Raw genomic sequence first — 138,987 nt, forward strand, 5'->3', positions numbered from 1 at the left:
ATTTGTCTAATTGCTCTGGCCAGTGTTTCAAGAACTATGCTGAATAGAAGTGGTGTAAGAGGGCATCCCTGTCTTGTTCCAGTTTTTAGAGGGAATGCCTCCAATTTTTTCTCCATTTAGAATGATGTTGGCCTGAGGCTTAGCTTAGATAGCCTTTATGATGTTGAGATATGTTCCTGTTATCCCTAGTTTTCTAGTGTTTTGATCATGAAGGGGTGCTGTATTTTGTCAAATGCTTTTTGTGCATTTATAGAGATGATTATATAATTTTTATCTTTAAGTCTGTTTATGTGATGAATTACATTTATTGATTTCCATAAGTTGAACCAACCTTGCATCCCTGGGATGAATCCCACTTGATCATGGTACACAATCTTTTTAATATGTTTTTGTATTTGATTTTCCAGAATTTTATTGAGAATTTTTGCATCTATGTTCCTTAGAGATATTGGTCTGAAGTTTTTTTTCTTTGATGTGTCTTTGCCTGGTTTTGAGATCAGGGTAATATTGGCCTCGTAGAATGAGTTTGAAATTTCTGCCTCTTTTTCTGTTTCCTGAAATAAATGGAAGAGTATTGGTATTAGTTCTCCTTTAAAGGTCTTGTAGAACTCAGCTGTGTTTCCATCCAGTCCTGGGCTTTTCTTGGTTGGTAAGCTTCTGATGGTGTCTTCTATTTCTTCACTTGATATTGGTTTGTTTAAACTGTGTATATCTTTCTGACTCAATCTGAGCAAATTGGATGACTTAATAAATTTGTCAATGCCTTCAATGTATTCTATTTAATTGAAGTATAGTATTTCAAAATAGTTTCTAATTATCCTCTGTATTTCTGTAGTGTCTGTTGTGATATTACCTTTTTCATCATATATGCTGGTAATTTGAGTTCTCTCTCTCCTTATATTCATTAGCATGGCTAAGGGTCTGTAAATTTCATTTACTTTTTCAAAGTCCCAACTTTTTGTTTTGTCAATTTTTTCATTTGTTTCTTTTCTTTTGAGTTTATTAATTTCAGCTCTAATTTTAATTATTTATTGCCTTCTACTGCTTTTGCTGCTGATTTGTTATTCTTTATCTAGGGCTTTTAGGTGTAGTGTGAGGTCATTTATTTGTTGACTTTTTCTTCTTTTAAGGAATTAACTCCATGCAATAAATTTTTTCTCTTAATACTGCTTTTATAGTGTCCCTGAGGTTTTGATATGTTGTGTCTATGGTACCATTTACTCTAAAAATTTTTTAGTCTCCTCCTTGATGTCTTCTCTCTCATTTTTTATTCAGTAGCATATTTTTTAGTCTCTAGGTGATGGAAAAATTTTTAATTTTTATTTTGTCATTGATTTCCAATTTTATTCCATTATGATCTGATAAAATGCATGGTAGTATCTCTACTTTTTTGCATTTGTTAAGAGTTGCTTTGTGGCATAGCATATGGTCTATTTTAGAGAAGGATTCATGTGCTGCTAGGAGGAAAGTGTTTCCACTTGATGCAGGTTGAAATATTCTATATATGTAAGTTATTGATTGTATTATTGAGTTTTGTAGTTTCTTTATTGAACTTTTGTTTGAAAGATGTATCTGGTGGTGAAAGAGTTGTATTAAAGTTACCCAAGATTATTGTGTTGTGGTCAATTTGACTCTTGAACTTGAGAAGAGTTTGTTTGATGAAGATAGCTGCACCATTGTTTGGGGCATATATATTTATGGTTGTTATGTCTTGTTGGTGTATTGTTCCCTTGAGCAGTATGTAATTTCCATCTTTATCCATTTTGATTAACTTTCACTTGAAGTCTACTTTATTTGATGTGAGGATGGAACTCCTGCTTGCTTTTGCAGTCCATGTGAGTGGTATGATTTTTCCCAAGCTTTTACCTTCAGTCTGTGTATGTCTTTTCCTATCATATGAGTCTCCTGGATGCAGCATATTGGTGGGTCTCTTTTTTAAATCCAATCTGCTAACCTATGTCTTTTGATTGGTGAGTTTAAGCATTAATATTTAGGGTTACTATTGAGACATGATTTGTATTTCCAGCCATATTTGTTTATTTTTGTTAGTTACCTTGACTTGGTTTTCCACTTTGATTAGTTTTTCCTTTAGTGTACTACCTGTCTCTGCTGATTTTAATTATTGCTTTTCATTTCCTCTTCATGGAATATTTTGCCAAGGATGTTTTGTAGTGCCAGTTTTCTAGCTATAAATTCTCTTAACTTTTGTTTATCATGAAAGGTTTTTATTTCATCTTCAAATACATAATATTTTTTTTAAATTCTGGGACACACTGATGTATCCTAACAATCAATATATGATGATCTAAGAAGTGTACCATTGATAAGTGAATGTACAAGTCAGCATCCACTGAAGTATGCACAGTAGGCAGGTTTGCAATGTAGATTTAAGCAGAAGAATGAGTTGAGGATTAGCATTGAATTTTCTTTGGCAACAGGGGTTGTGTTAGATAGTGAATGTGAATGTCAGCACACATGAATGGGAAAATATGTATAAAACAGATAAAAATATGTATGTCCTGAGATACAGAAATGTATCATGTGAGTTAAATGATTATTACTATTTTTAAATTGGAAATGGCAGAATATACAATATTCAGAAGACACAAAATCTACAGGCACCAAAACCATTAAATATTGAATGGATTGCTACCATACACATGTACATTAATAGGAATGTAGGATTTCATTTTAAATTTGGATTTGGTATAAACAGAAGTTTGAGATTAGTATTGAATTATGTGTAAGATTATATGATTAAATGCAGATGTATGTCAGATAACATGAGTCTTTTTTCCACCATACCTGCATAAATGTTTGAAAACCTATACGTTAGTCTTTTTTGATAGGTGAAGATATATGGAGTGTTTTATATATCACAATTTTTGTCTAGTTGATGCATGAATATATGCTAGGTTGAATACATAATATTTTTCATGCAAATGTAAAAGAGAAAATTGAAATTGTGTTTTAAATGTGCATGAAATCTGATATTCATGTACATGCATAAATTCAAAGTAGCTCTAAGTATTATGGTCATATTAAGAGTCGTTATACATAATGAGTTCATTTGGGTTTTGCTTAGAAAACAAATATGTTTACCAAAAATTATGTATGATCAGAAGAATGTTCATATGAAAATGAGTAAGAACACATGTATAAATATATGTATTCGAAACAGGAAATGATTTAAAGTCAATCATAGTATACACAATTTTAAACATGAGGTTGAATGGATATAGCACAGATTGAATGTGAACTAATTGAAGGGCTATGTACCAATGATAAGAAAAGCATAATTCAACATGCACATCACATCTCATAGGAATATACATGCATTGATGATAAATTTGGTATACTTACCATGGCAAAGTTAGGGTTATTATTCAATATTTAAAGGGCTTAGTGTGAGTATGAGAAAATGACTATGCATAGTACAAAATATTAATATTCCTGGGAATGAACTTGTGAAACTATGCATAAGAGTCCACACACATACACACTATCAACTCAGGTCAGAGTACAGAGTTATTCACCTTTTCAATATTGCATAATTTGTGCACTGTACATAAATCTATACTAATAGATATGAATATATGCCATTGATAATAGAATATACAACCTTCAATGTACACATGAATATTCATTTCACTTCACTTGCTTTCATGGCAATTCTTGAACGGTGCTGGAAATCATGTTAGGTTGAATTTATATTTCAGCCAACTTTGATGCTGACTGTTGTGCTTAGAAAATTGGTACCTTACAACATCAGAGAACTCATAAGAATGTATGTGTGAAACCATGTAAAAAAAATACGTATGTATATAAAATTATGTGTTGTGGCTCAGGCTTTATTTTTAAATTGAAGGATTTATGAATAAGTATTTTAATGAATATGTGACTAGTTTTGTAACACCTAACAACCAGAATGGAAAAGGCAAGTCCAAATATATATAAGGCCTAATCTTGTCTAACTGTGTTTCTTTTCTATTAGGTTTTAGTTTTACCAGTAATAGTAGAAAATGTAGGTTTGGAGTAAGAAACTGAATATATGGATGATAAATAAAATGAGAAAATACCCAGAATGGGCCTGTGAGCATGTGTTACACAAATATTCTTCCAAAAGCATCTACTTTTTAACAATTTTGTAATATACAATATTAATTATAGTCCCAAGATTGATCAGCTTTTTGTCCCTGTGAATAAAATACCTGACAAGAATAACTTAAAGAAAGAAAAGTTTATTTGGAGTTCTGCCATCTCCATCACTGGGTGCAGGGTGAGGTAGAACATCATGATGGAAGAGAAGGTCAGAGGAAAATGCTCAGCTCATGGCAGACAAGAAGCATAGAGAGCCAGGTGTGGTGGTACATTCTTATAATCCCAGTGGCTCCAGAGGTTGAGGCAGGAGAGCAGGAGGATTGCAAGTTCAAAGCCAGCCTCAGTAACTTAGAAGGGCCCTAACCAACTTAGGGAGACCTTGTGTCAAAATAAAACATAAAAGGGCTTAGGATGTAACTCAGTGGTTAAGCACCCTGGCTTTAATCCCTGGTACAATAAATAAATAAATAAAAATGGAGAGAGAGTAAGAGTGGGAAGGAGGGAGAGAAGGAGGGAGGAAGGGAGGGGGAGAGAGAGAGAGAGAGAATATGAACACTGGAGCCTGACACAATGTTTCTTAAAGTTATGGTATGCCCTCAAAAGGCACACCTCCAGTGACCTACTTTCTCCAGCCACACCCACCTGTCTGCAGTCAGCACTCAGTGGTCCATTCAAATTATTAATTCATCTAAAGGAGTAGTCTACATATAAGATTACAAATGTCATAATCTAGTCTTTTCACCTCTAAATATTTCTTCATTACCTAACACATGTGCTTTAGGGGGGAACTTTTAAAAATGACTTCTCCACCCTTTGATTTTTCTGAAATTTTTAATGTAATATATGTGTTTTTGTTTGTTTGTTTGTTTGTTTAGTTTGCTTGTATTTCTCCTGCTTGGTGAGGAAAGATGTTACTAGCCCTATGATTATATCTCAATGTTTTAGTGAGTCTGGGCTCTTGAAAGGAGCTGCATCAGTTTCCTCCTTTTCCCCATTCTGATGGGAGAAGATGTCTGGAGGTAGCTGTATTTGAATATTTCCTCTCTCATCTTGAAGGGCAATGGGAGCTGGTGTTGAGTGTGTCTCTTCTTCTCAGTGGAGGGCTGGAGCAGGTTTAAGTGTGGTAGCTCCCTTGATCTTTTAGGGTCTGATAAAATTTCAGGAGGTTATTCTTTTCAAAATAGTTTCTCCTAAGGTTGAAATATCTCAAGAAGAACAGAATGCTTTGGTTGCCCTATAAGAACCTGGTTGAGATCCTGGAAGTAAAACTCACCAAAGTATGAGGAGCCCTGACTGACTCAATCAGCCTGTCCACACTAAGCTTCCAGTTACTGTTCAATATTTGTTTGGGTTTTCCTAGTGCAATACTGCTTCCCAAAGAAGTTTCTGCTAGTGGATTTCCACTGCAAGAAGTTATAAATCTCTGTTTGGGGTATAGAGGTTGGTCCTCTGATCCAATTTCTTTGAATCTAAGACTTATAGATTTTTTTAGTTTGTTTAGCTTTTTATATGTTATGGGGACAGAGTGATGATTTCTAAGATCCTTACATGATGGACTAAAAAGACACCCCTCTAACCTGATTTGTGCATTGTTTATTCCATCTTCTAATATGACCCTGATTCTTTTAAGCATATCTGGCTCATTTGAGGGGATTGCAGTAGACTGTTACACTGATGATCCCCAGTGAATCACATCCCTCAGTAAATATCTGCCCCCTGTTGTGATTCTTTGTAGCTATGACTTCAAGCTTGGTCATATGATTTGCTTTGGCAAATGGGCCTTTATTGAGATAATGTAAAAGAGGCTAAAAAAAGCTTACATTTTGGGCTTGCTCTCTTAGAAACTGCTGTTGTCTGTGGAAGCTCATTCTGAATCAATGGAGAATGAATGATCCTCGGGTCTCTATCTTCTGCTCACCCTTCCAAGACCCCAGATATGTGGGTGAAGCGATTTTAGAGACTGTAGGATTAGCCAACTCATAATTGATTTTTGATTCATGTATGGCTCAGGCAAAACTAGCTCAAGAAACCACAACCAAACCAGAAAACCACAGCCCTAAAATTATGGTGCTTGAAGTAATTGTGTTTTGTTATGCAGAAGTAGTTGACTGATGCCTTCAACATTGACAATTTGAATAGGATTTAAAATAAAGTCATGTTTAATATTAAAATCATCATGATCATATATTATCATGTTAGATTTTACTTTATATAAATTCTTGTGATAGGATAAAATATGATGCATTATTTACATTATATTATTTCTAAATATTAGATTTAATGTGAATTAGGGAGAATGTTTTTATCATAAATTAACATTTCTGATTCAGTGAGTAGAACATTTTTCTGCTCTTTTTACTCTGCTCTGGAATTACTAGGGACCTCCACATTGAGAGTAAGGGATGCATGCAGAACTCTGCTGCCTCTCCTGGGGCACTATGAGGAGCTCACTACAGAAGGAAGAGAAGCCCCATCCCCACCATGTTGATAGGTATGCCCTAGATCTGGCTACTGTTAGACCAAAAGCCATATAATTCAGTACTGAGGAAATGGTAATAAGAAAGAATAAGAAGATACTGTATATGATATCCTAAGTGATAAATAATTATTTGCTATAAATAGGTACAGGTTATTTATATGCCAGTTTGCATTACTATGTAATCTTTTAGTACTGATAATTTTCAATTTAGAAAGTCAAAACAGGTACTTCTCAATGGCCCACAGTGTTCACTCTCAGATGTCAGTGTCCTGTGATATTTCTTCCACAGTGCACTAGAGTTAGTTGTTCTAGGTTTTGAGCTGGAGACAGGTATATTCTGGGTACTTTGTTTCATCCCCTCTCTCTTTCTCTATTTTGCACTATGGCTTTGTCTCTCTGTTTCTGTTTGTCTTCCTGTTCCTCAAGTCTACTGCTAATACTATCACAATTCTGACTTCTCATTGGGAGTTCTCACTAGTGAGTTCTTTGGATATGACATATATATATATATATATATATATATATATATATAGTCTGTGGCTCCTGCTTTGGTAAGAGTGCCACTCATTTTATCCCAGCTTGGCTCCAGTCATTCCTTCTCCTCTCCAAACCTGTTTACCAGCTCTTTAATGCCTTAACCATAGGGAAAATTCATAGGAAATAGTATTTTAAAATGTGTTTTGAAATTGTAGTATATATACTCAATGGAGTATTACTCAATTATAAAGAAGAATGAAATTGTGACATTTTCCAGTAAAAGAATGGAACTGAAGACTGTCGTCCTAAACGAAATAAGACAATCCCAAAAGACAAAGGCCAAGTGTTCTCTCTGATAGACAGATGCTAATACATAAGGAGAGGGGAGGGAAGAGTAGAAATACTTTGGGTTAGACAAAGGGGAATGGAGGGAAGTGAGCAGGGATGAGAATGGGAAAGACAATAGAATGATTCAGACATTACATTCCTATGTTCATATATGAATAGACAACCAGTGTAACTCCACATCGTATACAATCACATGAATGGGAAGTTATGCTCCATGTTTGTGTAATATATCAGAATACATTCTACTGTAATGTATAGCTAAAAGAATATTTTTTTTTGAAAAAGGGCTTCTGTGATCCCTGAAAAGCAATCTCTCCTTGTTCTTCTTACATGACCTCCTGCAAATTTTTTATCATTCAGGATCATTTGCCTGGTTGAGTTGTCTTGTGTATGTCTGAGTTTTCTCCTAGATATTAAATTTTGAGGGATTTCTTAAAACTATGGTATAAATTTACAGATAAGCATAAACAAACATATATATATATCAATCATCAGGAATTGATCCATTTATGGTTGACCATTGAGCTGCATCCTCAATGGTGGCCGTGGTAGATGCACTAGCTCAGCACAGAGGGAAGGAAAACAGAGAGAGGAATACCATGGACAGTTTTAGTTTGGAAAAAACCTAAGATCAGAAAATCAGCCTGAACTTAACTGATCCAGAGGCTGCACCATGAACTGGTGTTAAAAAAGTGCTCTGTGTTTCTCAACTGACCATTGTGAACCAATACAGGAGCCATCTTGAAGCAGCCACACTACAGGTGCTGCTGTGGGAGCAAGGAGATCACAGCAAGCATTGACATATTGCCCTGGCAAGCACCTACCATGTGACCCAGGGTGTACCTAGAAGAACATGAGTAAAACAGGCCCTGGTACTGGCCTAAAAACAGACACACAGAACAATGGTATAAAATAGAAGACAGACAAAACCACAGATACAGTCATCCGATCCTTAACAAAGGTGCCAAAAACATACATTGAAGAAATACAACTATTTTTACACGTGTTGCTGGGACAACTGTTTGTGTGTAAAAGAATGAAATGAGACCTTTATCTCTGACCCTGAAATCAACTCAGTCTGGATCAATGACCTCGAATTCGACCAGAATCTATGAAACTCCTAGAAGAAAACAGGGTCAAGACTCCAGCTTTTAGGAGTAGGCATTGAATTTCTCAACAGAACCTCTCTAAAGCTCAGGAAATACTCTAAGAGTTAATAAGTGAGATGACATCAAATTAAGGAAGCAATTAGGAATGTGAAGAGAGAACCCACAGAATGGGAGAAAATCTTTGCTAACTACTTTTCTGACCCAGGATTAATGTCTACAATATATAAGAAGTTCAACAAACTTAACAACAGAAAGCCAAATAACCCAGTTAATAAATAAGGAAATGAATTAAACAGATACTTCTCAAAAGAAGAAATAGAAATGGCCAACAAATGACTGTTGATGCTCAACATAATTAGCAATTAGGGAAATGCAAACCAAAACTACACTGAGATTTCATCTCACACCAGAGGCCCACTAAGCTTCCACTGCATGGGTGAAATGTGAAGCCTATGACACTGGGGCGCTGGGGTTGTGGTGGCTGGAGGTTAAGAATATATTCCAGGAAAGCTCTATAGGATGTTATCATCATCTCCAACCTCATAGTTGGGATAGCCATCTAAAATCTCATTGGAACCTCACTAGATCTGACTATAACTAGCTTTCTCAAAAATTCTTCCTATCAAAAAGTATCAGGAATGAAAATCAAAGATATGTTCCTACCATTTCAAGAAGTTCCTGTACAAGCCAACAAATATCTAGCAGATCAAGTAGTTTCTTTCATCATCAAGCAAATACTCAAGCCACCAACACAGAAGAGATCATAAAAATGTCTTTTTATCAATGTTTTCCACAGTGACCTGTTAGAGTCATGAAATCAATTCTGTGAGTAACTGAATGTTTTTAAAATAAAATAAAATATAAAATCCCAGAATGCTTTGTGTAGACCTTTTTCCTAAATTATGCACATCTCTAGAAATATTGAGGTCCAATTTAATATATGAAAAAACTATTTGATGGAAGGGATATAATAAATAGAGTGTATATTGACTAAGGAATGGCTTTCAGTCATTTGCTTATGGGTGTCACTTGGTGTCCATGATGGCAAGGTTAATATGCAGTCTGGCTTTATATTACCATGACTTGCAACTGGATGTGAAATCTGAGATTCATTTGCAGACTTTCAGTACATTTTGGGGGAAAGATGTTATAATTATCTAGGCTATATATTTTTTTTCCTTTTATTTATTTATTTTTGTTTTTGAATTACTAGAAATTATAACATAATTATAACAATTATAACAATCAAACTAGAATAAATTGCTGTTAAAATGGATAATTTCTTTATTAGAAGAAAGAAGGATAATGCAATGAAATATCAGGAAGTATATTCTGCATCTGGAAGTGTGAAAATTGATGCCATTGTGCAAAATATTGACTGTAATCTTCCAAATTCAACTTTTTCATTTGAGCTACATTTCAAAAAGAAAAAAGTTAAGTATAAAACGTTATAATAAAGATTACTTAAGATATGGTTTTATCCATTGGAGAAGATAATGCTAAGTGAAGTTAGCCAACCCTTAAAAAACAAATGCCAGATGTTTTTTTCTGATATAAGGAGGGTAATTTATTGTGGAGTAGGAAGGGGGAACATGGGAGGAATAGAGGAACTCTAGATAAGGCAGAGGAGTGGGAGGGAAAGAGAGACAGCAGGGGGTAAGCAAGGATGGTGGAATGTGATAGACATCATTATCCAAAGTACATGTATGAAGATACGAATTGGGGTGAATATACTTTATATACAACCAGAGATAGGAAAAATTATGCTGTATATGTGTAATAAAAATTGCAATGCATTCCTCTGTCATTTATTCTTAAAAAAATCAATTTAAAAATTTTAGAAAAAATGTGAAAACTTCTTGAAAATGATAGGCCTCAGTGTATTATTTGTAATTATTTTCCTGCAAATGAAAGCTTAAAACCTTTAAATATAAGAGACACTTGGAAACTAAACTTGCTGAACTTTAATTGATAAAAGTTGAATATTTTTCAAAGAAAGAAAAAAAGACATAAAGTTATCAACACAATTTCTTCATTGCCCTACTGCTGCTGAGAAAGACTTACTCTCATTATATTTAGTTACATATCATGTGTCAAATGAGAAAATGGCTCACACAGTTGCTGAAAAAAATATTCTTCCAGCATTTTGTATAATATTTGATATGATATGTATAATATTTGATGATAAGTCAACTAATAAATTAAAAACTATATCTAGTGACAACAACATATCTCTTCAGATTTGTACTATTGCAAACATTTAGAATTAATACCTCTTACTCAATTACAATCTAGTGTAGATTTTGCAGGCCAGCTGAATGAAAGCACTGATATTAGAAGCTACACAGTGCTTTTAGTTGTTAATGTCACATATGCATGGAAGGATGATTTCATGGAGGATTTTTTGTGCTTTTTTAAATTTAACCTCTCATTTAAGTGAATTAGATATTTTTACAGAATTGGAAAAGTTCATTTTTGGTCAATATAAATTAAACTGAAAGAAATGTACAAGAATTACAAGTGATAGAACAGTAAGCTAACTGGAAAACACAGCATAGTAATTAAAAAATTGCTGGAAGTTACTAATAATGGTGCTATGTGGAATCATTCATTTTTCATGATGTATATACATCATGAAGCTTTAGCATCCAGAGAAATTCCACAGAATCTCATGGACGTATTGGAAAATGCAGTAAATGTTGTTAATATTATTAAAGAAAGCTCACTGCATAGCTGACTTATTGGAATATTATATTCAGAAATTGAAACTAATCACACCCACTTACTGTATCATATAAAAGTTCATTGGTTGTCTCAGGGAAAAATCTAACCAGGGTGTAAGAGCTAAAGAATGAGATTCACAGTTTTCTCATTGAAAAAAAAATCTCATTTAGCCAATATTTTTGAAGATGATATTTGGGTAACAAAATTGGCATATTTAACTGATATATTTGGCATTTTAATGAACTGAATTTAAAACTACATGGGAAAAAACATGGTATTTTCCAACATGTTGAATGTATCCAAGCATTCTCAAAGAGATTGTTGTCAAGGCAAGCAAGGCTTAAAAGTAATCGTCCTAGCTATTACATGTTCCCGAAGTTTTTATGACATATTGAAGAGAACATTATTAATAAAACAATTTGAAGGAAATGAAATTAGAAGTATTGTTGTATATCACTTCTCTATCTCAAACATTTAACCATTTCTTTCTAGAAGAGAAACTTGAGACATTTCCATTTGCTTTTCAAAACCCTGAATCAATGATCAAGTTAAACTTAGTACCTGAAGAAGAAAATGAATTATTGTAGCATAGTTCTTCATATATGTTGAAGAATGATTATGAGACCCTAAATTTATCAGCATTTTGGATTAAGATAGAGGAAGCCTTTTTTGCTAATTAGAAAGAGGATACTGCTATTACTACCATTCACAACAGCTAGTTTGTGTGAGGTGGGCTTTTCCATCTTAACCCAGTTAAAATCAAAGGGAGGAGACAGACTGCATGGCACAGCAGGTATGTGGGTAGTATCATCTTCCTGTGCTCCAGACTGGAAAGAGCTGTTGAACAGAAAGCACACTTCTCACATTAAACCAAATCTTCCCTAGATTTTGCTTTTGTATTATTTTTAATGTTATTTTGTAATATTTTCCACTGTATTTAAATGTTAGTGGAACACAGTATGTGATAACTTCATTATGCTTCCTATTATGCTTTAATAATAATAAAATCAATGATTTTATGTTTATGGAACTAGAAAAATACAAACAATAAGAAATTCTAGAGAGAATGTGGAAAAAAATGGAATACTTTTTCACAATTGTAGGAATTGTAAATTAGTACAACCAGTATGAAAATCAGTATGGAGGATCCTCAAAAGACTAGGCATGGAACCACCATATGACCCAGCTATACCACTCCTCAGTATTTATCCTAAAGAATTGTAAGTCATCATACTACAGTGATACATGCATAGCATGTTTATAGTATAGCCAAATTATGCAACCAGCCTACCTGTACTTCAACAGATGAATGGATAAAAAATGTGGTATATATACTCAATGTAGTTTTATTCACCCATAAAGAAAAATGAAATTATGTCATTTGAAGGAAAATGGATGGAACCGTTATGTTAAATGAAATAAACCAATCTTAGAAGGTCAAGGGTCATTCATGTTTTCTCTCATATGTGGAAGCTAGAGAGAAAAATGGAAAAAGAAGTTTGGAGGCTGGGATTTTATGAAAATTGAAAGGGTGTCAGTAGCATAAAGGGATCCAGCAGGTGGGAGAAAGGGAGGAAGGGGGGAAAGGTTGGGGAGTAGGGATATTGACCAAATTATATTGTTATATTTTGTACATGTATGGATATAAGAGAACAAATCCCATAATTTTGTATAGTTATAATGTACCAATAAAAATGTAGAAAATGAAAAAATAAATTAATTTAAAAATTAAAAAAAAAAAAACTTTGTGACCTACTGTAGACCTACAATTTCTTCAGATAAAAGAGACTGAGGGGTAATCATTAACTAATCAAGCAGCATGTCAATCCAATCCATTTCTATACACATCTCTCTTTGCTCATAAAGCTGCTCTGTCTTGTGTTAATCTTTCCCCTCTCCTGATCTTGGAGCTGAAGATGCCGAGGCTTCGGTTTCTACAGAGAACTGTTGTAGTACAATTAATTACACACACATATTGACATTGCTTGTGACTCTCGGTAAGCTTTCTACCTATGGGAAAGGTTTTGCTATAAAATTTCCTCATTCTGATTTTACTTTATGAAATACCATTTGATCTATGGGCAGCTAGTGCTTGTGTAATAAGAAAGATCCTTATTAAAAAGTCTGGGGGTAGGGCAGAAAAGGGAAGTCAAATAAAATGACAATTACTATTTTTAAAAAATAAAGGAATTAACTTTGGATACTTGCTGAATATAATTATCTTAAATACTATCAAATTAATATTAAATATTTTTCTCTTGAGCTGTTTCAAAGCATATTATAATTGAGGTTTTATGGCAAAATGTATACAAAATAAAAGCCAACAGTGAGTTCTGTCTCATAGAGAGCATAAAAGGGGAACAAAAAAGAAAATGAATTTTATCACTGCGTTGTGCCCTAGAGGCTGTAGGAAGGCTTTGGCAGAGGTGGGAGTGACTATAGGACACGTCTTCATTCCTAGCAGTTCAGGATACAAATGTGATATTCAGTTTTGAAACACTGTGCTGATATCTCCCTGGTGTACTGACTAAAGCAACTTGTGTTCTAGCAAAAGCACTGTAATCTTTCAAACTGGAGCTCTGGCTCTTCTTCAGTACATGGTACTTGCTTCTTCTTGATGTTCATTAGTAAAAACAAAAGCACTGGACTGAGGCAGAGGAAATCCACAACAACCCCCACCCCAGCCACCAGCTAGCAGACCTCCTAACTGGTTTTTTTTTTTTTTTTTTAATTTTTTATTGTTGGCTGTTCAAAACATTACATAGTTCTTGATATATCATATTTCACAATTTGATTCAAGTGGGTTATGAGCTCCCATTTTTACCCCATATACAGATTGCAGAATCACATCAGTTACACATCCATTGATTTACATATTGCCATAGAGAAGAGGGGAGGGGAGGGGAGGGGAGGGGTGATAGTAGAGGATAGGAAAGGCAGCAGAATACAACAGACACTAGTATGGCAATATCTAACTGGTTTTTAAGCTGCTCACACCTGTCACCCAAGAACAGCACATCCAATCCGCAGCAGCAGCAACAGCAAAGAATCTTCCCAATAGGACAAGAGTTCCTGGCTGCAGCCCAGACAGGCTGACAAGGGAAGTCAGAAAGCTCAGGTTGTTGAGGGGGGGATGTGTGCTTCTTGATCTTAAATGGGCCAACAGTTCCCAGCTGGTACATAGGGAGAGGCTGGCACAGGTTGCACAAGAAGCCAGAGCTGGGAGGGACTGTCCTGTCAGTGACAGAAGAGTTCTATTCTGGACCGGAAATCATCAGGAGTGAGGGTGGTCAGGGCACTGCCTCTGCCAAGGCCCCTGACATCCAGGCCTCTCACTCTCAAGGATCTGCACCAGGCCATGAGACCTGGAGGGCCTGATGCTAAGTAGCTGAACTAGAGCTGATTGAGAGCAAGCCTTGAATTGAGAGTCTGGGAGACTGCAGTGGTTGTGAAGGCTTTGGCGAAATGAATGTTGGCAGGGCAGCTTGGGGTTAGCATGGGCTGATCTTGGTTCTTGGTCCTAGTGAGGCTGTGGGCCTGGGCTGCCCCAAGTGGTCAGCTAGTGCCACATGGGGGAGACAGCTTGTTCCTCACTTTGGAGGATCATTGCAGCAGAGCAAAGGAGGGGTTGAGAGGATCTTAGTGGAGCCCTGTGGATGGTGGCAGCTGTATCCTACAGGCACTGCCTCCCTTAGTCACACTTCTGCTGGAGGTGATTGAGCCCTGTGGCAAGCTGGAGCCAGAATTATATTGTAAAGCTATAACTGGGTTAGGGACTGGCTCAGGAGTAGGGTGCTCACCTAGCATGGGCGAGGCCCTGGGTTCTATCCCTAGTTCCTCTCCCTGCAAAAAGCTGGAATCATCCTGGGCAGGAAGACTGTGGCTTGCATTTTCTTTCCCAAGGCAAGAGGTCAGATGCAGGCCCAGGTCACTCCTTGCATCTCCCTGGCCTTGCTCTTGTCTTCCATCTCCCCCTCCTGCAAGCCTCCTTTTCTCCCCACCAGATCTGCAGGGCTCCCTCGTCTCCTCCCACTTGGAGGAGTCATCTGCAGCTTTGGGTGGTGAGTGACCATTCTTTCCTTCTCTGCTCCTTCTGGAAGGGCCCAGCCCAAGGACCTCTTTTCCGCAGCTGGGCACTTTGCCCACATTGGACCCTTTCTCATTCTCCCTGTCACAGTCCACCTGGCCTCCTGACTACCTCCAAGTCAGTTGTAACTGCATCTGCAGCATAGTGGGGGTGGGGGCTCATGCCTGCCCCTTAGAGTGGCATCTGAGCTCCCTGCACTGTGCTTAGTACTAGAACATTCCCTGCACATGCAAGTGCTCTGAGCATGGTGGTGCCTAAATTAATTCCCCAAAGTAGAGGCAGGAGGACTGAGGCTTTGCCCTGACAAGTTGGCCTTGGGGTCAAGCCCAGACCCCACAGGCTGTCCTTAGTAGTGGCCAAGCAGAGAGAAGCAGTGCCCAGACAGTGCCAGGTGGGGGTGGAAGACAAAGCAGGGGACCCCCAAGAGCACTCAGGCTTTCTGACATATCCTTGATAAAGGAAGCAGGTGGTTTGAGCGCATCTCTCCATGAACCTCAGTGGTCTCACCTCCTCCCCCAGCCCAGGTACCCCAGGAAAATCAGCTGCAGCCTGCAGTCAGAGGTCTCCCCTTTCTCTCCAGAGCTTCTAGGGATTAACAGATCTCTCTGTTAACTTGCTAGACAGCCATTAATGCCCAGTTGGGAGTGTGCACCCCAGCAGGGAGGCTGGTGACTATTGAGCCCCTCATATTTCCCTGTGTCCCTGAAGTGTGCGTGGGCAGGCATCCCACAGTTGAAGTGCATTGCTGTGTCTCCCTGGGGCCTTGCAGATGCAGGGTGTCAGAGCTTGTTCCCCACCCTCCTGGGGGAGTCTGTGTGGCCTTCTAGGCGGAACCCTGGCCCCTCCACACAGGTGTGCTGGTGCTGCTCTCACTCTACCTGACCTCGCTCTTCTACTGTATCCCCAAGGCTGTGCTGGCCACCATTATCATCATGGCTGTGAACCCACTGTATGACACCAAGATCTTTGGGACACTCTGGTATGTTAAGAGTATGTATATGGATCAGGCAACAGAGCCCACACCTGTCACCTGGAGGCTCAGACAGGAGGATGGCTAGTAGGAGAGCAGCTGGGCAACTTTAGCAGGATCCTCTGTTAAAATACAAAGGGCTGGGGTGTGGCTTAGTGTGAGAGCCCTTGCCTAGCCTGTATGAGGCCATGCAGTGCAGTCTCCAGTGCTAAAAAAATATGTATATTTTTTACAAAAGGAGAGAACATTGTAGCACTGTGTCTGCAACACTGAGGGCATGCTTAACCACATTCATCCTCACTTCAGACTTCAACTCTGTTTAAAAGTGATTCTGTTTTTTTTTTAATTGAAGCAATAGCTTTGGCGTTTTTGTAAAAATCATAAATGCCTATTGTAAAAAATGCAGAAAACCACTTCCCTAGCCTCTTTGCACTCTGATGATCACCCAGAACTTCCTATCCCTGGGATTCATGCATCTGTCAGCATGTGGGCACACTGCTGGCTCCATGTGCTCCATTCATGGTGCTCTGTGACCTACATTCTCATACATCATTTGCTATGAATTACTGTGAAAATGAACAGTGTCAGGATAAATGGTTTCTAATGTCTGCATCTATATCATAATATTCATAGTGAGCTCTCTGTTCAACTGGAATATGGATTGTTTTACTCTAAAAATTCATTTGTTTTGTTTTATTTTAGGGGGATTTTTTTTTTTGGTGGTACCAGGGTTTGAACCCAGAGGCACTGAGCCACACCCCAGCCCTTTGTATTGATTTTTTTGAAATTTTGAGGCAGGGTCAGCCTAAGTTGCTGAGACTTGGATCCTATTGTGAATTGAGCTGCTGTGAACATTGATGTGGCTGTGTCACCATAGTATGCTGATTTTTGTTAGAGTCTGTAAACAAGTCAGGATGGCGCCTGGCATTTTGCCAGAGAAATGTTAGAGTCTGTAAACAAGTCTGGATGGCGCCTGGCAAAATGCCAGAGGGAGTGGTTTGTGAAGTAACACCAGCGAGCCATTAAGTGTGGAGATTCCTTATTGGTTGACTGATGTATCTAGTTTATGTTAATTAGATAAGCTGTGTGGAATGTATAAATACCTCTGTTGTCCTGCAATAAAGGGCTCCCACTCCTGCTGTATCAACGTACACAAGTTGTTTGTCACCCCCCACCCCGGTTATTTTGCTGCAGCCAGCCGGACTGCGGCAGATTTTAAGTCTTTTGTGTGTAGCCAAGGAGTGGGATAACTGAGGTCAAATGTTCGATTCCAAGTTTCTGATGAATCTCCATACTGCTTTCTCCCAAGCTGCTGGGATGACAGACTCAGTGTGAATTTTATAGGACCAGAGCATCTCAGTTTGGACCAGTTGTTCCTGAGGGACATTGGTGGCTGCATGTATATTATAATATCCATAGTGAGCTCTCTGTTCAACTGGAACATGGATTATGAACAGATTGTTTTACCCTAAAATTCACTTGTTTTGTTTTATTTTAGGAGGGACAGCACAGTGGTGGAGTATTCAAATCCAGGTGCTGTTCCAAGCAGGTGCATGTGCATGCCTGCACTCTTGCCTTGGGCTGCAAGAGAGTGAGGCTCTGGACAAAGGGGTATGGGGCCTACCAGGGCTATGCCCGAGACCAGGGTCCCCAGCTTTTCCCCCAGACTGGGTGAACTTATCTCTCCAATCCTTACCTTCCACACCTAGGTGATCTTTCCAAGGGCTACTGCCCAGGTTGGAGCAGGTGTGCATTGTGGCAGAGCTGGTAACCTGACCTCCTTCCCCCCATCTTGCCTGGTTTACCTCTCTCTCTGCACCTCAATAATCACATGTTCATACCTGTACCCTCCATATCCTGGGGCTACACATCCATGGATTCAACCTGACTCCATTCTTCTTTAAAAGAAAGTCCGAGCTGGCTCGGTGGTCCACACCTATAATCCCAGTGACTCTCAGGGCTGAGGCAGGAGGATCACAAAAGTCTCCCAATTCCAGGACAGCCTGGGCAGCTTAGCAAGACCTTTTCTCAATATAAAAATAAATAAGTAAAAAGAACAGGAGATGTAGTTCAGTGGTAAAGCACCCTGGGATATGATCCCCAGTGCCAAATGGAAAAGAAAATTAAATAACAAAATAAATAAATAAAGGCCACCAGGAGTGGAACCACAGAGCTGATTGGAATGAGGAATGTACCTTTTTGAATCATAATTTTTGTAGAAAAATCATCGTTATAAAATGTGTCTTATGTGGCTCTGCCCTTTGTAAACTCAGCCAATTCTGCTTCCCTATTTTTTTTTTAATTGAAGCAATAGCTTTGGCGTTTTTGTAAAAATCATAAATGCCTATTGTAAAAAATGCAGAAAACCACTTCCCTAGCCTCTTTCCACTCTGATGATCACCCAGAACTTCCTACTCCCTGGGATTCATGCATCTGTCAGCATGTGGGCACACTGCTGGCTCCATGTGCTCCATTCATGGTGCTCTGTGACCTACATTCTCATACATCATTTGTTATGAATTAGCAAATGCATAGATGAAGTTTATCCCATCATGTGAATTTGTGCAGTGCCAGGCAGATGGGTTTTCCAGAAGACTCCTGGAAAAGGCTCATGAAGCTACTGCTTGCCGTAAGATGAATCTGGCCCCATCTGCAGGTGAGTGGGGTTCCTAACTCCATGTGGCTATGAATATGGCCTTACTTGGAAATGGAGTCTTTGCAGATGCAATTAGTTTTTGTTGTTTTTTTTTTTAATTTTGTTTTAATTGTAGTTGGACACAATACCTTTATTTTATTTTTATGTGAAGCTGAGGATAGAACCCAATGCCCTTCCCATAAGTGCTCTACTGCTGATCCACAACCCCAGTCCCAGATGTAATTAATTTAATTCTGATTATATTGTAGTGGTCCAGGATAGGCCCTAAGTTTAATATGAGCAGTGTCCTTGTAAGAAGAGACAGAAGCCCAGACATACAGGAAGACACCACTGTTGATGCAAACAGATCAGGATGTAAAATATAAGCCCAGCACACTCAGGATACAGCTCAGACATCCAGGGCTCTGCCCTGCTTTAAGGTCATTGACCATTGCGGGGAGGGCAGGAGGTGTGGAGTAGAGTCTGGCTGCTGGAGCCGAGAAGGAGACAGGAGCCAGGAGGGTCATGGGTCATATCAGGGGCACACACCTTATATGCATGCAGGCATGTATAACTATTTTTTAAATAATAATAATTATTATTCTTTTTTGGTACCAGGAATTGAACCCTGGGATGCTCTACTACTGAGCCACATCCTCAACCCCCAGTCCTTTTTATTTTTTATTTTCAGAAGGGATCTTACTAAGTTGCTTAGGATCTTGCTAAATTGCTGAGGCTGGCTTTGAACTTGTGATCCTCCTGCCTCAGCCTCCCCAGCTGCTGGGATTACAGGAGTGCACCACTGTGCCTGGCTTTTTTTTCAATAGATGGTCTCTATATTGCCCCAGCTGGCCTTGAACTCCTAGCCTCAAACTGTCCCCCGGCCTCAGCCTCCTGTGCCTGACTCAATAGCTGTAGAATTTTGATGGAGGTGAAATCACATTTTATAAAATTGCCTCCCCCCTTTTCTGTGATGCAGGGAATGGAACGAGGGCCTCTTGTGTGCCAGGCAAGTGCTCTACCATTAGCTCATCTAGCCTCCTTACTAGCTGGGATTATCAGTATGCACCATTGTGCATGGCTTAAAATTAATCCTTTTAAGTGATAGTCCGGGGACCTTCAGCTCACAATGTTGCCCAGCCACCCACTCTGTCTAGTTCTGAGCCATTTTCATTACACCAAAATAGAGCTCTATCACCATTATACAGCTACCTCAGATTCTGGCCTCTCCCAGGCACCCACAGATCTAGCAAATGCACAGCCCAGATATATCAGCTCAGCTGCACCCCAGCCTTCACCCCGTTTTCTACATTCAGGCAGCAGTGAGGGTAAATTAGTGCGTTTCAAAGTTTTCAACAAATGACCCTGAAGGGGAAATGCTTTTTTAATACTAGATGAATCAAATCAGGTTATGCTGTCGACAGCCCAGCTGGGTCAGGGCAGTGGGACAGGTGGCCAAGACCCCAGGGCAGACACCCAAAGTTGGGCATTGAGACAGGTTTCCTAAGAAGTGATACAGAAGGTCCCATGGAGAACAGGGGAGGGGTGGGACTTTGTGCTTCTCCAGGGAATAGTGTTCCATCCCCACAGTGCCTTTCCCTCTCCAGTGTGCTCTAATCTGCACTAGTTTCCCCAGGGAGGGGTTGTGGGGGTTACCAGCAGATCAGCTTAGCTAGCTTTGTCCCACCCAAAGTACCCAGAGAACTTGGTGAGCACACACAAAAGAACTTGGTGAGCACACACAAAAGTAGCTTTCTACAGGTAACACTAACTTGCCCTGATTCCCAGCAAGTGTGAGAGAACGCCAGTGTCCATGGGACAATGTGTACTGTGGACATTCTGGCCCAGCTATGCTCTCTAATTAGTGCCTTGACATGGCTAGGTTCTTGTGAACAGAGAGGGAGACTTAAGGGACATGGTGTTTCATTGTCCTCTTTTTCCAGGGATGACAGGTCAAAGAAATCCAGCCTTGCTAAGGAGGGATGCCTTCCAGGAACTCCACAGAGGAAGTACACCTCCCTGTTTTCAAGGATGCCACAGAATTGGAGGGGGTAGCAGGGATGAGCCAAGTCAAAATGCTACAGAAGTCACTATCCTTACAAAGCTCCACCATTTTTCTTAAATAAATGCTCCCAGATTGCTGTCTCCACTGGTTAATTTCCAGACTTCTTATGAAACTTTCAGTATTATTCTATGTGGCCCTGAAGGACTGTAGAGATAAGAGCAAGCTAAGATTTTAAGAGGGAGACTTGAAGGGAAACATTTAGCATAGAGAGGGAATCAGGAGGAAGGAGCATGGGAAGGAGTGGGAAGATACTAGAGATGAAGTGGGCCAAATTATATTTCCCTGTAGGTACAAATACACCCCTATGATATTCATCATCCTGTATAATTAACACACACCAATAAAATGTAGTGTTGTTGTTTTTTTTTTCCTAATTTCCAGAATTCTTAAAAAGCTGATTGGGCCTTTTTTTTTTTTTTTTTTTGCAAGTTTTCTCACTGAGAAAGGTTGAGGTGAGAATTCTCAGCAGCCCCCACTTGAATTTCTCTGATGTCTCTGAAGTTCACATTTAAGAAATAAATGAATTAGCATCATAAGTTTCCTGTGAAGGAGGACAGTGACCCACTAGCTGGCCATGCAATTCTGTTAGGGGATGGCAACCAAAACTAAAAGAATATGACTCATCCTGGGCACAGGGGCCACACCTGTAATCCCAGCCACTCTGGAGGCTGAGATGGGAAGATCCCAAGGCTCTCCTTGCCCTCGGTGGTGGGTGTGAGGAGGATTCGGTGACCCCGAGCCCGCGGAAATCAGGATCAGAGCCTCCTCCATTACCTGTCAGGCGCAAAGGGCAGGGGACGCCTGGGGGGGGGGGGGAGGAGCGGTGATCTGGGAGGGTGCCAGGTCCTTTGGGGGAATCACGTGGTGGGGAATTCCGGCCACATCTCTACATACCCAGCGGTGGCTAGGAGGCTGGCTGAGAGGAGGCGCCGCGGGGCACGTGACCTGTGGATGAAAAGAGCGCGGGACCGCGGCTAGGCTCTTTGCGCTGTAGGTGCCAGCGGGTAGGTGGCAGGATCTCCCTGGGCAGGATTCAGACATGCGGGGTGCTGCAGGTCTTGTGGGTGCCAAGGGTCCCTGTGGCAAGGATTCACTCCTTGGATACCGGATTCCATTGCATAGGGTGCGGGGAGGCGGAATATAGGTCTCCTGGGCGCCAGAGACCTCTACTAGAGAAGGTGATGCGGGATGCAGGTGCGGGTTATGAGTCTCGCTGGGCTGGGTGCTGTCCAGTGGGTACTTAAGGTCCCACGGGTCGGGGTGCAAGGCCGGGTGGTGAGGAGGCCCTGGGGCAGTATTGCGTCCTTAAGCGCAGGCCGCCTCCTCCTGCTAGTTCAAAGTTTCGGTTTCGCAGGGCTGCGGTTCAGCGCTGTCCCGACCCCAGCTCTCCGGCTGCAGGCGGTGGGGCTGCAGGCCTTTCCTGGGTACGGTGCGACATCCCTGGAGGACAGTCCACCTACCTGTGTCCCGCTCCAGCCCGGGGGTCGGCAGGAGCCCCCAGACAGCACAGCTGGGGTGAAAAGCTGCAGCTAGAGCGCTTAGCGCAGCAGGACGTGGGATCTGGGACCCGCGGCTCCGCCTCTGTAACCGCTGTAGTGACTTTTAGGAGAAAGGCTCGCTTTCCAAGCAGCTTTGCAGGCTGCCTAGGGGTCATCTGTGTTAGGCCAAGGTTCTTCCATAGCTGAAGGTCCACCTGAGTTCCCTGCCCACCTTCCCCAAGTTCTCAGTGGTTGTCTGGAAAGCTGGTCTGGCCTGCAGTCTGAGCTGCAGTCTTAGCCTCCCTGGGTGATGGCCGAGACAGAAGGGGGCTTCTGGATGGAAGGGGATCCAGGGCAGAGTGGGACTTGGGATTGGGCAATGACCATGAGCAACCACAGGAGTCAAACTGCTGCTAGATTTCCATTGGCCCAGGGAACTTTCTGGCTACAGCAATCTCACTTTCTCACAAAATGAAACTTAAATGGGACTGTGGTCACATGACAGGAGGCACAGTTTATAGCTGCTGCCTTGGGAACTCTTGCTTCTCTTTCAGACCTGCAGGGGAAGGGACACTGGGCTAGAGGATCCCCCAGCCAGAGACAGCACATCTCCTGCCAGGAGGCCTCCAAGTTCTGTAGCCAGTGTGAAGAGAGGCTGCCTCCTACAGCCCCAGGACCAGGCAAATCCCAAGAGGCACTGGGGTAAGTGGAGAGTGTGGGCATCTGTGCCTTCCAGGCAGATGGGAGCAGGGCCAGCTTGCAGCCTCAGAGAGGCCTGACCCTCCCCCCACAGAACTCTTCCCAGGGGGCACTTTCCTCAAGCAGTTCAGAAACCACACCAGGGTCTTGGGGGACGATAGGGCTGATCTTGCAGGGGTTGTCCCAGTGTGGCCTTCTGGTGCTCCCTGCCTTTTCCATGATTTGACCTGTCCTTCATCTGCCTGTGTAGATTCTGAGAACAATAACTCCTTGGTGGCCTAATCCCTGAAGGAAGAGATGGAATGCAGGGAAGTGCTGAAGGAAGATGGGGACCTGTGCTTGTCCCCAGGCTCCAGTGATTGGCAGGAAAATGCAGCTGAGCCCAGTTCCGATGAAGGGTCCTGGACCATCCAAAGAGTGAGTGAGCCATGCTGCCTCCACCCATCCCTGCCCCTGCTCTGTTTCCCTGGTGGCTAAGCTGGGCTGTCTGAGTCACCCTCACTGCCTCCATGTGTCCCCTGCTGCCCGACTTTTTCCCTGCAAACTTACTGCACTGCAGTCCAGCTGGCCCTAGAAGTGCTACCACATGGGCAGTGGCCTGGCTGCCCCAGTGTCTGGTCCATCCCCACAGGAGTCTACGGGCTTCAGGCCCTGGGTCTCCACCTTCCTTTCCCAGCCCTAGACCAAATATGTGGGTGTCTGAGGAGCTGTGGCTGGGCCATGAGTGGGTCCCACTATCCTCTGGGTCTATGTGTCGAGGTATGGGGCTGGGTGCACCTCTACTGTGCTGCAGGGCCTGTGTGTGGGTGCTCCCTGGTTGGCAGGTGCTCTTCCTCAGAGTGAGGTCCCATTGGCCTCTGGGAGTTGTCAGGCACTGGGGAATTATTGTTTGGTAAAGGAACCCACTGGAGCCCCAGGAAGTTTCTGAGAGGGATCTCTCTGCAGGTGTTCAGGAGCACTAGGTGTGCTCCCTGACTCAGCTCCAGCTCACAGACACCCAGAGTGCGGCACCTGCTCCCAGGCTTCCTCCTGGGCATGGAGGGGATTGGGGCTTTCTGTTCCTGGGCTGGGTCTGGTTTGTGAGGTTCCTTGCAGAGGGTGCTCTGTGGTTCGGAGTGTGGCAGTGACATACTGAGGTGCAATATATGTGATGCCTGCAGGGGAAGGTATATGTGTGTAGTGTCTGGTGTATGTAGTGTGTGTGAGGTGAGTGTTGATTTGTGCATGTGTGCCAGGGTGCAAGGCCTGTCTGTGAGGAAAGAGGTGTGTGTGTGTGGTGTATGGTTGTGTCCTTTCCCTGGAGTCACCTCTTCCTCAGCAGGGAAGGCCACCCAAACCTGGATTTTGAGGGATACTGAAGGCTTGGCTGAAACTTCCAGTGAGAGTCACCACAGAGACACTTAGGGCATGACAATTAAAAATGTTGCATTGCACAGCAGGACAAGGTTCTTTTTAAACATTCGGAGAGTAAATTGAAGAATCTTTGTGGAAGAAAAAAATGAGTAATAGCCAGATACCATAGCTGTGCTCAATGGTACATGCCTGTAATCTCAGTGACCAGGAGGCCCAGGCAGGACGATCCAAAGTTCAAGGCCAGCCTCAGCAGCTTAGTAAGACCCTGTCACAAAAAAAAAAAAAAAAAAAAAAAAAAAAGAAGATGAAAAAAGAAAACGATTGAGGACAAGAGCCCTGTATCCAATCTCAACTTCATACCTTAAGAAACTAGGAAAAGGTGAGGAAACTAAACCCAAAGACAAAGAAGGAAGGAAATACTAAATATTAGAGCAGAGATTTTTTGAAAAGGAGAGAATAGAAGAGCAACAGAGAAAAACCAATGAATCAAAAGGTTGAGTCTTCCAAAAGACCAATAAGATCCATAAACTTTTAGACTAATTAAAAAAAAGGAGATAATATGTAAAGAACTCAGAAGGTCAAGGGTCCTATATTTTATCTCTTATATGGAAGCTATAGAACAAAAAGGGAAAGGAAAGGGGGGGCAGACCTCATGACAATCAAAGGGAGACCAGTGGAAGAAAAGAAGGTGCAGGTGGGAGGTGGGGAGGAGGGGAACTGCTGGGGAGGAATCCTGGCAAAATGGTATTGTTACATTGTGTATTGCATGCACCAATATGCAACAACAAACACCATCAATGTGTGCAATTGCAAAACACGAATGAGCAAAGATTCCAGACTGGGGTAGAGCCCTTGCCTAGCACATGGGTTCCATCCTCAACACCACATGAAAATAAATAAACAAACAAACAAATAAAGCATATATTTTTAAAAGGTGTGAAAGAAACTAAAGTAGAAATGAAGGTGAAGACATTACTGATGACTTTATAGAAATAAAACTCAATTTGAGGGAATATCATAGAGTTGGCATTTGGTCACCAAATGTTTAACAAAACTTACTTAATTGTGGCATCGAAAGCACTAGAAACAAAAGGAAAAAGTAGAAAAATTGGACTTTATCAAAATTTAAACTTTTTTCATTTAGAGGAGGAGAAGAAAAACTGAAAAGGCAGCCAATGGAATGGAGAGGTATTTGTAAATCATGTATCAGATAAGGGTTTAGTATCCATGATATATAAAGAACTCATGACTCAACAACAAAAAGACAGTCCAACTTAATTCTGGACAAAAGATTTGCCTGAAGCAGACTGCCTTCCCCTCCCTTCTTTCTTCATACTGGGAATTGAATCCAGGGCCTCCTGCATGCTAGACCAACACTACCACTGAACAGCATCCCAGTCCTTATTTTATTTGGAGATGGTCTCACTAAATCACCCAGGCTGGCCTTGAACTTGAGATCCTCTTGCCTCAGCCTCTGGAGCAGCTGCAATAACAATTATGCACTGCCACACCTGGGTTGCAAAAGCTTTTCTCCAAAGAAAACATACAAGAGGCCAAGAAGCCTGTGAAAGGCATCAGCACCCATTGGTGGTTAAGTGCAATGCAAAACCTCTTGACACACCACCTAAAACACAGTAGGATAGCTGTGATAAGAAGTGTCAAATCACAGGGGTCGGTGAGGAGGTGGAGAAGTTGGAGCTGTGGTGTCATGCTGGGGGGAATGTGAAGTCCTACAGCTACTCTGTAAAGGAGTATGGCAGCTTATCAGAAAGTTAAATTCAGAATGCCATATGACCCAGTAGTTCCACTAAGTATTCATCCAAGAGAAAAGAGAACAGGTGTTTGAACAAATGCCTGTCTGCACATTCAGAGCAGCAGAGCCATGGCACTCCAGTGGCACAGCAACCCAGGTTGTCCTCAGCGGGTGAACAGCAGGTAAACTACTTAGGCTGTATACACTCAGTGGAATATCAGTCAGCCATAATAAAGAAGGAAGTGTACATATCCAAACTGTAAGGAGGGTGGACCTCAGAAACACAGTGCTACAAGAAGGAACCCGAGGTGCAAGGCACAAACTGTGTGAGGCCTGTTATAGGAAACATGCAGAACAAGCTCATCCAGAGAGATGAGTAGCTCAGAATTGGCAGGGGTTGGGGGCACTGTGAGATTGGTTGCTTTTGGGGTGATGAAGTGGGAGCGTAGTACAGGTGGTGATTGACGACATTGTTGAGTGTTTACTTTCAAATGTTTGGGGCAGGGGTGTGGCTCCGTGTGGAGCACTTGCCAGCATGTGTGAGTCCCTGGGTTCCAGCCCCAGCACTACAAAACAGCAGCAAAACCACTCCAAACTGTCTATTTTTGTATGATTTTCGCACTGTGTGTGGTGTTGTCATAGGAGATTTATTTAAAACACATGCCTGAAGGTGCAGAAGCTGCAACTGAAAGAAACTGGGAGCTAAGTGCACAGGTGAGCACGGTAAGTGTCTCTGGGCAGTGGCTTCCCAGTCCCACAGTGAGCCTGCATCATGCTTCACCTGAGCTGGTATTGCTGTTGAGAGAAGGTCTCCGAGCTAAGACCTGATGTTCCCAGGAGGTGGGCAGAGCCTGGGGGTGGCCTGGACCTCAGAAGCCAGGATGAAGTCACCAGCCACTTCCCAGCCCTCCCCAGCAGAACTGAGCATGTCCTACCACCTGCCCAAGAGAGTGCTATGGTCCACAGGGCCATGGGGAGGTGGCCAGCCTCCTTCTGGCCCTTTCTTCAGTAGCCACTGGATGCTGGCTTGTGGGCTTCTGCTTGCTGGCTCTGCATCCTTCCAGAGGCTCAGAGATTTGTTCTTCCGGCAGCAAGGAAGCGACCTAGCAGGGGCCTGAGTGGGTCAGGTGGGAGGCTCCAAGTGGCCCTAGGCCCTCAGTGGCTTCCCTTCCTCAGCCTTTTGCTGGTATGATTTGACAGAGGCTTCCTGGTGGAGGCACACCTGGCCTCCGGAGGCTCTGAAGGCTGTGCTTGGCTGAGTGTTGGGTGCCTGGAATGACCTGCCCCCTCTGGTGCCTCTGCAGCTGTATTTGTTGGAAGCAGGGGCCCAGGTGTTCAGGTGGATGCTCCAGGGGACCAGGACCTGATTTGCCCACCTGCATCCCCCTTCCTATTGGCCTCAGCTGCCTTGGGCTCTGTGTTGTGTTTTCCCTGCTCCATGAGGTTTCCCTAATTGGGCCTGGCTGAGGCAGGGCTCCAGGGTATGTGGGTGACCCTGCGCTGTCTGAAGGGGTCATGTCTCAACAGGTAGTGGCCTCTGGACCTTCTGTAGATGCAATAGAGGATGTACCTGGTGAGCAGGCAGCTGCCCAGCGCCTTCCCAGCAAGAGGAGAATGAATGAGGCTGCTCTGTGCGAGGTCTTGAACACCTTCACTGCGGACGATGAGCAGGTAGTCTGTGTTTCTGGCTGCAGAGCCTCCCGCCAGCCCTGGAATAGCTGGTCACCCTCACGCCTCCACTGAGAGGGCTGAGCTGGGAACTGGGCTATTTGTGAGGCAGCAGCACCATTCAGGTTTTGGGCCTTGTGGCAGGTCATTTTGGGGGTGCCATCTTTCTGTTCTGTGCTGCACATCCTGCCTGCTCACCCTGACTCCCAGCTTCTATTTCTTGTGGAAGTCTCTCCCTTGACATCCACAGGCCACCCAGGGGTCTACTTACCAGCCAGGTGGCATCCAAGTTGGGCACAGGCCCATCAGCAGGCTGTGCTTGAGACACCAGTGGTATGGTGTGTACCCTACTGAGCTTGATGTCTGCTCCTTGGGGTTCAGATCCTGCCCTGTCATTTTCCAGAGCATTGGCTGGGTGTGTTCCAGGTTCACTACAACACAAGAAGCTCACTTGTGTAATGAAGGTGCTATGCATATGAGGAAAGCAGAGCCTCTTCACCCCTGCAGGGGGATGCGGTCACTCATGGAGGGCTATGGTTTGTCCTGAGTACCATGGTCACACATTGTTTCACACATGAGTCGGGCTGGGCCCTGGTGAGTTTGGAAGACCAGTATGGACCTTCCTCCAGGGGCACCTGAGCTTCTGCAGTTTTGTCCATCAGGGATTTGGGCTGTGTTTGTATTGGAAATGAGTGGCCTGCTGCTGTCCAGGTATGGCCAAAAGGGTGTGGGTACACAGGGGGCTGTCATTGACCAACTTCCCTGGCATTGTCCTCCAGGAGCTGGTTGGGGTCCTTCCAAGGGTCTTCCCTGGGCCACCTCTGCATTTCCTGCAGTCTCCACACCACTTTGTCATGGAGGGTACAGCCAGGCCCTCTTCAGGGCACCTGCAAGCCCCAACCCAGGGTGCCTGCCCTCTTAAGGTCCTGCTGCTGAGTGTCTCCCTGCTGACCACTCCCCTCCTAGAGGGCAGCTAGCAGCTGTTCTAAGGTTGAAGCAGGGTGTGTGCTCTGATGGGCCTGGAGGGTCCTCTGTGCCACGTGGTGACCTGCAGGTATCTACAAGACCCCAGCATCCATTTCATCCTGGCAGTTAGGACGTTAGTTACCTGGACTTAGTTTTCACTTCTGTAAGAAGAAAATAACCTAATCTGAGATTTGATTATTCAAACCATTAGAAATGTTTTGTTTCCAAATTACCAAAAATGCAACTCACATTGGTTATGTTCAATTTATTGCTCATATCACCGATGAATCCTGAGGCTGTAGGCAAGATCAATCTAGGCACCCAGCTGGTAGCCCTGAAGTGCAGGTGTGGCTCTGCCTGTCTGCACTGCCTCCTTACCCTCCTGGCCACTGTCTCTAGTGCTCTGGACCATCCCATTCCTTGGTCACATGGCATCCACAGTTCCCTGCCTCAGTGCTTCATCCAGGGAACAAAGGATGCTCCTTCAGAACAGAGGGAAATGACCCAGTTATCTCACTCCTTGCTCTATACCCAAAGGACTTAAAATCAGCATACTACAGTGACACAGCTACATCAATGTTCATAGCAGCTCAATTCACAATAGCTAAACTGTGGAATCAAACTTGATGCCCTTCAACATATGAATGGATAAAGAAACTGTGGTACTTATACACACTGGAATACTACTCAGCATTAAAAGAGAATAAAATTATGGCATTTTCAGGAAAATGGATGGAATTGGAGAATATCATGGAAAGGTGTGTCAGGTGGATGTCCCTGTGGCTCTGCCAGGAGGCCCTCCCACAGCAAAGCTCTGGTAGCCAGGTTGCTGGAAGGATGTGTGTCAAGCAGCTTCCAGGGGCGAGACCTCACTGTCCTCATTGCAGCCTGCCCCTGGCTCCTCACAGCCCTTATCTGCTACAGGGATGAGCCAGCTGGCCCTGGGGGCTTGGAAGCATGTAGCACCCACCTGTCAGCCTCTTTCCCTTGGGCCTCCATAGGGAGCTTCACTGCCCACGTCCTCTTGGCATTTATATCCCACTGCCCACTTGCATGAGGACTAGCCATCCCTGTCTGTGTTGCTGGCCTGTCCCCATCCCTGATGCTGTACCCCTTTGGTGACATTGAAGTCTCTCCATTTCTTATGTGGACCACATCCTGGGCCTTAGCCCCTCTGCACTTCTGCCCATTCCCTGCTCTATCACCTCAGCCTTGATGCTCCACCTGTCCTAAGGCAGAGGCCTACTGCAGGTGCTGGCTGAGCTGGCGGAGTGCCTTTCCCAAGCCCACCTGTCCTCACTCACCCTGGCTCCCAGCTCTCATGTACCTGTGTCCCACCTGGAGGTGTCCTGGTTCAGTTGTTCTGCACTCAGTGCCGCCCCCAGGTGCTGCCAGAGTCACTGCCTGTGTCCAGGCCTCACTCACCTCCAGAGCTGCTGCTTGCACTGAGTGAGGGCAGTGAGCAGCCTGAGCCTCATGGGGTCTTTGTGTGCTGGATTTTGGCTTTCATTCTGGGTGAGCAGGAGCCTTAGGAGGCAGGGCTCATGTTTGTGCACAAAGACCTATGAGTCCTTGCCAAGCAGAGCAGGTTGGATTAGAGCTTCTGCATCTTTCAGACTCAGCCTCTTGCCACCTTCTCCAGAAAGCCTATGAGTCAGAGTGGCCTCTGACCTCCCACCGTGCCCTCCTGGCTGGATTTGTCCTTGGCATGTCTCTTGATGTGTCTTAGCCTGCCTCATGATGCTGTCAGCATCGTGGGACAGGACCCTGTTTTGCCCTCATGCCCTCATGGTCCTTGTGCCTCACAGAGGCCCATATCACTCAGTGGCTCAGTATGGAGGCAGCACCACTTGGATTAAGCACTGACATTTCAGGGTCTCTGGGAAGGGCTTAGGGAGTGTGTCCCTCCCGGAGCCTACACTGCTTTGATGTGGTAGTTTTCAGCAATTTCTTGGAACCATTAGGATGCTGACAGACACCATTAAGGTCAGGAGACCCCAGACCTGTCCAGCAGTCTCAGAGGCTTCCTAGTGACCCTGAGGGGTCATGGAGAAGACCACCAGTGACTGCACTATCTCATGCTCATGACTGGGCCTGAGCGGGCAGCCTAGGCCTCCAAGGAGCCTGTGGAAATGAGTACCCTGGAGCCCACCCAGACTGCTGAGTCACTGCACATGTTAACAATGTCTTGGGTGATTTGGTTGCCCTTGGAAGATGGAGAAGTTTCTGTCTTAAATCTTTTTTTCTTGTGCAAAGTCCTGGGTCCCATCCTCAGCACCATAAAAAGAAAAAAGTCTCTTAAGCCCTGTCTTTCTACTGCACACACACTGGGCGCTGACTCTCATGAGCCCAGTCAAGAGCATGAGTCAGGCTAGGAGTGCTCTGGGTACCTGGAGGGATTTCGTGGGCATCTGAGCAGTTCTGCAGGAAGGTCAGCTAGGATTCTTGGGGAAGCTGCATAGTGACTCAGAAGAAGGCCACACATCCTAGGCACAGATGTACCCAAGTTCTTCCCTTTTCTTGATGGCTTAATGCAAGGAGTGAGGGTCTAGGGCAGGTGCAGGTTCACCCCCAGCTGTCTGGGGTGGCAGGGTGTCCCCACATACAGCCAGGACTCAGGATGTACGAACCACTTGCTTTCAGTGGCCCATTGACACCTCCTCTAGAGCATCACAGCCCTTGGGGCCAGGGTCCCAGTGGCCTGCTCCTCACAAGCTGTGTTACTGGTTTCCAAGGCAGGAGCCTTGCCTGGGAGCTGCCTGAGCCTTCCAGAGCTCAGGAGCAGTCTTACTGCTCCTCCACACTCTGCAGTCTTCTCACCTTTATTCTGGTTTTCTTGCTTGTGACACATACTACGAAGAGTGTCACGTGAACAGTCCATGAATGTTGTAGTGTCCAAGAGCGATCTTGTAGTGACACCCCCAGCCCCTTTATGCAAGGCTCTGCCTGGCCTCTTGCCCCTTCGTTCCCCTACCCCCCACCCTTGGTTTCTTAATTCAGTTCCACCCATGATAAAGAAGTTGCAGGAATGACCAATGTAAGTGGTTCAGCAGAGCTAAGCTTGCTGTACCAGAGAAATTGGGACACAAAAATGGGAGGGAAACGTGGGGCAAGTTGTAGTAAACCTAAGAAGTAAAATTGGTATGTCTCTCCTGTTTAGAACAAAAGAAAGAAAAGGAGGAAGAATCAGGACACCACTGCTTCCTCAGAGCAGGGTTCCTTGGCCCCATCGCCTTCCATTCCCCAGAGTCCAAATTCACCTTCACACCCCTGGTCCCAGAACCCAGCCCTGGCCCAAAGCCAAGCCCCGCATGCTGGTCCAGCTGGCCAGTGCAGGGGTGCAGCCACAGGAGATGTGGCTCAGAGCAGGCCAGCACCACAGGACCACATTGAAGAAGTGGATCTCCACACTTCCACGCCCTCTGGGGCCAGGGGCCTCTCTCAGGAGGTGTCTGGGCCACCCACATCTACCTGTAAAGCCCACCCTAAGCCTGAAGATGCTGCCCAGGGGCTCCCACTGCCTGAGTCCAAAGGGGATTCTGAGCCTCAGAAAGAAGCACAGAGGGCCAGGCAGCACGTGGATGTCCCAGCCTCTGGGGTGAGTATAGTGAGTGGTGGCCAGGGGCATGGGACTGGCCCTAGCACCTTTGGTATGCCATGTGGGTGAGACATTACTTCCCTATCTGGGAGGGCAGCTGTGGAGGCAAGACGGGACTATTGACCCTACACTCGGCATTAAGGCCAAAGCTGATCTTAAGCCGTTGGGGCAGAGCAGCCTTTCCATTTGTCTCTGTGGCTCAGACCCCAGGAGTCTGGGGTCTTTATTTCCTCCAGGGAGTTCACACTACAGCTGAGCCAGATATTCCAGTTAACAGGACTGGGAAACAAATGAAAGATAAGGTTCAGTCGCAGCAAATGAGCTGCCAGCAAGTCCCCCTGCTTCCAAGGAACAGTGCCAGGTACAAGTGTCTCTCCAGGCTGGGCTGGGGGACACTGCTTGGCCTTCCCGGCCCCTTCTGCTATAGCCAGTCACTAGCCCATCTTCAGTCTGATTGTGTGGCACGTTATGGAGAGCTAGGGACAGTGCAAAGGAGACCAAGCCTTCCTTTAAGGAGCTCTCATTCTTGATGGGGGAAGACTGAGGTCAAGCCAGGCAACAGGAAATCAGCTGGGAAAAAGAGCATGGTTGGTACCAGGAGGGTCCCCAGGAATGTGATGGTTGGTGCCATGAGGGAAGGTGGCCCTCAGCCAGGGAAGCTGGCTGAGGCTTCCAGGGAAGTGCTGGGGGAGCAGAGGCTAGAGGGAATGAGGGGTGAGCTTTGGGGTCCCTGGGGACACATTCAGATGAAAGGATTGGCGTGCTAAGGCCTGGGGTTATCTTGTGGCAGCCTGTTCTCAAGGGAAGGAACTAGTGTGCCCAGTAGTGAGAGAGGGAGGAGGGCCCAGGCAAGGTTGGGGAAGGGTCCTCAGAGGCCATGGGAGTAGACTGGAAGGACTGGACAGTCCACCTGGGCTGCTGTGAGATGCATGGCTGAGGGGCAGCCTTTCAGGCTGGGGCTTGGTTGCTCGTTTCAGGAGGGTGAGACCAAGGACGGGTTGGCTGCTCCTGGAGAAAAACCAGGTGAAAACAGCTCAGAACCCAAAGACTTGAGGAAGCCAGAAGGGAGTGACAAAAATGACACAGCTGCTATAACAAAGGAGAAGGAGCAGAAGAACCAGAAGGCCAGCACTCAGGCCATCCCCTCAAGGTACCAGGCTGCCCCGCCCAGGCACAGGGATGCTGTCCGCACCTGTTGAGGGCCCCTGTGACAAGTCCAGCTGTGGGGTTTGCAGGGGAGGTGGGCTGGCCAGGTTGGGGTTTCACACTCTCTTTTCCTCTTCTTGGCCGCTCATGGTGGGCAGCGGCCAGGTGTGAAAATGACCAGTAGAGAAAGAGGAGGTGGGCTGGGCCAGGAGCAGTTGGTGACCAACTGCTTCCTTCCCTCTTCCAGCTGGCTGAACCCCGAGGAGGGGATCACCGTGTACTTCCATGCCATCATCCCCAAGCATGTCACCTTCGACCCCATGCTCCACACTGTGTTCATCAGGGGAGGAGAAGAGCTTGGACAGCCCGAGTGGAGTGACGCTTGCGAGATGTACTACACTGAGTGAGTCCTGGGGCCCCCAGTCCCCTTGGTGTTTGTTAGAGGTGATCAGTGAGTCCCCAGGGTCCCCCTGCTCCCTGGGTGAGTGTGTTTGACACTCCCAGCATGCATTCTTTGTCTCACTTCGCCATGGCTCTTTTTTCTGTTCTAACTAGAAAGAAAGCCCTGCCCTGTTCTAGACATGCCATCTTGGTCAGTGTCCATTCTATAATTTTGGGTCTATGTTCCTGGTGTGTTTGAGAACAAAATCTTCTGATGTAAGACTTCCGGATAACTGGCCAGTGTCTGTTGATTTGCAGGGACTTACATGAGTACGGGTCCCTCATCGAGGGCAGCATTGTCATTCCCAGGCAGAGCCTGGATAGAGCCATCCCTTACAAGTATGTCCTTCACTGCGGCCAAGGCTCCAACTGCACCGTGGAGTATGAGTACATCTATGAGCAGCCGCAGAAGGCGGGCGAGCACGTGAACCGCTGCCTGTGTGTCAAGTCCTCCCTCCTGCGCTCCGGAGGTAAAGGGCCTCTCCCATGGCACCTGTGTCCTGGCCTGGGTGGGGCTGTGTGGAGCAGACTGCCTGGTCTGCATGGGTCCTCTGTTGTGCGCTGCCCCTGCTATGGTTTAACTTAGGTGAGAGAGGAAATGGGAAGGAGAGAGGACGAAGCCAAAGGAAGGGTTGGGGCTGTGTGCAGGGTGGGCCCAGGTACCGGGCAGACTCTGGAACAAAGCAGGGAACAGGGAGTTGCTGGCTGGCCCTTCCTGGAGGCGTCCAGGTGTGACCAGAAGCAGGACAATGTGTCAAGAGCCTCCCTATGGGCCTCTGTATTTGTCCTCATCACATTTTGCTGGTGGCACTTGGGTGGCTTCCGCATTCCATCTGCTGAATCTTTGGAAAGAACCCTCTGCACCTCTTCAGTCCCTCAGCAGCTCTTCCTTGGTGACCCTCTCTGCAGATACTGGCTATCCTGTCCTGCCTGGGCACCTAGCTCTATCCTGAGCGACCTCCGAGACCCAGAATTTTAAAAATATGTTTTCTGGGCTGGCCTCAAGTGTCTGGGCTCCAACTAGAAAGGAAGCCCTCCTGCCTCATTCTCTTGAGTGGCTGTATGTGCACCATGATACATGGCTGTACACGTAATTTTAAAAAAATATATTTATTTTTTTTAGTTGGACACAATATCATCTTTATTTTATTTATTTATTTTTATGCGGTACTGAGGATCGAACCCAGGGCCTTGCATGTGCTAGGCTGAGCCACAACCCCAGCCCCTGTACATGTAATTTTTAATAACAATAGTGTACTCCAAGGACTTCAGCTTTGAGGCGAAACTGGACTTCATCAGATAATTCCACAAGGAAAGATGGAGCTTCTTCTCTGACAATTCCCACAAAGAGAGGGGCTAGAGTGGGCTTAAGGAGAAGCTCGGGAGGAGGCCATGCCCAAATCCGCATATGAACCCTGGCCAACTGTCACCTGGCAGAGGAAAGGACAGGGTAGAGCTGGGGTGGCAGGGCCTACCAATGCGACAGTAGTGTGCAGTAGCTTAGGGCCTCCTAATCTGATCTCCATCTTGTAGTCTTCCTGCTTCAACCCTGGAGTTACTAGGATTACAGGCATGTACCATCATGCCCAGCTCTCTGCCCTCTTATAGGTTTTCTCTCTTTTTTTCATTTTCTTTCTTTTTTTGACAGTGTTGGAGGTGGAACCTAGGGCCTTGTTCATGCTAGACAAGTGTTCTACCTCTGGTCTACCTCTAAGCCAGATCCCTAGCTCTTTTATTCATTTTTAAATTTTGAGTCACATTTTCCTAAGTTACCCAGGCTGCCCACAAATTTTGGATCCCCCTGGTTCAGCCTCCTAAATTGCCTGGAGTTCAGCCGTGCAACCACGGTGCTTGGCTAACCACTTTTGTTTTCTAATTATTTTACAGTTAATGTCACTGGGTTTTCTTGGTCTATAATTGTGTCGCTTGCAGTTGGTCCTCAGAATAGCCATAAATTCAGCCCTTGCCCTGTACTGGGCACCTGCTAGTGGCTCGTGGCTGTTGGGTGATCTGTGCCGTTCTCTTTGGGGTGGGTGTTGCTGTTCCACTATGCACCCTGTTCATTTACCAGAACAGTACTCAGTTGCTAGTGAGGGATGAAGTTTTGGTATAAAAAATGTTTAACCTGCATATGGTCATGTTTAAAGCTTTTACCAGGCTTGCTGAACTGCATGGCTAAGCAGAGACTTGGTTTTAAGCTCATCACTGTGGATTGTCTAGAATTTCTCTCTGCAGGGGCATGACCTGCCCATGGTAGCTGATGGAGTGAGTTCTGATCACTTCAGTTTACCAGACTTGTTTTCCTTCCTTCCTTTAATCCTCTGACTGTACTCCCCTGTTTCTGTTTATTTTTCAGAAGGGTTCTCTAAGTTACTAAGGCTGACCTTCAACCTGTGATTCTCCTGCCTCAGCCTCACTGGCATTGTAGACATGTGCCACTGTGCCTGGCTGCTCCCCTGTGTTTCTGTCTTCTGGGGTGGTACCTGGGGTTGGTGGGTTTTGAGATCTTAAGTGTGACATTTTTCTTGCTATCACCCATAGACTGGCATCAATATGATGACATAATTTGCATGAGGCCTCCTGGGACACTGGAGAAATTCCAGAACCTCTTCACTAATAAGATAAAGAAGGAGCTGTTGAAGGGGAAGAGGATGGCAGCCAAGATCATGCTGGGCCGCATCTTCAGCATCCTCCAGACCTGGAACCCCATCAACCTGAGGAACTTCTTTACCCAGTTCCGGCAGTTTTACTCTGTTGTCCGAGTGCCTATGATTTATGAAGGGAAAGCACAGCCCTGGCATAGCCTGGGCCTCAGAGAGGAAGAGGTATCAGTCTTCCCCCAATCACCAGTAGCTCTGGTGTGGGTGGTCAGGGTCCCCTGACCTACTAGAGGCATATAGAGACCCTGTGACTAAGTAGGGCAGGTGTAGAGGGGTCAGAAGGATGTTTCCATCCCTCTGTTTCTGCACCACCTCCTGGGAATTCTCTCCTTATCTCTCCTCCTGATTGCACCCATGAGCCTCATTCCCAGCACCAATCTTGCATTCTTTCCGGGCTTAGGCAGAGTTGAAAGAAAAGGTGGAGCCCATCCTTTCCCCTTCAGCCACACTGAGGCTTGGAGACAGAGCTGGCACTCTTTCTCAGTTTGACATTGAGCTATCATGAGCATCCAGGGGCCTCCCAGACCCCCTCACTACATGGTTTGGGACTGAGCATCGATGTGCTCCTGCTGCTCCAGAAGCCCAAGTGCTGGGGAGGTGGGGAGGTGGGGCAGATGGGACCCTCCCCAGAGCTCTCTGTCCTCAGGACCTTGATCCCCTGCCCAAGGGGCCCTCCAGCCTCCAGGGCACGCACCCCATAGTCATGCCTCTTCTTTTCCCCCTGCATCAGGTGAAGAAACACCTGTGGAAGTATTTGAAAAAGCAGATGAGACCATTTCTGGAAGGAAAGAGTGGGGATGCCCTGCCTGAAGGGTGCCCTGTGAAGAGCAGACTGAGGATGGGTCTGATCATTCTCTTCCTGGTGGAAGATACCAAACTCTGCTTATCGGAGCGTGACCTGACCTCACTGTGCTCCATTCTCTGCCCCAGTCCCTGCTCACCAGATGCCCTGCATAGCGACCTCCACCACATCCTGTTCACATCTGAGAGGTATCCCATATTTTTTTGTTTTGTTTTGTTTTGTTTTGTCAGAGGTTTCGTAGGCATTTATCATGATTTTTATCTGACTATAGAGATAAGTGCTAGTCAGAGAAAGGCTGAGCGCACACTGGGGAAAAATAAAACCACAGTCATGTTACCACTTGCTCCTGTCACTTTCCTGGCATGTGTGTCATTGCTAGTGTTGTTAAATTCAGTGTTCTCCTGAATACCCTGACTTCAAAAAGCTTCACAGGGCCAGGTACCACGGCTACACTGTCATCCCAGCTACTTGGGAGGTTGAGCCCAAGAGCTTAAGACTAGCCTGGGTAACTTAGTGGAACCCCATCTGGAAAAATAAATGAATAATATAAAGTACATGACAGAAGTGCTCCTTGGAGGACCTTCCTCTTCATGCTCAGCATTCCTTAGCACTGGGGCCCAGGCCTGCCTGTAGGTATCACCTACCTCAGCTGCAAAATCCACAGGGATGCTGTTCCTGCTGTCCCACCTGTGCTGGTGGAAGGACACTGCCCCTGCTGGGTCAGCCATGGCCTTTTATGTGGTAGGGGAGACCTCTTCTGAGCTGCTGTGATTGGAGGATCAGGGTCTCTTCTGTTTCTGTTTGGTTTGAGCTTGGGTAACATCAGGTGGCCTTTCCTGAGCTCTTAGCACCTGTGGGTTTCCTAAGTTTTAAAGACCCAGGCAGTTGCTGTGTCCTGTATGAAAGAGAGACAGTGGTAAGGAAATCTACAAACAGCTGTGCATGGGTGTGAGAGAAGGAAGAAGCATCAATTTCTGTGCCCGTGGAACACACTCATGTGCCATTCCTTTTAAAACGTAGCTGGGCATGGTGGCATGTGCCTATAATTCCAGTGACTCAGGAGACTGAGGCAGGAGGATTACAAGTTTGAGCTTCAACAACTTAGGGAGGCCCTGTCTCAAAATAAAAAAGGTTGGAGATATAGCTTAGTGGTAGAATGTCTCTGGGTTCAATCCCAGTTTAAAAACAAAAACATTTGCTTTGTGTTTAGGTCCACCATCGCCAGACTGCCTGGTTCAAACCCTAGGTCCTATGTGAATTCGTTGGTTTGAAACCGAGCACCTCAATACCTCAGCTGTATGGTGTGGGTGGAAATGACCTTAGTGGGTGTCTTTTGGCATTTGTGATATCCTGGTGCACTGGGTTGGGGGCCAGGAACTTGTCCCCCTTGCCACCCTTTGCCTCTTGGTCTGGGACTAGGTCCACGTGTATAATGCTCCTTCTGCTGGGTGCAAGTGGCTGTCCCTTCCCTCCTGGGACATCAGACCACAGGGCAGGTTGGACACAGCCATCAATGGCTCACGGTAGGTCTTGGTTCCCTTCCAGATGGCAAGTGTACTTGGTCAACCTGTGCCAAAGATGCATGGTTGCAAGGGTCGTCGACTGGCTGGGCATCCTCCCTGTCCTGCACTACTGTATGCAGCTGGACCCTCCAAGAAAGGACTCTGTGAACCAGTCTGAGGACATCTGGGCTGCCCTCAAGGGAATCTCCTTCTCTCAGTTTCAGAAAGAATTGCTAAATGAGTAAGTTGTAAAGCTGCATTTATGTAAGCACATCTTGGAATGATTCATCAGCACTTTGCCATGGAGCTACATCCCCAGTTCTCCTTTAAATTTTTAATTTTTGAAGCTGGGCATGGTGGCACATGCCTGTAATCCCTGTAACTCAGAGGTTGAAGCCGGAGGATCGTGAGTTCAAAGCCAGCCTCAGCAAAAGCAAGGTGCTAAGCAACTCAGTGAGACCCTGTCTCTAAATAAAATACAAAATAGGGCTGAGGATGTGGCTCAGTGGATGAGTGCCCCTGAGTTCAATCCTCAGTACCACCTCCGACCAAAAAAAAAAAAAAAGATTTAATTTTTGAGATGGGTCTTGCTAAGTTGCCTGGCCTGGCCTGAACTCATGATCTTCCTGTCTCTGAAACAACTGGGATCACTGGCGTGGCCAGTGTACTATGCAGTCTTTCTCTTATGACTGTACTAATATGTGTTTACTCATTTGTGTGACAGACACTTAGCAACTCTGTGTATCCCAGGACTTAGCCCTGAGTACCACAAATCTTAGTTTCTGACCTCTAACCTTGCCTTTTAGCTGAAGTGGTGGGTGATGAGTGCATTTGGTAGGGCTGGAGCAAGCTTCTCCTTTTGCTAGCCATAAAGCTCAGGCCAGAGAACTGGCCAGGAAAAGCAGAGTACTTCCACATTCTCTGCTGTCTGATTGTGAGAGCATTGCGGTGTCCCATGGGTGGGAAGCTCAGGCCTCCTGGAGTGGAAGTCTTGGGTGGGCAAGGGTACACAGACAATGGCTTGCCCGGATCCCAGGTCTTAAAGGCACAAGTGTATCCAGGTATTGCCAGGCCCCCCTGGGTGGGATGGGGGGTGGGCTTGAACACTTCTGTCCCCACTGAGAACTGTGCTTCATCAGGAGAAATGGTACTCACAGATGCAAAACTCCAAACTAAATAAATGATAAACTGGAATACTAAGCAACATGCATTCAACCAATTTAAAAAGCCAGAATAAGGCCAGGGCTGGGGCTGGGGCTTAGTGATAGAGCACTTATCTAGCTTGGCCAAGGCAATGGGTTCCATCCTCAGCACCACCAAAAAGAAAAAAGTCAGAGCAGGAGTCACAGAGGAATCGAGAGCAAAGGTACCAAGTAGAACTGTATAGGTGGAGAATCAAATCCAATCCCAAACCAAGAGCCTGAGAGGAGAAGCCAGCAGATCCAGATCCATAGCTCTGTGGAGCTCTGTGCCTCCTCTCCAGCAACTGGTAAAACAAATGGCAGGAGAATGAATATGGTACAGATGTTGGGGAGAAAGCTGCAGACCCAGATGGCACCCAGGGGCTCCAGCGCCCTGCATGGCAGGTGTGCCCGTGGGCACATGCAACAAAACAGGCTGCATTCTGAGCTGAACCACTCTCAGTACCCTGAAGGTGCTGCAGTCCAAGGGTGCAGGTTCCTAACCACAGCTGAGCAGGTGGCTCTCTGGAAAATCCTTACATGCCTGGATATGTTAACAGCATGCTTCTAAATAAGATCATCTTAGAGTGAGGAAAGGTTCTTCAAAGAAGACATGGAAAGCACAACTACATAAGAAAAATCGAAGGGGGCTGGGCTGTGCTCAGTGGAAGAGGACTGCCTGGCATTGGGCGAGGCCCTGGGTTGCCTCCCCAACACCACAAAAAAAAAGTTTTTTAAATCAAATTTAAGTACAAAACTTAAAGTAAATCTGAATTAAACATGAAAACATCACTGTACTCATTTCCACATACAGATAACCGCCATGTGTGGAATAACCTGTCCCCTTGCCCACCCCGTCCACTTGGAGCCAGCTGCCATCATTAGGGATAAAGGCAGTGAGCTCAATTGTTCCCATCTCTTATCTAGTTTTGAAACCTTTTGAAATGAAAGCCAAATGAAAATGATTTTTTAAAATTTATTTTTTTGGTGCCAGGGATTGAAACCAGGGGTGCTCAACTATGGAGCCATATTTCTAGTCCCTTTTTAATTTTTTTTATTTTTTGAGACAGGACCTCACTAAATTGCTGAGGGTGGCCTTGAACTTTTGATCCCCCTGTCTCAGCCTCCTAAGTTGCTGGGATCACAGGTGTACATACACTTGGCTATTTTGTTTAGTTTTCATTTGATTCGCTCTGTATATCGGTTCCAGGATGCATTGATATCTACTTTAAAATCTGAGCATTCTGGGCCTTCCCAGCCTTGCTTTTCCTTGTCTTGAGTCTGTTCAGTGCTCTCACTGCTGCCCTGGTCTCTGTCCCGGTTTCTTCATTCAGGAGCCAGTTTCTTGACTTCATGAAGAGCAGGAAGCATTTGCTGTATATGGATGATTATCTCTTTCGATCCTGGTTCAGTTTGCTGCCTCTGAGAAGCCTCATTCCCTATATGGAAAACTCCACTGAATATTTGAGTCTCATGCCTGCTCGGATCCTGGACTGTTTCCTAGGGACTCTCTACAGGCTGCAACGGCTTCAGAAGATCTCTAAGATCTCAGAAGAACTCTTGGAGGTTTGTGGTTGGAAGTAGATTGTCAGGTCCTTGCTTAGTAAAAGCAGGTCACACACTGAACATTGAATGCTTGTGGGTCTTCTGTCCTGAAGGGCAGGTTGGGGGAAGTGCTCAGAATTGCTGAAATAAGAAGTCATTATTTCTTAGGGTTAAAGTTTAACTTCCCAGAGTTGATTCTGGTTTAGTATATAGAGGACAAGGGAACAGTAGCCGTTAATTATGACTGTTAGAAGGCTCTGTGAACATCACATGTATCATAGTTGCTGTCTTTCCTTTTTTTTTTTTAAATTTTTTATTGTTGGTTGTTCAAAACATTACATAGTTCTTGATATATCATATTTCACACTTTGATTCAAGTGGGTTATGAACTCCCATTTTTACCCCGTATACAGATTGCAGAATCACATCAGTTACACATCCATTGATTTACATGTTGCCATACTAGTGTCTGTTGTATTCTGCTGCCTTTCCTATCCTCTACTATCCCCCCTCGCTGTCTTTCCTTTTATGCTTTTTGGGGTAAAGAAAATGGTATAAGGGCTGGGATGCAGCTCAGTGGCAAAGCCCTGGGATTGATCCCCACTTCCAAAAAAAGAAAAAACAAGAAAAAGAACCCCAACCAAAAAAAAGAAGAAAATGGTACAAATTTATAGCCTGCATTTTACCAGTGGAAAATGAAGATTGGCCCTTGAGCCCTTGAAGTCTCATGTGCAGGGAGAACAAGACAAGTCCCCGTGCCCTTCTCTCTTCTCAGCATAACAGCTGTTTTCTGGTTGAAACTTTCATATTTCCTTTTCTCTTCCTTGCCTTAGCATGTTGGGAATGTTTTCAAAATGCTCATGTACCTCGTGAACATCTATCAGGACATGTAAGTAGAACAGCCAATTACTATGGGGCTCCTATGTTGTGTGGGCTGCCTCCTGTCAAAGTGGGAGGGTGGTACACCGGCAAGTGCCCCAGTGTCCTCTGCAGTTTCCAATCCAGCCATCCAGGCTTTTCTTTTTTCTTTTTCTTAAAGGAAATGAATAGGGCTGTGGATGTACCTCAGGGATTGAGCACTTGCCTAGCATGTGCAAGGCCTGGGTTCAGTCTACAGAACTAAAAACAAACAAACAAAAAAGCAAATCACGCTCTTGGGTGCTGAGATTTTGCTTCATCCCCACCCAATCTTTTGGCCTTTGTGTTTTCATTTATTTTTAAATGATCACTTTCATAGTGCAAACGTATGCGTCCTGCATTTTTTAAATGTTTGCTTCTATGATTTTTGTAAGTTGGGCCAGTTTAAAACAAAAATCAAAGGTTGCCTTGCAGAATCATTTACTCCAACCCCTGTGCGTGACCTTTGCCACCTGGAGGAATAGCACATGAAACACAGAACAGGAATGTGCACCAGGGGCCCAGGTGTTCCTGGAGCCTCTCAGCATTGTTGGTCTCCCTCCTCTGAGCCCCTGGGATGTCTGGACGTGGGGCACAGCACAGGGTCTCCCTGCACGACAAGTCCCTGTGACTTTGCAGGGTTCTTTCTCGTATCACCAGGCTATCAATTAGTAAATGTGAAACCCATTCACACCAAGTGGAAGAAATTCCATACACAGTGCACACTCATCTTCTAGTACCCTCTCTCTCTCCCTCCTGTATCTCTCTGATTTTTTTTCTTAAGTTATATTTAAATTATTAGAAAGATTCATCCTTTGCTATTTTTTTGAATAAGGGAATGTATTTGAAAAATATTTTAACTTGGTTTTGATAGAGTTCCAACTGCTGAGCTAAGTCAAAATGACTGTGTTCCTTTCTTATCTCAGTCACAGCTTTAAGGCTTATTGTAATGATAGCCTAGAGGAGATCAAGTAAATGCCTTACTTGTGGTCATTTATGTTATTTTAAGTAATTAATTTATTTGCAGTACTGGGGATTGAACCTAGAGGCTTTCTACCACTGAGCCACACTCCAGACCTTTTTGTTTCTTATTTTGAGATAAGGTCTTGCTAATTTGCTGAGGCTAACTTTGAATTGGGCCATTCTCCTGCCTCAGCCTCCTGAGGAGCCGTGAGTACAGGCATACTTGTACATCTTAAAAAGGAAAAGGGACTGGTAATTTGATTGATAATTGGTATTGTTTTCTCATTTCCCAATGACTTCAATGATCTCTCTGGATCCTGGTGGGGGTAGGATTCTTGAGAAGACCTCATTAGAGTCCTACTTGACTGTGTGCCTGAAGCTCCATGAAGCTGCCTGCAAGATCACCAAACACCTGAGGTTTCACGAGATCCCTACCTTGTCTGCTGAGGTCATTTGCAGAATCATTGGACTTAGATCTCCAGTGGTGAGTGGGATTTATGTACCAAATGTCATTCCCAGGAGAGGTCTGAGATTCCATGCAGCCTGATTTGGAAGGGAACTTGGGGTATTTTGGGAATCCTGGATGAGACAGAGTGGTCAAGTCAGCTGTCAGGTATTTATTTGGCACCTCCTAGATGCTGGGTTCTGTTTTGTGCAGACTACACACTTAGCTCTTAGCCTCATGAAAAAGATGACCCATTCTTTGTCCTTGATTCTATTGTTCACAGAAAACTAGGACCTGTTTCCCTCTAAAAAAGCATATATCTGTGCCTCATCTTCCCTGCCAGAACCCTTCTCTTCATGTTGCAACACAACATGGCAGCAGAGCCCATGTCCTGCTGCCCTGCTCAGGCCCCTTTGCCCCTCAGCCTGAAGTCATCCTCCCCCTCATGCCCCAGAGGGAACCTGACTTTGATTTCTGCCACTGGAGATGCTCTGCCCTTGGCCTTCACACTCAGTTCTCTTACCTGTGTCTCAGGGCAGCTTTCCTGCTGCTGTATTGGGAGCTCTGCGTTGCTATGCAGCTTCTCCACTGTGGGTCCTGAGCTTCTGCTGTGGGTGATGCAGAGTGGCATCTCAGGGCGACTCTCTTTTTAAACTTTTTCCACTTCAGAACTGTGACATCAGGAATGGAGATGGTTAAGTCTATGTTTTCACTTTATTCCTTTCAGCTTTTATTCTTTAAAATACCACAGACACACTCTATTTTTTTCTTTTTTTATGCCAGGGTTGAACCCTGGGGTGCTTAACCACTGGCCACATTCCCAGCCTTTTTTTTTTTTTTGTATTTTATTTAGAGACAAGGTCTTACTGAGTTGCTTAGAGCCTTACTAAGTTTCTGAGGCTGGCTTTGAACTTGGGATCATCCTGCCTTGGCCTTCTGAGCCACTAGGATTACAGGCACTAAGAATGATTACTGATAAGGTGTCTGCTTTCTCCCAGGTGGTACTATTTTATCCATTCCAGGTTAGTGCCAGTTCCCAATAGATGATGCTTTGGAAGTTTGTCAGTTATTTAGGATTTACTTTTCTGCAGAAGGAAATGTCCTCATTTGTTGTTTGGGGTCCCAGATCTGTGGTCACAAATGCTCTACCTGTGCTGCAAAAAAAAAAAAAAAAATTTGCAGTACTAAAATTGACCAAAACAGAAACATACTGGGGCAAGTGGGAGCCTCTTGTTGGATGGTCATCTGGGCGGCTGCCATGAGGATCAGAGCACAGTTCAGGGCCCTGCTGCTTGTTCAGCCTCAGGGTTGTTCCTGCAGTTCATTTATTGACCACCTTTGTACAGCCCTAGATGACACTAGGATGGGTCAGTATGGGACTGGGGCCACTTTTGGAGTTGGTGGAATGCTCGAGGCCTAGTACCAGGGAAATGCATGCCCCGCTGAGGCATCCAGATTGTCCTGGAAGGTGCTGTGCTGTTCAAGGACATTTTGCAAGGGCCCCTGTTTCAGTTTCCCTTGAGACCCCTCAGTGCTCTCCTGCCCTGCTCTCACCTGTGCCCTGTGCTCTGGTTACCCTGCCTGGAGCCCTGTTGTTGGTATGCCTCCCCAGCTCCTTGTGTTTCTCCACCTTGGCGCTTACTGTGGCTGAGGACCATGCTCTTCCCGCTGTCTGAAGGGTCATCTCTTCTACTCTGGTTGGTTCCTTCCTGCAGGAATGGCATCTGCTTGGTCACCTCATCACTTTGCCCAGATGGAAGCCCCAGGGTGGTTCTGTGAGCCTCAAAGGGGGCAGGAGGTGGCAGACCCAGGTTTTGTGGGCTCTGTAAGAGCACAAGCTATGCAGCCCTCAGGGGCTCAGGAGAGGCCTCTCTAAAGAGGGGCCTGATGCTGGAGTTGCATGTGCTCCCTGGCAGATACCTCTGGAGTGCAAAGAGGGGCTGAGGGAGTGACAGGTCACCAGAGGCCTTGAGCCCCCAAAGGGGGTGGTTCTGTTGGTGTGGTGGTAGAGAAGAGGAGGAGAGAAAGTGGCTGTCCCCACAGAGTTGCCAAGGGAAGAGGATTGGCTGGCCTCAGACCAGAGAGAGTCTACTTCACATCCCTGAGGAGTGGGTGCCAGGAGTTTGCATGGTCCACTGGCCCAGGGTTCTCTGGAAGCTCTCTGCTCATGGGTCCATTCTTCTCACTTGATCTGGAGAAAGCACAGGGCTCTTGTGTGTGCTCCCGCTGCTGGAGGCTCTTGTTGAGGTGGGGTCTGCTCAGGGACCTATAACACCCATGTCTTCTCCTCTCCTCTCCCATGTGGCCCCTTTTAGGGGAGCCCAGGGTTTTGGAGAAATGACAGTGCTTGTGTCAGTTGGGCTTCCAACAAGGACAGAGCTAGGAGGTGGGGAGGAGCAGAGCAGAGCTGGTAAACCTTCTTTTATGTGCCCACAGGACATGGTAGAGGACCTGGGAGCCACAGCCAGGAAAGGCTTGCTGACAGATGTCCTCCAGGGTGTCCTGGCCATCACAAGATCCTGGCTGCGCACAGTGTTAGCAAAGAACATGTTCTGGAAGGGTTCAACTGTCCTGTTCACATACCCTGAGGAAATCCAGGTAAGCTTTGCCTGAGGCTGCAGAGTCTCCCTCCACAGGCACCAGGGTGGGGAATCACAGAGCTGTGGCCCATCACCAATTATTGGACCAAAAGTACCATGGCCTGAAGGCCTGGGCTCATCATGCACCTTGCCTCTGGCCCTGGCCCCTACTCTGAGGACAGGACATTGCCCTTTGCCTGGCAGGAAGTCGGTAGGATGGGGTGCAGTCACACTGAGGCAGGGATTGCTAGGAGGACCATCAGGCTCTGCTTCAGGTCTGAGGCTGCAAGCCAGCAGTTGGCACTGGAAAAAGAAGGCCAATATGATAGGAAGTGCCTTTATCTGGCAACTGAGTGAAGCCATTTGACAGGATGATCTCTACCCCCAAAGCCTGGGACATGGAAAGGACTCCACAATAGGCACCCCAGTGATGGTAAGGATGGCTAAGACCCAGTGGGATCTGGGAGCCTGAGTTCTTAGAGGGCTGCAGTGGAAGGAGGTGGAGGCAGGAGGTCCTGCCCGCCCCAGGCCTGCTCTTCAGCCTGGCTGCCTTATTCCCTGTCCTGGAAGTGGAAGGTTGTTCCCCTTCAGACACAGTCTTCCAGGGAGACTGTGGAACCTGCTTATGGTCTTCACACAGAGTTGGGAGCAGGACTCATTGTGATGTGAGGCAGGGGTACCCCAACTGTATAGATTAGGATGGGCACAGGGCCAGAGAGTTGTTCATTTCAATCAAGGACAAAAAAAATCCTCCCACAACTACTTTGTGAAGTTTGATACCAACAGACTGAAATTCCAGGAAAACACAATTGGATTATTAAATATTATTCCAGGATTCTAAGTGGTATAATCCCCAGGCATTAAACATGAGTGAAGGGTAACTGTGGAGCCACTGACAAGAAAGAATGTTTCTAAGTGCAGTAGTAATGATAAAAATAAATGAAATTAATTAAACATCTATTCTGAGGTGGTTGCTGCTGTTATTGCTGTTTTACAAGTAAATTTACCAAGGTCTGGGGAGATGAACATGCTATTGGTATTGTTGGAAGTCAAGGCTCTTTCCCACCAGGAGAAGGGAAATACAGAGTAAGGGGGAGAAGAGCCCTGTGGTATGGAAGGAGCTAGAGATAGCAGTAGGAACTCATGATTTAGATAGTTGCTAGTTCAGTCCATCAAGAGTCCTGTGGCAAAGGCATCCTGGGACCATGAGCACCTACAGAAATAATGACGCCCTGGGACCTGAGCACACCCACATCACATCATGGGTTTTCTTTTTTTTTTTTTTTAATTTGTACTGGGGATTGACCCACGAGAACTTTACCACAGAGCTATATCCCCTGCCCTTTTTATTTTTTATTTTGAGGCAGGGTCTCACTAAGTTGCCCAGGATGGCCTGGAACTTGTGACCCTTCTACATCAGCTTCCTGAGTAGCTGAGATTTCAGGCGTGTTCCACCTCACGTGGCCCAATCATATCTTCTAACTGCCGTTTCCCACCACACAATGCTGTTCCTGGAAGAAGAGCCACCTCCGTGGGTCAGCAGGAGATGCACAGGTGGGCCAAGAGCTCCTTGTGCTGGAATGTCAGGAAGTGCTGAGGCTGCAGGCCCATCACAGGGATAGAGTTAAACACATGTGGTGATCCAGACTCCTCCTGGGAAGGCAAGAGGACTCCGTGTGAAGTCTGGGGTTGCCATGGTGGTCTGCTGTTGCTAGGTTTTTACTTTTGATGACTGAATGGTGGTCATGTTCATGATTGCAGAAATGGGGCCAAAAAAGCATAGAAATTATCTGGGCTATCTTTGCAGTGTTTTGGAAGTCTGAAGTTATTCTGTACTTTTTAAGAAAACTGTTGAAGATGCTTACGTTAGCCAAATCTGGTACAATTTGATTATTAAAAGGAATAGATTAAAATTCATTGATAAACATACAGAAAAAAGAACTAAGAAATTTAGAATAAATAATTACAATAGAAGACTATCACTTTGTAACCAAGGTACAGTAGCTGATGCAGGCAGGTATCACCTAGGAATCCTGAGATCAGTGGGGGCTCCAAGAGGAAACAGGATTTCCAGTGCCCCACTGCAGATGCCTTTATGGAGGAGGAAAGACTACTTTCACAGTGAAGAATTCTGGAAGACAAACCTTAATCAAGGGCCAACCTCTCTGTCAGCCCAGATAGTACCAACAGGTCTCATGGGCTGCTTGTTAAGGCTAGAGGTGTTTGATTGGACAGCTGTGGCAAGTGCAGACATTTGACCACATCTGACCTATACCAAGTGCATTTTTATGTGGCTTGACTTAGTAGTGTTCCAACCAAGCCTATTGTGATCATGGGAAAACTGTTAGTCAATTGAGTCAAGAGACAGTCTACAGAATGGCCTGAACTTTTCAAAATTGTCAACATCAGAAAAAGATAATGCCAGAGAACTTCTCTAGAAAAGAGACATGATCAGTAAATGCATTATGTGTTCCAAGGTGGACCCTGGATCCAGATGTCAGGTAGACATATAGAGGCACATGGGTAGGGCAGTTGCTCCAAGGCGCCTGTCTTCCTAATGCTGCCTGTCCTGAGGGCCTCTCTAAGTTGCTGAGGCTGGCTTTGAACTCAAAATCCTCCTGAGCAGCTGGGACCACAGGTGCCCCCACGCCTGGCTATTGCTGTCTTTCTGTAAGATATCCCTGTGATGTTTACTTGTCCCTGTGGCTGTCACTTAATGCATGGGTTTTGCAGGTCTGGCGGCGGCTGGTGGGAATAAACTTTCCTGCAGAGCATGGCTGGAAGGAGTCGCTGCTGGGGGACATGGAAGGGAGGCTCAAGCAGGTACCAGACATGGGGGACACCCTCAGAGTGGTGATGAGCCCAGACCATTGGCAGGACCTCGGGCTACGAGCAGTGCAGTGTGTGCAAGCCCTGGGATCCACCCAGCTTTGCATTTTTCTTTCAGATCAGGCCTCTGCAGTTTGACTACAGAAACATTTCAGAGTTCTAGTATGACGTTCTTGAGAAGAGCCAGGGAATGGGATTGTGCTGTCACCGGGCCCCTAGACATGTGTCATAAAGCACTTCATGTGCAGATGCTCCAAGGGACCTGCAGGTAGCAGCAGCTTTATTAAACACAATGACACGGAGAAAACACACACATACAAAAATGTCCTTCATTTTGAATGAAACCCAGGAAAATTGGTTTCTCCATGACTGTTTTATAAGGACCTGATCAAATGGATCTTTTTAGCAAGACAAAAGCAAGGAAAAATGGCTCATTTTTCAAAATTTGCATGTTTTTGCAAGCTGCTGTTCTGGCTGCTTTTTTGCAGCATGGGAAGAGACTAACTTGGTTTCATCTTTGCTCCTCTGGTGACTGGCAGGGAGGACATGCTTAGTGTAGGGCAGGGAGGAGGGGAGTCAGAATAACCACTCACACCCCACCCACCTCTGTGTTTGCAGGAGAGGCCTCTCTCCCAGATCTCTGCCTTCTGTAGCCCTCACTGGGATGCCGCTGGCCTCAAGGACAGTGTGGCCAAGAGCTTTGAGAAGTGTGTCATCGAAGCTGTAAGCTCTGCCTGCCAGGTGACCAATCTCTTCTTGAGAAACATGCTTGGGTTCATAGCTGCTTGTTGACATGGCCAGCTCCAGGCCCTAAGTGCTTGCCAGTTCCAAGGCCTGTGCTGATCAGGATTGGGTCCTAGGTGTCCCCTCCCTGGCTTGGGCCTCATGTGATCCAGTGCTCTCTACCCACTCTTTGAGATGAAACTTGGCTTCCTGCTGCAGAAACAGCCATGCTTGCTGTGCAAAACCACAGCCATGCTCACATGCCTTGGTGCAGGTTATCTGGTGGGCTGTGCCTCCAACTGCCCATTGTGATTCTTGCTGCTGGTTTATTATGGTTTGTTAACTCCTGCCCAACAGGTATACAGGAAAGGACCCCAAAGGTTGATAAAACATCTATGGAAGGAAGCTTATGAAGATAAATAGACTCCATCCTTGTTGGTGTAGAGCGCTTGCCCAGCATGTGCAAGGCCCTGGATTCTATTCCCAAAACTGCAGAAAAAGATTCTATCAGTTCACTTAGCTTTTTTCTGCAAAGTGGGTGTAGGTTCTGCCCTACCTCATGACAGGAGTAGTCCCCACACAATACAACTGTGGCTCCCCGATGGCCCCAGCACCCTGCTCTGTTTCCTACAGGACACCTCATGCTCTGCACAGGCCTCACCTTCATTGTTGGCCAGTGGAGTCCCAAGAATTAGAAGTCCCTTCTTCCAAGGAAACAGATTCTCATCTTTTTACATGAATAATACTTTCTAAGGCTTTCATTTGCTCTTTGCTCAGTGATTTAGTAACATGATAGTCACATGTCCTGTCACTCACCCTTGGAAGCCACACTTAGGTGGTGGGATGTGTTTGCAGATGTGGGTGCCAGCAGCACAGTCTACCTGGCAACATTCTCATCAGCTCAGAAAGAAAGCACAGCTCTTCAGCTGCCATGTCCACCCTCCACCATGCTGACCCAGACCCCTCCCCAGCAGCACCTAATCCCCCTTCGTCCTCCACAGACTGCTCAGGAATGAAATCACATAGGCTGTGGCCTTAAGCACCTGGCTTCTTTGAGTGTGTGTTTAAGGTCCTCTATGCTGGAGCACCTGTCAGTACTTTGTCCTTTTTCATGGCTATATGTTGCTCATCATATGGACGCAGTGTGCTTTTATGTTCCGTTTGTCCCCGATGGATATCCAAGCTCTCCCTGATGGCTGTTATAAATCTGCTGCTGTGAACCACCATGCACTGGTTCTTGTGGACATGCTATTCATGCTGTCTATGCTTATGGTGAAGTGGCTGGATCACTTAGTACCTGTGTGATTTGAAGGACTGTCTGGCCCATTCCCACACTGGCAGGACCATTTCCATGTCAGTTGCCGACTTCGGAGGGTCCTGACTTCTCCACACCCCACAGCCTTTGCTCTCAGACCTGGGAAGTACAGTATGGTGGTCTGGAGTGGTTTCTCTAATGACTCTGATATCTATGACTTCGGGTACCTTCTCATATGTTTATTGGCTATTTCTTTTTACGATGTCTTTGGAAAAATGTCTGTTCAGATCTTTAGCCCATTTTGTTCATTGGGCTGTAGTCTTTCCTTTATTGTGGCTTAAAGAGTTCTTTGGATAATCAGGTGCAAATCTCTTGTCAGATATGTGATCTGCCAGTATTTTCTCCCATTCTCTGGATTGTTTTCACTCTTGGTGGTCTTTTTAGAAGCACACGGATTTTAAAATTTTTTTTCTCTCTTTCTCTTTGTGATAGTAGAGATTGAAACCAGGGGTGATCTGTCACTCAGCTACATCTCTAGCCCTTTTTGTTTCTTATTTTGAGACACTGTCTTACAAAGTTGCCCAGGTTGACCTCAAACTTGCAACCTTCCTGCCTCAGCTTCCTGAGTAGCTGGGATTACAGGTGTGCTCCACCACTCCTGGGAAGGTTTTAACTTTTGGTGAAATTCAATGTGTCTATATTATTTTTTCTTTTGTTGCTAGTACTTCTGACATCAAAGAATCTAGTGCTAAATTCTAGGTCATCAAGATTTACCTGTGTCTTCCTCTAAAAGGTTTTTGTTTTGTTTTGCTTTTGGCACCAGTGTTAAACCTAGGACCATATACTAAGCATGTACTCTGTCATGGAGCAACCCCCTCTGAAAGCTCTAGAGTGTTAGTTCTTAACATTAGTTCCTTTTTTTATTTGGTTTGAGGTAAGGGTCCAGGTACATTCTCTTACATGTAGAGATCCAGCTGTTTCAGACCATTTGAGGAAGGCACTGTACTTCACTCCTTGAGTGATCTTGGAACTCTTATCAAAAAGTCTGTTGACCACAGCTGTGAGGGTTCACCTCACATCTGTCCATGTCTCCACTGCCATTTCGTTCAAGTAGGTTGTAAAATTAAGAAGCATGTATTTTCCTTATTCATTATCCTCTGACATTGTTTGCTCTTCTGGATCCCTTGGGATTCCATATGAATTTTGGAATCAGTTTGTCAATTTCTGCAAGGAAAGCAGCTGGGATTCTGACAGGGATGGCTTTGAATTTGTAGGTCAGTTTGGGGAGTGTTGACCTCTTAAAAATGTCACATCTTATGGTCTCTGAACCTAGAATGTCTCCCCATTTATATTGGTCTTTAATTTCTTTCAATAATGGTTTGCGGTTTGCAAATAGTGAGGTCTGCATTTCTTTTGTGAAATTTATTCCTAAGTACTTTATTCCTTTGCTATTGTGATCAATTATATTCTCAGGGCTGTGGTTGTGGTGCAGTGGTAGAGCGCCTGCCTAGCACATATGAGACACTGGGTTTGATCCTCAGTACCACATAAAAAAATAAAAAAGTAAAGATATTGTGTTCATCTACAACTAAAAAAATTTTTTTAAAATTATTTTATCAATTTTGTTTTCAGATTGTTCATCACTAGCACTTGGAAACAGGGCTGCACCTCATCTCTGTGACCTGCAGCTTTGCAGGCTCGTTTCTTGGCTCTAGCGGGGCATACATGGGAGAATAGTTTCTTTGAGGTTTCAATGTAGATGAACATGTTATCTGCCTGTGAGGATAGTACTTCCTTTCCAATCCAAATACATTTTTTTTTTCCTTTTTCATGCCTAATTGCCCCGGATAGCAACTCTGGGACTGACAAAGGAGTGAAATTGGCCATCCTGGTCTTGTTCTTGGAGTTTTGTCTGATACGTGTTCTGCATCTATTAAAATGATTGTGTCACTTTTTTTCTATTGGTGTGATGTATTCATGTTTTTGAGTCTGTATATGTGATACTAGAGATTGGACCCAGGGGTGCTTTATCTCTGAGCCACATTGCCAGCACTTTTTGTTTTTCATTTTGAGACAGAGCCTCACTAAATTGCTGAATCTAGCCTCCAACTTTTGATTCTCCTGCCTCAGCCTAGCCAGCTGCTGGGATTACAGGCATGTGTCACCACACCAGGCTTATTAACTGATTTTTGATGCTAAAACATGGTTTTATTCCTGGGATAAATCTCACTTCCCCATGGTCTATAACTTTTTATTTATTGCTAGTTAATGTTTTCTTTTATCCTTTTAAATGTCAAAAAGTATCTGTTGTTAGTTCACCCAGTGTTTTGTACTGATTACTGAAACTTTTTTTTTTTGTAAAAATGTGAACCCAAAGAAGAAAAGTGTTTTGTTTCTTGGTGAAGCATCAGAAGGAGAATTGGAGTGTCTTTGGTGTTTGAGGGCAGCTCAGGATATAAAATGTACAACGTAGTAAAGTTTTCCTCATCTTGCTTTTGGTATTTTTCTTTGCAGGCAAGTCTAAGAGAAATACAGAAGCTGGCAGTGAGCTGGGAGGGCATGTGACTTGGGGTTGTTGGGGTATTTTCATTCGTATGCGTGCATCTTCAAATCTCTGGCACCTCACATATGGAACCAGGCCACAGGGTAATGGATATGCTCTAGGAAACATTAAGTATTTTACATTTTCTGTTCTTTTTCTTTTTGCAGTATGAGGATGAAACCTAGGGCCTCCGATAAGCTAAACTCCCCCTTTATCAGGGGGATATCCCAAGCCTCTCTTCTGTGTTTTTTTTTTTTTTTTTTTGGAGGCATTATAAAACTAGCTTCAGTAGATTTCTGAAATGCTATTGGGTGCTAACTTATGTCATTAAAAAATAAATCAGTAAAATCTTCTAAATTCTCTCTTTTTAATTCATTTTCTTTTAGTCTCGGATCAGTGTCCTAGAGGGAGTCTCTTGTCATGATTTGCAGAAATTTGGCAGCCTCGTGTCTGCTGTGATCACCAAGTCCTGGCCCAGGAACAACAGAGAAGGCCTGGATGAGATTCTTGAATACCTGCTTACAGGGCCAGATGTGAAGCAGCTCTTCAAGTTGTATGGTGCGTGTAGGGCTGGTTGGAGTTGCTGTCCTTCCTTGGGCAATAGAACAGGGCAAGGTACTTGACCTGATCTTCAGCCTGCATGTGCTGAGGTTTGGTAAAGGCAGGATGGGCAGAGGTGCCCAGGCAGGTGATAGGCATAAAGAGCATCTAGCACCAGAGCCATTTTCTGCTGAGTGCCTGCTGAATACCTGCTCCTGGGGGGGACACACTGTCCTTGAAGCAGCCCCTTGAAAGTCCCCAAGGCCCTTGATTTCCAGTTGAGGGAATGGAAGTGCCCAGGGCAGGTTGCTTACCCAGGGTGTTGGAGACTTACTATTTAAAAGATAACAAGTGTTTGGAACTCAAATCCAAGCCCAGTTTGCCTCCCTGTGAAGCCCATCTGTCACAGGTTGAGACCAATATTGATAACTAACAAAACATGAAGTGACTCTTCAGCCATTGCCTTCCCAGGTGTTGTGCATTGATTGCCCTGGAAATGATGGTGCAGGTTTATGCATAAAATTGCTATAGATTCAGATCTTGTAGTGGAAAAACTCTGGGTGTGGCAATAAAAACCCAGGGCAGATGATTGTCTGAGCCAAACCAGTTGTGTCCTTCCATGCCGGGAGACAAATAGGAGTAGCATGTGGTCCTGAAGGTGGCTGCTGTGTGCACGGGCCATAGCAGTCTGCTGGGGAAGACTATATCGTGTTACACTCCACATACTCAGCAGTATGCATCTAAGGCCCCTCCTTGTCTTTTCCTGGCTTCATGGTTCTGTTACTTTTATAACTGAGCAAAGCTCCCTTGTCTGGATGTGCCTGGGTTGGTCCATTCTCCCACTGAAGTTCATCTCAGCTGTGTCCATGTTTTTGTAATTATGAATGAAAGTCTATATGTGTGAAGCTGGGGACTGAACCAGGGCCTCATGCCTGCGAGCCTAGCACCCCACCATCAAGCTGCATCCCAACCCTCTGCTATCTTTGTTTTTAATGGTAAAGATAAACTTGCTCTTCTCATACTACTCTATGGGCCTCATATTACTGTGAGATAAATAGTCTGGCAGTTAAACTAAGCACATTTTAAATTGTTGCCCTCTAAGTTGCTCCAAAAGCTCATGTTCCAGGTTTTGATCCTCAGACAGGCATAGGCAGAGCATGAAGCTTCAGCGTGGATCTGTCTCCTTCCTGGGTGTTATGCAGATGCTTCACTGCACCCATGGAGTGGCCTCTTATGTGTGAGCTTGTCCTGTTGCAGTTTATTTTTGTACTACTGCAGGGATTCCCAAGACAGGTGAATTTCAAAGGACATCATGTGTAGTCCAAGAAATATGTTCACTGTAGCATGGGCTCAGGCCTTCAACCTTGAGCACTGTGGTTCTCCTGGCTGACTTTGGCCATTGGGAGGGTCTCGTCCTCCCAGTCAGGAGATGCACTAGGGTAAGACCTGAACCTCACAGGTACATGCACAGATGAATGAGGCATCAGCACATCTGGAAACAAAACTCACTGCTGCCAGAGCCACGTGGGCATGGGGCTGGTGTGAGGTTCTAAAAACAAGGAGAGGGGGCAGCCCCCTCTCCTTGTTTTTAGAACCTCACACCAGCCATGGACCATGACTATTCCATGGTTTTGGCACAAGGTTTCTGTAGCTGGTGGAATTGCATTTCTTGTCTTCTCATTAACTTTTCCCCCTTTTTCATTGTGTTTAGTTTGAATTCAACCAGCTCACTGTACTCCTTATCTTCTCAGGGACAGATGAGAAGCTCTTAGCCTACATCACAGAGGATGCCAAGAGTTTGATGGCTGCCGCCAGCTCTGTCTTCGCAGAGGTTGCTGGTGATGTCCTGAATGGGTCCATATTGGTCAGACGGTTGGAGCTGATCCTGAAGCACAAAAGTCAGTTTCTGGACCTGTGGCAGTTAGGTGAGCTGAGGCCAGGCTTGTAAGAAGCCCATATTCACGTGTGTGCTGGTTGTCCTTATCCATGCCACTGAGTGGAGGCCTCTCTGTCCTTCTGGTGGTGACTGTGGGGGCACTCCTAGGAAGAGAAAGGGGTACCATGAAGTTTGTTTCCTTTGGCTGACTTTGTCATTATTTTCCAGAGAGAAAAAATTTTTTATTGCAAGAGAAAAAATGTGACATGGAAGAAACACTGGACTGGAGGATGGGCGAAGTCATGTTTCTGAAGAGAGAGAAGAGACAGGTGGACAGCCTCCTGAGGCTGTGTGGGAAGGTGAAGCACCTCGTCCAAGGTACTGCTCCCGCAGTCATGCTGGGCCACCCTTGAGAGCTATAATGGGGACAGAAGCAGGCCACAAATAGTGGGGCCTTATTTGGCAGGGAGAAGCTTTTAAAACATGTTCTTAGCCCAGTTTTCAATGCATTTGCCCAGGGAAGCAGCTTCAGCTTGTACATTCTTGTTGTGTACCTCCACGCCCATAGACATCTGCAATTTCCTAGTGTCACTGTCCTGTTCTGGCTTCCCATGGAGGAGAGGCGTAGATCTTTCTCCAGTCTGCCCTGCACATGAGGCTTCTTGCTGCTCTGTCACTCCCAGTGGTGTCCTGAGTTACTGGCGCATTCTTCAGGGTTAGGCCTTCGCCATGGTGTGAACACAGGATTCACAAGCGGACCGTGCCGTGGACCATGACTATTCCACGGTTTTGGCACAAGATTTCTGTAGCTGGTGGAATTGCATTTCTTGTCTTGTCATTAACTTTTCCCCCGTTTTCATTGTGTTTAGTTTGAATTCAACCCCGAACTATATCAGCTGTATGAGTGGATGTCTCTGAAAAGTCTCCCAGACTAAGGGCTTATTTTCCCTGGTGGGGAAGTGGCCCTCAATCTCCCCTTGCCTCGCAGAGTTGCCTTGTGCCTCCGGGCTGGTAGGACAAGTCCTGCATCTATGGCCTGCACTTGACTCCTGTTTGACAGAGGGTGGCATCTGCTACTTGCTGGGATGGGGGCACAGGAGGCCAGATACAGAACTGTGCCCCTGCTGTAGGTTGATCATTTGGCTGGGGACAGAGTTTCCTTCAGAGTGCTGCTTGAGTGCTGCATTGGGCCATCAGATGCAGCCTCACTACTGATCCTCTGTGTGAGGCTTATTGTCCTTCCCGGGATGCTCTGGAGAGCTCTCTGGCCCTGGTGTCCTGAAGATGTCATAAAACTGTGCTTGACTGTTGATCTCTTTTCCATCTCCAGGACTGGGCACTGGCAGATCTTTGTCAGCTGGAGATCTAGTCTTAGAACTCTAGGGAGTTCTCATGAATTGGTTTATTGTGGTTTCCTTCTTGCTGGGTTCACATCAGCAGCTGCTGGGCCTCCTGGAACAGTTGCCTGATTCTCATAACATCTCTCCTGTTTGGGCTTCGCTTCCTGAGCCTTCTCCTCAACCTTCTTGTGCAGCCTTGGCATTGAACTCTTCATTTCAGCTCTCACATATATTTAATTTGAAGACACTCCCTTTTTTCTTTTTTTTTTTTTGGTATTGAGGTTTTTGAATTCTTTCTATATCTTGGAAATTAGTGTTCTATCTGATGTGTGTGTGGTAAAATTCTGCTCCCATACCTCACTTATTGTTTCTTTTGCTGAGAACAAGTTTTTGAGTTTGAATCCATTCCATTTATTGATTCTTGATTTTATTTCTCATGCCTTAAGAGTCTTGTTAAGGAAGTCGGGGCCTAATCTGACATGATGATTTGGGCCTACTTTTTCGTCTGTTAGGTACAGTGTCTCTGGTATAATTCCTAGGTCCTTGATACACTTTGAGTTGAGTTTTATGCATGGTAAGAAATAGAAGTTTAATTTCATTTTGCTACAGAGGATTTCCAGCTTTCCCAGCACCATTTGTTGAAGAGGCTATCCTTTCTGCAGTGTATGTTTTTGGTACCTTTGTCTAGTATGAGAAACCTGTATTTATATGGGTTGGTCTGTGTATCTTCTATTCTGTACCATTGGTCCACATGTCTATTTTGGTGCCAATACTAACCTGTTTTTGTTATTATTTTTCTGCAGTATATTTTAAGGTCTGGTATTGTGATGCCCCCTGCTTCACTTTTCTTGCTAAGGATTGCTTTGGCTATTCTGGGTCTCTTATTTTTTCAAGTGAATTTCATGATTGCTTTTTCTACTTCTATGAAGAATGTCATTGGGATTTTAATAGGAATTGCATTAAAACTGTGTAACAATTTGAGTAGTATGCCCTTTTGACAATATTAACTCTGCCTATCCAAGAGCATGGGAGAGCTATCCATCTTCTAAGGTCTTCTCCAATTTCCTTCTTTAGTGTTCTGTAGTTTTCAGATTTTTCACCTCTTTTGTTAGGTTGATTCCCAAGTATTTTGTATTTTTTGAGGCTATTTTGAATGGGGTAGTTTTTGTAATTTCTCTTTAAGTGGATTAATCACTTATGTATAGAAATGCATTTAATTTATGGGTATTGATTTTATATCCTGCTACTTTGCTGAATTAATTTATTAGTTCTAGAAGTTTTCTGGTGGAATTTTTTGGATCTTCTATATATAGAATCATGTTGTCGGCAAATAATGATGGTTTGCGTTTTTCTTTTCTTGTGCATATCCCTTTAATTTCTTCTGTTTTTCTGATTGTTCTGGCTAGAATTTCAAGGACTATGTTGAATAGAAGTGGTAAAAGAGGGCATCCCTGTCTTGTTCCAGTTTTTAGAGGGAATGCTTTTATTTATTTATTTATTTATTTTCATTTAGAATGATGCTGGCCTTGGGCTTAACATAGATAGCTTTTACAATGTTGAGGTATGATCCTAATATTCCCAGTTTTTCTAGTGTTTTGAACATGACAGTGTGCTGTATTTTGTCAAATGCTTTTTCTGCATCTATTGAGATGATCATCTGATTCTTGTCTTTAAGTTTATTTATGTGATGTATTACATTTACTGATTCCATATGTTGAACCAACCTTGCGTCCCTGGGGTGAACCCCATTTGATCGTGGTGCACTATCTTTTTAATATGTTTTTTGTATGAAATTGGCCAGGATTTTATTGAGAATTTTTGTATCTGTTCATCAGGGATATTGGTCTGAAGTTTTCTTTCCTTGATGTGTCATTGTCTGGTTTTGATATTAGGGTGATGTTAGCCTCATAGAATGAGTTTGGAAGGGTTTCCTCCCTTTCTGTTTCATGGAATAATTTGAGGATTACTAGTATTAGTTCTTCTTAGAAGGTCTTGTAGAACTCAACTGAAAATTCATCTGGTCCTGGGCTTTTCTTGATTGGTAGGCTTTTGATGGTGTTTTCTATTTCCTTGCTTGAAATTGATCTATTTAAATTGTGTATGTCCTCCTGATTCAGATAGAATAGATCATATGTTTCTAGAAATTTTTTGGTGTCATCAAGATCTTCTATTTTATTGGAGTATAAATTTCAAAATAGTTTCTAATAATCTTCTGTATTTCAATAATTTCCATCATGATATTTCCTTTTTCATCATGAATTTTAGTAAATTGAATTTTCTTTCTCTTTCTCTTTGTTAGCCTGGCTAAAGGTTTATTAATTTCATTTATATTTTAGAATAACCAACATTTCATTTTGTCAACTTTTTGAATTCTCTCTTTTGTTTTAATTTCATTGTTTTCAGCTCTGATTTTAATTATTTCATGTCTTCTACTATTTTGGGTGTTGATTTGTTCTTCTTTTTCAAGGGCTTTGAGATGTAATGTTAGGTCATTTATTTGTTGACATTTTATTCTTTTAATGAATGAGCTTACTGCAATCAACTTTCCTCTTAGCACTGCCTTCATAGTGTCCCAGAGATTTTGATATGATGTGTTGATAGTCTCATTTACCTCTAAGAATTTTTTTAACTGATCTTTGATGTCTTCTGCTACCCATTTCTCTTCTAATATCATATTATTTAGTCTCCAAGTGTTGGAGTAGCTTTTATTTTTTATTTTATTATTGATTTCTGCTTTCATTTCCTTATGATATGATAGAATACAGAGTAGTATCTCTATTTTTTTTGTATTTGCTGAGAGTTGCTTTGTGGCCTAATATATGGTCTATTTTAGAGATGGATCCGTGTGCTTCTGAGAAGAAGATGTATTTACTCGATGATTGATGAAATACTCTATATATAACTGTTACATATAAATCATTTAATTGTATTATTGAGTTCTGTAGTTTCTTTGTTTAGTTTTTGTTTGGAATATCTATCCAGAGGTGAGACAGGTGTGCTAAAGTCACCCAGTATGATTGTGTTGTGATCAATTTCTTCTTGAAATTGAGAAGGGTTTGTCTGATATACATAGAACTCCATTGTTTGGGGCATAGACTTTTATGATTGTTATGTTTTGTTGATATATGGTTCCCTTAAGCTGTGTCAACTGTCCTTCTTCACCTCTTCATCAAACCTTTGGTTTGATGTCCACTTTATCCGTTATTAGAATGGAAACCCCTGCTTGTTTACATGGCCTATGTGAGTGGTATGTTTTTTCCCCATCCTTTCACCTTTCACCTGTGAATGTCTTTTCCTATGAGATGAGTCTCTTGAAAGCAGCATGTTTTTGGATTTTATTTAATCCAATCTGTAAATCTATGTCTTTTGATTGATGAGTTTAGACCATTCACATTCAGGATTATTATTGAGATATGGTATGTATTCCGGTCATTTTGGTTTATTTTTGGTTTTTAAGTTGACTTGGTTTCTCCTTTGATTGGATTTTCCTTTAGTGTAGTTCCTCCTTTTACTGATTTTTATTGTTATTTTTCATTTCTTCCTCATGGAACATTTTGTCAAGAATATTCTATAGTGCAGGCTTTCTCATTGTAAATTCTTTTAATTTTTATCATGGAAGATTTTTATTCCATCATCAAATCTGAAGCTTAATTTTTCTGGGTAGAAGATTCTTGGTTGGCATCCATTTTCTTTCAGAGCTTGATATATGTTGTTCCAGGATCTCCTAGCTTTGAAGGTCTCGGCTGAGATATCTACTGAGATCCGAATTGTTTTTCCCCTATATGTAATCTAAAACTTTAATCTTGTGGCTTTTAAAATTCTATCCTTTTTCTATATGCTAGGCATTTTCGTTATAATATGCCTTGGTGTGGATCTGTTGTAATTTTGTATATTTGCTGTCCTGTAAGCCTCTTGTTTTTGATTTTTCCAATTCATTCTTCATGCTTGGGAGATTTCCTGTTATTACTTCATTGAAGAGATTATGCATTCCTTTGGTTTGTATCTCAGTGCCTTCCCCTATCCCAGTAATTCTTATATTTGGTCTTTTCATGTTTTCCCATAATTCTTGAAGGTTCTCTTTACAGTTTCTCACCATCTTCACTATATGGTCAACTTTATTTTCAAGATTATATATTTTGTCTTCATTGCCTAAGCTTCTGTCTTCCAAGTGATTTAGTCTACTGGTGCTTTCTATTAAATTTTTTATTTGATTTATTGTTTCCTTCATTTCAAGGATTTCTGTTTTTTTTTTTTCCCACAGTCTCTATGATTTTCTTGAAGTAACCTTTTGTTACCTGTATTTCCTCTCAATCTCTTTGGTGGAGCAGTCAATTGTTGCTTGTATTTGCTCTTTTAATTCATTCTTTGCTCTGCAGATCATTTTAATTATGTACATTTGGAATGGAATGTCAATGGAATCTATTATTGTATCAGCTTGGTGTGTTTCAAGCACTTTCTTCCCTTGTTTCTTCATGTCGTCCATGTGTCTTCCTCTCTAGCATTGTGGATTCGAGGTATTATAGTTTCTAACTTATAATCTTGTAGTGATTACCAATTCCTTGCCTGCAGGAACCTGAAATATTGTCTTGTTGGTCCTGCCTGTTGTCACTAAATGGAAGCCAGGGGAGAAGCCACTGCATGCATGAGTAGATGGGGCCATAGCATGGTCGCTCTCCTCCTACCATAGAGTGGGCTGGGGTCGCTGTTGTCTGCTCCACTTCCTTCTGTGTGGCAGAAAGGCTGAGGTCACTGTCATCTGCTCCTTGTATTTTATTCAGAGACAGAGTCTCACTGAGTTGCTTCGCATCTCACTTTTGTTGAAGCTGGGTTTGAACTCACGATCCTCCTGCCTCAGCCTCTCAAGCTGCTGGAATTACAGGCATATGCCACCATACCAGCACTTTTTTTTTTTTTCTAATTTTTTTTTTTAGTTGTAAATGAACACAATACCTTTATTTATTTATCTTTATGTATTGCTGAGGTTCAAATCAAGTGCCTCACGCGCTAGGTGAGCTTTCTACCACTGAGCCACAACTGCAGCCCCTCCCTTTTTTCTTTAAAGATCCATTTATATACTATGCTGTTGTCGTGGATCATGGTTGAAGTATCTTATCTTTTGGAGATTATTGGTATTTTTAAAGATTTTTCTTTTCCTTGCATAGTTATCCACTTCATCCAATTTGCTTCTCTCTGTTGGCTTTTCCCCCTTTCTTTTCTTTATTGCATGCTGAGGAAGAAACAAACCTAGCCTTTTCTTTTTTTTTATGTGTCACTGAGCATCAAACCCCATGCCTCACACATGCTAGAACGCTAGGCAAGCATTCTACCACTGAGCTATATCAGCCCTATTGGGTTTTTGGTATGTTCCCCATGTTAAAGCTTTTTCTATTCTAGTTGGAGATTTTTGTTTGTCTGTGTCTATAAAGACAGTCACCACAAGTGGATTGACAGGCTAAGGGCTTCTGGGCCATGGCCCCTGAGGCTCTGTGGCTGCCCTTGAATTGACTTGGTCCTTGAGGGCTTCTCTTGTGGGCTGGTCACTTTTGCAGCCCCCTGCCTGCTGCCATGTTTCAGGATCCAAGAGGGAGTGTAGGAGGGTGAGCTCCTCTACTCCAGTTCTCCTGCCCTGGTGGCTGTGTGGTCCTCTTGGTTCTTAAATTGAATACTCCCTGTCCTTTGTAACTTCCCAAGACAGGTATATGTGTAGAAGTGGCCTCCAGGCCTGAGAGCCCTGCAGGTGGTCCTTCCTGTCCCTCGCCAGGCAGAGGGCAGCCTCCATGGTGGGGATGGACTCTTACCAACTGCTTCTTAAACAGACTTTGAACTCACTTCCTGTTCCCTCTCTGCCTCCTCCAGTCTAGGGTGACCTTAGAAACTAGTGTCCTTGCCTACCAGGAGCTTGTGCTTGGCCTGGCTGAGCTCATGTCTACTGTGGCCTCAGGGTCTATGTTTTCAGGCCCCAGGAGTATCATTTGGTGTGGTCATCTTTCTACTTCCCAGTGTGTGTTGCTATTGGGCTCCTTTTCTACTCTCCTCATTCCTGCTGGTTATGATCTTTGAAAAAACCAATTTCTAATCTGTCACTGGAGACAGATTTGGGAGGAAAGGAGATGGATATGTGTTTCCAATTGTCCTTTCCACACAAGAGCTTACAATCTGTTATTAAATTAAAAACTGATGAATGGGCCACAGCAGGGTGGAGGGGAGGAAGGATGAATTCTTCCTGTGACAAAAATCCCAGCAATGGTGTTCACTTAGTTTTCTTAAGGCAGTGATTAGAAATACTGAGAAAGTAAAATAAGATGCTACCATGACTAGCAGTTTAACTTCCATGTTTCCTTGTGGTTTCCAAAGTGGATTTTGGAGAGATTGAAGCAAGACACATGGAAGACCTGAATTGCAAAAGACTGAATGAAATCATGAGTTTGAGCCAGCCATTGTCCTCGGCCTGTAAGCAGATGACACACTACAACCTAGGCCCCAAGGTCCAGGAAATGGCTGAAAGGATAGACTCACTGACAGACAGCCACATCTTCCAGATCTTCTGGGAAGAAGCCGCAGAGTCATTGAACGATCCCAAAGGGGAATATGAAAGTCGACCCCTTGCACTTACAGAGGCCTATGAGTACTTATATTTGCCTTGTTACCAAAGGTTCATGAAACTATATCAGGATCTGAAGTCAGGAGATGTCACCTTTGCAGAAATTGATGTCATCTTCAAAGACTTTGTAGATAAATACAATGTCCTGACTTTGGACCTCCAGATCATGTGTGAAGTACATCCTCAGGCCCAGAGGGGCTGGATCTCAGAGCGTGTTGAGCAGATCAAGGAGTACCATAGCCTGCACCAGGCAATCAGCTCAGCCAAAGTCATCTGCAAGGTCAAAAAGGATTTTGGATTGACTGGTGACTTCAGTGTTCTTTACACTTTAATAAACTTTGTAAGTTATTTTCTGGGGACTCCTGTGAGGTGGGGGCCTACCTCAGACTCCTTGGAAGCCCCAGGGATTCTGGGACGGGCAGTGTGGCAGCCCCCCTGAAAGGCTCTGTCTGGGCTGCACTGAGGCTGGAACATTCCATGGCCTGCATTTTTACCTTTGCTTGAGATAGTGTGACTGTTCCTTAGCTAGTGAGTTTTCTTGGGTCGATCTGAGAACCAAAAATTCAGGATAGAGAAACCATACTCTTTCCAGAGGAATCTTATTTCATTAGGTTATAAAAGCACAAAAGGAAATATTTTGTCAATTGTCCGGGTACCTTTCCTAGTTCCAGCAGGAAGTACCAAATGATACAATTACTCCTGTCGTAGGTCAGGCCTGGGTTTCTCCTTCCTGTTTTTAGCCTCACATTTTTAAAGTGTGTGTGGCCTATGTTTCAATAGAGACAGGCATGATAGTGCTTAAAATTTAGCAGAGTGTGGAATTGTCTATACCTAATCTTGAAACTTTTAGCACATCTGTTACTCTCACAAACAGAGAAGCCCAGAACTGGCAGGGCTGCTGTGCAGAACAGGTTTCAAAGTCCTTGAAGGCTTCCTCATGGCACTGGGTAACTGTGGACAGTAGCTTCTGCAGTGTAGCAAAGAGGGCCATGGAGGTCATACTATTTTTGGTGCAAGAGTGTGTCACACTGTTGCTTTAGCGTCTTCTTGTCCAGGCATGTGGGAAGGCAGGCATGGGTGGTCTCTGGTATAGCCCTCAGCAGAGCTTCATCTTTCAGACTGATGACTTTGAGGCCACCCGTCATGAGAGACTGGACCAGATCAGCCCACAGCTCATCCAGGCCAAGAAGCTGCTACAGGACATCAGTGAGCCCCACTGCCAGTGTCTAGAAGAGCTGGCCCTGCAGAAGGAGCTGGTCAGCTGGCTGCACGAGGCTCTGGGAGGTATGCGGGTAGCTCAGTTTCAAGTGTTTGCCAAGTTTTGTTCCTGAACTTGAGGACATCCTGCCTCAATCACTTGCGTGTGTTAGGTGGGGGGCAGCGTCTGCTTCCAGGAGTTTGCATCAGGGCGGCTTTTCAGAGTTCTGGTTAAAACTGTTTTCTTTTCTGCTCTCTCCATCTTTGGATGCTGGTGTCATTTTCTTCAGTATCTTGACTCCTTTTGTGCCTTCCAACTCATTCTGCTAGAGGACTAGGCAAGCTCTTGCACATAAGTGGATGTTGCTGCAGCAAGCTTGCAGAAGCTGTGCATTTCTCTCCCAGTCTAGGGCTGGGCAGCCTATGTGGTTGTATAGATTAGATAGAGGGTGGGGGAGGGGAGGTAAGAAAGGCCAAGTAGATGGAGCAGGAGCAGCACTGGTGCACCACAGAGGCCTGGCAGGACACCTCCTGATAGCATCCAGAACTGTGCTGCTTGTACTCCTGAGTCTGCTTTGATGTACAATCTTTGATTGGTAATTAACTCAAGAGAATTATCTCAATTTTTTAAAATAATTAGTCATCTACATATTTTTTACCAACTGAACCTGTTTTTGTTTAAGTGGTGATGTTTGTGGATTAAAGGAAATAAGGTAAACACAAGCCTGGTACAGTGCCTGGGAATTGTTTGGTAAAGGTTAGATGTTGGTCAGTGGTGTCATCATATCCTGCAAAAGAAAAGGTATCCTGGAGTCCTAACTGAAGGCAGGAAGTGGAGCAGGCCCTAGATGTTTACTTAGTGTCTATTGATGGCCTCACTCAGGATCATGCCCCAGGTATGAGTTGTGCAGCATCGTGGAGTGGTTCTGTGCTAGCCCCCTTTCTGTCCCAGGCATCACCGAGCTCCAGGTGTTTGTGGACCTCGCCTCCATCTTGGCTGGAGAAAATGACATTGACGTGGACCGGGTGGCCTGCTTCCATGATGCTGTGCAGGGCTATGCGTCCCTGCTGTATAAGCTGGACAAGAAGGCAGGCTTCAGCGAGTTCATGGAACTGCTGAAAGAACTCTGGAAGGCTCTGCAAAACGACCCTCACCTGCCCAGTAAGCTGGTGAGTCTTGTTCCCGGTTCCAAGGCATGGAGGTCGTGCAGCCCTGGGAACTGCTCTGCTTTGAGGGCACGTGGGCAGCCATTTAAACTGATGTTGAAAACAAGGTTTTCTCCATAAATGGAAATGCTTTTTTTGTCTTGGGTTTGGAGAGAGCTATGGAACTGCATGTCAAGAGTACTCTCCACCCTACAAGACAGGAGTAGAAAGAGCACAATAGGAAGCGTAAAAGAGGGTGTACAGTGGTTTTCTCTGAATGGTAGTAATTGTCCTTTATTTTATTACTTTTGGGTATTTTTCACAATTGATATTGATTAATTTTTTATCAGAAAAAAATAAACATTTAAGTAAATTGCCTGTACCAGAGTCTTAGTTAACCAGCACTACATAATTCACCCAATGAGCAGAGATGTCCAGAGGCCTGCACCCTCCTCAGGACAGCTGGTCCTGCATGTGATTGGAGGGTGGGGAGATAGACCGTTTTCCTGCTAGAAGCTCACATTCTCAAAATTTTCTTAAGTTGTTCTAGTCATGCTCAGGGACCATGGCAGGACATTAAGAACTTAGGGCTCCTGTTCAGTCAGGCATCTCTCCTCAGAGGGCCTTTGTTCTGAGAACACAGCAGGATGGTGGCCTCCCACCTGGCTGCATGTCCTGTGGCCATCCACCCAATCATCCATAAGTGCAGGCCACGTGCACTCCATGTGTCAGCTAGGAACCAGGCACCAGTGCAGCTACACTGAGTGGCCAGGGTCCTTGGGGACCAAGCAGGGTCCTGAGGGATCAGGCAGAGGCACCTGAGACAGCCTTAGGCATTGGGTGAGCAGCTACACCCAGAGCCCTGGAGGAGAGTGGCTGGAGTTTGCCCAGCAAGGGCAGAGGCAGGAGGAGGACATCCAGGAAGATAGTCATTCGAACCCTGGCCCATGTTCTCTGCTTTTGTCCCAACAGCGAGATTCTGCCAGGAACTTGGAGTGGCTGAAGACAGTGAAGGAAAGCCACGGATCCATTGAGCTCTCGTCCCTGTCCCTAGCCACAGCAATCAACAGCAGAGGCATCTATGAGATCAGGGCACCCACAGGTAACCAGAAGGTGAGCTCTCCCAGATTCCAGGTGCAGTGTTGGTGGCATGCGTTGGCCTGCTGCAGAGTCAGGGTTTCAGCCACCAGAAAATGACCTCTAAACATGTTGTGCCTCCCAGATCTCCCCAGATGCCGTCTTGCACCTGATCCTCCCTGGGGGTCACAGTGGCCTAGAGCCAGATCGCTCCTACACTTTGGAAGAGCTGAAGGATCTTTTAAACAAGCTGATGCTGATGTCTGGCAAGAAAGACCACAAGAGTATGGAAGTGGAGAGGTTTTCTGAGGTGAGCAGGTTCCCTGTTGCAAACGGAAATAGGCAGGGGTTGGCCTCTGGTGGACTGAGTGGCTCCAGAGAGTGGAGCTTGTGGGTCTGCAGGGTGCACCTTAAGTGGAGTCACATCTGAGGTGGGACAGGCCCTGGGGCCATCAGCTCCTCCAAAAGAGCATCAGAGGGATCTGTCACCACTGGTGGTTAATCCACTGCATTTAACAGGAGGTGACCAGGTAGATAGTTCTTAGGAAGAAGTATGAATGGCTTCATTTACTTTGTAAATTGGCAAAATCAAAAATCTCAAGATTCTAATGGGCACTCTTCATCATAACTAAAGTAAGCAGGGCTGGGATTGTGGCTCAGCGGTAGAGCGTTGGCCTAGCACGGGCGGAACCCCGATGCGATTCTCAACACCACATAAAAATAAAGGCATTGTGTTGTGTCCATCTACACCTAAAAAATAAATATTAAAAAAAAAAAATAAGTAATCAAGCCAGGTGTGGTGGCACATGCTTGTAACACCAGTGACTCAGGAGGTTGACACAGGAGGATTGCAAGTTAAAGGCCAGCCTCAGCAGCTTAGTGAGATCTTGTCTCAAAATAAAAAGGGCTGGGGACATAGCTCAGTGGTAGACTACCCTGGATTCAATCCCCAGTACTGAAAAAAATCTGAAGTAATTGTTGACACAGGTTATTGATTTATATAATAGTCTCTCTCTCATGTAAAGTTTCTTTTCTTACAGTTTATTTGTACTTCACAATTGACATTTTTTTTCCCCAGTGCTGGATACAGGGCCAGGGCCTGGCACATACTAGGCAAGTGCTCTACCACTGAGCACAGCCCACCCCACAGTCGACATTCTTATCTGCCACTTGATCACTTCCCAAAGATGGGAACCCACTCCTTAGGCTGATCGTGTTTCCCAGTGACCCTGAGGGAGGAGTGAACCCAAGCCCCTTCAATTAGAACCTGTGCGTGTCTAGATTGGCACGTCCCCCTCCAGTAGTTCACCGTGACATCTGCCTTATGCCCCTGTTTCCCCCAGTTATTCTGCCATGTGCAGCGACTCGTGCAAGCCTTCCTGAACCTGTACTCTGCGGGAAACATGCTGTTCCGGACCTGGACTGCCGAGGTCTACTGCTGCCCAAGGAATGGCATCTCTATCTGCATGGACTTCCACTTGGAGTTGGTAAGCCAGCTGACAGAGAGTGGGGATGTCACCCAGCTCCTGGAAGCCCTCTGCAGGCAGATGGAGCACTTCTTGGATGACTGGAAGGAGTTCGTGAGCAGGAAGCGCAGAGAGCACTTCTACCTCAACTTCTACACGGCTGAGCAGCTGATCCATCTAAGCACAGAGCTCAGGAAGCAGAGTCCCAGCGAAGCTGCCCTCATGATGCTGTCCTTCATCAAAGACAATTGCACCCCAGCTGACATCTTAAGGGCCACCGAGGGGTTCAATGAGGGCACCAGACACTGTGTGAGGACAGTGATGGAAGAATTACCACCATTGCAATCCTCTAAGATCAGCCTGGTGACCAAGCTGAGGGTCATCATGAAACAGTCCCTGGAGTGCATGAGTGTCTTTCTGCCTGGCTGCCTGGACCTGGAGGCCCTGGGCCATTGTCTGGCTCGCCTGGCCAGGATGGGCGGGCCTCCTGTGGAGCGGTCTCTTCCTGTGGGCCTGCAGGCTGGCCAGCCCAACCTGGTCATGTGTGGCCACTCTGAGGTGCTGTTGGCTGCCCTGGCTATCTACATGCAGGCCCCAGGCCAGCCCCTGCCCACCTTCGATGAGGTGCTACTCTGTACCCCAGGGACCACGGTTGAGGAGGTAGCCCTGCTCTTGCACCGCTGCCTGGCCCCGGTTTCCCAGGGGCACAAGGTCTACAGCTTGCTGTTTGTGGACCAGCTGAGCTATGAGGTGGCCTGCCAGGCAGAGGCCCTCTTCCACAGCCTGTGCACACAGTGTCCCCGGGAGGACTACCAGCTAGTACTGGTCTGTGATGCAGCACGGGAGTGCTGTTACCTGCCCTCAGCCTTCAGCCAGCACAAAGTCCACGTCATCCCCCAGGCGCCCCTCCATGCCATCCAGGCCTACTTGGCACATCACTACCAGGTCCCGGCACAGACTTTGTCAGCGGCAGCTGTTTTCAGAGACCGGATGTGTGTGGGGATCGTGGCCTCAGAGAGAGCAGGAGTTGGTAATGAGAGTGCTGGGATGGGCAGGCAGTCTCTGAGGGCTTCCTAGTGTCCCCTTTCTCTGTAGCAGAGGGCACCTCAGCTGACAACCCTCTGCAGGTGGGAAAGTGAGTCCCAGGAGGGTCTGACTCCCTGCGGTCAATGCTTCACCTAGAAGGAGCCCCCTTTCCACCCAGGTTGCAGTTCCTGGAAGCCCTGATCCTCTCCTTGCATGGACTTCTCTGCAGGTCACTTTTTTCCTGCATAACCTCCTTTGACCTATTCTGGGTTGTGTTGGTGTGAGCAGAAGAGGCACAGCTGCTCTGGCTCCAGGAGAAGAGTGCCTTTGCACCTTCCCTTTAGTCACTGTCATGTTTCCTTGGAAAGAGGTGGTGACTTCCATTCTGTTGACTTCAACCTGTGAGCATCACTGTGCCCTGTCCAGATACAACCTGTTCTCTCCCCCACTGGGGGACATGCCTCTGCTTTTACTTTATTACACTTCCACCATTGTCATCATGGGGAATTCGAGGATGCTGGGTGGGTGACAGCTCTGGACTCTGGCTTCATGTTGGAGTTGTGCTCTAATATGATGTTCCGTTGCATCAGTTTTGAATTTTATACAGAGAAGTAACTTTTAAATTTTTTTTTAGCTGGGGATTTACCGCAAGGGTGCCCTACCCCAGCCTTTTTCATTTTTTATTTTGAGATATGGTCTCACTAAGTTGTTTGGGGCCTTACTAGGTTACTGAGGCTGGCCTTGAACTTACAATCATCCTATCTTGGCCTTCCAAGCTCCTGGGATTATAGGCATGTGCCACTGCTCCTGGCTGAGAAGTAATTTCTAATCTCTCTGGAATCTGTTCCTCTTGATCCATAGGCTTAGGATCTAATTTCCTTGTTTTAACATTATAGGAAAATCTCTCTATGTGAAGAGATTGCATGAAAAATTGAAAAAGAAGTTAAACAGTGAAGAGGTGCCTTTAAAGATTGTTCGGTTGACTGACGCTCAGGTGGATGAGGGCCAGGTCCTGGGCAACCTCCTGTCTTTCTGGGATGTTCAGTATTGGAAAACGCCCATGATATTCCACTTTGATGTGACTGCTTCGGTAAGTGCCCACATGGCAACTGAATAGCCACATCAGAAGGCTCACATTCCCAGGGCCCCATCTGCTTCTCCTTGAATGAAGAGTCCCTTCCTTCTATACTTGCCTGTAGTCAGTACTCTTCTCCCAAGGAAGAAGTCAGGAGGGTCCTGGGGGTTGGGAGGAATGGTTGGCAATTGTGTATTTTCAAACCCATGCTTCTCTGTCTTTAGGTACAGACTGGAACTTGGGTCTTTCTTTTCAAGATCCTCATTTTACAATACCTAATGGATATAAGTGGGAAAATGTGGCTTCGGAACCCATGCCATTTATATATCATTGAAATTACAGAAGGAAATTCAGTACAGCCAAAGAGGTCTACAAAGCTGGTATGTACACAGGGCATTTTCAGGTGGTCATGGCACACCTTTGATTCTGTGGCTTGAAGCCTGGGTTGACACATCTTGGTTTTTTCACTTTCACCTAGGGTAGCTGTGAGTACATGTTAGGGGAAATGCATGCTTGGACTTAGATCTTAATGATGTCTAGAATGAGAATACTCTCATGTTGATTGGTAGCATCTTGGATTCATCTGGATATGTCAGATTGGTTCCTATGTCTGGGGTTGAATTCCAGGGGTGCTGAGTGTGGAGGATTCCTCTGTTGATGGCCACTGTCTCCCTTACTGCCAGTGAAGAAGACAGTGAGACTTCATTCATGGAAACCTGTTAGCTGGTGGGAGTTCTATTGTTACACATGTGTTCATGCTTGGTGAAGAGATCAAGTCACAGGATTGGATATAGCTTTCTGGTTCATAATGCTGATGCCATAGTTGAGCTTCTGTAATGCTCTAACATGCAGATGCCAGCCTCTGTGAACAAGAGGCTGCAGAAAGCCACATGCATTCAAGTGATTGTTTTCATAAAGGTCTATCCACAGGAGACCACGTGGAGGGTTAACACATATGGGCATCTTTCAGGAAATCAAATTCTAACTTCTATTTATGTCTCTTCTTTGCAGAATCCACATGCCCCCCAGTTTAGTTTTCTTGACATCTTCCCCAGAGTCACCTGCAGACCTCCCAAAGAAGTGATAGCCATGGAGCTGAGCCCTGAGAGGAGCTTCATAGAGCCTGGAATGGATGAGAGAGAGTTCTGCAGTGCTACTTTCCAAAGACCTTACCAATATTTAAAAAGATTCCATAACAAACAAAACCTAGACACATTTCAATACCAAGCAGGCTCTGTTGAAGGTACCCCAGAGGAGTGCATCCAGCACCTCCTCATATATTGTGGGGTCATCAACCCCTCCTGGTCTGAGCTCCAGAACTTTGCTCGGTTCCTCAACTCTCAGCTCAAGGACTGTGAGGCCTCTGTGTTCTGCAATCCAGACTTTACTGGAGATACACTACAGGGCTTCAAGAACTTCGTGGTCACCTTCATGATTGTCATGGCAAGAGACTTTGCCACACCAACACTTCATACCTCTGACCAAAGCCAAGGGAAGCACATAGTCACCATGGATGGGGTTGATGAGGCAGAGCTCGCCCCCTTCACTCTCCGGAGGAGGTGGGAGTCAGAGCCTCACCCATATGTGTTCTTCAATGGTGACCGTGAGACCATGACATTCATAGGCTTCCATCTCCAGCCCAATGAGAATGGCAGCGTTGATGCCATCAACCATCTCAATGGGGAGATAATCAGGAAAGATGTCATGACAGAAGAACTGTACAGGGGGCTGTTGCTTCAAGGCGTGCCCTTCAATGTTGACTTTGATAACCTGCCCAGACATGAGAAACTCTTGAGACTCTGCCGGCCACTAGGAATTCCTCAGGCCTTTGACCCTGATGAAACATATGAGCTTACAATGGACAACATGCTCAAGATTCTGGCCATTGAAATGCGGTTCAGGTGTGGGATCCCAGTTATCATCATGGGAGAAACAGGCTGTGGGAAAACCAGGCTCATTAAATTCCTTAGTGATCTGCAGCGTTGTGGTGCCCAGGCTGAGACCATGAAGTTGGTCAAGGTTCATGGAGGAACAACCACAGCCATGATTCACTCCAAAGTCTTAGAGGCTGAGAAAACTGCCTTATCCAATAAGGACTCACACCAGTTGGACACCATCTTGTTCTTTGATGAGGCCAACACAACAGAAGCCATAAGCTGTATTAAGGAAGTCTTGTGTGACCAGACTGTGGATGGCCAGCCCCTGGAGGAGGACTCAGGCTTGCACATCATAGCTGCCTGCAACCCTTACAGGAAGCACTCTCAGGAGACCATCTGCCGTTTGGAGTCAGCTGGTTTGGGGTACAGGGTCAGTGCAGAGGAGACAGCAGACAGGCTGGGCTCCATTCCCCTCAGGCAGCTGGTGTACCGTGTCCACGCCCTGCCCCCGAGCCTGATTCCTCTAGTGTGGGACTTTGGGCAACTGAATGACACTGCTGAAAAGCTCTACATCCAGCAGATTGTGCAGAGACTGGTGGACCATGTCAGGATCAGTGAAGACAAGACTCATGTGATCACAGAAGTGCTCTCTGCCTCTCAGAGGTTCATGAGGAACACTAAAAGTGAGTGCAGTTTCGTCAGCCTCCGGGATGTGGAGCGCTGTGTGAAGGTGTTCACATGGTTTCATGGCCGCAGCGAGATGCTCTTGGTGAAGCTGAACACCTTTCTCTGCGAGACCAGTGTCAGCAAAAATAACTTCAGGAGAGACCCTGTCCTCTGGTCCCTGGTGATGGCTGTGGGGGTCTGTTACCATGCCTCCCTGAAGGAGAAGGAGTCCTACCGCAGAGCCATTTGCAGGTATTTTCCAGAACCATATGACGACAGCAGAGTCATCCTGGACGAGATCACACACGCACAGGATCTTTTCCTGAGTGGGGTGCCTCTGAGGAAAACCATAGCCAGGAACTTGGCTTTGAAGGAGAATGTCTTCATGATGATCATCTGCATTGAGCTAAAGATACCCCTCTTCCTGGTGGGAAAGCCTGGCAGCTCCAAATCTCTTGCCAAGACCATCGTGGCAGATGCCATGCAAGGCCAGGCCGCACACTCCGATCTCTTCCGCAGCCTGAAGCAAGTCCACCTGGTGTCATTCCAGTGTAGCCCCCACTGCACCCCACAGGGCATCATAAACACCTTTAAGCAGTGCGCTCGCTTCCAGCAGGGGAAGGACCTGCAGCAGTACGTGTCTGTGGTGGTGTTGGATGAGGTCGGCTTGGCAGAAGATTCCCCCAAAATGCCCCTGAAGGCTCTGCACCCACTGCTGGAAGATGGGTGCATTGAAGGTGATCCTGCCCCCCACCAAAAAGTCGGCTTCATAGGTATTTCCAACTGGGCCCTCGACCCTGCCAAGATGAACCGGGGCATCTTTGTGTCCCGCGGCAGCCCCAGTGAGAAGGAGCTCATAGAGAGTGCCAGAGGGATCTGTTCTTCAGACAGCCTGGTGCAGGACAGGGTCCGAGGGTACTTCGCTCCTTTTGCCAAGGCCTATGAAACAGTATGCAGCAGGCAGAACAAGGAATTCTTCGGGCTTCGCGACTACTATAGCCTCATCAAGATGGTCTTCGCCACCGCCAGAGCATCTAACAAGAAGCCTTCTCCACAGGATATTGCACAGGCAGTCCTTCGGAACTTCAGTGGCAAAGATGACATCCCTGCTTTGGACATCTTCATGGCCAGTTTACCTGAGGCTGGGTACATGGAAGAGGTCAGCACCCTGGAGCTCATCAAGCAGAACATTTGTGGGAGTATGCAGAACATACTCCCAGCAGTGGGGGAACTGGAAGAAGCTGAATCCCGCTACTTGCTCATACTGACCAAAAACTACATGGCCCTGCAGATCCTGCAGCAGTCATTCTTCAGTGAGGACCAGCAGCCCGAGATCATCTTTGGTTCCAGTTTTCCCCGGGACCAGGAGTACACCCAGATCTGCAGAAACATCAACCGGGTGAAGATCTGCATGGAGACCGGCAAGATGGTGGTGCTGCTGAACCTGCAGCACCTCTATGAGAGCCTGTACGATGCGCTCAACCAGTACTACGTCTACCTCGGGGGCCAGAAGTACGTGGACCTCGGGCTCGGCACCCATCGTGTCAAGTGTCGGGTCCACCCTGACTTCCGCCTGATTGTCATCGAGGAGAAAAATGTGGTGTACGAGCAGTTCCCTGTGCCCCTCATTAACCGGCTGGAGAAGCACTACCTGGACATCAGCTCGGTGCTACAGGGTTGGCAGAAGAGCATCGTGCAGGAGCTCACGCAGTGGGCAGAGGACTTCGCTGACGTGAAGGCCCATCAGTTCCTGGCTGGGCACAAGTACAGCCCTGCTGACGTCTTCATCGGCTACCACTCCGATGCCTGTGCCTCCGTGGTGCTGCAGGCTGTGGAGAGGCAGGGCCCCGGGGACCTGACAGAGGAGCTATACCACAGGGTGTCTGAGGAAGCCAAGCTGATCCTGCTGGACTGTGCCACACCAGATGCTGTGGTGCGGCTGAGCAACTCTGCACTGGGCTCATTTGCTGCGCAGGTGCTGTCGCAGGAATACTGGTACAAGCAGCAGCATCACTCCTTTGCAGATTTCCTCCAGGCCCAACTTCGCAATGGGGACTCTGAGTGCCATGCTATCTTCACAGAGGTGACTGCCCCACAGCCTTTCCCTTTCCTCTTTCACCCAAGAGCCCTGGTCCCTGGGGCCCAGAGGTTTTGACTCTCTTCAAGATAGTTTGCAGTCTAGGAAATGGGTGTGTTTCATACAGGCACAAGGAGGATAAGTTCAGTTAGGCCTCTTTTTGACTGTGAGTAGAGCTCTGCTCTGAGAGCAGCATTGGGCACAACATTCAGTTCCCAGAGTGCTGGGTCCACCTGGGATGTAAGTGAATTGGTCTGCTTCCCATCCTTTGACAGAGTATGAGTAATGGATGAGAATGTCTCCCATGCAGGTGCCCTTAGTGTGTGTCATAGGTGAAAGCTGCACTCCAGGTAGGGACATGGATCTTAGGTGGTTCTCCTTAAGACAGGCTTTTTGCACTTGAAAGAGAGGGCTGGCTGGGCCAGTGTCAGAGGCAAAGGCCTCTGTGGGACACAGGTGTTGAGTCTGAATCTGCATCTGTGCAAGAGACCTGGAGGAGATCACTGACAGACCGTAAAGTTCAAGCTTTGAGTGCTGGGTCTCACAGGGATGGAACAGGTGGAGAGACATGTGGAGGGCCTTGTCAGCAGCCTTGAGCTTTGTCTTGCCTGCACAGAGAGGAGCTATGGAGCAATGTGTATGTGGACATACCCCACTGCCCCGGTGATGGGAATACAGTGGAGCAAGAGACTGACATTGAGAGGATAGAGCTGTCAGGAGGCTGCTGGCATGGTGCAAACTGCAGACAGTTAGCAGGCAGTAAGGGGAGGAAGGAGATGGAAGACAGCCTTCCTGAGCTCACTGAAGCTTTGTGCAATCACCATGGAGAATCCAGGAACAGCAGTGGATTTGGCAGCTAGTGGTGGTAACATCCGTTTGGGATAGGTTTGGATGTCTGCTCTATGGTTGGATGTGGGAACCTGAAGCCTATTCATAAGGACAGGCCCAGAGAAGGGGTCTGGAACTGAGTACAATAGCACATGCCTATAATCCCAGTGGCTTGGGAGGCTGAGGCAGGAGGATGGGAAGTTCAAAGCCAGCCAGCCTCAGCAACTTATGGAGGCCCTAAGTAACTTAGTGAGACTATGTCTCAAAATGAACATTAAAAGGGCTAAAGGGGTTGGCTTGTAGCACAGTGGTAGAATGCTAGCATATGTGAGACACTGGGTTCGACCCTCAGCACCACATAAAAATAAATAAAAAATAAAGGTCCATTAACAACTAAAAAATAAATAAATTTTAAAAAAGGGCTGGGGTTGTTGTTCAGTGGTTAAACACCCCTACATCTAATTTCTGGTACAAAAAAAATAGAAGGGGTCTGGAGAGCTGAGGTCCTACATGCCTAGGAACATCTGGGTTTGCACCATGGGATGTGGTCCATGGCAGAGACTTGGGAACTACTGAGGGGAGGAAGAGTTGCCAGTGGCTAACTCCATCTGATAGCAGGAAGCCAGATTACAAGAAGAAGTGGCATTGTGCTGAGCCCTAAAGGATCAGGAGGCTCTCAGGTAGGGACCAAAATAGGAAAAGAGACATTGGCTTCTCAGAAGGCATCTTCTGGCCGGGGCAAGTCTTCTCTCTGTCATCTGTTGACCCTGGAGGTTCTGCTTGCCTCAGCCATCCCTTGTATGTAAAACCTGCTCAGGGTCGGGCTTCTTTTTGTCCCAGTGCCCCCTGGTCCTGGGTTCTAATCCACCACTCTGTGCCCTTGCTTGAATTCTGGCTGATGGCTTGCGCACCCACATTGCAGGTCACCACCTTCTCCAGACTGCTGACGAGCCGTGATTGCGAGGCCCTAGGGGAGGAAGTGAAGGGCTTGGCCTCGAAGCCCGTGATCCTGTCACTGCAGCAGTTCGACACCGAGTACTCATTCCTCAAGGAAGTCCGGTGAGGTGTCCTGCCTGCCCATCACCCTCAGCCCCCATCCTAGGTATATGGTATCCCATGATGGGGCATGGTAGCCACTCGGAAGGAACTCTGAGCACTGGACACTGTGAGAAGGTCATTGCTCAGCCTCATGGTATGCCCTTCCAGCCCCTGTCATAAGTGGCCTTCTCCACAGCTGTATCATCTGTCTCTTGATATTTGTGTAGCCCTTTCCTTCTCCAGTGGATTGCCTCCTCACCTTGTGGAAGGAGACCCTACTGGATGCTGGATTATTCTGCATGGCCTGTGTTTCCCTTCACTTTGTAGAGTGTTGTGATCCATGTTTATGTTTCGTTTTGTTTCACTTATGCTAGGAACTGAACTCATGGCTGCTCTACCACTGAGCCACATCTTCAGCCCTTTTATTATTATTATTATTAATTTGCAGACAGGGTCTTGATGAGTTGCTGAGGCTAGCCTGGAACTTGTGACCCTTGTGCCTCAGCCTACGGAGCCATGGCTGCCTGTGTTTTAGGACAGAGGATTCACTTGGGTGATTCCATTTTTCTTTCAGAAGCAGCTTAATGAAGACAGCCAGACATAAAATCCTCATTGTCCAGTTGGATTTTGATGATGGTGCTCACAGTGCTCAGCTCATTGCATCAGCTAAGTATGTTCTTAGTATTTTTTCTCAGGAAACACAGGAAGCCAAAATCTACCCAGGACCTCCTGAAGAATTTCTTTCCTGAAAACAGTGTGAAAATAAGAATGACTCTCCCTCTCAGCTCCTGACATGGGCTAGGGAAGCTAGAGAGGAAAGGATGAAGGAAAAGGCCAGTAATGGCACAGAATTGGTGAAATGCAAGAAGTGTCAATAATGGAATATTTGTAGTATGTAGAGGAATGTGTTAAAGCTATGTTTGCAGTCATTTTTTGGTCATTTTAATTTTTAATCACACAATTAGGATTAAAGTTTAGTCTGGGATGTAGCCTTGTGGTACAGCACTTACCTAGCATGTCTGAGGCCCTGGATTTAATCCGCAGCACTGCATAAAAAGAAAAAAAGTACTTATCATAAGTTTAAGGGCAGTAAAACTAAGTAAATAAATTAATATTTATTGGACATTTTTTATGATGACCATAAATCTATTGCTTTCATAATTGCTGTGTTTTGTTACTTATGTAATGTAAGAGTGACTTCTGCCCCTTTAAAGTACTAGGAGCCTAGTACAAAGTTAAGGCTAGCCAGATCCTGCTAGGAGGTGGTTTGTGGCCACTGGGGGTACAAGGGGCACTGTACCTTACTGTACTCTCTCAAAATGGGAAGGCCAACAAGCCCCACCCTCTGGCATGTGAGGGCCGTGAGATGTGCCGAGTGGGGGTTCTGATCAGCAGTGAGAGGTAGAAAGTGACCCCACCAACAAGAAGCCATCCTCCTCTCACAAGAGATGTAGTGGCCCCTGGCATTGTGTGGAATGTGGTAAAGCCCCTGACAGCTCCAGGCACACGCAGCAGCCATCTCACACCTTGGCTTTTGCTCAATTGCTTGCTTTGTTTTGATTTTTGTTTTCTAAATAGATACTCTGCTATCAATGAAATCAACAAAATACAAAGAACTCAGGGCTGCATCTTTGTCTATTTCATCACAAAACTGTCCCGGATGGGGAGCAGAGCATCCTATGTGGGATTCCATGGAGGTAGGGCCAAAGATGAGTGACTGTCTTTAAGTATGTCTGGGTTGATTCTCAGGGGTCCCATGCTGCCTGTGTGTCTGAGTCAGACACCAACTCCAGCTGTCTCTGGGCTTCTTTGGCTCACTGTTCACAGCCATCACCCTGGGACTTGCTGCTGCTCTGTCAGCATGGCCTGGGCTATCTCAGGTGTGCACAGGATGAGCTCCTGCTCCAACTTTTCATTGTACAAATGACTCAGAGATCTTCCTCTTGCAACCAGCCCTAGTGCTGACTCCTTGTGCCTGACTCCTTGATTTGCCTTCAAATCAGCCCAACTCTTTTTCTGTGGAATGATCACAAACTGGATTATGTAAGACAATTGGTATTCTGAGAAGAAGGAAATAAGTTTAATAATTTCACAGATGGAAAGACAACCTGTCAGTATCTTGAAGCACTTTCTAACTAAGTGACAGTAAATATGCTAAGATGCACGTAAAGAACCCTAGACAGGATCCAGGTAGCCTTTGCACACCAGTTAATCAGTCTCAACACACAGGTTGATGGTGAGCATGCTGATATGATGTAGTGGAACTGATGGGTTTTGGTGTGTTCAGGGACATAGACTTTGAGGTACCAATCATTCCTCTGTCAGTAGTGTGATTAAACATCTGGACACAGGTGTGTCCCCGCTCATGGCTGACAAGAAGAAAGTGAAAAGACTTGAGAAGACTTGGTAGCTTTGTTCTTCACAGGGCTATGGCGGTCTGTGCACATCGATGACCTCCGGAGGTTCCCAGTCATGTCCTCTGATGTGACTAAGCTGCAGAGTGTTACCATCAGCCAGCTGTTCATGCCAGGAGACAGCTCTGAGCGTGAGTTGCAAGGTTTCAGTCTGGGAAAGTGAGGGCAGAGAGGCAGATGGAAGGTGTCAAGTTAGACAGCTTCCTGTGGGGCTGGAGTCAGGGTTGCCACACTTGAGTTACCTTTGAGTCTCGTCACCTGGCCTCAGCCGGAACTCAGGATGTGGCACTGAACTGCCTGGCTCATAGTCAAGATCACCAGGGCCATGGGAAGGCCAAGGAGCAACACCCACTGTATCAACTGGTGTGCTGTGGGTCATGTGCCCCAGGCTGTGGGACAACTGAACAGTAGATTTTGTGCTGAACTGGGTGACAAATGTCCCCATGACTGGGGCTGCCACTAAAGCTTGGGACAGGAAACCTTGGTGAAGCTCTCAGCCTAGGCACAGACTTGGTGCCACCCCATCCTTTTCCTTCTCCAAGTGGTGACTTGATTGTGTTCCCTTTGCTTGCATCAAAAGGCAACCAGGAGGAGGCGATGGAGGCAGAGACTAGCATGTCAGGGGAGGTGGCAGAAATGGAAATGGAAGAGGAAGGTCCCGAGGAGATGGAATGGGAGGCCGTGGACCTGAGGGGCAGTGATGTGAGTTCTCCTCTGTTCCCCTGTTGGCTGTAGGTGGCTGAGCTGGAGGAGCCCAGGCAGCTGTGCCAGGGTCAGGCTGAGCCCTGCCTTCTCTTTATGCTGGAAGTATGAGGGACTTACCAGGACAAGATCAGTCATTCCCTTCTTTATGAAGACTCCTAGTTAGCTCTGCCCTGTCCCTCAACAACTGACCAAATCCCTGATGTCAGCCACCACCTTGCCAGTGGTCCTCAGGGTGGTTGGGCAGCACACAGGGATCAGCTGGGAGAGGTCAGTAGGTCAGCTTCACCATGGAGACTGGCCACTGATGCTTTGGGCAGGTGGACACGAGGCCACCTTCTTGTGTGGGTAGCGTAGCTTTCACCCACCCTGGACATGGCAGCAGCAGATGACGTACTGTCTCCCTTGGCAGGCACAAGTCCTGGACACCACCAGACTGCTGAGGAGCTGTGTGCAAAGTGCCGTGGGGATGCTCAGGGACCAGGAGAGCAGCACACGCAACATGAGGAGAGTCACCATCCTCCTCAGCCTCTTGAATGGGGACAGTGTGTGCAGTGGTATGAGTCATGTCCCTGCTTCTCATCAGGGAATCAGGTGGCTGAGTGTGGCGAGCTGCCCTTCTGGGTTTCTGTGGCTTGGCAGATGCAGCTGGCATAGTGGGAATCTCAGGACATCTCTAGAATTCTTCTCTAGAGTTGGCCTGGCCAGAGGACCTGTGGCTTCCCTCTGTGGGGGAACTGGTCAAGCAGCACAGCAGAGCCTCCAACTTGGTGCCTACAGGTGGACCAAATTATGTCCCTTCTGCCTTTTCACAGCCTCGTTCTTGTGGATATCCAAGATGCGCCTCTCCGTCCTTCTAAAGAAGCAAGAAGAGAACCAGCTCTGCAGTCTGAAGGAGTGGGTGGGGCGAGAGGCTTCGAACCAGGATGCACTCCAAGAGGCTGGCACCTTCAGGTACTGTGAGCAGCGGGCAGTGCAGGGACCTACTATACCATCCCAGGGGAAGGAGCACACCAGGTGTTTCTTTCTCCACCTCTGAGGAGGGCAGAGCTATGTTTTTGCTCCAAGAGCCCAAAACAGACCTGGATGGTGGTCATGTGTGGTTGTTGGCCATGTGGGTGGTGGTCCTGGGGTGTTTATTGGCCACCTGGATGTTGGTCAAAAGGGGTTGTTGGCCATTTGAATGGTGGTTATGGAGGATTGTTGGCTTCCTTTCGCTGCTTTTGTGTGCTTAACTTTTTTCAAGATAGCAAACTTAAAAAAAACAATTGTTCTCATAGAATGTAAAAATTGCTCTCATAGGATGTTTATCATAAACCGCAGCTAGGGTTGCCATTCAAGGTTATTAAAATTGAGATGGTGATGTGCAGGGAAGTAACAGAAATCATCTTCCTAGACCTACTGCTTGAAGTAATAGCAAGTACAAAATAGGACCCAGAAGTGCCATTTTATTGTCCGTGGTCTTTTTTCTACAAAACCATGACCCTTTTCTTTAGACCCTTTGAAGAGCCTGGGCTATATGGGGTTAGGAGGATTGCTCAGGGTCTCAGATGGAGGGTCTGAGGGTCTGAAACCACCTGTTGGCAGGGTGATCTTAGGCCACTGAGGTCCTCCATGGTCCCTTCAGTTCTGCCCTTCTGACGCCCTGGCTCCAGGCCTGCTGCCACATGTGGCCCACAGGGGGAATGTGGGCGATGGCAGCCAGGGCCCATGAGTGCTGGCTTCCTCACCACAGGAGCTTTTCCATTTCAAGTTCTCTCTGCAGTGCTCCTTGACTTCTTTCCTATTTACACCTTCTGAAGGAAGTTTGTGAGCCCAGAAACTGTACATGATTTTGTCTCCCTGGATGGTCTCCCTTTCCTAGCACATGTCCAAGCCATGTTCCCATTGCCCCTTTGCCACTGTTGCTCTGTCCTTGCTGGGTTTGCCAGCCTCCCTTTTCACTACCCCATGGTCTCCACAGTACTCGGGACCAGTTTTTTCCCCGTGGTCACAGGCAACACCCAGGAACAATTGGACCTGCTTGCACTGCACCCTCAATGCCTTAGGACCCTGCTGGATGTTATGACTCTTCACTAACACTGTGTGTCTGGGACTTAACATCACATATCCTTGGGGCTAGACAGCCAGCCTCCTTGAAGTCCTTTACACCAGAAGTCCTCTGCTTTTTAGTTCACTGTGTTAAGTAGCCTTGTCTTAATATTCTTTTTGATTCTCAAGTTGTTTAAATTTGGTCTCTTGGAACCCCTTTGAGGTGACTGCATTACTCTCGAGCACTTGCCAGGGCTCTCAGCTCCTCCAGCCCAGAACCTCTTTCACCACCACCCCTTCCCCATCCTCTGTGCATGTTCTAGTTTGGGGTCTTAAGTCAAGTGATGTCCTTGACTAATGGGATGTTTGTTTTCTCAGTAGATGTTTTTAAGTTCTCTCTAGAATCCTGTGTACTATATATTCAGAAAAAAATTCATACAAAAGGCCTTACTTTATTTTCCAACACAATTACCTAGTAATTCTTGTCCTTTACCATAAGAAATTATAGAATTTTTGTTATTATGTAAAAAACATATCTTTGTAACATGAAAGTGAGATGTAGTTAATTCAACCAATTAAGCGCTGTCACTCTAAAGTACTCAGGGTTTATTTACAGAAACACCCACAATGAAAGCTGAATTCTAGATGAACATGTTTTCTTACTTAACTTCATCTAGATCAAATTTACGTTCATCTCTCCATCTTTATTATATGGTATCCACAGCTGATTTTTTTTTCTTGCAAAGTTTATTTATTTAGTGAAGTTCATTATTATTTGATTTGTTTATAGAACCTAGTTGGCTTGTTCTAAAAAAACATTATATACAAAAACAGCAAATATTTCTTCATCTTTTCAAGGCACTAGTTGCTGTTACTAGATGTAGAATTAAGTTCCATCCAGTCCTGCTTCTAATCTAAGACAATCGCATTTGTGAGTCTCTTACACTTAAAAGTGATGAGAACTTCAATTTGCGGCCCTGGCTTGTAGGCTAGAAGGCTTGTTGACACAGAGGAAGGAGACATCAAGATCACAGCACTGACTGTGGTGCTGAGCCATTGTCCCCTGTCCTCTGTCCCACCCCTGCTGCAGGCATACCCTTTGGAAGCGGGTCCAAAGCGCAGTCACCCCTCTGCTGGCCAGCATGATCTCTCTCATCGACAGAGATGGCAACCTCGAGCTTCTGATCAGACCAGACTCACCAGCCTGGGCCCAGGACCTGTGGATGTTCATTTTTAGTAACACTAAGTTGCTGAACATTCCGCTTATGATGAATAACATAAGGTGAATGAAAATCCTCACGGCACCCTCAGTAGCTCTCCTGGGCTTGAGAACGTAGGCTCTGCTTTCCAAGGAATGTTTCACCAGCTTCTTTTACAGCCTAGCGGTCGTGGCATCCTGGCAGGTCTTTGTTCCATTTCCTTTTTCCTCATTTTCTTCTATGAGGGCATTTGTGATAGTTCAGAAAGCCAGGTTGGATTCTTGTGCAGTGGGGACACTGCCCTTTGGAGAGACTATGTCCTTAATCATGCTTGTGTTCCCTTATGCTGTTCCCCTGTTCTGTCAGGGAACCTCCCCAAGTTTTCTGTTCAGATTACAGGGACTTCAGTTCTGGAATGTAGACCAATAAGATGCAGGAGAGGGGCAGGCACAGGCTGGAGACTTGGTCCTGCCTGAAGTTTTGGGCCCTTTCTAGGCCCTGCACAGGTGGCCTGCTTTCATTCTGCCTGTAAACAAGGGTTATGATGTAGCCCTCCAGTTTCTGTGCACTGGGAGCCCTGGCCAGGAAGGCAGACAGCAGCTGTCTATGCAGCCTCAGCACCTTGTCTTGTTTTGATGTGGTGTGAGGGATGGAACCTGAGGCCTCACACTTGCCAGGAAAGCACTCTACCGCAGAGCTACCCCCTCACCCCTGACCCACAGCACCTTCTGAGAATTGTGGCACATGTCCTCTGGTGTTTGGAGCACCATCTCAGGAACTGATTCTCACTAACCTCACCTCACTGCAGATCCAAGAGTGAGATATCCTCCATCGTGGTACAGAACCATATGAGCCTTCCCGAGGGTGCTTTCAACAGTGTCCCCTTCAGCTGGAGAATCAGGGACTATCTGGAAGACCTCTGGGTCCAGGCCCAGTACATCACAGATGCAAAAGGTGAGTCCTGCTCAAGATGGGCCCGATGCAGCCCTGGTGAAGCAGCCTTTACCCACAAAGACACTGCCTGACCATCAGCGGGCAGACAGCAGCTAGCACCTGGTAAATTCTGGGACTTGTAGTTCTCACACTTTGCATGTGGAATAGACTCAAGTTCATGTCTTGCCTTCATTTTGAAATGTCTGCTGAAGAAATGAGAGTCTCCAGGAGATCAGAAGCCTTTAAGTCATGCTGTGAAGGGAGGCTGTGAGGTGATTTCTAGTGGCTTACTGGCTGGCAGTCTAGTGAACTAGAGCATGTTCCAGCAGGGATGAAGCTTACTTCCTGCTGCAAGTTGACCATTCCTGTTCTGAGGCTCAGACCCAGGAAACAGCCCCTTTAAGCTTTCTCAGCAAATGCTAGCAATGAAAGGAACATGTCCCCTTTCCCCATGCTGAGCCATTGTTTCCTCCTGAGTCATACAAGCTGGGGGCTGAGTTTGGCCATAGTCATTTCAGAAAAGCCAGTGGTAGTGCTATGTTTTTTGAAAAGTCACTTTTCAGTTACATGTGAAATCATCTTTTCAACATGTATTAGAGAACCAGTATGCTCAATGTGAACTTGCTTTCCTGGGCTTGCATTCTGCCACTTGTCCTAAACCAAAGTGAAGCAGTTGGTCTCCTGCTGAGAGAGTGTTTCTTCCCCTGGGGGAATGCCCTGCCTGGACCTGCTTGTCCAGCTGAGTGTGAAGTAGGGAGCCAACTCTCCATCTGCTGGAAGGCAAATCTCTCTGATTGGTGTAGTCTCTGACCCCAGCCCTAAAGAGAAGCCCACTGAGTCGTGATTCCCTGGGAACTTACTTGGGCCCATTACACTGAACAGACTTGCAGCACAAAACTCAGGCTACCTCATATGTTTTTTCATGTTGGAGCTAGTGTGGATTTTGTGACCTAAATTGAATGTTGATCCTGCCTTCCTTTCTATGTCTCCTAGGCTATACACATCCACCATTCTCTATTCCCATAATGGAACTTTGTCTTTGAAATGCCCCAGGGTGCTACACTAGCCCGTGGCTCCTTACTGGGGAGCAAGTTTCTCTCAGCTGTGGCTTCAACTTGTCTCAAGCCGCTCTGGCTTCCTCCCTGCAGGATGGTCAGAGAAATTAGTGGAAATCTTCCAGCAGACTCCCCTGGGTGTGTTTCTTGCCCAGCTTCCTGGAGATCACCAGCAGGAGCTGGTTCAGTGCTACTTGAGAGACTTCCTGCTCTTAACCATGAAAGTGTCCACCTGGGAGGAGCTGAAGGTAAGTATCCACTCAAGGTCAAGTGTGAAAATTGCATGGTATAAACTGGGGACAAACACAGGAACTCAACTTCTGAGAGCTGGTGCTGCCATGTGGGGGAACAAAATGAAGCCACACAGGATGCTAGGCTGAGAATGTCCCCCAAGGTGCTCAGAACACAGGGCCAGTCCCATCACTCCCCAAGGCCTCCTGGAATGGGATGTTCTAGTACCTTGAGAAGCTCTCCAGGTTCCTTGTAGCACCCTCTTGAAATTGTTGAGTTTCTCTTGACAAACTTAAGATAAATAGGTAACTGATGTCTTACAGTAAGAATAATAAGTGAAATTCAATGGGAAAGTTGATACTTTTTTGTTTCTGGAGCTGGGGAGAAAATCAAGAGCCTCAGGCATGCTAGGCAAGTGCTGACTGCAGAGCAGCAGCCCAGCCCAAGATGGAAACTTAAAGAACGTTGAAGAACATACTCTAGCCAGCATGAGGGAAGGTTAGCGAGATCTTTTGGGGAATGAGCAGAATTATCCTGATTTCAAAAATGGGTATAAGTTATAAGCCAGCTGCACAGGGCATAATTGTGCAGGAATCTAGAAAGCTTTGCTCACGTGCTCAGCCCCACCAGTCAGTCAAAAGAAGATAAGCAGTCTCCAGATGCCAGTTGTACCTGCTCATCTGGAAAAACTGAGTTTTCAAAAAGAAGGGCAGGCTCACAGGCTTCCTGGGCAGGTACTGAGCAGTGGTCACATGGCAGGGTGGTTGGACAGTGCTCACAGCAAGGCTTTCCAGCTTTGTTTCTGATCACAAAGAATTAAAAACAATTTAAGTGTTCAAATAAATGAAGGAGGGACAAATTAAAGTAGGACCATTTTAAAATAGTTGTTTGCAACCATTGAAAACAATATTTTCACAGATAATGAGTGGTAGAGGAATTCTCATAACCTAATCTTGAGTGGAAAAACTCAGGAACACAGTGATTCTGATTTGAGGATGATTCTGAGGAAAGGAACAGTTAGGAAAATGGCTAGAGACTCTACTAAAAAGCAGTCAGGAAATAGGAAGTCTGGGTTTGTAATTTTATTTTTTTGTGGTGGTTTTTGAATAGTTCTGAATTCCTACAGGAAAACATCTCTTTATGATTCAAAAATACATACTGAAAACCCTTGAAAACCCCAGTTTCTGCAGATGGCCCTGTGGTCCTGTGTCTGTGAGCTGCGAGCAGCCTCAGGGAGTCCTGAGGATGGGCTCTGCCTGCCGTGGGTGCACCTGGCCTATCAGCATTTCAGGACCCGGCTGCACAACTTCTCCAGAATCTTGACCATCCACCCACAGGTTCTGCAGAGCCTCACTGAAGCTGCACAAAAGCACGACATGGCTGGCAGTGAGATGGTACAGCCCTTCGGGAGGCTCAGGCCCTTGGCCTGTCCCTGGGAGCAGAAGGAGAAACCCTTTAGGGGTGTGTGAATCAGCATGGCCCAGAGGTTTTGGGAACAGCTGGTTGTGCTTCCTGTATCCCAAGACCCAAAGGAGCAGGTTAAGAGCCTGGAATACAAGGACACACTGCCTCTGCTGGGACCTCTGGCCTAAGGAAGCCTCAGCCAAAGAAGAGGGTGGGTGGAAGGGCAGGGGCCCTGTGGGGTCATATGACCACTCTCCTCTTCCCAGACACTGGATGCATTTGCTGCAATGGCCTGTGCTGAAATGCTGACAAGAGACATCTTGAAGCCAAGTCCCCAGGCCTGGCTGCAGCTGGTGAAGAAGCTGTCCATACCGCTGGAGCTCGTCTGCTCCGATGGGTACTTGCGAGGCAGTGGGAGCACAGCCAGAGCTGTCACTGCAGAGGTCAGGTGAGATCCAGAGTTGGCTCTCCCTGGCATGCTCGGCCTGTGCTCATCAGTGGACTCCAGGTCCTGGAACACCTGGCAGCAGGGAGAGCAGATGCTCTTGCCATGGGAGGGGCTCTTTGTGCACTCAATCTGCCCTCGATGAACCCTGTCAAGTGCCAGGCATCTTGTTAGATGCTGGAGAAAGAGGAGAACCACATGCAGTGAGGCCAGGTGCCCCAGAGCCACAGAAAGGCAGGCAGGTTATTAAGCTGCACCTTGAGAACCACTGTGGTGGCAGGGAGCCATTAGAAAGGACAAGGTTGGGCAGGGCAAGCAGAGGGGCAGGCCTTCAGTGTTGGGGAGAGTCCCAATCCATGCGGGGCTGTGAGAGTCAAGAGGGATTTATTGTATGCAGGATTGTCAGAGAGTAGGCACTGTGGCAGTGCATGCTGAGGTAGCAAAGTGAGATTCCATGTCCTGCCTGCACAGAGCACTGGGGGAGTGCTGAGGGCAGGGCTGGTGGATAACCCCTCCTGTCAGCTCACCTTCCCATGCTGCCTTACATCTGCCCTCTCGTCCCCTCCTCCTGTCTCAGAGTCCTCTGTTAGAGCTGAGTGTGTAACACCCTCTTTTTACAGAACCCAGTGGAGTCGTGTTTTCCCCATTGCACTCTTTGTGGAGCACGTGCTCCTGGGGACGGAGAGCCAGATTCCTGAGCTGTGTCAGCTGGTGACCAAGTACGTCTTTTCACTAGACAAGGTGAGCACTGGGCACTTCTCTTGGTCGAATGCAGAGTTTGGGAGCCCACTCTGCCCTCACCTGCAGGTCAGTGCTGGGCTCTCACCCAGTCGCACAGGGGAACGTGGCTCATCAGCCAGCCATTGCATGGATAAGCTCAGTTGTTCAAGAGTTTGCCCTCCCTGATTGCTGAGTTGGGGTATGTCACTTAGGAATAGGAATGATTGTACAGAATTGGACTTCTTCAGGGAACTTGCTTGTGGATGCTTTGCAAGAGCTGAATGGTTACGTTCTACCCACCTCTAGGATGACCTAGAGCAGGCCAGCAGCCTAGCCCTTAGGGGCAAATTCACCACCATCCTCAGCAGGATGGTAGCAATGCAGGAGAATGCCACTGGAGCTGGGACTTCAAAATACATGCTGTCCATGGGACCATGGGAATAGGAAAACATTGAGCCTCTGCCCCCAACACCAGATAAAGCTGATGATGCCGCAACCAGTACCTCTCAGAGAAAGCCACCATCTCTGTGGCTGTCCACCAAAAACAGCCACCCAGCACAACACGGTTCCTACCTGTGTCACCCTGTGACCTTGGGCTAGGGTAACTAGCTCATGAGCACATCCTGTGGGTGTACAGCCATTGGCCTCCAGTGTACCCACTGTCAGGGTGTCTGAGAAAGACCACTTAGGTGTGCAGTCTTTGAAATGCAGGTAGGTGCACCAGAAGGAGATTGGCACAGATTCCAGGTGCCAGCATATTCAGACTTGATCAGAATGTCACAGGCCTTGTGCAGGATGGCCTATACGGGCCAGAGCTTGCTAACACTCCTAGGGTGCCAGGGGCCCGCACTGCTTCTCGCTTACTCTTCTGTCCTCCTCAGCAGCTACCTTCCAGCTACTTGTCTTCAAAGTCTATTCCTGCTGTCACAGCCTGGGGAGCAAAAGAAGGGAGTGGCAGTGCCAGGGATGGAACCCAGGGCCTCACATATGCTAGGCTGGAATTCTGCCACTGAGCCACACCCCAGCCCCTGCACACAGTGCCTTTAAGAACACAGCCCAGGCTGGGCATGGTGGCACCTGCCTGTAACCCTAGCAGCCGGGAGGCTGAGACAGGAGGATTGCGAATACAAAGTCAGCCTTAGCAACAGCAAGGCACTGAGCAACTCAGTAAGACTCTGTCTCTTAATAAAATACAAAATAGGGCTGGGGATGAGGTTTAGTGGTTAAGTGCCCCTGAGTTCAATTCCCAGTACCAAAAATTTTAAAAAAAGAACACAGCCCAGGACAGACACACACACACACACACACACACACACACACACACACACACAGAGTACATCTCATATTTCATCGCCCTAAACTAAGTCCCTTGGCCTCATCTAGTTGAAAGAAGATGGGAAACCTTTCTCAGAGTATGCTTATGTGCCATGGAACTTAGAGGGTTTTTAAAAAATTTTTTTTGGCTTTTTGTTGTTGTTTTTGAGAAAAAGGAAAAAGAAATTTTATTGCTTTGCTAGCAAAGGAGAAACACAAGGGACTCCTGTCCCAGAGGCTGTGATTCCTCTATCAGGGGGAACAGAGAGTTTTTAAAGAGGCTATTCAAAGGAATTCTGTTTTCCCGGATTAGGAAGGAGATATTAGGTAGATCAGGGAGGAGAGAAAAACAGGTATGCTTTAGAGCAGCAAAGCTATGTTCAAAGTATGAAGTGGACCACTCTTGTGGAGGTTCTTAAAGGAAAAGTAGAGAAAAAATGGTGAGAAGGAGCATGTATCTGCCCTATGGCCACAGGCATCCTGGACCACCTTCCCACATGGCCTGGACACAGCTCTCTCCAAGTCTTTCCTGTACCATCCAGGACCCTCAGACCCTGGGGATGCACTGGGCACTCAGCCAGGTCCAGTGTGGTCTCTGGTGGTCAGGTAGCCTGCTAGCTAGGAGATGGGTTTTCTGGCCCTGAGAGCTGGCATGCACCTGTTCATGGGAGACTTTTTCTCCAATGTAATGACCTCAAAAACTTCACAGGTTTCTGGTTAATTTCCTTCTAATCAGATCCCTGTGCAAATAAATAACCATAGCCACAGATGCTACCCAGTTAGTTCCCGAGCTTGAAGCCTGTGTACACTGGTCTGTGCTCTGTGCATTTCCTCCAGCTACAGGGAATCCCTACAGCTCCATTGGCTGAGCCTGGAAAGGGTGCTGCCCTGGATTGATGTTTGCTGCTCTCCTCCTTTGGTTAGAAGTTTAAGTGAAACTGTGGGGGATGTCTGGGGCCTGAGTCTTACCTCCTGCAGACTGCCACTTCAGAGCTGACTCCTACACCCCTGGATATTGGTAAAAGCTGAAAGTAGCCAGCACATGATGGGTATTCGAGTCTTGTCCATCAGCTCTGACAGGAGGGTTAGACATAGCAGACAGAGGTAGGTCTTAGGCGGGTAGGTAGTCTGCAGAGAAAGATGCAAGGGAGATCAATTCTCACGGCTCATGTCTGTAATGCATATTTTTCCACAGGTTTCAGGGAACTGGCTTTCCCTTCTGACCTAACATTAACCTCCCCAACCAGCACCCCACCACTGGGCCACTGCTGCTTTTTTTTAAGTGTGCTAAAATATACATAACACAGAATGCACCATGTAAACACTTTTAAACATATAGTCAGCGATATCAAGCACAGGGTGTTGTGCTGCCACCAGATCATGCTCCAGAGTGTCCTTACCTCCCTCCACACACACATGGACTCCCCAGCCATGTAGATCCCTGATCTACTTTCTATCTGTCACTCTGATTACCACAGGTAACTCACATAAGTGGAGTTGTTCGGCATTTCTTTGGTTTCTAGTTTGTGTCACCTAGCATGATGTTTTCAAGGTTCATCTGTATGGTGGCATGTGTCAGCATTCAACCTTCTTAGGGCTGGATAATGAATGCCACTGTATGGGTGGACACTGAATCTGTCCACTCATCTGTTAATGGGCACTCAGGCTGTTTCCACCTTTTGGCTATTGTGATTGCTGTGAACTTATTTGAGGCCTGCTTTTACTTCTTTTGGATGTGTACCTAGAAGGGGACTTACTGTATCAATTTATTACATTTGTCTCTAGCTAGGGATGCTCCACCACTAAGCTACATCTCAGCCTATTGTTTTACTTTAGGACAGAATCTGGCTTAGTTGCTGAGGCTAACCTTAAATGTGTGATCCTTCTGCCTCAGCCTCTGACCTCACTGGGTATGTGCCACAGTGCCCAGCTCAGAGAGTTTTGATGTGCATTGCCATGATAATTAATGATGCTGAACATTTTTTCATGTTCTTCTCAGGTAGGTATGCATCTTTGGAGAAATGTCTAAGTCCTTTGCCCTTTGCTGAGTGGGTTGTTAATTAACAAATCAGATTTATCAGGATATTAAACACACATCATTTCCAAGTATGATCAATCCTGGGAATTCAAGGATGGCTCAAAAAATATCTACAAATGTCATCAGTTATATAAATGAAAAAGTAAACTCTAAATGATAATTTCAAAAGGTAGAGAGAACATTTGACAAAAATTCATGATTTAGAAAAAAAAATGCCCTAGGCAAAGTAGAAATAGGGAACTTTCCTTACTTGTATAATGCCCAGTGGACATTTGTGCTAACATCTGTACTAACATTTATGCCTGACTACAAACTTTCAGAAACAGCATTAAATCATTAAATTCACTATCCTGTTCAGGTCCTTGGCCCATTTATTGATTGGGTTGCTTGTCTTTTTGGTGCTTAGCTTTTTGAGTTCTTTATATACCCTAGAGATTAGTGATGCATGAGAGGTAAAGATTTGCTCCCAAGATGTAGGCTGTCTATTCACCTCACAGATTGTTTCTTTTGCTGAGAAGAAACTTTTTAGTTTGACTCCATTCCATTTATTGATTCTTGATTTTAACTCTTGCACCAAAGGAATCTTATTAAGGAATTGGGGCCTAATCCCACATGATGCAGATTAGGGCCTACTTTTTCTTCTATTAGACACAGGGTCTCTGGTTTCATTCCTAGGTCCTTGATCCATTTGGGGTTGAGTTTTGTGCATGGTGAGAAATAGGGGTTTAATTTCATTTTGTTGCATATGGATTTCCAGTTTTCCCAGAACCATTTGTTGAAGAGGCTATCTTTTCTCCAATGCATGTTTTTGGTGCCTTTGTCTAATATAAGATAATTATAATTTTGTGGGTTAGTCTCTGTTCTTCTATTCTGTGCCATTGGTCTACCAGTCTGCTTTGGTGCCAATACCATTCTTTTTTTTTTTTTTTTTTTTTTTTTGTTACTGTCACTCTGTAGTATAGTTTAAGTTCTGGTATAATGATGCCACCTGCTTCACTCTTCCTGCTAAAAATTGCTTAGACACTTCTTAGACGATGATATACAATCAATCAAAAAATATATGAAAAATGTTCATTATCGTTAGAAATTAGAGAAATGCAAACCAAAACTACTCTAATATTTCATCTTACTCCAGTCAGAATGGCAGCTATTATAAATACAAACAACAATAAGTGTTGGCAATGATGTAAGGAAAAAGGTACATTCATACACTGCTGGTGGGGCTGCAAATTGGTGCAGCCATTATGGAAAGCAGTATGGAGATTTCTTGGAAAACTGGGAATGGAACTACCATTTGACCCAGCTATCCCTCTCCTCAGTCTACACCCAAATGACTTAAAAACAGCATATTACAGGGACACAGCCATATCAATGTTTATAGCAGCACAATTCACAATAGCTAAACTGTGGAACCAACCTAGATGCCCTTCAGTAGATGAATGGATTAAAAAAAATGTGGCATATATACACAATGGAATATTACTCATCAATAAAAGAGAATAAAATCATGGCATTGGCAGCTAAATGGATGGAGTTAGAGAAGATAATGCTAAGTGAAGTTAGCCAATCCCAAAAACTCAAATGTCAAATGTTTCCTCTGATATAAGAAGGCTGGTTCATAGTGAGGTAAGGATGGGGAATGTGGGAGGAATAGATTAACTCTAGATAGGGCAGAGGGGTGGGAGGGAAAGGGAGAAGGTATGGTATTAGAAATGATTGTGGAATGTGATGGACATTATTATCCAAAGTACATGTATAAAGACAGGAATTGGTGTGAATATACTTTATATACAATGAGAGATATGAAAAATTGTCCTCTATATGTGTAATAAGAATTGTAATGCATTCCACTGTCATATATAAATAGAAAAAATTAATTAAAAAATAAAATAATTTGAGAAAAAAATAAATTTACTACCCTGAATTGCTGGAGATGTGCATTTCTAAATGTGTGTCCAATAGACACTTTGATTTATTTTTTGGTGCTCTGGTGGAACTCAGGGCCTCACGCATGCCAGAAAAGTGCTGTACCACCCAGCTGCTTCCCAGCCCAACCTTTTGTTTTTACTGAAGCAGACATACGCTAGATTGCTTGTATAGGACTGTTCAGAATCACAAAAACTCAAGTACATACTAAATACTGGTTACTGGAAACAGGTATCTGGAAGAATATTCATTCGGGACTGCTATACAGTGGTTAAAGCAGCTGAGCTGTTTACCAGGAAGTCACTGAAGGGGCCTGCAGTGAGGCCTCCCAGGCCTGAGGGCAGAATGGTGCAGGACAATGGCAGGGTGTTTACACAGGTGCACACAAGTCCTCAGAGAAGCTTAGTAATGTGGGGAGGGGACTTGACCAGAAAGGGTTGCCCATGTTGCCACAACTGGATGTATATGTGTTGTTCCTTTAAAGTATGATCTAGCCAGCGGTGGTGGTACATCCCTATAGTCCCAGCTCCTTGGGAGGCTGAGGCAGATGGATGGCTTGAGTCCAGGAGTTTGAGAGCAGCTTGGACAACATAGCAATACCCCCTCTCTAAGAAAATAAATAAAACAAGATCTAAAGCAAATATTCCAAAAATGCTCAGGTCTCTTAGAGCTTCATGGTGTGTACACAATGGTCATTTCATTATCATCATTTAAAGTTTGAAATACCTCTTGATGAGGAGAGCGGGGAGACCTGAAAAGAAAAGGGAGGAAGATGGAAAATGACATTGGGAATTCAGTCCTTCTCTTCAAAAAGCAGTGGGGCCACAGGATTTGAAAGGATGGGAAACTGCTAGGAATTCCCCAGGCCTTGGGCTGCCCCAGGGCACAGCTGACCCCTGTCCCTCCTCGATGGTTGCCACCCCTCACCAGGCCTTTCCCCTCCAGTGTCTTCAAGAGAACTCTGACCTCAAGACCCACAGGCCTTTTGTGGCTGTGATGACCACTCTCTGTGAGTGCAAGGAGCAAGCCAGCAAGAGTCTGGCCAGGTGAGAGGGGGTCTGGGAGGAGGGAGCGCTGCCCCTGGGGTGCACTGGCACCTCCAAGCCAGTGTCTGCCTTGAACCCCATCACCTGCTTGGATTCCAGGTGTGGAGTGCAGCTGTGCCCCACCTGCCTGGGAGATGCTCACGATCCTGTGTGTCTGCCCTGTGACCATGTGTACTGCCTGATGTGCATCAAGAGCTGGCTTGTCCCTGGGCAGATGATTTGCCCCTCCTGTTTAACTGACCTGCCAGATAATTTCTCTGTGACAGTTTCCCAAGAGCACAGGTAAAACACTCTTTCTCTTTGAAAGTCTTCCTCTTTTCTCTTTTTTTCCCAAATATAATATTCAGAAATTTAATTTCTATTAACCTTTGTCTGGTAAAAGCCTGGCTTCAGAGAGCTGTCTGAAGTAAGACTTGGGCACTTCTTAGATGATGGGTCTCTCTGAATTCCTCTCTCCCCAAGACACACACATCTGACAAGATTTTGAGACAGCAAAATTCAGAAAGTAATAAATGAAGCCCTTGAAAGAGATCCAAGAAACTTAGATACAGCTTCTCCAGCCTCCTTTTCGCATAGGTGGCAGGTGCTAGGCAAGCAAGCCCTCTACCATTGAGCCACCCACCAGCTCTCTCTCCCAGCCTCTGGGAGGACAGGAAGGGGAGCTGTGGGCTTTAGACCATGGTGATGCTCCATCAGTGGTTGCTTTCTCTTCTGTTTCCTCCCAATGGTGGGGTTCTATGACAAGCTTAGGCAGGTTAAATGATGGAGGTGTTCCTGGAAGAGTTGTGTGTAGATGCTGCCTGCAGTTTTTAAGACCAGCTAATCAACAAAAGTAGATATTTGAATCTCTTGATGTAAAACAACATGCTGTCCAAATCTCAAATCATTCTTCATGCAGGGATTTGGGAACACGGTCTCTGAGTCTTCTGACTGGGTTTTCGCTGTTTCCTTAGGGTGGCCATTGGGAAACACGCCCAGTTCCGGCGGATGTGCAACAGTTTCTTCATGGACCTGATTTCTACCATGTGCTTCAAAGACAATAACCCTCCTGAGAAGAACGTGATTGATGGGCTTCTGTCTCTACTCTTTGTGCAGAAGGAGCTCTTGAGAGATGCTCCCCAACGTGAGTTGCTTTCCTCTTTCAAATCTTGATTCAGTTCCTCTCTGTTTTGTGCCATGATATGAGCAATAGCACCTTTCTCTTTCTGACTAAGGATACCAGGAACACACAAAGTCTCTCTCTCCATTTGATGATGCTGTGGATAAGACTCCTGTCGTCCGCTCTGTGGTGCTGAAGCTGCTCCTGAAATACAGGTAGGAGCAGCTCCCTGAACGCACACTTCTCTGAGGCCTCGGCTTCTCTGGCCTGTGTTGTGCTTGGTCTTTGTGCCACCACATATCCTCACGCATGATTGGGGAAAGTTTCTTCAGTGTGTTTAGACATGTCTCTGTGGGCATACTGTTATGATCGAATTCGGGACCCCCAAAAGACCACCAGAGACCAAGATCGATGTAAGAAGCAAAGAGGTGTTTATTGCGAGCTAGCTCTGTCCTCTGCGCACACAGCAACTTGTGGCACTGAGAGGCCCCGAGCCCAGGGTTTGCAGCAGTTTTATACACTCTTTGGGGAAGGCAGGGACTTCACATACATCATAGCATCTCTTAGCAAATCATCACACACCACAGGAAAATCAAACAACAACTCTTAACATTGATTAGCACATTCACTGGCGGGAACGAGTTGGGTAAGGGTGATTGGTTAGTACCAGAGGGGAATTCATTTGAACTGATTGTTTAAGCCATGAGGAGTGTACATGCTGAACTACATGGTTTCCCAACATGTTATCAACCACCATAAACTACTATGAGGGTCATCTGGCATCCCAGGTATTTTTCCTGTCTCATACTGATTGGTGGTTGCTAGGGGGTTGCTATGGGTCATCACTTAGCCTGACTTGAGTCAGGAACACCTGGCTCAGCAGATCTCTCCTGTTATTTGTAGATAAACAACTCAGCAGGGTAGATATGTGTGCCTAGGAGTGCTCTGTGAGTCTTTCCAAGGCCAAGGGTCACGCCCCCTTCCTTGGACAGGTTTTGCTCTGAGGTAGAGGCTGGCCAGGCATGGGTATGAAGTGAAAATACAGAGTGCTGGGAAAGGACCCTTGGTGTGGTAATGCATGCAGAACCCAGGAATAGTTGTTCTGACCCTAGCTCCATGGCCACCCCAGAGTGTGATTTTTGGTGTGGTAACTCAGAGTCTCCCTCACCCTCAATGTCTTCCAAGTCCAGATTCCACAACATGTGGACTCTGTTTTCTCGAATTGGACAGGCAGTCAGTGATGTCCAAGCATGGTGTCCTCTGGCTGATCCTGTGTGTTCATTGAGCTTCAGTTCTCAGAGTGCTGGCAAGGACCCTTTGGTGGGGAGTTGGTTCCTGAACTCTGAATTTTTAAAAATAATACTGAGATAGTAATTTGCCTGTTCAACATGTCCATGTTTGCAATAATATTGCCAAAGCTTTTCTGCATGAAGGAAATAGCAACCACACTTATGGTCTTCTTCTTCACTGTGCATATGTACTTTTTAAAATGCCAGTTTCACTATGAGCTTTACTAAATCTCAACCCTTGAGTTTGAAATTTAAAAAAAAAAAAATTAGTTATAGTTGGACACAATATCTTTATTTTGTTTATTTATTTTTATGTGGTGCTGAGGATTGAACCCAGTGTCTCACACCTGAGGGGCAAGCGCTCCACCATTGAGCTACAACCTCAGCCTGAGGTTGTGATTTTTAATGTTGTATAGAAGCAGGAAATTGACCCAGAACACTGCAAAACAGAAGACAGTGCTTATCTCAAAGAATGCTACTCCTAAAGGTCTCCAGATAAGAACTGGCTGCTTGTCTCAGGCCTTGCCATTTTGCCTGAACCAGTGGCCACCAGACTACAGATCTGTGGTGATGTTAATGCATGTAGGCAGGTATCTACAACAAGAGATTGTAGACTAAAAAGATGCCAACATCTCAAGATTTGCCTTGCTCAGAAAACCAAGGCTTTTCCAAATGACCAATGCCTAATGTCACAGAATCATGTGTGTCAAAAAATGATCCAGTGGCTGGAGATGCAGCTCAGTGGTAGAGCTTTTGAATATCATACAGTGGGGCCTTGAGTTTGATCAATAGCACTGGGAAAAATCCATAACAGAGTAGACTATGTGATTGTAATATACTTGATGAAAACAACTGACATGGTATCAGGTTCTATAACCAGCCTTCAGAAATGATCACTTTAAAAGTGTTGTTACAGGGCTGGGGATGTGGCTCAAGCAGTAGCGCACTCACGGGGCATGCGTGCGGCCCGGGTTTGATCCTCAGCACCACATACAAACAAAGATGTTGTGTCCGCCGAAAAACTAAAAAATAAATATTAAAATTCTCTCTCTCTCTCTCAAAAAAATGAAAAAAAAAAGATTTTAAAAGTGTTGTTACAGTATGAAAAGAATAACCCCCAATATATGCAAGAACTATTAAAGATTTCTCCCTTTTCCAACTATATCATGTGTAAGGCCAGATTTTCTTCAAATGCTTCAAAGTAGTATCAGAAGCAGATGTAGGAAATCAGCTGACTTCTGTTAAACAGGCTTCCAAGAATTATAGGAAAGCTACTCTTCTATACATCATTAACACATGTGGGTTTATTCTTTTTATCTTAAATGAACTGATACACTCTTGAAACTTTTCAGTTTCTAATACTATAAGCATTGATAGATTGGACCCACATAAACAAATCAATAAGTTTTAAGACTGTAAAAGGGGCTGAATCCAAAATGTTTGAGAACAACTGGTCTGCAATATGGAAGTTAATATTCCTTCAAGCCTCTGCAAACATATTTTTAATAAAAAGCTGTTAAGGAATCTCCATATTGCTTTCTAGATTAGTGGCACCAATTTGCAGTCCCACCAGCAATGTATGAGTAAGTGTGCCTTTCCCCCCATATCCTCAATAAAACTTATTGTTGTTTGTATTCTTACAAGCTGCCATTCTGACTGGAATGAGATGAAATATTAGATTAGTTTTGATTTACATTTCTCTAATTGCTAGAGATGTTGAACATTTTTTCATATATTTGTTGATTGATTGTATATCATCTTCTGAAAAAGTTTTGTTCATTTCCTTGGCCCATTTTTTGATTGGGTTATTTGTTGTTGTTGGTTTTTTTTTTTTTTTTTTTTTTGATGTTAAGTTTTTGAGTTCTTTATATATCCTAGAAATTAGTGCTCTGATGTCCATGTGGTAAAAATTTACTTCCATTCCGTGGGCTCTCTCTGTACCTCACTGATTGTTTTGTTTTTTTTTTTTTTGCTGAGAAAAAGCTTTTGAGTTTGAATCCATCCCATTTATTTATTCTTTTTTTTTAATTAGTTACACATGACAGTACAATGATCTTGACATGTCATACATTTGAATCATATGGGACATAATTTCTCATTTTTCTGAGTGTACAGGTTGCAGAATTACATTGGTCATGCAGTCACGTATATACCCACAGCAATAATAATAATAATTTTATTCTTAAAAAATAAATTTACTCTTAATTTTATTTCTTGTGCTATAGGAGTCTTGTTAAGAAATTGGGACCTAATATGACATGTTGAAGATTTAGGCCTACTTTTTCTTCTATTAAGCACAGGGTCTCTGGTCTAATTCCTAGGTCCTTGATCCATTTTGAGTTGAGTTTTGTGCAGATAGGAGCTTAATTTCATTTTGGTGCATATGGGTTTCCAGTTTTCCCAGCACCATTTGTTGAAGAGGCTATCTTTTCTCCAATATATGTTTTTAGCACCTTTGTCTAGTATGAGCTAATTGTATTTTGTGGGTTGGTCTCTGTGTCTCTGTACCATTGGTCTACAAGTCTAATTTGGTGCCAATACCATGCTTTTTTGGTTACTATTGCTCTGTAGTATAGTTTAAAGTCTGGTATAGTGAAGCCACCTGCTTCACTGTTCTATCCAACTCCTTGGTTTATACCCAAAGGACTTAATCAGCATACTACAGTGACAAATCCACATCAATGTGTATAGCAGCACAATTAGCAATAGCTAAATTGTACAACCAATCTAGATGCCCTTCAATAGATAAATGGATAAAGAAACTATGATACACACACACACACACACACACACACACACACACACACTGGAATATTACTCATCATTAAAAGAGAATAAAACCATGACATTTTCAGGTAAATGGATGGAGTTGGAGAATATCATGCTAAATGAAAAAAGCCAGTCTTAAAAAACCAAAGTCTGAATGTTTTCTCTGATATGTGGATGCTGATCCAAAATGGAGGTCGGGGGGAGCATGGAAGGAATGGAGGAAATTTAGATAGGGCAAAGGGGAGGGAGGGAAAGGGAGGGTGCATGGGGATAGGAAAGATGGTAGAATGAGATGGACATCATTACACTAAGTACATGTATGAAGACACAAATGGTGTGACACTACTTTGTGTACAACCAGAAACATGAAAAAAATTTTACTCTATATGTGTACTTTGAATTCAAATGCACTCTGCTGTCATGTATAACAAATTAGATTGAATGAATTAATTAAAAGAGCTGTCAAATATATATATATATATATATATATATATATATATATATATATATATATATATATATATGTATGTATGTATTATACCTTTATACACACAGAGAAATAGATGGGCAGATGATTGGTTAATAGATGCTCTTTTGTATAGGGTGATTCTGCCATTCTAACGTCATCAGGAATAATATTTATCTTTCCACAGCTTCCATGCAGTGAAAGATTACATCCAGGCCTACTTGTCCCTATTAGAGAAGAAGGCATTCATCATTAAAGATAAGACTGAACCCTACATGCTCTTCATCAACTGCCTGGAAGTAAGCCAGCTGCCACTTTGTTGCTTTTCTTCTACAAACTCTCTGAACCATATGGTTTACATAGTGCAGAGTTTCTGAAAACTGAAAAAATGCAGCTTTATTCAGTACAATTAATAGATGCTTCTTTTCCATGTGAAAAAAGAAAGAAGTTTCAAAGTCTTTGCTCTGCTCTTAGATGTCACACACACAGTCACGAGTCATTTGGTGATGTTTCCATCACTGCGTGTCTGATGTTGGGCTCGTGAGATCCTCACCTAGCATCTGAAAATGTCTGATGTTTGCACAGCAGTGAAATCCCCTACAGATGCATTTTTTGAAGGTGTCCCTGTTGTTAAGCAGTGTATACAGTACAAATGAAATGCTAAATGAAAAAAGCCAATCCTAAAAAACCAAAGTCTGAATGTTTTCTCTGATATGTGGATGCTGATCCAGAATGGAGGTCAGGGGGAGCATGGAAGGAATGGAGGAACTTTAGATAGGGCAAAGGGGAGGGAGTCATGTGCATGTGTGTGTAAAGCAGAAGAAACCACAGCTTGGATGCGTACACCACAGGGTTAGCAATGGTCATCCCCACCTGGCGAGATCCTAAATCCTTTTTATTTTTATTGTCTTCATATTTTTATTCCCAAAACTTGTATAATGTATATTATAAAAAATAGATTATACACATTTTTTCCTTATCAGTTTGCTTTTTCTGGTTGTTTTCTATAATTTTAGAAGGTCGGGGGTTGCCTGTTGAAAAGTACAATATTCTTTTCTTTCTTGTTCTTTGCTCCTTAGGATTCAATTCATGAGAAGACCAGTGCTTACTACACAAGGAGTGAACTCGACTGCCTGAGGGAGGAAGGTCATTTCCTACAGACCTGCTCCTCAGGGAGACAAGGCCAAGGACCTGCCACTACAGTGTCTGTTGAGTACCTTCAGGAGGTGGCCAGGACCCGCTTGTGTCTCGACAGGGCTTCTGATCTCCTTTTGGAGCTTCAGGAGGGCTCAGGCAGGTCTTCTTTACCTTGGAGAAATTAGCTACAAGTTCAGAAGAACAGGATCTCTCCTTAGGGTCTTGCTGGCCCTTACCATGTTCCCCTGTTCTGGATGTTTTCTTACTGAGTTCCCCAGAAGTAGGCTCTTAGTCCCCAGTCACTGACTAGCTTTCTCCTTGCACTGTCAGAGCTGGCTGTGGAGGAGCAGTACTACCTGCGATGTGTCGAGCAGTTCTGCACCCAGGCAGGGAACGACTGGCACCGCGTGTACCTGGTCCGGAGGCTCGCGAGCCTGCGAGGGATGGAATTTGTGCAGAGCCTCTCCAGGCAGGGCCATCGATGCCAATGGGTGTTTCCCAAAGGAGTCATTGCACAGCAGGTGAGACGCAGGTCCCTGGCAGAGCAGGAAAGCTGTGGGAACCACTCCTCACTCTCCCTTCCCTCATAATAGGCAGGACACAGGCAGGCATCTGGTCCTTGGTCTCTGCTTCAGGGTGGGTTTAGGCCACCTGCCATAGAGCAAAGGTAGGTATAGGCATGTTTGTGTGTGCACATTTGTGTGTGTTTCTGGTTTGTAGTTTACCTGCATTTTATCGAGGCTTAATTTCTAATTGAATTCTACACAGGAAAAGTGAATGAATGTTTCTTTTAATATTTATTCCTGCAAAGTAAAAGGTTACTCAGCTTGCAAGCTGTGTCTTGTGCTCTCTGCCAGGCAGAGGTGGGTAAGAATTGAGAGACAGTGCAATGAGTTTGGCTTTCAGGCTTCTCCATTCCCAGTGCTCAGAAATTGTTAAGTTCTTAGTGTCCTGGGGTTAAAAAATGGCACTGAAACTCTTGGCATCTTTAAGATGACTATCTGGGACTCAAAGATGACATGTTTTTGTCACTTTGCTTGGTGTGTTGCTGTGTGTAGAAAAAGCAAGAAGCTCCAGGGTCAGCCTCCCTTCTCCCCAGGCTCTCCATCCCTGTGGAGGCCATGCTCCTGAAGACCTCCAGGATTTTCATGGCTGGAACTCACAGGGAGTTCCAGCTGAGTTGCCTCTCGCCTCCAACAGTGTCTGCTGTCTTTCTTTGCCTATGGAGAAAGGTCTTTGCAGAACACCCTACCCTGCCCCACTATGACTAACCCTCTTCTCCTGGGCTACAGAAGGACCACACGGGCCAGATGGACCAATACCTGGTGCATGGGGATGAATACAAGGCACTTCGTGATGCAGTGGGCAAAGCCATGCTTGAGTGCAAGGCCTCCAGCCTTGAGACTGCTCTGATGGTAGGATGGGCTCGCAGCTTCTCCCTGATTCCGGGTGGCATCCCTCACACCTGCATCTTCCCTGTCAAAAGATGCAGATGTGATGGAGAAGGTCTCTGAACAGCCCCAAGAGTGACACTAATGCCAGGAGGCAGATGCCTATTGTCTTCATATGGAGTAAGAGATATTAACAATCCATTGCTATGTAGATTCATAGTCCACATACATACTATGTGTCTATTTTGATGTTGATACAGGGTTTTAGGGTTCTAATCATTTAAAAAATATTTTTAGTTATAGAGGAACACAATTAATTTTTTATGTGGTTCTGAGGATTGAACCCAGTGCCTCACATTTACTAGGCAAGCATTCTACCAGTGAGCTACAACCCCAGCCCCAGGATTCTAATCTTTAAATTGTTCTGGTCTTGCATCTTTTTTGAGTCCCTGTTTATCCTTGCCTTATACCAGGAAGAGGAAGCAGAAAATCCTGTCTCTTCTCAGGACACATTTCTAAGACCAGTAAAGTAGTCACAGGAGAACAGGTTCTGACTTCTGTTTCTCCATCATGACTGCCTGTGCACTGAGGTTAACCTGAGCTTGTCTCATGACCGTGTAGCCCCAGTCATGTGCATGGAGGCCCATGGTGCGTAGCCCAGGGAAGGTTGCTCTGGGTAGTGCTGTATCTTCTGAATACTTGCTCCACACCCCACCCACAGTCCTTCGAGAGCCCCAGAGCTCAACAGGCAGTCTACCTGCTGCTGGTGCTGTTCCGAGAAGTGGCTGCTCTCCACTGTTCCCACAACGTAGACCTCCGCCCTAAGCCAGAGGTGAGTGACACGTTGGGGCTTTCATTCAGTCTCATGATTGGGGAGGACTTTCTAAGCACAGAACTCACAAATTTTATTTCCTATTTAGGGTAATAGGAATTATGACCTTCCATAATTTTCTACGTAGGATAGAGGGTGTACCCTTGTTATGTGGAAGAATTATTTTGTTTAATCCAAACCTTACAGACTCAGGAACCTTACTTAATGTTTACCAAAACAGAGTATTGAGATCTGTACTGAAGAATGTGGTTGCTGTGTTTCTGTATGAAAATTCTCTTTTCTGAAGCATTTCCCCTCCATTGGTGATCAAAATTTAACTATGTTTACCTGGATATTTGATGTGTACTCAGTATCGTAATGTGTGACTTTCAAAGAGGAAACCCTAAATTCACAGTATTCCTTTTTGAAATATCCTAACATGAAAAACGTCTTTCGTGCCAGCAATGCGAGGCTGTGAGCAGGTTCGTTGAGGACAGCAGGATCCTGTCTCCTCCGGGGGTCAGGCCTTTCGCAGCATCCCTTGTGGCCAACACTCTGCCTTTGCTGAGCAAGGGCCCTGGTGCCGACAGTCTTGAAAGAACAGTGACAGAAATGGCCATTCACACTGCAGCTGTCCTTCTGTGTGGACAGAGTGAAGTCTTGGTGCCCCTGAGGAACTTAGCTTTCTCTCCCGCCAGGATGTCGGTAAGCTGCATGATGATAACTTTGATTTTACAGTGAAACTTCAATGTATTTTTTCATGTTGAGACCTGGCCGGTGGCTGTGGGAACTCTCAAACCTGTCCACCTTTTAGATTCTCTGCCCCGTTGCCCTACTTGATCCTTCAGCACAGTGCTGGTGAAAATGTGCTCTGCCCTTTGCCGGTTCCCACAGAGCTGTTGTTCATCCTCTGTAAACAGCTCTGGAGCTGAGAAGAAACTTTCTCACTCTGTGCCTCTTGCTGGGGTGCAGCTGCAGCCCATAGGCCCTCTCAGCAGGGCCATTTCTGCTCTTGGTCTTTCAGAACGCTTTTCTTCCAACAATGCCTGAAGACCTGCTGGCTCAAGCCCAGAAGTGGGAGGGTCTGGAAGGCGTCCAATGGTATAGTGAGTACCAGTGTATGGGGAGGGGTCGCACTCTTCTCAGCTTGTAAGGTCAGCCTGCGGCCATGCCATACCTGAGGTTGGACCTGGGCTTCACTAGGTTCTGCTGAAAGCCCATGTTACCTGCCTCCTCCTGCCTTTGGCTTGAGGGCCACAGACTTAACTGGCTAGGTGACCAAATAATTTCCCTGTGTAGTCATGGGATAAGAGCCATTGGGCTACACTGGTGCTCTCTAGAAATGTCACTTGGAAGAAGGGGGGCCTGGAGACCACACTGAGGCTCATTCAAAGGCCAGTCACAATCCAGAGGTTTTTGACCCAGAGAGAGCTTCCTGCAGTCTAGACCTGGGAGACAGCCACATAACCCATGACTTTATATGAGTTGTGCTGTTGCCTTAAGTAAATAATCTTCTAAAACTAGTTTTTAAAGTTGTTCTGAAACATGCTTTTGCCAAAAAAGTAAAAATCCAAGAGAATAGAAAGATATACAGTGCTAGCCCTGCTGCCACCAAGTTACCCCTGGTTTGTGTCTGGAATCCAACTTCTCTCTGCTGTGTAAACCAAATTCAGACTATTTTCATGGATGATAGGTGTTCACTGAGCTCCAGGAACATGCAAGTAATTTAGCTGATGGCATGGCTCGAGGCTTCTGGTGAGGTGCTTAGGACATGGGCTCTGCGTCCTGTTGGTCAGGGCCAGAGAGGAGGGCAGCAACTTCCCCTTCCCACATTTGGTAATTTGATGGAGACTTGCTAGCTAACATGTGTCCTGTTGTTCTTTGAACAGTTTGTCCCAATGGTCATCCGTGCACTGTAGGACAGGTGAGTCTTGGTGTTTGGGGGAGGCTCAAAATGTGCATTCCCATCTGGGGTGGGGGGGACAGACTTGGGAATAAGGGTCTTAATCTTCTGGGAGGCACAGGTGCATTCTGAGGACTACTCAGTGTGCTCCAACTGTCTCATTTAGAGACACCAAGGACAGATTCTTTACTGCAGTCTGTGCATTGTAGGATATTTAGCAGCATACCTAGCCTCAGCTCACTGGGTGCCAATAGCAGTACCCCCCAGCCCAGTGTGATGCCCAAGATTGTCTGCAGGCATCACCCAAGTCGCCTGGGATGCCATAATGCTGCTGGCTGGGAGCACTGTAGCAGGGCTCAGCCACACAGACCCTCAGCTGGATCACTAGCCAGAGAGAAATGTGGGCTGAATACCAGAGAACAGGAGACGACAAGAAAGACTCATGGCTAATGAGCCCTGGGGGACAAGCAGATGCTGCTCATCTGGGACTCTGGGGCATCTCCCTGGTTGTTCACAACACCTCCACTTGCTGAGCAACAGGCTGCTGGATTAGACCTATGCATGCTTCTCCATAAAGTGAATAGGAGACAGGGATGGAGCCTGAATCCCACTTGCTTCCTTGTCCGTGAAGTGAAATAGGAACAGATTCTAGGGCCCCTCTTAGTGCTGAGTTCTGTGGTCTGAAGGGGCCTGGTGTGGCTGTGATTCACAGCATGCAGTGGGATGCCATTTGACTTGAAAACCTGGGCCCATCAGTGATGGCAAATCTTATGGTTGGGTTTTTGTTTTTGTCCAGTGGGTGTTAGGAGGTCTATTTGGAAGCTATTAACACCATAATTCCTGGTGTTAGATAATGAAGCTCTAGAGGCTGGCATGCTAGTCACAGGGATGAAGGAGGCAGTGAATATGAGAAAGGAAGATGGGGCTGTACACACTTGTCACTCTACATGGGAGTAAAAAACCTTATTTTGGGAAAATAAAGCCACCTTTGCTCATGGTCGGCACACTTGATTAAGTGCCTACTCTGTCCCCAGAGCTCCTGCTGCTTACTGATGCACGCATGCACCAGATGCAGTCTGTGGCACACGCCACCTCCTATGCAAGGTGGCTTCTCCACATGTAGCAATGCTGGCTGCAGTGCTGACTGTGGGTCCCCTCTTTGTCCCAGTGTGGCAAGCCGATGGAGCTGAGTACCTGTGTTGACTGTGGTGCTGTAATTGGAGGTGTCGACCACAGACCTCACGCCGGCTTCCAAAGCATTGGGTATGTGGGCTCAGCTTCTTTCCCTTGGAGCCTGGGGTTCCAGGCTGTCTATTTCAGCAGATGAATCATACCAACTATAGGATCACTAACACCACAGCTGTACATCTGGACCTGTGTCATGTTGGGGATCCACATCAAACACACCTGTAGTCATGTGGCACTGAAACTTTTTGGTTGTTGTTGTTTTGCTTTGTTTTGTTTTTGTGGTGCTGGGGATGGAACCTGGGCCTCACACATGCTAGGCAAGTGCTCTGCCATTGGGCTGCCCCCCAGCCCTGTTTTTTTTTCTTTTTTTTTTAATATGAGAAAAGTGAAAGATACATATAATCAGTCTTATCAAGTACATCCATCCCTCCATATCTGCAGGGACTGTTCCCAGGACACTGACCTCCACAGATACTCAGATTCAGATGTTCTGTTCTTTTATATGTCATGAAACAATCTTGTTTGTGACCTACAAATAGGTAGGTCACAAAGTTTTAATATTATTATTAAAAAATAATAAAAATTATTTTTTAAATATTTTTTCCTTTGGTACTGAGGATTGAGCATAGGGGTCACATCCCCATCCCCAGCCCATTTTTATCTATTTTTTTTTTTTTAGAGACAGGGTCTGGATAAGTTGCTTAGGGTCTTGCTAAGTTGCTGAGGCTGAATTTGAAACTGCAATTCTCCTGCCTTAGCCTACCAAGGCACTGGAATTACAGGTGTGCACTACTGTACCCGGCCTTCCATAGACTTTTAAAAAATTATCTCTAGGTTTCTTATTATACTCATGCAATGTAAATGCTACGAAAATATTCACTTATCATATTTTTAAGGAAATAGTGACAAGAAAAAAGCTGCTATTCAATATAGATGCAGGTATTTCTGAATATTTTTATTCCACAGTTGCTTGAATCCACAGGTGCAGAACTGCAGATACAGAAGGCCCAATGTACCAGATTCAGAAACCAGATAAAAAAAATTGACCTCCAGCTAGACACAGTACATTCCTATAATCCCAGCTACTTGGGAGGCAGGAGGATGGAAAGTGTGAAGCCAGCCTGGGAAACTTTGTGAGACCATCTCAAAATAAAAATAGAAAGGATAGGGGGCATAGTTCAGAGGTAGGGTGCTTTTTTAGCATATGTGAGGCCCCAGCTCAATTCCCAAAACTGAAAATATAAATAAAAATAAAAATCTGATCTCACAGTCCCATGCTTGATTCTAAGATAATTGTGGCTGTCAGTGTTCCCTTAAGATGAAAGGCAGGACTTTCTACCATCATCATACATCTGGCTATTCTGTTACAAAATTTAAAATTGTCTAGCCTGTTATCTCCATAAACTATCAATGTCGTTAAATCTCAAAAAATTTTTGCCAGACTGTGTATCTCAGTTTTTGATTTGGGAATATTGAGAATAACGTGGACAAACCCCATGAGGATACAAAAATGCTCCAAACTTGCTGTCCTGATGCAGGTGTTGGCCTCCATCCCGACACCCAGCACTAATGGCCACATTAATGATCTGTAATGATCAGATCATAAAGTCTACTCGGCCCACTGCAGCCACTTAACACTGGGAATGTTGCAGGGTTTGGCCAGTAAGCAGGGTGGGTCTAAAGAGAAGGACTTGGAGGCAGGTGGTCTAGGCTTGGAATAACCGGTACTTTTAGAGTTTTCTTCAAAACTGGAAACCTAGCTGGGTGTGGTGGTGCACACCTATAATCCCAGTGACTCAGTAGGCTGAGGCAGGATAATCAAAGCCAGCTTCAGCAACTTAGCAAGACTGTCTCAAAATAAAAACTAAAAAAGTGGGGGTTGAGAATGTAGCTCAGTGGTTGAGCCCCTGGGTTCAATCCCCAATACCAAAAACAAAAAGAAAACAAAACAAAAAAACAAACTGGGAACATAGTCATTAAGATGTGAGACCCTGGCTGAGGAGAAACAGACATCGCCAATCTTCACCCTGTTTCCTCTCATCCTTTCCAGAGCCAGCACAGATAGAACCAAGACTGGCCATGTGCTGGGCCACCCGCAACCCAGAGATGTCATAGTGGTGTCTGACCGAGACCTGTCCCCAGTCGTCTTCATTCTCATCCGGCTACTCACTCATTTGGCTATGCTTTTGGGAGCCACACAAAATCCTCAGGTATAAGATGCTACCGCTAGACTCTCTTATGTTACCATAGGAAGAACCTGCTGTGTTTGCAGTCAATCCTTTTGTCTACAAAGTCCTAGACACCTAGGGATTTTACCTAGTCCACAGGGTAATACAAAAGTTATAGATCCTGCTTTTTCCACTGTTACATATGATGCAATGGGGTAACTATTCATCAGATTATGGAAAATCCTCTTCATTTTTTAATTTTAAAATCTGTTTTAACTGACACAAAGCAATTACACATACAGTGTGTCATCTTAGCACGTGTATACAAGGTGTAATAATCAGCTCATAAAGTCTACTTGGCGTGTACAACTCTTGTCCTCAGCCCATACCTGGGCATGGGGAGGTGGTAGGACCCTGTCACCCCCTCATGGTGGTGGCTATTTGAGGTGCAGGGAAGCATTCCCTGCTGCACCAGGATGACATCAGAGCCACCAGTCCCTGGTTCCAATCACCTGCCTCCCTTCCTCTGCTGCCTGCATCATGAGATGCATGTGATTCCATCTGCTGCCTGAGAGCACCCTGACCTCACCTAGAAACCACCTTCTCCCCAGTGCAGGTGCTTTGCTCCCTTGGCCTCTCACTGTGTCCTCTACACACAGATCCCACTGCACATCTTGTTTTCTTGCTCTCTCAGGCTGTGATAAACATCATCAAGCCTCCAGTGAGTGACCCCAAAAGATTCCTGCAGCAGCACATCCAGAGAGACTTGGAGCAGTTAACAAAGATGCTGGGGAAGAGTGCCGACGAGACCACCCATGTGGTCCACCTCATGCTGCGCTGGCTTCTCAAAGAGCAGCACCTACTCCCTAACCAGAGTAAGCGGGGTGAGGGCTGCACATGACTGCCAAGAGGCCAGGCTCTCTCAGCTCCTGGTGAATGGCATGACAAGAGTGGGAGCAAGTACTCTGCTCTTCTTGCGGGGGCTGGAGGGGCTGCTGCACTCCTCCACATATCACCTGCCTTGCGGGGGCCTGCAGCACTGATACCTGTTGCTTGTTCATGCAGCATTAACCTGTACCCTGAGACCACATGGCACCCCACCAGGTGATATGTGTTCCACTTCTGCTTTCCAGAGATGTCACACTTGTACCCTGACTTAATATGTGCATGTCCACATTACATGAACAAAGGAGGCTGCAGAACACTGTCTGCCGAGCTAACTCTTCTACTCTTAAACATTTAAACCATGCCAAAAGCAAAGGTCTGTGAGGGGACTCTGTAAGTGGTTATCTGAGTGGCATTAGGAGGGATTTCAGTTTCTTTTTGCTTACCTGCAAAAATCTTTTAAAATGACCATTGTAGAACAATGTTATTTAAAAGCATACAGATAGTACAATAGCAATGAAAAGTCTGTTCCCACAACCAAAGAATCCCTTTCCCTTCAGGGATGTCTTTGCCAGAAACCAACATTAACATGTACTTCCCATTTTATCAAGACTGATTTTGCCGAATGCCTCTTGTTCTGGTGTGGTTTCCACAGCACAGGGACTCGGGAGCCCAATAGGCAGCAGTGAGGTGGCTCTGGGTAGCTGTCAGCATCTCTGTGTCCCTAGACTTTTGAGTTCATGTCCTGTCCTTAACCATTTGTTTAGAATACCTTTAAGACCACAGCTTTGGGCTGGAAGGTTGTCAGAGACTCAAGTATCTTCACAAGGTCTAGAGGCTGGTGTTGGCAGTACCTGGCTAACTTAGGAAGCTATCACCTCAAAAGGAGGACTATCTTTATTAACATTATTCAGTGTTTTCTGTATGGAGATTGCCGTTTTTTGTTTGTTGGATAACACACACATTTTGGTTTTCTTTGTAGGGCATTTAAATTTTGATGCAAAATTGTCAACCAAAGGACAGAGAAACAATTGGGAAAAACATGTTGAAGCTCTTCTTCTACCTGAACTGGAGGTAAGTGGTGAGTGGTGACTACTCCTTAGCCCTGTGTCCAGGAGGGGGTCCCATTCATCTGTAGAGCACTGTTGGACCACTGTCCTCAGGAGGGTCATTAGAGGCCTCACCTGGAGAAACCGCTCCTTCTGCTATCCCCAGGTGTCCCTCCTATACTGCTCATAAGTTAGGCCAACGATTATCAGGAGTTCTCACAGGGTAGGTGGCCACTTTTTCTCTACTGCTTTTTACAGCAGGATGTGAAAGTAAGAGGCAGAGACCCTCCAGAAACACAAAGATATCTGGATTCATGACTGCTCTGGTGAGAACATCACAGAGCTGACTATCCACAGCAGGACAGGAAAGTCAGGAAGCAAAAGGGAGGTGAAATAAAGGACCCTCAAATAAAGTTTGCTCTGTTTGGGGAGGCAAAAACCCTATAAACAAAGAACCCCCCAATCACTGTGAAAGACAGCAAAAATCTTTTAAAATGACCATTGTAGAACAATGTTCTACAGTGTGTGCAGGCAGATTCCTAAAGAGCCACTGTGGGGCCATGAGCTGCCCAATTATCTGTGACAATGTCTCACTTGCAGAATGCTGTGTCATTTCTTTATCCAGCATCTAGATAAGACCCTGCTGACTGTGAGCACACTCATCAGCCAGGATGAGCGCATCAGCTCTAGCCCTGTGGCCAAAATCATATATGGTGACCCTGCAAGCTTCTTGCCCCAGCTGCCCCAGAAAAGTGTGGTTCATTGCTCAAAGATTTGGAGCTGCAGGAAGAAGATCACAGTCGAGTACCTCCAGCATGTCGTGGAGCAGAAGAACGGCAAGGAGGTGGTGCCCGTGCTCTGGCAGTTTCTACAGAAGGTGTGTCTGCTTCATGGGCTGCCCCCTTTTCCTGGAATACTTCTGCTGAGGACTGGGAGGCTCTGTGCCTGAGTTCAAAGTCATCATTCCTAGAGGCAGAACCCTAACCAACCCCATCAGCACTGTGATTCTGAATGCAAGACCTGTAGCAGCAGTCTCAGGGAGAGCACAAAGGTCTTAAGACACATCTGCTGAAGTCACAGGTGAAATATGCACATGAGTGGGGTTAGCAGTGATCTGTAAGGAACTTGAAGGCCAGGAGGGACCACCCTGGTCACTCAACTGTGACATCTTGTCTTCATCCCCAGAAGTTGAGCAGGTGGTTACTAGCAAGTACCTGGTGAATAGTCAAGAATGCACACTAAAACCAAACCAGAGCCCTCCCTGTGCCCTTCAGGCAGGAGGCAGCATGCTGAATGATGGGGCTGTGGGATCTGCCAGGCCCAGAAACCATCCCCAACTTTTACCCACTTGAGCTCTCCTGGGCCACAGTAGAAGTTCTCACCACCTCCCTCATGGACCAGTACCATGGCAGGGAGCAGAATGATTTGGAAATATCTGGTGCTCACACTAGAAAGAATTTTATGGTAGTGTTGTGATCTCTTTTAAGACACAGTTTCATTTGACTGAGGATGCTGGATCCTGGATCTTTAGAACAAAATCCAGGAATCACACCAGCTACCATTGCCCCAGGCCTTGGTCTTTCCTTCCAGCAGCATCACACCCAACAGTGGGCCCAAGAGTCAGTTTTTAAATTTTTTTTTCCAAATTATTTACTTTTATAAATTCATTAGTTATACACATTAATGGGAATTGGTGCGATATTTCCGTGTATGCCTATAGCATGCACTGATCTTGTCTCTGTGTCTGGCTTCACTTAAAATAACATCCTCTAGTTCTATCCAGTTTTCTGAAAATGATAGGAGTTCATTCTTCCTACTGCTAAAATCATATTCTATTATGTATATAAACCACATCTTTATCCATTCATCTGCTAATGGGCTTCTAGGTTGATTCCATGTCTTAGCTATTGTAAATGGTGCCACATAAACATGGGTGTGCAGTACCTCTTTGATATGCTAATTTTCTTTCAAGTGGGATAATTGAGTCACATGGTAGGTTTTTTTTAGTTTGAGGAACCTCCATACTATTCTCCATTATGAGGTACTAATTACATTTCCACTAGCAGTATATTAGATTTCGTTTTTCTCTTCATCTTTGTGAGCATTTGTTATTTTATGTTTAGGTTCACTTATTTTTTTAGGGTGGGATACTAGTGGCAATTGAACCCAGGGCCTTCTTGGGCTTGCTAGGCAAGAAATGCTCTACTACTGAGCTAAAGTCCCCATCCCCAGCTCCCCCCAATATGACAAGGTCTCACTAAGTTGCCCAGACTGGCCTAGAACTTGCTGAGGCTGGCCTTGAACTTGTGATCTTCCTGCCTCAGGCTCCTGAGTAGTTGGTATTACAGATGCCACCATGCCTATCTTATTTTTTATAACAGCCATTCTAACTGTGGTGGTGTGGCGTCTCATTGTAGTTTTGATTTGCATTTCCTTGATGGCTACTGATATTGAGCATTTTTTCATATATTTGTTAACCACTTGTATTTCTTCTTTTAAGAAGTGTCTATTCAGATCATTTGCTTATTTTTAAATTGGACTGCTTTGATATTTTTGTTGTTAAATTTTTTGAGTTATATACTCTGGGTATTTACCAGCTGTCAGGTAAAGGTGGTTTTGGGGTCCTATCCAGAAAACCATTGCCTGTGCCAATGTCTTGGAGTGTTTCCTCTATTTTTCTGCTGACAGCTTCAGAGGTCAAGTCTTACATCTGGGTCTTTGGTCATCTAGAGTTGATTCTTGTCAAACTGAGAGATAGTGGCCCAGCTTAGCCCTTGAGGAAGCTTTTCATTGGAGGAGGGAGGGGACTTGGTCCTGTTCATCCTACATCTGTCGTGTGCAGGGCATGTCTAACATACTGAAGGCCCTCCACTTGGTGAGAGGATGGGCTTGCCCCTTTCCCATTTGCAAGTTTCAGGGTATAATCATGTAAAACAACCCCTGACCACACAAACCACAGGGAAAGTCCCCGCCTGCCCCCAAATCTATACACCTCATGTTGTTTCTCAGTTAAATAGAGAAAGTGTTACTGAGCTGTTTTCCCTTTTCCAGGAGGCAGAACTGAGACTGGTGAAATTCTTACCTGAGATTTTGGCCCTGCAAAGGGATCTAGTGAAACGATTCCAGAATGTTCCAGAAGATGAATACTGTTCCATCAGGAGTTTTATTAGCAGTCACAGTTCAGGTATGACTGCTGTCTGCTCCAACAAAAGATCAGGACCATCCATGTTTGGTGGTTCAAAAGGATCATTCAGGCTGGGCCATGAGGGTGGGGCTCAGATTCTAAGCTAGAACATGAGGCAAACGATGCCAAATCCCAGAGACATGCCTTGAGCCACTGCTGTGGCTAGAAAGCCCTCACCTTCTCCAGCTCTCACACAACCTCAAACTTGAAATGTGGCATACTACTGAACGTGAAGAAGGTGCAGGGTCAGGTTCTTGGGAGCACACCTTGTGGTTTCTTGTCAGGGTAGTGGTAGGGGTTGTTTCCATGGGGATCTTACCAGGTGTTTTGTTCAACAGAGGGGCTGAGGCAGCTATTCCACAACAGGATCACCATCTTCCTGTCCACGTGGAATGCACTGAGGCGGTCACTGGAGACCAATGGTAAGTGTCCTCCTCCATGTGGCTCTGCCAGCACCCTGCTGTGTGTGTGGCAATGCAACCTGTTGATGGAGGTGCTGGGATACATGAATCAACCTCCAAAGTAATCCTCAGTCCTCTTGAATCTATAAATATGGAATAAGAATATAGAGTTGAGAGCACTTGAAACTTAACAGCCAGGGACCAGCTCTATGGAAATGGCTGCCCCAGGCTGTGACCCAAATGCCTGGAGCAGAATCCCTCCGCTTAGGAATGATCCTGTCTTTTAAAGGTGAAATCAAGTTACCTAAAGACTACTGCAGCTCTGACTTGGATCTGGACACAGATTTTGAGGTCATCCTACCCCGGCGTCGGGGCCTGGGTCTCTGCTCAACTGCGTTAGTCAGCTACTTGATTAACCTTCACAATGAAATCATCCACACGGTGGAGAAGTTCTCCAAGGAAAACAACAGGTACTACAGAAGCCCACCATCCTTGCCACCAGGCTTGGCTGCAGACTCTGCCAGCATCAGCTCTTGTCCCCACTCTCTCAGCCTTCCTCAACAAAGCCCCGTGTTTGCACACGGTTTTCACATGCTCACACTACGAAGGCAGAAGCAGGAGCATATGTACCAAAGCCTTAGGCCCCATACACCTGCCCTGGACCCCAAGAATTGTATCTTGTGTCCCTCAGCTATTCCGTGGATGCCTCGGAGGTCACTGACCTGCATGTTATCAGTTACGAAGCGGAACGAGACCTGATTCCACTGATTATCTCCAACTGCCAGTATCAAGTGGAGCAAGGTGGGGAGACGTTGCAGGAGTTTGACCTGGAGAAGATCCAGCGGCAGATTAGCAGCCGCTTCCTCCAGGGAAAGCCCCGGCTCACCCTCAAGGTAGGCTGGGCCCTCTGCCAATGATTTGCTTGTGTCAGTCAGCCCTGTGGGTTTCAGGGTAAACAGACTTAAGTGACACCCAGGCTCTCCTCTGCGTTATCTCCTCCCCACTGGTGGTCTGTGGTCCCTATGCTTTCTTTGGGCTGGGAAGTGTCCCCAGCTCTCTTCCTTATCACCATCACCATCTGCACCTGTCCCCCAGGGCAGCCTCAAGTCTCAGTGGACTGGGTTTCCACTACAGTTAATGGTACCACCAAGAAAACCCATCACTGCTGCCACCCCTTCAGTTGCATATGTAGTTGGTGCCTAGAAACCACTGTGCAGACCTCCCCATTCCGTCATCCTCGAACTGCCATGGCCGATGCTTCACGTCAGAGTATTTAGCCTTTGGTCCAGCTGCCCAGTGCCAGCAGCACCACTTCATCTTAGTTTCCTACCAGAATGCCACCATGTAGGAAGTATCAGTGCAGGCACCCCTGGAAAGGGGCAGTCAGGAACCCCCACCCCCAGCCAGTCCACAGCGTGTAGACAGCATTACATGGCCCCCACCACACTCCCCCATCTGTCACAGAGGCCCTGTCACCTGACCCCAGCCCGACCTTCCAGCTGTCTCCAGGCCCTTCCTTTCTTACTGCATCAAACCCTGTGACCTGCCTTCTGACTCCCTGAGCACAATGGCACTTCCACACTGTCCCTTCCAGTGGCTGCCCTCATCCTTCCAGGTCCAGTCAGGTGTTATACTAGGATGTATTTATTCCCTCATTGCCTGCAATTAGGCTGTCAGTTGCTTAAGCCCAAAGCCATTTTTAATTCATCCTGAGAGTAGCTGCCTTGTGCAGTCTCTGCTCAGTGTCGCAAGATAGATCACAAATGTGCACATTCCCATTCCTGTTCCTCTAGCGCTCTTCCTCTCTTGTGGTCCTCAGACACACTATTCTACAGGGCAATATCTGCAAGGCCACTGTAGCCAGGCTGGATTTCTTGTGTTACTGTGTCCAAAGAGTGGGGATGGAACAGAGTCATCAGGAGACAATAAAGCTACATTCCTTGCCCAGGAATATACTGTCCATCTTGGTACTTAGTCACTGAGTCACTGCTGAAGAATATATCTGTCATCAGATGGAAATCTCCACTATAGATTTAATTTCCAAAAACTTTTTTTTTCTTTCTCACCTTAGGGAATACCCATGCTGGTATACAGACATGATTGGAACTTTGAACATCTCTTTATGGACATCAAGAACAAAATGGCACAGGTGGTCATAATAAACCCTCACTTGCAGGGTGGTTTCATTCACATATACAAGGACAGTCCAGTCCCATCTGGTGTGTGCTGTGAGCACCAGGCTCTCTGGCTCTCTAAGGACCCCAGGAGCTCCTTAAGAGCCCAGTGCTTTCTGGAGAAGCAAGAGGGATGGCCGATCACCAAACTTTCTTTGAGTACAGACCAACCACTTGGGGGTTATTTTCTTAATGATGATATCATGACCATGGTGCTACAAGTTGAGAACTCAATTCTTCCTGCTCCTTAGGTTCTGCTACTGACAGATGGAGAAGCTGTTGTGCCTTTCCATGTACTCATGGGTCATGTGGAGGATTCAGTTAGCTCGGGCCCATTTCTGTGCAAAGTCTGAAATGCTGCCACACTCAGCATCAGCTCAAGCACAAGCATCAGTTCTTACCACAAGTGCTGGATAGCTGGTCCTGCTGGCAGCTCACAGTTAGGCTCTTAACAAGTAGGAGAAGTAATAGCCTGACCCAAACCTCTGTCCTGCTTTTGGTTTCAGTGCCTCCTCCCCAATTCGGCCATGGGTGCCATCAGTGGAGAGCTTCAGTCCTACAGCGAAGTCTGTGAAGCCCTGTCTGTTATAGAGGTTACTCTGGGCTTTCTAGGCACAGTTGGTGGGGATCCAAATATGCATCTGAATGTGTATGTCCAAGACATCCTGCGAATGGGTGACCAAATGACTCCAATTTTAAAGGTGGGTCCCATATGCCTTTCAAGGAGAATCAGCATCACCTCATCTTAATTTCCTGCCAGAATGCCACCAAACAGGGAGCATCAATGCAGGCACCCCTGGAAAGAGGCACTCACGAACCCCATCCCCAGCCAGTCCACAGAATAGCAGCACACACTGGGGACAGGAGAGGAAGGGACACTCAATGCTGACCACCTCGTAGAGTGGGATGCACAAGTGACTGAGGACATTGGCTACCTGTACGTTGCATGATGCTCACAGACACTGAGCTGCTGCAGGAGGGGGAGACTCATGTGTTTGCAAGATGAGACAGGTAGACTCTTGGATGGAACAGAGGTGGCCTCAAGACAGGAAATGGAGGAAACAGGGAGGAGTGCCCTGGGGTAGCACCCAGAGTCCTTGGTGTGCACCAAGGGAGGGTGTGAGCCTTTGCATTCTACTTGGGACTCTCTTCCTCTTCCAGGCCTTAAGCAGATGTCAGTTAAAACACGCCATTGCTCTCTGGCAATTCCTCTCTGCTCATAAGTCGGAACAGCTACTGGGACTGAAGAAAGTGAGTCTGCCCTGCCTCTGCCCAGACTAAGGGAGATGCACCCTCTTCCCAGGCTTTGATGTTGCACTTGCTTATCTTTTTTAGGATCCCTTTAGGGAAATCAGTTCTAAGTACAAAGCAGACCTCAGCCCAGAAAGTGCTAAGCTCCTCAGCGCCTTCCTGAATTACACAGACCTAGATGCTTTCCTCCTAGAGCTTCATGAAATGATGGTGCTGAAACTAAGAAACACTCAGACCCAGGACAGCTTCAACCCTGAATGGAGGTATGGTGTGCATACCTGCTGGCAGGCAGGTGTGCAGAATATTTGCTTTTTCCCATTGGCGTGAAGGTAGTTCCACTTGTTAGACTGACCCTCTGTCTAACAAGTAGACCTAAATATGTCAAAGAGATAAACATTTAAGATTAGGTAGAAAAAGCTACACTAATGTGTGAAATCTAAGATATTCAAAACTATCTTAATTTTACATTTGTGTCAATCTAATGACCCAAAAATGGTATCTTACTTTCACTTGTTTCCCCACCTACTTGTGTGGTTGGGCACATTTTTAAATTTATCACCACTTTTATCATCCTCTGAATTATCTCTTGGTAGCTTTTGGTTATTGGACAGGGCAGTTGATCTCTTTTTTCCTTTTGGTACCAGGAACTGAACCCGTGGGTGCTTAACTACTGAGCTGTATCCTCAACTCTTTATTTTTTGAGATAAGACCTCATTATTGTTGAGGCTGGCCTCAACTCTGCAATCCTCCTGTCTCAGCTTCCTTAGATGCTGGGATTATAAGCATATGCCACCACACCCAACCAGTTTCTCTTTCTTAATGATTTTTAAAAGATCTTTGTATAGAACAGATTAATCTGATGTACACATTACAAATGCACTAGAAGTCAATTGATGGGATTTTTTCATAAAGTTGTTGTGGGGCCAGGTGCAGTGGTACATGCCTGCAATCCCAGGAGCTCTAGAGGCTGAATCAGGAGGATCGTGAGTTCAAAGCCACCCTCAGCAACTTAGTGAGGCCCTACGCAACTCAGCAAGGTCCTATCTCTAAATAGAATATTAAAAAGGACTAAGGATGTGGCTCAATGGCTAAGCACCCTGGGTTCAATCCTCAGTACCACCCCCCAAAAAAAAGCCACCATGGGGACATACACTAAAGGCCTTCCTTATCACATCGCAGGGTGCTAAAATATCCTCATGTTTTCTCCTGCTGCTTTTATAGTTCTATGTTGCACATTTCTTTCATTAGTTCACTTTTATATGTGGTATGAGGCAGGCATTTCACTTGACTTGGTTTTCTGGATGGACAGTCAGCCTACACTTGCTATTTCTGATCTCAGGCCATATGGCACATGCCTGTGACAATTAAATTCCCCTTCCTAGAGAATTTACAACCTTTGGTAAGATAAACCATGAGAGGGAATACCTGCCTTTTTTGATTGGCATAGCTTTGTTTCTGAAGCAGCCAGACAGGCCCGTCAGTGGAGTGCCTGAAGTGGCCTAGCTGAGCATCATCGAGGAAGCTCCATCCTCTAGAAGCCTTGAGCCTGGGACTCCAGGTCTAGCTCAGGAACTTGAAAGCTGGCTGACCTTAAGCTGACCCTCAGTATTTCCCATCTTATTTAGCACCTCAGTCCTGTCAATGCCTGGAAAGAGTGAGAGCTGATAGCCTCCTGATGCTCTAAACACTATCTCTTGTGCTTGATTTTACAGCCTGAGGGACACTCTAATGAGTTACATGGAAACCAAAGAGAATGAAGTTCTTCTGGAAGTGGAATCCCAGTTCCCAGAAGACATACTGCTGTCCAACTGCGTCTCTGTGTGGAAAGTGGCAGCTACACGGAAACAGGACAGGCAAGCAAAATAGGATTCTCCACTCCATCTCTTGATGTGCTGCAGACACAGCTCCCCTCCCCTCCCCTCCACTGTGCCTCTGGGAGCACCTGGAAGGAAAGTGTTGACACAGCACTGAATTTAAGGCCACCATGTACTGTGCCAGCTGATGGCTTTTTTGAGAGTTAAGCTGTTTCTGGAATACATGCAGATGCCAGAACTTCCATGTTACATTATGAATATCAAGTGGTGAGAATGGCAGTTACTTGAAACTGGAAATCAACCACCATCCTGTGCATTCAAGAAGCAACAGGAAGTCACAATTGGGGTCACACCCAGTAATGACCTGTGTCGGGCCTGCAGCCTGTTCCTCATGCTTCCTAATGTTGCCACACAGAGGCAGATGTAGGGTTACTGGTCTTTTTTTTTCTTTCCCTATGCTCTTCTGCATACGCAGAAGAGAATCTGGTTTTCTTCTCTTTCCCAGTCCCTTACATTCTGAGTATTATACTCATAATTCTTGGGTTCCAAGATGTGAAAAAAGTACCACACTCTTTTTGTCTTCTCACTAATGGAAAGCCAGCGTGTCCGCACATGCCTTAATGCCACGAGAACAAAAGCCAACCCAGACCCCACTCTAAGTCACTGCCAGATGCCAAAGAGAGCCAACAACTCTGTGAAAAGCATGGGACTTGGGACACTGCTAGGGTTTTGGTTTCCTGTGAATAAAATGGAGTGGATTGACAGCCAAAGTGCCTTCCAGTTCTCATATCTTGAGATTCTAAAGAAATTTCGACAGCATCAGCATGGATCAGAGCAGGCTCTTGGCAATGCCATGGGGAGTTTTTGGTTGCCAGGTATTATTACACTACATAAGCATGCAATCTTGGTGTGATCTCAGCTTCCCTGAGTATGTGCCTTCCTTTCTTTGGGTCTCAACCATACCATAAAAACTGAGTCTCAGAGAGAGTACAAAACCAGTTCCATTTCTGAAAAAGGGAAATTAACTTGCCTCGATCTTGTGCTGTGTTTTTCATTGTAAGTTTTGTCTCTTTTTGAAACCTACTTTGATGTCCTGGACCTCCGGATAAATTCCTTTTCTTCACAGCTCAGAACCTGTTTGCCATAAGAGCCATCTACACATTGGAGCCCTGTTTTTCATGTACATTAAAGATAGGGACCCAATCAACTTGAAATCAGGCCTGTGTACTTTTCAGCTACATAAATGCAAAATGGGGGCAAAGGGCACAGCTCAGTAGTAGAGTGCTTGCCTCATATTCACAAGGCCATAGGTTCAACCCACAGCACTGCAAAAACAAAACCAAAAAAAGGTAACCTGGCACAGGCCCTGTGCACACCTGCAAAGGTAGGTACAGAAGGAACACTACACTCCATTTCCATGTATCACTCTCACAGCGTCTGATGAAGGAAGTGCAGTGACAGACCTCAGGTAGTAGCTCCTTTCACAACATGCACTTGCATTTAGTGAGCTGTGATGAACCTTCCAGACTATGTAGAGCCACCTCCTCCTCCCACCAGATGCCTGCCACCTGAGAGCAGAAGCACCTTGGCCTTAGATGCCTGGGAGTCAGGGTGCAGCTTGCCAGGGCCAGCAGGTGGCACTCAGACTCAACCTGTTCCTCCCTGCCACACCTTCACAGGTAGAATCAGGTGTCAAGTCCTTGATATGAAGACCCTTATTCTCCCTTTGGCCTGGGTAATTTTTTCACTATTATGAATTGTTTCTAAATAAGATGTTTTATTTTGTATGCTATGCTTTCAAAGCCTTAACTGTCTTATCTAGCACAATTTACACAAAAATACACCAGGCTAGTACAAGTAAATTTCATTATACTTGTAATGCTGTTTTGATAAATGTGAGTTCTGCTGCTAAAGGATCCCTCTCTTTGGGAGCATGCTACTGTATATGCCATGTAGACCTCAGTTAGACTGTGGGAATGGTTGTGGGTTTTTGTGGAAATGTCCTTGAAAGTATTCATGAAGTAGATGGTTCAGAAGTGAAGAGCACACTCTAGAATGTGAGATGCTAAACTTCCACTGGACAGAACAACAACAGAACAGCTTGTCCACAGTAGATAAAGCTTAAGTCTCAGTGGGGAAGGGGGGTGTCTTCTTCTTAAAGGGACATCACTGAAACAGCAAAGCCCCAGCTACTAAGGAGTAAGAATGAAAACTACCTAACTCAGTGAGGCAAACTATGCATAGAGAAGACATCCTGGTAACAGAAAATAAAGGCAGTGAAAGAAATAGAACTTCAAGTCTTTGCCCTCAAACCCTTTCCATACCATCCTTAATGCTTATGAAATTTTGCCACTTGTTAAGGGAGACAGACAGGGATTATTTCAGCTTTCCTAGATGTTTGGCTAATTTCAACTCAAAAACCACCTTCCACTGATAATCACTGTGAGCAAAACATCAGTTCAAAGGGCCCAGCCAAACTTACCCATGTTCTGGCATGCCCACGAGCACCAGTGTGCCAATGGAAAGCATCTCTGATGTGATGCCAGAAGCACCAAGTGAGGCTGCATGTCACAGTGCCAGCAGAGTGCTCCATGGGACAGCAGCCCTGAGGCCTGGAGCTGGGTACCAGCAATTGGCAGCAATTGGCACTCACATCGTGTTCTGCAATGTTCTGACCCCTTCAAGTTCACTAAGCCTATGCTTAGAATCCCAGGTCCAGTTGGAAAAACAAGCACAAGTGCTTTCTCCAGAGAGAAAATGCTAGCAAAACTCATATCTTCCCTATAGGGACATTGAGCCTGCTTCCTTCTCAGCTGGTGGAGTGCTTCAGAGAACCAACTGGGGAGGGCCCTGCACATGCAGCAGCCCCCTCTGCTCTGGACGCTGCTTCTGCTTGGGGGCTCCACAGTCTGCAATGTGCTGCCTTTCCCTTCCCATGGCCCCACCAAGGTCAGTATTCCTTCCTCTTTAAGTCAGTAGCTGCAGAAGCATTTTCTCACTTCATTTTGAAGCTCATATTTCTTTCATTTAAAAAAACTATTCCTGAAGACTTAAAGACTTTTAAGAAAGACTTAAATCATTTATTCAAAGAAAGGGCAAAAAGTCAGGAGATGAAACCTGAGATATTCCTATTAGTTTTACATAACTTTATAAGTTAGAATTGATTCAGTAGTTCAAATAAAATCTTAGGTTTAGACACAAAGATGAACTCTTTGGTATACACCCCCCCCCATACAAGATAAAAGAGTCTTTAAAAAGTGAAAGGATCTTACTCTTCTGATTTCTCAAATTAAAAGCACACACATACATCAATTAAGTGCCAACATAAAAATGCCATAATGGTTACACTTAAAATGAAAAACCCTGAACTCATCCTATGATATTTAAGTAAAGCTATAATTGATAGCATTGGACATAATTTCAGAAAATAAATTAATTTCGTAACAACACTAATGTTTTAATATCACCCTGTAAGTAAGCATTATGTATTTAACAAGAGCTGCAAGGAATATCAAAAAGTGATTTTCAAAAGTAATAAATATATGTTTTTATCCAACTGTAAACATAACTCTGAAAACAAAAAGTTATAATTGTCCACACTAATTAGGTTGCTTTGATTATTGGAAATTATTCCTTCAAAAGTAAATATGTATCAGACCTTTGAAAAACATAAAGTTTACACAAGTGATTATCCTTACTATAAATAAGGCCCTTATTTAAACTCAACTAAAAGCTGTGTTAACTACATTTTACCATAGGGACACTTGAGCCCAGGTATAGTGTGGGCCAAATTTCTCGAATTGCTTTGGGAACTGCTGCTTGCTTAAATCAAACACTGAAGTGCAGATTCACCTTTCTAAAAAGACTGAAAGCAAAATGCCAAATTTCACTATCCTGTTTTCCAAAACGAATTAGAGTTTGGGATTTCATGTTATCAAGATGCCATCGCCCTCCTGAGGTATTTAATTACAATACCTTCTCTGTTTTCATTCAGCCACCTCAATTAGATTTTGATCAGAATCGGGCATATAAAAAGTTGGTTCCATGGCCTTGCTGACAATGTTCTCTGGATGTAAACCTTAGGATCCTCCATACATTATGGCTCTCAGAGCAAAGGGAAACAGAAAAAATGTTAGACAATGTGGTGAAATTACCTTGCCTGTCTTGTGATCCAACCAGAGGAAAGCATGGTTCCTTGTTAGCACTTTGCAATCAAAGACGGCATTATTCTGTGCTGGTTGACAACATTCCATTGAGTGGTGGATTCTGATGGGCTCATCCAGGTAAACATGATGCTCCTGAAACAGGTGCAAATTCACAAAGCAAGTGAAGATGACCAAGGTAGATGGCATGGAGGACAGACTAGAGGTGTTTCTCCTACCAGGGACAATAAAGAGTTCCTCCAGATTCAGAATGCTCTTCATAAGCCTATACCCCTATCCACTGCAACAAAAAATAAATTTAAATTAAAACAAATTGCATACTGTCTAAGCATAAGCAGTGAACATCAACAACTCTTCACTTGGGTGGGAAGACAAACAAGCATGACTCCCTTCACCTCCTTCAAAACACAGCAGTGCCCAGATCACAGTCACCAACTGGCATCTTTCAATCCATCTACCCTGGAAAGAAAAGGCTCAAACATCCAGCAGCTTTGGCCAAGAAAACTCCTGGAAGGCAGTTTGGGGACTGAAGGTATCCAAGCAGATGAGTCACACACCAATTCCTAGGTTTTGTTTGAGATGCTGTCGCTTCTCCCCTTGGTGGAGGAAATGTTGCAGCACTGCAGCAAAGGAAGGGGTGGTTTGGTGTGGCCAGAAAGGTCCTTCAAGAAAGGTAGCCAAGCACCTCTGGGTGGCCACCACTGGTGCTCAAGGGCCTCTGTGGTGGAGAGGTAAAGGCAACAGGGAGGGGATCTAGAGGGCCAGCGGGACAGTCTGCATTGCTACTGTTGTGTGGAGGCCAGTAGTAAGCAGGGGTCCCCAGCCAGGCACTAGCCAAAGTAGCGGTAATCAGTACGAAGAAGGGGCTTGGGCAGCAGCCAAGTCAGGACTCTTGAGCACCTGGAAGATGTCTCCACAGCCAGTGTGACCAATTCGGGGATTCAGCTCCACAGGTAGGTGCAAACCCAGCAATGCCCTACCCCAGGGAGCCTTGGGCGACCTGGAGGGTGTGAAGTCATTTCTTGGACACCTGGGATCCTAGCTGATGCTCTGCACATGGACTGCTTCCCTTTAGGGTCAGAGAGGGTCACATCTCATTAGCAGCCAGAGCTCCAGGAGGATGAGGAGGTTCCCAGGGTGAGGGAGAGGCCTGGAGGCCCTGGTTGTGTCCTCTGCAGCTTCCACCACTCGTGGCCAGTGGGGCAAGCTCAGGCTGTGCCCCACAAGACAGGAAACTTTCTGATATTGTCAGCGCCAGCCACCAAAGTGACTCTAACAGAAACCACCTGGTATGTTAAGTTCAGTCTTACATCTAATTAAATATCATATTTCAGTATTCCTTGCCCAAATGAGCACATAAATCCAAGTCCTGCAAATGATCTTCAAATAAGCTTTGTCCTTTCTGCCTGATCTCCCACTAGTGACTTTGTTTGGGGGACTCATAATTCTCTTATGTTGGTCATGTTTCTAACATGACCCCAAAAGTCATAGATCCTGCTCTAGAGAGTGAGAACATCTAAAAACAAGAATAAGACAATTAAGATTAAAAGCTGAAAACATATTTGATGGAAGTTAACTCTGAAATAGAATTCAGAAAGAAACTCTGTAATCCTGGAGCTAGGAGAAAAAAGCAAAATTTAAAAAAAAAAAATACTTGTGGTCTTTCCATGAAACACTTCTAACTTAAAAATTGTGGTAAAAATTTTGTAATCTGTCTTATTTTTCATCTATTTCAAATTTAAGCATCAAATATCAGGAGAAATTTACCTTTACTTTGTTTCAGGGGAAAAATAGTACATATTGCACTGTGAACGTTTAGAAAGCCATTCTACCTGGATGGAGGTGTAGCTCCTGTGCTCAGTGTAGAGTACTTGCTTGGTATGTGCAAGATCCTGGGTTCATAATCTCCAGCAGCCCCCCAACCCGGCCAAAAATAAATAAATAAAGATAAAAGAAAAAAAGGTTCTATAATACTGCAGGCTAGCAAAAATACACACACACACACACACACACACACATATACATATACATACAGTTCCAGCTACTATTGCATACAGATTGAAATGCTAAACAAACCAAGATTCAGGAAAAACATTGTCTGAATTAATACCCTAAATTCAGCTCACAAGGAAACTCAGCATGCTGGTGATCAAGAATTTTTGGTTTATAAAAGGAAAGAAAATTTTATTTATTTATTTTCACTCCCAGCTTTTCAGACCAATAAGCAAGATATTCCTTCCATATTCAACATTCATGGAGTGACATGCTCTGGCTCCAGTTGAGTTTAAACTGTTATTAACGCTGATATGCAAAATGGTCCCCAATAACAAGTTATAGGCGGTTTCATCCAAAACAAGTAGCTTCCACCAGAGGTAGCTGCTCTATAGAAAGGGGGAAAATATAACTTAAATTTTAAGTTAAACCTTTAAGTTAAATTTTAATTTAAATCCTCAAATTACAATGAACTTACCTCCCAATACACCATTGTTAAGTTGAAAATATCATAGCCAAAATTTGTTTAACAAACCAATTAATCTACAGAACACAGTAACTTACTCTTGCCTATGTTAAGCATGTTCAGAACACATACCCTAGCCTATAGTTGGGAAAAATTATCTATAAAACCCATTTTATAATAAAGGGTTGAGTATCTCATTTACTTTATCAAATGCCTATATCCGAAAAACACACTGCCCTCTCAGAACACGGCTGAGTATTGGCTGTGGTCGCAGGGCTGACTAGGAGACAAGGCTGGCTGCTGCCGCCCAGCACTGAGAGCTCCCTCATCTGCCATACAGCTGACTGGCATGGGAGATGGTCAAAATTAAAAGTTCAAAATATGTTTTCTACCAAATGTATATATGATTTTTGCACCATCATAAAGTTTTAAAAATAGTAAATAAAACTATTCTAAATCCTAGACTGTATTTGATAATTAGTGAGTGTGTAAATTTGAAAGACAGTTAAAAAACAACCATCTATTTTCTCCAGACTACCTAGGATTAGGCTCATGTCTTCCAGTGTTTCAAGTTTACCTTTGATTACCAACGTTCAACTTAATAAGACTCACATTTTAAACTCTGTAACAATACTTGCAGACTTATGTCACACTGACTCACCCATGAACAACCTAGAGTTCCCTATTTAAAAGGAAAATGGAATCTATAGTTAGTTCCAATGGGATTATGAATATCTCATTGATTCATTTTTTTAAAATTTATTTCAAAGATGACTACTCTCAGGCTTATGGGTAAGGACATTATGGCCATACAAAGGCCATACTGATGTCTTAATTACTGGGATGCTTCTCACTGCTGGCCAGGTGGGCAGAGGCTCATCTTGAGTTTCCCATCACTGAGAACAAGGACAAGAGCCCCTCAACAGTGTAAAAACTGACTTGTCAGTAACAGCCCCACTCTGTTCTGGGCTCAAAATTGGAAAGTGACAGCCAGAGTCCTCTCCAGGGGTGTGGGGCAGAGCCAAATGACTCTTGAAGCTCACAAAAGTCATGGGGACAGTTTGAGGATATGAACAGGAGAATGACACATTTCCCTGTGAAAATAGTACAGGAGGATATTAGGAAGGTGCAGTGGTGACAATTTCAATGCATTAACAATTGACTTTCCAAAATTTAAAGCTTCGGACCCATCTTCTAACACACTAAGATTTTAAAAATTAGGCTTCCCCATCACACTTATCCATGATATTTCCCAGACAAGTCTTTTAAATCAAGTCACTGATATAATTGAGCAAACCTATTCCTCAGTCTGAATCTTAGGAAAATTCCATTTTCCCTGCTTCTTCCGCATCTGTAAAAGAACCTCAAGCCACACTTTCTCCAGCCATATGCAGAACTGGGATACAACAGATTAGAAAACTTTCCTTCCCTGAATTGTCCAGATGTCCTTATCTAATGGGAAGATGACATTGAGGATCACCTACTCCAAGAACTGTTCCTTTCTTGCACTGATTATGTAAATGAGCTCATGATGGGGTCACTCAGACCACAGGTTCTTCTTCCTCTCAGGTAGGAGGTGTATTTCTGTATGCCTTAAGAAAAAGCTGATGGTAAGTCAGATGTCCCAAGATGCAGGCTGGCCTCCTCTCAGAGGCATTCATAGACCCTCAGGCCACATCACTAATTAGTCATCCCACCTCAGGTCTGACCTGCTTACAAGCATGCTTTTGTTTCATGAGTTGTGTTTTAAAAAGATTCTTTAATTTTTTTTTTTTTTGGGGGGGGGGGGTGGGAGGACCAGGGATTGAACTTGGGCATCTGACCACTGAGCCACATCCCCAGCGCTATTTTGTATTTTATTTAGAGACAGGGTCTTAGTGAATTGCTTAGTGCTTTGCCATTGCTGAGGCTAGCTTTGAATTCTCAATCCTCCTGCCTTAGCCTCCTGAGCTGCTGGGATTACGGACGTGAACCATGATGCCCTGCTAAAAGATGGTTTTTACTCTCTGGATTATCTCTCTTATTCCAGGACCCAATTCATTTTTATTCAAAGTGTTTCAAAAGGAAGAATTAATTCCAATCCAATAAAATCAGAAGTTTTTTTTTTTTTTTTGCCTGGAATTGCATAAATTTTCACAAATTTCACATGAAAGAATACATCTCTCAAAATTGCCCTTCCTTTCCAAAATGCATCATGAAAAGAAAAACAATGAGATGTAACTTATCAGATACCAAAACATATTACAAAATAGCCAAATTTGGTCAATGTGTCACTGGTATAGACAATTAGACAAATTAGTGGACAGAATAATTGAGACACAAAAAGATTGGGGAATATATACAGTTAGTCTGTTCTGAAGATTATGATTCAATTCATTGTGGAGAAAGTTGTATTAGCAAGCAGCACAGGAACAAATGGGTATCCAGACAAGAATATAAAAATTGGTCTATATCATATATCACATAAAGAATACATTTCAGGTTCTTTGAAAAAATATATAAAATTGACAGAGTCTTAGCTACGCTAACAAAGGAGAAGGAGAGAGAGAACTCAAATTACCAGCATACATGATGAAAAAGGTAATATCACAACAGAAATACAGAGGATAATTAGAAATTTTTTGAAAACTTATACTCCAACAAAATAGAAGATATTGAAGGGAATGACAAATTTCATAAGTCATACAACTTGCCTAGATTGATTCAGGAAGATATACACAGTTTAAATAGACCAATATCAAGTGATGAAATAGAAGACGCCATCAGAAGCTTACCAACCAAGAAAAGCCCAGGACCGGACGGATACACAGCCGAGTTCTACAAGACATTTAAAGAAGAACTAATACCAATACTCTTCAATTTATTTCAGAAAATCGAAAAAGAGGCAGCACTTCCAAACTCATTCTGTGAGGCCAATATCACCCTGATTCCAAAGCCAGACAAAGACACATCAAAGAAAGAAAACTTTAGACCAATATCTCTAATGAATACAGATGCAAAAATTCCCAATAAAATTCTGGCAAATCAAATACAAAAACATATCAAAAAGATCGTGCACCATGATCAAGTGGGATTCGTCCCAGGTATGCAAGGTTGGTTCAACATAAGGAAATCAATAAATGTAATTTATCACATCAATAGACTCAAAGATAAAAATCATATGATCATCTTAACAGATGCAGAAAAAGCATTTGACAAAATACAGCACCCCTTCATGTTCAAAACACTAGAAAAACTAGGGATAACAGGAACATATCTCAAAATCGTAAAGGCTAATTTATGCTAAGCCCCAGGCCAACATCATTCTGAATGGAGAAAAATTGAAGGAATTCCCTCTAAAAACTAGAACGAGACAGGGATGCCCTCTTTCACCACTTCTAATTAACATAGTTCTTGAAACACTGACCAGAACGATTAGACAGACGAAAGAAATTAAAGGGATACATATAGGAAAAGAAGAGTTTAATTAGCACTATTTGCTGATGATATGATTCTATACCCAGAAGACCAAAAAAGCACTTCCAGAAAACTTCTAGAACTAGTAAATGAATTCAGCAAAGCAGCAAGTTATAAAATCAACATCCATAAATCAAAAGCATTTCTGTACATCAGTGGCAAATCCTCTGAGAGAAAAACTACCCCATTTACAATAGCCTCAATAAAAAAAATACAATACTTGGGAATCAACTTAACAAAAGAGGTGAAAGATCTATAAATGAAAACTACAGAACCCTAAAGAAAGAAACAAAGAAGACCTTAGAAGATGGAAAGATCTACCTTGCTCTTGGATAGGCAGAATTAATATTATCAAAATGACCATACTGCCAAAAGCACTATACAGATTTCATGCAGTTCCAACCAAAATTCCAATGGCATTCCTCATAGAAATATAAAAAGCAATCTTGAAATTCATCTGGAAAAATAAGAAGCCCAGAATAGCTAACGAAATCCTTAGCAGGAAGAGTGGAGTAGGTGGCATCACTTTACCAGACCTCAAACTATACTACAGAACAATAGTAACAAAAACAGCATGGTATTGGCACCAAAACAGACTGGTAGACCAATGGTACAGAACAGAGGACACAGAGACTAACCCACAAAATTGCAATTATATTATATTATACAAAACTACCAAAAACATGCATTGGAGAAAAGATAGCCTCTTCAACAAATGGTGCTGGGAAAACTGGATACCCATATGCAACAAAATGAAATTAAACACCTATCTCTCACCACGTACAAAACTCAATTGCAAAGTGGATCAATGACTTAGGAATTAAACCAGAGACTCTCCAGTAGTCTCCAGTAGGCCCTAATCTTCATCATGTGGAATTAGGCTCCAACTTCCTTAATAAGACTCCTATAGCACAAGAACTAAAACCAAGAATCAATAAATGGGATGGACTCAAACTAAAAAATTTCTTCTCAGCAAAAGAAACAACCTGTGAGGTGAAGAGAGAGCTTACATCTTGGCACAAATTTTTTACCCCTTACACATCAGATAGAGCACTAATCTCTAAGGGTATATAAAGAACTCAAAAAGCTAAACACCAAAAAAACACAAATAACCCTATCAATTAATGGGCCAAGGATATGAACAGACACTTCTCAGAAGAGGATATTCAATCAATCATCAAATACATGAAAAAATGTCCATCATCTCTAGCAATTAGAGAAATGCAAATCAAAACTACTTAAGATATCATCTCACTCCAATCAGAATGCAGCTATTATGAAGACAAACAATAATAAGTGTTGGCTATGATGTGGGAAAAAAGGCACACTCATACATTGCTGGTAGGACTGCAAATTGGTGCAGACAATATGGAAAGCAGTGTGGAGATTCCTTGGAAAACTTGGAATGGAACCACCATTTGACCCAGCTATCCCTCTCCTCAGTCTATACCCAAAGGACTTAAAAACAGCATACTATAGGGACACAGCCATATCAATGTTTATAGCAGCACAATTCACAGTAGCTAAACTGCAACCAACCTAGATGTCCTTCAGTAGACAAATGGATTAAAAAAAATGTGGCATATATACACAATGGGATATTACTCAGCAATAAAAGACAATAAAATCATGGCATTTGCAGGTAAGTGGATGACTTTGGAGAAGATAATGGTAAATGAAGTTAGCCAATCCCCCCCCAAAAAAACAAATGGTGAATGTTTTCTCTGATATAAGGTGACTGACTCATAGTAGGGTAGGGAGAGGGGAGCATTGGAGGAATAGACGAACTCTAGATAGGGCAAAGGAGTGGGAGGGGAAGGGAAGGGTCGGGGATTAGCAATGATGGTGGAATGTGATGGACATCATTATCCAAAGTACATGTATGAAAACATGAATTGGTGTGAACATACTTTACATAAAAACAGAGATATGAAACATTGTGTTCTATATGTGAAATAAGAATCCTGATGCATTCCGTGTCATGTATTTAAAAAATAAAAGCAATTAAAAAAATACATCTCAGTAATCAAAGACTTTAAATAAAGAAAACTAATTTAAACTTTTGGCAATAAAATCCATGAGACTATGTAGATTCTGTGGTTTTGGAGGCATTCAAAAGTAGGACTAAACACTTCAAAGTTATGAAGAAATATATAGGTATATGCCTATATATTCATAAATCAATCAATCAATAAATAATCATAAATAAATAAATAAATACATACTCAATATATCCCAAAATATTAAATGTAAAATTGATAAATCTGAAAAAGTAAGGTTATCAATGAAATATAATGCTCTATTATAAATTGAGAAGAAAATACAAAAACAAATGTAAAAATAAGAATGAACAATGATCAAAAGTGCTAATCCAAATTGACAATAAACGTACAGGAAGATTAATTTGCCAATAGTTAAATAACCATGAACAAGAAAGAGACAATCCTTCAGTCCATTAAGCTGGAAAAGTCTACATGGTGCTTAACACCTGTGCCTGGCTGGGACATGATAGACAGGCATTGCCACACTTTGCAGGTAAATTATATTCTTCCTGGGAAAAACAATGGGACAATTATTCAAATGTAAACTATGAAAAACCTATTGGCTAAGAAATTCTACTCTGGAAACTTTATTCCATCCAAATAAAAGCTTCAATATCAGGAAACACAAGTAAAAATGTTTGCAGTGGGAAAAAGCAGAGATAAGGTAAATACCCTCTGTAAGAAAAAAGAAAACAATGGTGTGCTACCATAATAGAATGTTACATAGCCATTATAAAATAAAACTATATCAGGAAACTCAAAACAATTCCCACAAGGTGTTACTGAGTCCGAAAATATAGAAAAACATATTTGTAAATACTACCAAATTCAGACAGGTGTATGTGAATATGAGCCTGTGACAGACCTACATGGGATCTGATTATGCCGAATGCAACAAGGTAGAAAAATTAGCCCAGTAACATGACAGTGTTGGGAGGAAATGCAGCTCCGCAGGGAGAAAGCAGAAGGAAAGCAAAAAAAGCCAAGCAGAAAGAAAAACTAGGAGGTGAACTCAGAGAAATGGTATGGGAAGATCTGGCCTTTCCCTCCTTCAAGAACACACAGATTCAAAGACACAAATCCCTTGTGAACAATCGAGAACTAGATTTTGTGAGAAGCACAAAACTTCACATTGAAGCTGGTAGCAAAATCTATAAAACCCTCACAACATAAAAGCCTTTTCCCAGCACAGCACCAGAGGAGCACTAAGAAAGTGCAGTACCAGCTTCTTCCTGGGGAGAAAAGGAAAGGTCTGAGCTATATATCCAATGTCCTGACTTTCCTTAGGGCTACCCAAGGGACTGGTTTACTTCTTGCTTTAATCTGAGCCATTACAGGAGGGGTCCCTGGGTGGGAGTTCCTGTGAACAAAAAGAGTAATATGAAGGATATCTATCAAGGAATATTCCTGATAGCCCCTCTCCATGGCTCAGCAGAGAGTGCCTTGCTGAAACCCCCAAATCCCAGGTTCTTCTTGGGGAGGGAATGAGATGGACCGTGTGTCCAACATTCCAAATTCTCTAGATACTGGCTTCTTCCCAAGGGATTGGTTCCTTCTCACCTATTTTGAAGCAAGTTAGAATCTGGCATGTTATAGGCATCTGGGAGAAACCGAGAACAAAGATAGCTGCTTGGACTAGCAAGTAAGCACCTGCCACAGCCCCCAACTTTCACCAACTTCCAATATCTGGGAAGGAAAATGACTGAAGTATATGTACAAGTTTCCAACTTTTTCTGGGGTTGCCAGAGAGACTGGTTTCTGTCTTTTTTGTCTTTGAGCAAGAATGGAACCTGGCACACTTTAGATACTTGTGAGCCACTGAAGGAAAGAGTGGCATTTTGGACTATCATGTAAGAACTTATCATAGCCCGTCTTTATTGTTCTATAAAGTGGGTAAAGGAATCACAAAATCTCAGCTTTTCTCTGGAAGGAGAGAGCTGGATCAAGTGTGCAATGTTCCAACATTTTCAGAGGCTGTCTAAGGGAATGACTTTTATCTCACCTGTCTTAGAGCACGGATGGGACCCAGCATACTCTAAATGCAGGAAAGGCCACTGAGAATAAAGGCAAAGATTGGACTACTACACAGTCACCTGCCAGAGCCCCCTCTCTGGCATAGCAAATCAATGAGAATCCCAGAGCCTGGCTCATCTCTGGGAAGAAGAAAGAAGAAAGAAATATAAGCCAAACATTCAGAACTGGCTTTGGTCTCAACATTTTCAGAGCATGGATGAGACTTGGTATAATCTAGAGGTCTGTGTGCCTCTGAGAACTCAAAGAAGTCATGGTGTGCTACTGCCTCAGAAAACCATTGGTACTGACATGGATACCAGAAGGAGAGAGAGAAAGGAGAGAGAGAGAGAGAGAGAGAGAAGAGAAGAGAAGAGGAGAGGAGAGGAGAGGAGAGGAGAGGAGAGGGAGAAGAAGAAGAGGAGGAGGAGGAGGAGGAGGAGGAGGAGGAGGAGGAGGAGGAGGAGGAGGAGGAGGGAAGAAAAGAAAAGAAAGAGAAAGAAAAGAAAGCCAAGCAACAATAAAAAAGAAACAAGCAAATCCTCTAACTGGGAATTTATACAAGTAAATCCAGCAAAAACACACACTGAGAATTTGAAAACTGCCTGGCAATGCTTCCTACTGAGGATCCTGTTCTATACAAATTCTGCTCACATAAGACTGGAAAAGGTAGTCATTTTTTCTAATGTGCAGGTACTAACGATAAGAGACAAGGAAAAGGAACAAATAGGAAAACATGCATCTCCGAAAGAAACAAGATGAAACTTCAAGACCCCAATTTTACTGACATGTAATATATGAATTAGCTGGCAAAGTACTCAAAATGAACTTGGGAGAAAAATGCATGAACAAAATTAAAATTTTAGCAAAGATACATATGAGCTAAGAGAAGTATTGACTCTAAAGAAAAAAAGTAACTAAAATAAAAAATTCAATGGACAAATCAGTCTACATCAAAACATCATACTAGATCAAGCAGAAGAATCACTGAACTTGAAGACAGGTCATTTGATTTATCTTAGCCAGTCAATGGCATAAAAAGAAAACAAAAAGTGAAAAAAAAATGAAGAAAGCTTGGTGACTTATAGGACACCATTGAGAAGACCAATGTATACAATTATGAATGTCCAAGAAAAGACAGAGCCAAAATACTTACTCAAAGAAATAATGGGGAAAAACTTCTGAAATCTGAGGGGGAAAAAAAGGAAGATCTAGGAAATTTAGAAAATCCAAAAAATTCCAAATAAGATGAACCCAAAGAATTCCACAATGAGAGACATTACAATTGAATTGTGAAATACCAGACACAAAGAGAACTGAGAGCAGCCAAGAGAAAGTGACAGATCATATTTAAGGGAACTTGCCCAAGACAGTCAATGGATTTTTTCAGAGAAATGTTGCAGAAAAGGCAATGGAATATTTTCAAAATGCAGAAAGGTAAAACTGCCAATCAAGAATACAATACCTGGCAAAAGAGAAGTCTTGTCCTTTAAATTAAAGAAGACATAAAGATATTCCCAGACAAAGCTGAAGAAGTCTATCATTACAAGACCAGTCTTACAAGAAATGTTAAAGAGAATTCTTCAATTGAAACAAACCAAAGCTAAATAACACTATCAATGCATATATAAGTATAAAACTTGCTGTTAAATGTAAATGCATAAAAAAATACAGAATAATGTAACACTGCAATAGAACTATGGAAATTGGTTTTCAATTCTAGTTTAAAAGACAAAATTTTTAAAACAATTATATAAAATATGTGCATTTTTATACAATGTAATATGATGTAAATTGTGACGTTAATAATATAAAGTCCATGGAGAGGATTAATAACATAGTTTTTATATGCAATTGAGGTTGTTGATGTAGACTGTAATAACTATACAATATCTTATGTAAGTCTGATTGTAATCGCAATGAAGATACATAAAATAAAGAAATAAATCAAAGCATATCACTATAAATATCAATAAATATAAAGAAAGACAGTATAAAAGGAAAACAAGAACAAAAGATGTATAAGATAGGCAGCAAACCTTTAACAAAATGCTAGTAATGTATTTCTGTGGTACAATTAACAATAAAAATTTGGTATTTCTACTGAATTTCTGACACATAGCTCCCATAACTCTTAAAATCCCCAGAGGTCTAAGTGCCTTCTGTATGCTCAAGAGAAGACTGGAGACTGAGTGCCACCTCTATGTACTTATTAAATCAGAGCCGTTGCCAGAAAGACCAAAGAATCATTAGAGGCATGGAAATTTCCACTACATTCTTAAAATCCAGGAAGGCAAGAAATGATGAAGGTTGAACTTAATCCAAGGGCTAATGGCTTACTCTATCTACCTATGTACAAAACATCCATAAAAATCACTAAACAAAAAGAACATGCAAGCATCCATGTGTTAGGAGTGTCATATGTTCCAAACCATGATGTCAAAGGCTTTTGTGTTTAGGACTCTTATCCTATGTACCTCATGTGGTTGCTTATTAGTAGCTTTTAAAATAAACTGGTGATAGCAAGTAAAGTGTCTTCCAGAGTTTGTGAGCTTTTGTAGCAAATTAGTGAACCTAACCTGGGGGTGCTGTGATGACTCTGTAGGCAACTCTGACAAAAGTATGGGTAACACAGAGACCTGATGCTTGCAAATGCCATCTTAAGAAAGGACAATCTTGTAAGACTATTCCTTACGAGTGTGGAATATGGCATTAATTCAGAGTACTGAGTCCCAGAATTGCTCTGAATTGTAGGACATACAACTGGTGTTCAAGAGTTGGAGAAATGGTGTTAGAAAAGGCAATATAAATTTGGCATCAGAAGGAAAAATACCACACATGTTTGGTGGTACAAATATTGTAAGCATAAATATTCACCTTCCTCATTAATTATTACTTTACCATGAATAAACTAAATTCCTCAACCAAAAGATACAGAGTGATTGAACAGATTAAAAATGAAGATCCACCTTTGTGTTGTCTACAGGAGATTCAGGTTTACATATAAGGACAGACATGGACTGAGTTAAGTAATGCAACAAAATAGCCCATGCAAACTATAACCAAAATACAGCAGGGGTGGCTAAACATGTCAGACAAAATGAATTTTGAGTCAAAAACTGTCACAAGACACAAAATTTGAACAATGTCAAAGGATAATAAAAGGATCAATTCACCAGGAAAATACCATAATTATAAAAATAAATGTACTAATATCAGAGACCTTAAATATATAAAACAAACACTGACAGAACTGAAGCAATTCAACAATAATAGGATACTTCAATACCCAACTTCCAATAAAGGATAGAACATCTGCACAAAAAATCAATAAACAAACAGCATAATTGAACAACAATGTAGACCAAATAGATAAATTCAAATGATTCTACTCAACAACAGAAGAATACATTCTTCTCAAGCACACATGAAATGCTCTCCAGGATAGATCACATGCTAGATCACAAAACAAGTCATACAATTTAAGAAGATTGACCTCTTATAAATTTAAGAAGATTGACCTCTTATAAAAGTTCTTTTCTGATCACCATGGAACAAAACTGGAATCAATAGGTGAAGGAAGACTGGACAATTCACAAATATGTAAAAATTAAACAGTATGTCTTTTTCTATTTGTTTGTTTTTTTGGTTTTTAAAATCCAGGGTACCATCTATGTAAGGCAAGCATTTTACCACTAAGCTACTTTTTTTTTTTTTTTTTTTTTTGAAACAGGGTCTTGCTAACTTTCCCAGGCTGGCCTTGATTTTCTGATCTTCCTGACTCAGCCTTCTGAGGATCTAGACTTAAAGCATATACTGCCACTCCTGGCTGTAAACAACAATCTCTGGAACAATCCGGTGCATCAAAGAAGACATTTAGGGGAATTAGAAAACATCATGGGACAAATGAAAATGAGAACACTCTGTGCCAAAACTTATAGAATACAGCATAACAATACGTGCCTACTCTGAAATGAAGGAAGATCTGAAACAAACACCTAACTTTATACCTCAAAGATCTAGACAAACAAACAAAGCTCACCCACCATCATCAAAAAAAAAAAAAAGGAAATCATAAAGATGAGAAGAGAAATAAATGAAGTCAGGAAGAGAAAAATCAATGAAATTGAGCTGGATTTTTGAAAAAAAAAATTGAGAAAATTCATAAAATTTTAGCTACAAAAGAAAAAGAAAGACTGAAATAAATAAAATCAGATGTGAAAGGAAAAACATTACAACTGATGACACACAAATAAAAAGAATCCTAGGAGACTGATAAAACCAAATGAATGCCAACAAATTGGAGAGCATAGAAGAAATGCATAAATTCCCACAAAGATATAACCTATTAATATTAAGTAATGAAGAAAGAGACAATCTTAATAGACCTGTAACTAGAATAGTAAAAATACTGAATTAGTATTTTAAATCTCCCACTAAAGAATATTTAAAGAATTTAAAAATGATATTTTAAAAATATTTAAAGAATTGAAGCCAATTATTCTCAAACTCTTCTAAAAACATACAAGAGAACATTTCTAAACTCATGCTGAGAGCAGCAAAATTAAAGA

The 138,987-nt window shown here is 44.6% G+C and overlaps 1 protein-coding gene across 1 annotated transcript; it reads left to right on the plus strand.

Annotated features, from left to right (window-relative positions):
- Nucleotides 1–23,091: 23,091 nt before the first annotated feature.
- Nucleotides 23,092–121,057, plus strand: LOC114079067 (E3 ubiquitin-protein ligase RNF213-like). The gene is made up of 67 exons (XM_027920178.3): nt 23,092–23,175; nt 23,423–23,589; nt 27,806–27,949; nt 32,073–32,510; nt 33,488–33,660; nt 33,904–34,059; nt 34,356–34,567; nt 36,639–36,922; nt 37,488–37,747; nt 39,105–39,302; nt 41,577–41,808; nt 42,621–42,676; nt 43,978–44,131; nt 46,529–46,690; nt 49,405–49,494; nt 50,119–50,241; nt 54,407–54,578; nt 56,312–56,485; nt 56,665–56,814; nt 64,131–64,717; nt 65,496–65,661; nt 66,527–66,744; nt 67,693–67,833; nt 67,943–68,107; nt 69,141–70,293; nt 71,186–71,379; nt 71,589–71,744; nt 72,376–75,990; nt 77,735–77,871; nt 78,425–78,520; nt 79,429–79,547; nt 80,276–80,395; nt 80,845–80,966; nt 81,379–81,523; nt 81,782–81,920; nt 84,088–84,279; nt 85,005–85,150; nt 86,278–86,432; nt 87,597–87,809; nt 88,086–88,267; nt 88,885–89,005; nt 95,208–95,308; nt 95,408–95,590; nt 96,262–96,431; nt 96,523–96,622; nt 101,119–101,230; nt 102,011–102,224; nt 102,399–102,589; nt 103,361–103,483; nt 104,181–104,291; nt 104,733–104,975; nt 105,295–105,376; nt 106,160–106,194; nt 107,342–107,436; nt 109,412–109,571; nt 110,224–110,404; nt 111,397–111,488; nt 112,089–112,340; nt 114,515–114,647; nt 114,986–115,069; nt 115,338–115,518; nt 115,740–115,941; nt 117,120–117,197; nt 117,729–117,923; nt 118,384–118,473; nt 118,558–118,736; nt 120,186–121,057. The coding sequence occupies exons 2-67, from the start codon at nt 23,470–23,472 to the stop codon at nt 120,337–120,339; spliced, it is 15,321 nt and encodes a 5,106-aa protein (XP_027775979.2). The 5' UTR covers nt 23,092–23,175; nt 23,423–23,469; the 3' UTR covers nt 120,340–121,057.
- The last annotated feature ends 17,930 nt before the right edge of the window (nt 121,058–138,987 follow it).

Source organism: Marmota flaviventris, chromosome 16, assembly GCF_047511675.1.
Source record: "Marmota flaviventris isolate mMarFla1 chromosome 16, mMarFla1.hap1, whole genome shotgun sequence".
In the NCBI taxonomy this organism is placed as follows: Eukaryota; Metazoa; Chordata; class Mammalia; order Rodentia; family Sciuridae; genus Marmota; species Marmota flaviventris.

Coding starts and splice junctions, on each gene's coding strand:
- LOC114079067 (XM_027920178.3), top strand. CDS start 23,470: ATGGAATGCAGGGAAGTGCTGAAGGAAGATGGGGACCTGTGCTTGTCC. Junction 34,568..36,638: donor CTCCCTCCTGCGCTCCGGAG/GTAAAGGGCCTC, acceptor TATCACCCATAG/ACTGGCATCAATATGATGAC. Junction 89,006..95,207: donor ACGTCTTTTCACTAGACAAG/GTGAGCACTGGG, acceptor TTTCCCCTCCAG/TGTCTTCAAGAGAACTCTGA.